At 36.6% G+C, this 144,179-nt stretch overlaps 3 protein-coding genes and 1 pseudogene across 5 annotated transcripts; 2 read left to right on the plus strand and 2 right to left on the minus strand.

Annotated features, from left to right (window-relative positions):
• Positions 1 to 8,116: 8,116 nt before the first annotated feature.
• LOC130848481 (60S ribosomal protein L19-like) lies at positions 8,117 to 23,131 on the minus strand (annotated as a pseudogene).
• On the plus strand, positions 23,128 to 76,296 carry RBM46 (RNA binding motif protein 46). 3 transcript variants are annotated; one of them, XM_057725453.1, is made up of 6 exons: positions 23,128 to 23,318; positions 34,789 to 34,950; positions 35,854 to 36,321; positions 36,848 to 37,630; positions 67,039 to 67,098; positions 74,283 to 76,296. In XM_057725453.1, the coding sequence occupies exons 2-5, from the start codon at positions 34,800 to 34,802 to the stop codon at positions 67,092 to 67,094; spliced, it is 1,458 nt and encodes a 485-aa protein (XP_057581436.1). In that variant the 5' UTR covers positions 23,128 to 23,318; positions 34,789 to 34,799; the 3' UTR covers positions 67,095 to 67,098; positions 74,283 to 76,296. The 3 variants fall into 3 exon arrangements, with proteins under 3 accessions (XP_057581436.1, XP_057581437.1, XP_057581439.1); XM_057725454.1 differs by having other exon boundaries at positions 23,128 to 23,271; XM_057725456.1 differs by lacking the exon at positions 74,283 to 76,296 and adding an exon at positions 71,391 to 71,904.
• A 39,504-nt stretch (positions 76,297 to 115,800) lies between these two features.
• LOC130850500 (ornithine aminotransferase, mitochondrial-like) lies at positions 115,801 to 117,835 on the plus strand. Its single transcript, XM_057730095.1, has one exon. The coding sequence runs from the start codon at positions 115,876 to 115,878 to the stop codon at positions 117,193 to 117,195; it is 1,320 nt and encodes a 439-aa protein (XP_057586078.1). The 5' UTR covers positions 115,801 to 115,875; the 3' UTR covers positions 117,196 to 117,835.
• Positions 117,836 to 122,342: 4,507 nt separating this feature from the next.
• LOC130849461 (cofilin-1-like) lies at positions 122,343 to 123,371 on the minus strand. The gene has a single exon (XM_057728353.1). The coding sequence runs from the start codon at positions 123,369 to 123,371 to the stop codon at positions 122,871 to 122,873; it is 501 nt and encodes a 166-aa protein (XP_057584336.1). The 3' UTR covers positions 122,343 to 122,870.
• Positions 123,372 to 144,179: the final 20,808 nt, after the last annotated feature.

A 144,179-nucleotide genomic window follows, 5' to 3' on the forward strand; every position in this document is an offset into this window, starting at 1 on the left:
TAGCTGTGGGCTTATCATATATAGCCTTTAATATGTTTAGGTATGTCCCCTCTATACCCACTTTGTTGACAGTTTTTTAAATGAATGAATGAATGAATTAATATTTATTTATTGGCTGTGTTGGGTCCTTGTTGCTGCACACAGGCTTTCTGTAGTTGTGGAGAGTGGGGGCTACTCTTTGTTGCAATGCATGGGCTTCTTATTGCAGTGGCTTCTCTTGTTGCAAAGCATGGGCTCTAGGTGCATGGGCTTCAGTAGTTGCAGAGCATGGGCTCATTAGTTGTGCCTCACAGGCTCCAGAGTGCAGGCTCAGTAGATGTGGCACATGGGCATAGTTGCTCCATGGCATATGGGATCTTCCTGGACTAGGGAACCCATGTCCCCTGCATTGGCAGGTGGATTCTTAACCACTGTGCTACTGGGGAAGCCTGACATTTTTTAAATCATAAATGGATAGTGAATTTTGTCAAAAGCTTTTTCTGATTCTATTGAGATGGTTATATGATTTTTATTCTTCAGTTTGTTAATATGATGTATCACATTGATTGATTTGCAGATATTGAACCACCTTGCATCCTTATGCTAAATCCCACTTGATCATGGTATATGATTCTTTTCATGTACTGTTGAATTTGGTTTGCTAATATTGTATTGTAGACTTTTGCATCTATATTAATCAGTGATATTGACATTTAATTTTCTTTATGGTGATATCTGTGTCTGGTTTTGGTATCAGGGTGATGGGGGCCTCATAGAATGAGTTCAGAATATTCTTTCCTCTGCAACTTTTTGGAATAGTTTGAGAAGGAGAGGTGTTAACTTTTCTCTAAATGTTTAGTAGAATTCACCTGTGGGGCAATCTTGTCCTGGACTTCTGTTTATTGGGAGTTTTTTTTTTTATTTACACTAATTCAAATTCATTACTGGTAACTGTCTGTTCATATTTTATATTTCTTCATGGTCCAAACTTGGGAGATTGTACATTTCTAGGAATTTGTCCATTTCTTCTAGGTAGTCTATTTTTTTGGTGTATAATTCCTAGTAGTAATATCTTATGATGTTTTGTATTTCTATGGTGTTTATTGTAATGTCTCCTTTTTCATTTCTAGTTTTATTGTTTTGGGCCCTCTCCCTATTTTTGGGGGGTGGGAGTGGTGGAAAGGGTCTGGCTAAAGGTTTATCAATTTTGTTTATCTTTTCAAAGAACCAGCTTTTAGTTTCATTGATCTTTTCTATTGTTTTTTAGTCTCTATTTCATTTATTTCTATTCTGATCTTTATGATTTCTTTCCTTCTACTAACTTTGGGTTTGTTTGTGTTTCTTTTTCTAGTTCCTTTGGTTGTATGGTGACATCATTTGATATATTTCTTGATCCCTCAGGTAGGCTTGTATTGCTGTAAACTTCCCTCCTAGGACTGCTTTTGATGCATTGCATAGATTTTAGATCATCATGTTTTTGTTTCATTTTTCTCCAGGTATTTTTTTTTAATTTCTCCTTGATTTATTCAGTGATTCATTGTTGAGTAGAGTGTTGTTTAGCCTCCACATATTTGTGTTTTTTGCATTTTTTTTCTTGTAGTTGATTTCTAGTCTCATAGCGTTTTAGTCAGAAAAGATGCTTGATATGATTTCAGTTTTCTTAAGTTTACTGAGACTTGTTTTGTGGCCTAGCATATGATCTCTCCTGGAGCACATACTTGAAAGGAATGTGTGTTCTGCTGCTTTTAGATGGAATGTTCTATATTTATCTATGAAGTCTATTTGGTCTAATGTGTCATTTAAGGCCAGTGTTTCCTTTTTTTGTATCTGGATTTTGTATCTGGATGATCTGTCCATTGATATAAGTGGGTTCTTAAAGTCCCCTCTTATTGTGTTACTGTCTATTTCTCCCTTTAGGTCTCTTAATATTTGATTTATATATTTAGATGCTCCTATGTTGGGTGCATGTATATTTATAATTGTTATATCTTCTTCTTGGATTGATTCCTTGATCATTATATAATGATCAGCCTTTCTTTTAAAGTCTATTTTGCCTGACATAAGTATTGCTACCCAGGCTTTTTTTTTTTTTTTATGATGCCATTTATTTTTTATTTTTATTTTTTAAGTGTACAATTTGATATGTTTTTTCTTATTAGTAATGTATATATGGCAATCCCAATCTCCCAATTCATTCCCTCCCAACTCCCCCTTCCCCACTTTCCCCACTTGGTGTCTATATGTTTGTTCGCTACATCTGTGTCTCTGTTTCTGCCTTGCAAACCAGTTGATTTGTACCATTTTTCTATATTCCACATATATGTGTTAATATACAATATTTGTTTTTCTCTTTCTGACTCAATTCACTCTACCCAGGCTTTCTTTTGATTCCCATTTGCATGGAATACCTTTTTCCATCCGCTCATTTTCAGACTTTGTGTGTCTTTAGATCTGAAGTGAGTCTCTAGGCAGCATGTATACGTGTCTTATTTTTGTATCCATTCAGCTACTCAATGTCATTTGATTGGAGCATTTTGTCCATTTACATTTAAGTAAATACTGATAGGTATGTGCTTCTTACCATTTTGTTAATTGTTTGGGGGTTGTTTTGTAGTTCCTTTTTGTTTGTTTCTTTTAGTGATTTCTATTTCTTTGTCTTCCAACTCACTGATCTGTTTCTCTGTGTCATTTAATATATTTTGACTTCATCTAGTGTATTTTGATTTTAGCTATTGTATTCTTCATCTCAGTTTGGTTCTTTATATTTTTTAAACTCTGTTAAAAACTTCTAACTTTTCATTCAGTTCATCCAACCTTCTCCTGAGTTCTTTGAACATTTTTTCAATCATTACCTTGAACTCCCTATCAGGTAACAGGAGGTTGCCTCTCTCCACTTCATTTAGTTCTTCTTCTGGGGTTTTATATTGTACCTTTGTTTTGAACATATTCCTCTGTTGCCTCATTTTGCCTCAGTTGCTGTTTCTATTTCCATGTATCTGAAAGGTTGGTTAAGTTTCTCAGTCTTGGAGAAGTGGCCTTTTGTAGAAGACATCCTATGCATCCAGCTGTGAACTCCCTTCTGGTCACCAGAGCTATATGCTCTAGCATTTCTTTCTATGATAGGTCCTTCTGTTTTTGTGGGCTCACAGATGTGGGAAGTTTGGAAGGTGTGGCTGACTCCTGGTCCAGTTGGTTTCCAGGCCCTACTTTACGTGGGGGCTGCTGGCCACTGATTAGTGAGGCCAGGTCATAAAGTGGCTGGCTCTGTAGACCTGGGGTTTCTTGGGGCTAGAGCTAGCCCACTGGTGGGTGGAGCCAGCTTCTGGAGTAGATGGTTGAGGGACCGGGGGTCCAAGATCTAGAGTTGGCCTCCTCCTGAGGGGTAGTATATCCTGGGACAGCTGGCTCATAGGTCTAGTGTGTCTTGGAGATGGTGTTGGCCTGCTGGTGAGCAGAGCCAGGGCCCAGGGGATCCAATGGCTAGTGCTTGCTCATTGGTGGGTGAAGCCATGTTTTGGAGTCTCTGACTGCAATGCCTTGGGGATCCTAAAGCTCATGTCAGCCCACTGGTAGATGGGTCCAGATCCCAGGGCTGCTGGCTGATGGGCCCAGAATGTCCCAGAGCTGGTATTGGCCTGTTGGTGGGCAAGGCCAGGGAATGGGGGTCCTGGGACTGATGCATGCCTACTGGTGGATTGGCTGGGTCCTGACAAAGCAGGCTGTGGGGTTGCAGTAGTCCTGGGTCTTGTGCCCACCCACTGGCAGTTGAAGGTGGATTCTTGCACTAGTGCTGGCCCACTGGCAAGCACAGCTGTGTCCTGAGATCTCTGGCTATAGAGCCTAGGGTTCCCAGAGCTGGTGTTGGTTCATTGGTGGGTGGATCCAAGGCTCAAGGGGTCTTGAGGCTAGTGCTGGTTTACTGGTGAGCAAAACCAAGTCCCAAGGTCTCTGGCTGCACTGCCCTGGCTGTTGGCCTGCTGGTGGGCAGGACAGATTCTTGGCACAGCTCACTGCAGGGTCTGGGGTTTCCAAAAGCTTGTTTTTGGCCAGTTGGTGGGTAGGCCAGATCCTGAGGTGGCTGGTTGAGGGGCCTAAGGTGTCTTAGAGCTGGTATTGGCTTGCTGGTGGGTGGGATAGGTAGAGGATTCCAAAAAGGTGCTTGCCAGCACCAGTGTCTCTGTGGTAGAAGAAGCTCCCCAAAATGGCTGTTGTCAGCGTTGATGTCCCCAGGGTGAATTCCAGGTGCCTCCTGCCTCTCCAGGAGGCTCTCCAAGATCAGCAGGCAGGTCTGACCCAGGCTCCTTTCACATTACTACTTCTTCTATGGGTCCTGGAGTATGTGAGATTTTGTGTGTGTCCTTTAAGAGTGGAGTCTCTATTTCCCTCAGTCCTCTGGGTCTCCTAAAAGCAAGCCCTGCTGGACTTCAAGGCCAAATACTCTGAGGGTTTGCCTCCCTGATGCAGGACGCCTGGGCTGGGGAGCTCAAAATGGGGCTCGGATCTCTCACTCCTTTGGAGGAAACTCTGCAACTATTCGCTGTATGATAACAATACTAATAATGATATATAATATAATAATAATTACTCTGTAATTATTCTCTTGTGTGTAGGTCACCCACCCAAAGGCAGGGATCTTGACTATATTGCAACTCTGCCCCCTACCTGTCTCACAGTTCCTTCTTTACATCTTTAGTTGTAGAAGATCTTTCCTGTTAGGTTTCAGTCTTTTCATCAATAGTTGTTCTGTAAACAGTTGTAATTTTGGTGTGCCTGTGTGAGGAAGTAAGCTCAGGAAGTAAGCTCCTGCTCTGCCATCTTGGCCATGCCCCACTCATTATGGTGTTGGTTTGCATTTCTCTGATGATTAATGATGCTGAGCATCTTTTCATGTACCTGTTGGTCATATATATGTCTTCTTTGGAAAAATGTCTATTCAGATCATCTGCTCATTTTATAATTGGATTTATTTATTTATTTGCTATTGAGTTTTGAATGAGTTCTTTGTATATTTGGGGTATTAGACCCTTATCAGATATATGATTTATGTATATTTTCTCCCATTCAATAGGTTGCCTTTTCATTTTGTTGATGGTTTCCTTTGCTGTGCAGAAGCTTTTAGTTTGAGGCTGTTCCGTTTGTGGCTTTTGTTTTGTTTTGTTTTTGCTCTGCCCTCCAACCTGTGTTCACATGACTAATGAAGACTGTGAATGTGACCGTGAACTCACAGGGAATGCTTGATAACTGAGGAGACCCACAGCTACAAAACAACTAAACAAGCTATAGTAGATGATGCTTGATCTTATTTCATTAAGAAATAGATTACAAATTTAATACATTTAATACATCATACATGTTCTCTAAGAAAGAAGGAGGTTAGCAGTAACATGAAATAAGAAGTAGTAGTTATAAAGGAAAATCAAGGAGAAATAGCTGAGTATGAAATACATGATTTAAAATAAATAGCAGAATGGAAACAACCAATAAATTAACAAGCAGTTGAAAGAACAGGTCAAAAACCTCTACCAGCAAAACTAGGAACAAATAAAAGGAAGCCACATGACAAGTGTGAAATCTAGTTCCAGGTGCCTGGGCTCAAATCTTAGCTCTGCCACTTACCAGCTGAATGACTCTAAGCAAGTTACTTAACTCCCTGCAACCATTTTATCATCTGTAAAATGGATATAGTAATAGTACCTACCCTATAAATTTATAGTGAGGATTAAATGAGTTAATATATGGAAATTGTACAGAAGAGTCTTTGGCACATAGCTAATACTATATAAACTAAGCTATTATCAGGACTTCCCTGGTGGCATGGTGGTTAAGAATCTACCTGCCAGTGCAGGGGACATGGATTCGATCCCTGGTCTGGGAAGATCCCACATGTCACAGAGCAACTAAACCTGTGTGCCACAACTGCTGAGCCAATGCACCACAACTACAGAAGCCCGTGCACCTAGAGCCTGTGCTCCGCAACAAGAGCAATAAGAAGCCCACGAGGAAGAGTAGTCCCCACTCTCCACAGCTAGAGAAAGGCCATGTGCAGCAACAAAGACCCAACACAGCCAAAAATAAAGTTTTTTTTTTTAAAGCTATTATCATTATTAAGACATGGGACACATAAAAGAATAATTCATAGACGATGTAGAAGATAAGTACGTGTGTCATCATTCAACTAATAGGAGTGCTGGGAGAGAAAAACAATTGAGTGGAAAGAAGGAAATGTTTGAAGAAAAGATTGTGAATATTCCAGAATGAAAGAGAGATGAAATATCAAAGGAGCTCACAGAGGGCTAAACAAAATGGATGAGAAGAAAATCTACAGCAAGGCACATTATGATACAACTTACGATCAAAGGCTGATAGAAATCATAAATGATTTCAGAAAGAAAAAATAGAAAACCTTCAAAAGAACAATATTTGATTGACATCAGACTTTTCCACAAAAACACTGGATGTAAGAAGATAATAATGTTTCAAGGTGTTGAATACAAGAAGTAAAAGAACTGGAGAAAGAGAATTTTGTATCCAGCAAAACTATTATTTAAATATGATGGAACAAGAATGATGGTGTCAGGCATTCAAGGCTCAGAGGGTTTGTATTCAAAGGCCAACTCTGAAAAGACTATTAGAGGGAATATTCTAAGAAAAATGGAAGTAAATCTAAGCAGTCACAATGAGCTATATGGGAATAAGAGGTGAGTAAATAACTTAAGTAATTTTTTTGAATAATAGTGTGTGCATGTGATGTATGTGTGTGTTTATGAATCCAAAACTAAAACTCCATGTAACTACAACCAAGCATGTGTGTGTAGTTTGGCTGGGGGAACAGGTGAAGGACTGAGAGAGTTCTAAAGTCCTTGTCTTAGAGAGAAAATACAAATGTTAATAAGCAGAGGTCTTAGTAAGTTAGGCATGTAGAATATATAATTCTCACATCAGCAGAAAAATAAGCTATCACAGAGGTGGGAAAGGGAAAAAAATTAAAGAACCCCACCCTTTAGCTTCTCCCATGCTGTTAAATCCCTACTTCCTTTGTTCCTAATTTCCTCAAGCACTGGTTGACTTAACAATTGACCACACACTTAGTTGGCTTATTCCATTGTCACTAATAGAGGCAGATAATATACTGGCTCTAAATTATACACGAATATACCTAAAACCTCATTAATTCATAATTAATTTGCTAAAAAATTAACTTAATAAGTTGTATTCTGTGACATTGCTGCCAGAAATGGGTTAAGACTTAATCCCACAACAATTTAAGAAAATTAGGAGTGCACCAAGATTACAAGAGAGAATATTTAAATTACTCGAGACAACATTGTAAGGATCCCAAATATTTCCAAAGCAGCCATTTATTCACATCATTTGCTTGCAAGTAAGCTCTGCTAAATCACTCGTACGTATTCATTCCATTTGTTCCCAAAAGAATTTTTTCAGTCAGTATTTTATCACTCAATTTTCTGTTTAAAATAAATATTTATTATCGGTGTGGACATATAAAACATTTTGATTTTTCTTAAATTAAGATAATAAGCTCCTTTCCTCCTTTTGATCTGAATGAGTGAGGTAAGTTTCTACTGTAAAAAGAAATCTAGTATTAAATCTTTACTAAGTGCAACACAATGCTGGGGCCAGCGTCTTGTTACTTGGGTGACAGCGTACATCTGGTAGGTAGGCAGCTGACTCATCCAAGGGGATTCTCGTTCTCAGAGAAAGCAGTATCAATATATATATATTTTTTTTAATGTAACACATATATCAGGCAGGTGCATTCAGACAAGATAACTGGTGTATAAGCAAGTAACACATTCCTTGTTGAAACTAACTACAATATATGATGTTTCTTTGGCTTATTACTATTATCTCTCTCTTTTTTTTTTTTTTTTTTGGATGTTTATAGAAGGATTTTGTTTGGATTTATTTAGTTTTTTTTTTGTTTTTTTTCAGATCTTTATTGGAGTATAATTGCTTTACAATATTGTGTTAGTTTCTGCTGTACAACAAAGTGAATCAGCTATATTTATACATATATCCCCATATCCCCTCCCTCTCCAGCCTCCCTCTCACCCTCCCCATCCCACCCCTCTAGGTGGTGACAAAGCACCTAAGACTTGTTTTACTGAGTGGTTCATCTACACAATTGCTAAGGCCAAGGAGAGGAAGTGGGGGAAGCTTTATTTTGTGGTCTCTCCCTCCTAGATGGCCTCCAGGAGCTCGGCCTTGGCTGGGAGCAGCTCTCCAGGGCACTGGCGTGCATCCCGGGCTCGCCAGGGTTCGCCCTCTCGGATGGGTCAGCCAGGAGCTCCCCGCGGGCGTTGTCTGTCTGCAGCTCGTGATGTGCTCCGGGAGACTCAGCCTGCTCTTGCACACGCTCCCCTTCGCTTGCAGGTACAGGCTGTGAGGCAGGTGGCGGTCACTTGTCTTAGACCCGCGGTGTCCCCTGAGCAGCGGGCACAGAGTTCTCATCCCCCTCATTCAGGTTACCTCCTCGGACATTTGAGTACCCTGTGCCTCCCTGTGTCTGCCCTTTTCCGGTATCCAGCCCTGGAATGGACAGTCTCAGGCTTGCGGGTGATCAGCCTATGTTTGTTCGGTTCCGGATCTGCCGTCGGGAGCCGGCAGTGGCTATGTCACTAGTCGCCTCAGAGTGCAACCAGACCTTCTTCTCTACACAGCGGAGGATGCTGGAGGCGAGCCTCTTCCGAAGCCTGGCATTCCCACGGCTGCGGTCCAAGTACGGAAAGAAAAGTAAGTTATCGGATTTTTTTTCCTCTTAAAAGTATACATATTTTTCTTCTTACAAAATAATTTTATTACAAGCTCACTGTCGCTAAATAAAATATCATCTGTAATCCTTTTGTTAAAATTACGTAGGAATATTTTACTTTAAAAAAAAATGGGACTTTCCTTTTGCCATCAAAATCACAGTAAGGACTGTTTCCCATGCCATGAATTTTCTTCTGTAACAGAATTTTTAATGACTATAAAGTACCCCACTGTATGGATGCCTTACAAATTATTTAATCAATCCTGGAATGTTAAACATTTTCCTAGCTGTGCAACCTCTCTTTTCTGCATCTGTAAAATGAGGCCAGTCCTCATGTCAACTTTAAGGGCTGTTATGAGAATTAAATCAATTAACACATGCAAAGTCTTAGAACAGTGCCGATTGATATTCCCCTTCTAGACTGTGACCACCATCAAGGCAAGGATCTTGTCTGCCCTGTTCAATATGGAATCTCTAGAGTCTAACATCAACTTGGAAGGAGGGGAGGTGTTCAATAAATGGGAATAGTAGTGTTGGTTTTCACAGTACTGCTGGTAGAATTATACTCTCAATAAATATTTGTCGTATAAAGTAATTAACATTATTTTACTTATATATTGATAGACAACTACTTTTAAACAATTAGCTGTAGTAGGAAACTGTGTAATAAATTCCAGGGTAAGACATTTTGTTTTTAAACGCTAAGACCTTTTTCATTGCCCCTGGAAATTCAGTGAGGTTAGTGTTAAATTCATTGGGGCAACATTTTCCAGTGAGTATTCAATGGGTGTTCCACAGGTTATTAATAGCTATTCTATGAACCTGTTGCGTGATTAAATAATTTGTTAAACTTTGGGTTAAACAGAATTAAACAGTTATCTTTGCCACATCTCTGAACTTTTATAAAGCTACCATGCACTGAGAATTTCTGAAAGGGATGTAGTACGTGGTGTTTCTCAAATTAATTTTATCACATAACTTATTTTCATGGAGCATTTTCTGGTTTAAATATTGTACTGAACACAGTTTGGGAATTCAAGGATAATGTTTTTGAGATGTAGATCTGTCCCTTTTATTAACCAGAATGCATAAGGGGAGTAGGCTGGAGAGAGGAAAGGGACGAATGTGAGGAGGATGCTATGCTAGACACTTAACATTGAATGTCTATGGCTGTCAGTGATGTTGCTTAGTAAACATTCAGGTGCCCACATTTTGGGTGCCAATAGCATGATACCTCCCAGACCCCTCTGTTGGTGGCATCACGTGACCACTCCCAGCTAATAAACTGTGATTGGAAAGAACATATGTCAGTTTGGAATCTAGCATGTAATTCCCCATGTGAGATCACCCAGAGCTCTCTTGTCCCTCTGCCACGGCCACCTGTAATGTGACATCTGGCAGTGCTCCATCAGTCTAGGCTCCTGAGTAGAGGGAGGAGGAATGGCTACATGGGAGCAGACCTATATCTACTGTAGCTCAAGAGAGAAATAAACCTTTATTATTTTAAGCTGAGATTTCTGGGACTGTTTATTATTGCGGCATAACCTAGTCTACCCTGACTGGTACAATATCTTACTTAATCTAGACCAACAACCAAGACAGGCAATATTGTTATAAGTGTAATTGATGTGACAGTGGAGACTTTGAGAGGCTAAATAATTTGTGTCCAAAGTTATGCCGCCAGCATTTGAACTGTCTTATTCCAAAACCCATTTTATTTCCACCTGACTCAAAAAATGTATTGAAATACAACTCTTAGATTTATTAAAGTGATTAGAAGTAAGTAGGAGCTAGACAATTTTTATTGAACAATGTTGCTTATGCCCTTGAATTATTCTTTCAGTGATGCCTGGGATTAGTGAAAGGATGGAGTCTTGTACTAGGCTAGCTAAGTATAATTCTGGAGGCTAAAGTGAAGGCTGGCTGCAAAATTTCCCCTGGGGTCAGCAGGAATTTGATTCACCATAATTTCAAATCAAGGGATAAGTCAACAGAGCAGCATAAATTGTTCAAAAGCTAATTTTGGAGTCATTTCCATCAGTTTCAAAATATGTTAGTTATAAGTTAACTAAACCCTGACATTATGAAAGCCATTACATTAATATTCTGAAAATAAGTATTCTACTTTTTCTATAGAAGCAGGAGGATGGGGATGATATCTTTCCACATATCAGTAATTTGGAAAGTCATGGAAATTACATTTTTATTTCATTAGGTCACTGCAATCATTAAACTTTGAGAGGAAAATAAGCTGCTCTAAGTTTTAATCTCTTATTCATTCATTGGACAAATAATTTTTGAGGGCACTGTGCTAGGCACTGGAGATAGAGCAATGGATGAAGCAGACAAAAATCTCTGCCTTCTTGGATGCCATATTTTAGTGGTGGAGACGGATAACAACAGGATAATAAAATGTAGAGAGTTAGATGGTGATAAGCACTATGGAGAAAAATAAATCAGAGATACATACAGCTTGTATGTACAATGTGGAAGAAGGATGTAATTCACACAATATGGCCCTGGAAGGTCTTACTGAGAAAGTGAAATTTGAATAAAGCCCTAAAGAAGATAAAATAGCTAGCTACCTGGCTTTGCAGAGGAAGCACATTCCAGGATCTTGGAAAAGCAAGAACTTCCTGAGACAGAAGTTTGCCTGGTGGTCAGGAAGTCAGAAAGTCATTGTAGCTGGAGTAAAGTAAAGGCAAGAATTTTTTTAGTCTGGTTCATCACGAATACTGACCCTGGCAACTAGCATTGTTCCCAGCACACAGTAGGCACTCCATAAATGTTTGTTGAATTGATAAATCAACCAATGGGCAAAGGGTGTAAATGGGATTAGCACTGGTGGCCAGAAGGATTCTAATTTTATCATATGTGTGCATGTATATACACTTTCTCTTAAATAAGAAAGGATTAAAGCAAATATGACCAGATCTTAATTAATCCAGTAGTCAATGCTGGGTTGTGAGAAAGTATGACATTTATTCTTTAAAAGTCTGTTTAAAATTTCTAAAATTATAATAAATAACAAAAAACCCACAGCAAACAATTCAAGAGATGATACCAAAAAATCACACATCCCAAAGGGTCCAGTACAGGGCTTAGTGTTTTCACTTGCCATGTTATCTTATACTACCCACCTGTGAGACAGTTGGTATTATGTTCATTTTACAACTGTGAAAACTAAAGCTCAGAGAGGTTACATGAATTAAATGAGTTGACCAAGGCTATGTACAACTGAGAAAGAGAAGAGCTGAAATTTTCATATAGGTTTTATAATCCCAGTGCTTTTTTTTAAACCATTCTACATATAAAATACATGAAAATATCTTATATGCAGATACAAAAATATATATTTGTATATAAAAATAGGCTTTTCTACAAGTGTAGACTATAAGATATATTTAACTATTTGTCACATATAGTAAAAGTAAGTAGTAAGAAAAAACAAACCTGTGTAAAATTTTAATATGATTTCCTGCTATTAATATTTGTTCTTAAGGCAGTCATTCTGATTTTGCATCTTATAGTCATTCTACTGACCGCTCCCCTTCTTTCCTCCTGCACACCTAACTGATTGACATAGACACTACTCATCCACATCCTAGAACTCAAAACACATACTTGTGACTTACTCTTCCTCATAGCTATTCACAGAACTGAAGCCCCGTCTCTGGGTTACATGGGGCTACTGGACTGAACCAGAGAAGTGGTTAATTCAGGCTAGTTAGCCTGTCCCATACACACAGGACACTCTTGATGAAAATAAGAAGTACAGATTGTGGTTGTTTCAATTACAGATTGTAGTTCTTTCAACAGTTTCCAGTTAAATACATTATTCCTACAGAAAAAGCTTCCAGTGGTGCTAAGACACAGGTTGAGGTGGAAATGTATCTCATTTATTAAGAATGAGAATTGGAATGGAATGACTAAAAGCTGGCAAAACATAAAAGGTCAGTGATTTCAGGGATGCCCTAGAGATTGTACAAACAAGAGGATCAATGAAAATTAGAGCAGATATACTAATTTCTTAGAAATATCTGATGCTTTAATTTAAAACGCAGACTGTTTCCTTAATTTCATTTTCTGATATTTCTTTGTTAGTGTATAGAAATGCAACAGATTTCTGTGTATTAATTTGTATCTGGCAACTTTAGTGGATTCATTAATGACCTCTAGTAGTTTTCAGGTAGTGTCTTTAGGATTTTCTATGTATAGTATCGTGTCATCTGCAAAAAGTGACAGTTTTACTTTTTCCTTCTCAATTTGGATTCCATTTATTTCTTTTTCTTCTCTGATTGCTATGGCTAGGACTTCCAAAACTATGTCAAATAAAAGTGGCAAGAGTGGGCATCCTTGTTTTATTCCTGATCTTGTCTTATTCCTGCTTTCAAATTTTCACCACTGAGTGTGATGTTAGCTGTGGGTTTGCCATATATGGCCTTTATTTTGTTGAGGTATGTTCCCTCCATGCCCACTTTAAAAAGAGGAATTTTTAATCATAAATGGATGTTGAATTTTATCAGAAGCTTTTTCTGCATCTATTGAGATGATCATATGATTTTTATTCTTCAGTTTGTTAATGTGGTGTATCACATTGATTGATTTGCAGATATTGAAAAATGCTTGCATCCCTGGGATAAATCCCACTTGATCATGGTGTATGATCTTTTAATGTATTGCTGAATTAGGTATGCGAGTACTTTGTTGAGGATTTTTGCATCTATGTTCATCAATGATATTGGCCTACAATTTTCCTTTATTATAATATCTTTGGTTTTGGTATCAGGGTGATGGTGGCCTCATAGAATGAGTTTGGAAGTGTTCCTTCCTCTGCAATTTTTTGGAATAGTTTCAGACTGTTAACTTTTCTCTAAAAGTTTGGTAGAACTCACCTGTGAAGCCATCTGGTCCTGGACTTTTGCTTGTTTGGAATTCTTTTTTATTACCAATCCAATTTTGGTACTGGTAATTGGTCTGTTCATATTTTATATTTCTTCCTGGTTCAGTCTTGGGAGACTGTGTCTTTCTAAGAATTCATTCATTTCTTCTAGGTTGTCCATTTTATTGGCATATACTTGCTTGCAGTAACCTCTTATGATCCTTTCCATTTTTGTGGTGTCTATTGTAACTTCACCTTTTTCAGTTAGGATTTGATTGATTTGGGTCCTCTACCTATTTTTTTGATGAGTCTAGCTAGAGGCTTATCAATTTTGTTTATCTTTTCAAAGAACCAGCTTTTAGTTTCATTGATCTTTTCTATGATTTTTTTAGCCTCTATTTCATTTATTTCTGCTCTGATCTTTATGATTTCTTTCCTTCTACTAACTTTGGGTTTTGTTTGTTCTTTCTCTAGTTGCTTTAGGTGTAAAGTTAGGTTATTTATTTGAGATTTTTCTTGTTTCTTGAAAAGCCTGAATTACTATAAACTTCCCTCTTAGAGCCACTTTGGCTGCATCCCATAGGTTTTGGATTGTTGTGTTTTCATTTTCATTTGTCTCTAGGTATTTTTAAAATTTCCTCTTTGATTTCTTCAGTGGTCCATTGATTGTTTAGTAGCATATTGTTTAGCCTCCATGTGTTGGTGTTTTTTGCAGTTTTTTTTTTTTTTTTCCTGTAGTTGATTTCTAGACTCACAGCTTTGTGGTTGGAAAAGATGCTTATATGATTTCAATTTTCTTAAGCTTACTGAGGATTGCTTTGTGGCCCAGCATGTGATCTATCCTAGAGAATGCTCCATGTGCACCTGAAAAGAATGTGTATTCTGCTGCTTTTGGATGGAATGCTCTATAGATATCAATTAAGTGCGTCTGGCCTAATGTGTTATTTAAGGCCTGTGTTTCCTTATTGATTTTCTGTCTGGATGATCTGTTCATTGATGTAAGTGGGGCATTAAAGTCCCTGACTATTACTGTGTAACTGTCAATTTCTCCTTTTATGTCTGTTCAAAGTTGCCTTATATATTGACGTGCTCCTGTGTTGGGTGCATATATATTTACAATTGTTATATATTCTTCTTGTATCAATTCCTTGATCATTATGTAGTGTCCTTGTCTCTTATAACAGTCTTTATTTTAAAGTCTATTTTGTCTGATATAAGTATTGCTAATCCAGCTTTCATTTGATTTCTATTTGTTTGGAATACCTTTTTCCATCCCCTCATTTTCAGTGTTTATGGAAATGATTTCATTTGCCATAGCATCAAAAAGAATAAAATACCTGTGAATAAACTTACCTGAGGAGGCAAAAGACCTATAATCCAAAAACTACCAGACACCGATGAAAGAAATTGAAGATGACACAAACAGATAGAAAGACATACCATGGATTGGAAGAATCAATATTGTTAAAATGACTAGACTATTCAAGGCAATCTAGAGATTCAGTGGAATCCTTATCCAATTACCAATGGCATTTTTCACAGGACTAGAACAAATTTTTTAAAAATTCATATGGAAACACAAAAGATACCAAAAGTCAAAACAGTCTTGGGAAAGAAAGACAATGCTGGAGGGACTTCCTACATGGCACAGTGGTAAAGAATCTGCCTGCCAATGCAGGGGACATGGGTTCGAGCCCTGCCCTGGGAAGATTCCACATGCCACAGAGCAACTAAGCCCCTGCGTCACAACTATTCAGCCTGTGTTCTAGAGCCCGTGAGCCACAACTATTGAGCCCATGTGCCACAACTATTGAAGCCCATGCACCTAGGGCCCATGCTCCACAACAAGAGAAGCCACTACAATGAGGAGCCTGAGCACCACAATGAAGAGTAGCCCCTGCTTGCAGCAAGTAGAGAAAGCCTGTGTGCAGCAAAGAAGACCCAATGCAGCCAATAAATAAAATAAATAAATTAATTAAAAAAAAAAGAAAGAAAAACAATGTTGGAGGAATCACACTCCCTGATTTTAGATTTTAGTATAGGAGTCACACTCCCTATACTACACTGCTATGGTAATCAAAACAGTATGTTACTGGCACAAAAGCAGACACATACATCAATGAAATAGGATAGAAAGACCAGAAATAAACCCACACACCTATGGTCAATTAATCTACGACAAAGGAGTCACGAATATACAATGGAAAAAAGACAGGCTCTTCAATACTGGTGCTAGGAAAATTGGACAGCTACATGTAAAAGAATGAAATTAGAACACTGTCTAATACCATACAAAAAAATAAACTTAAAATGATTAATGACCTAAATGTGAGACTGGATACTATAAAACTCCTAGAGGAAAACTTGGGCAGGACATCCTTTGACATAAATTGCAGCAATATTTTTTTAGATCTCTCTCCTAGAGTAATAGAAATAAAAACAAAAATAAACCAATGGGACCTAATTAAACTTACAAGCTTTTGCACAACAAAGCAAACAATAAACAAAATGAAAAGACAACCTACCGAATGGGAGAAAATATTTGCAAATGATGTTATCAACAAGGGATGAATTTCCAAAATATAAAACAGCTCATACAGCTTAATGTAAAAAAAACAAAAACAAAAACAGAAACAAAAATAAAAAAACAAACAACCCAAGTAAAAAATTGGGCAGAGGACCTAAGCAGACATTTCTCCAAAAAAGACATATAGGTGGCCAACAAGGCAGATGAAAAGATGTTCAATATCGGTAATTATTAAAGAAATGCCAATCAAAACTACAATGAGGCATCACCTCACACCACTGAGAATGGCCATCATTAAAAAAGTCTAAATAAATGCTGGAGAGGGTGTGGAGAAAAAGGAAACCCTCCTACACTGTTGGTGGGAATGTAAATTGGTACAGCCACTATGGAGAACAGGAAGGAGGTTCCTTGCAAAACTAAAAATAGATCTACCATATAATCCAGCAATCCCATTCCTGCGCATATATCCAGAGAAAACTCTGACTTGAAAAGATATATGCACCCTAGTGTTCATAGCAGCACTATTTACAATAGCCAAGACATGGAAGCAAACTAAATGGCCGTCAACATTTGAATAGATAAACATGATGTGATATATTATACATATATACAAACATATATATATGAATATTACTCAGCCATAAGAAAGAATGAAATTGTGCCGTATTCAGGAACATAGATGGACCTTGAGATTATCATATTAAGTGAAGTAAGTCAAAGACAAATATATGATATTGGTTATATGTGGAATCTAAAAAATGATACAAATGAACTTATTTACAAAACAAATAGACCCACAGACATAGAAAACATATTTATGGCTACTAAAGGGGAAGGGGTGGAAGGGCTAAATTAGGAGTTTGGGATTAACATATACACACTACTATATATAAAATAGATAACCAACAAGGACCTATTGTATAGCACATGGAACTATACTCAATATATTAAAATAACCTATAATGGAAAAGTCTTTGAAAAAGAATATACATACATACATATATATGTTTGTGTATAACTGAGTCACTTTGCTGTACACCTGAAACTTATACAACATTTTAAATCAACTGTACTTACAGAAGAAAGAAATAATAAAGAACCCCCCCAAGCCCCCTAACAAACAAACAAACAAAAATGCAGAACGCATTGTGGATTATAATGGTATTCTGTTTTCCTCTTAGGGTTCCACAGGCTCTGTATTCCCTGCATATGAGAAAATGCAAACTGTTCTTAGCACAAAGAAGGGGTCTCCTTCTGCTTCCTCTGCTGTGACAAATGACAGAATTGGACATTCAGAGCTGGAGTCATCTACGGGAGGCCACCACCCATGGGGTGCAATAAAAGTCATACCTGAGGTACTGCTTTGCCTCAGGCATCCTTCATGGCCAGGTGTACTAATGTCTCTGAACCAAAGCTGGCCTCAGCCAAAGTAATTTTCTTCATTGAATATATTTATGAGGGCACTTTTGAAAAACATCTATAGATGTTAAAAGTCCAATTTAAAAGTTTCTGTGAGAGTCAGTACGTAAGATTGGAAGTCAGAGCTAAGGAGCTGGGGGTCCAGTATTGCCGCTGACTGGCTCTGTGACATGGGGCTGGCACACCAGCCCCCCAGCCTGATGACTATTAAGGTGTCTGTCAGCTCTGGTGCCACTGTACCTTGTCATCCAAGGAAGCACACAACTACACTAGTGAGATAACATGGGAAAGAGTTCATCACGCTCTCTCCCCAACCAAGTGTTCCCATTTCTAATCTTCACTAACAGAAAATTAGTTTTTACATATGTCAGTTTTCTCATGTTACAAGTCAGAGGGGGAAAATATTTTTTCTGCATTGCCTAACACTATTTCTAATATTGTAGTTGATTAAAAAATTAACTGGATGACTGGATTTTTTTTTAAACTGAAAATGAGAAACCAAGGGCCAGGTGATCAGCACAGCTCTACCATTATTGACAGATGATGTTACTGAGAGATGAGTTACTAGCATTTCATATTCTAATGTTTATTGCTGTTTTTGTTTATACTAGGAAGGCTACATCAAATTAATTTGGTGATTCTAGCATAATGGTTCTCCATTATTTTTTTAAATTATTGTAATTTTTTAAATTGAGGTATAATTGACATCACACCATGTTAATTTCAAGTGTACAACATAATGATTCAATATTTGTATATAGTGCGACCTGATCACCACAACAAGTCTAGCTAACATCTACCACTATATATAGCTACAACTTTTTCCTTGTGAGGAGCACTTTTAAGATCTGCTCTTAGGGCCTTTCTCACCTTCTAAGATGGCCCACACTCTGTCTGTGGAGTGTGTTTCTCTCTAAATAAAATCACTTCTTAGCTAAAAAAAAAAAAAAGATCTGTTCTTAGCAACTTTCAAATATGCATGACAGTATTATTGACTATAGTCATCATGTTGTACATTGCATATTACAACCATATGACTTATTCATTCTATAACTGGAAGTTTGTACCTTTTGACCCCCTTCACCCTTTGCCTTCCCTCACCTCCTGCCTCTGGGAACCACTAATCTGTTCTCTGTATCTGTGAGCTTCTTTTCTTTTCTTTTTTCTTCCCTTTCCTCTTTCTTCCATTTCCCCTCCCTCCTTCCCTTCATTTCTTCCTTCCTTCCTTCTTTCCACATATAAGGGAGATCATACAATATCTGTCTTTCTCTGTGTGACTTATTTACTTAGCATAATGCCCTCAGATTCTAACCACGTTGTCACAAATGGCAAGATTTCATTCTTTTTTATGGCTGAGCAATATTCCATTATATATATATATATATATATATATAAACACCATTTGGAAAATTCTCTTATTCTACATTTCCTTTAATTTTGGTCAGTTTCCAAAAACAGTATCAATAAAAATTGATCAGGGGAATAAGGACAGACAAACCATTACAGATAAAGGTGATGTCTCAAAATAACTTTCTGGAAATTATTCTGTCTTAAATACAAAACTTTTAACCTAGGAGATCTGCCTTATGTAACATATGAAAAAAAACCCAACTCAATTTTCAAAAGTCAGAAACTCCAACAATGCAATCATAACAAGAGTGGGGGGTTAAAGGCCCATATATATATATGTCACATTTTCTTTATCCATTCACCATTGATGAACCATTAGGTTGTTTCTGTGTCTCCAGGCCTTAGCTATGGGTTTATTCCCTGTATAGATCATTAACCTATGTATGGAGATTAACCTATCCTGAAGATTTGCTGCCTTAGAAAGATAGGTTGTTAATCATGGGAGGTACACTGACTGGCTATAAAAATGGCTTGGTGTTACCTATCACCAAAACTGAACAAAGCACTATTCTACTTTATAATCATCTTGGTACTGACATTCACATCCCAGAATCATGGAAAATTCAAATTAACCTGTCTGGCAGAAAGCGACAAATCAGAGTGAGAAAGTAAGGGTCAGTGAACTGAATTAAAAACACTTACTGCAAGTATTAAAAAAGCTCCTATACTTCTGAAAGGGTTTAGAGATACAATTTAGATGGGTGAGTCAGCAAATTAAAGGATTCTCTAGCTCCTAAGCTGTGTTCATTAGTTCTATAAATATGCAAGTAGTTGCCATGTTTTTGGTGGATCTGTGCTTTCACTGCCAGATATGGATGAAGGAAGCTCCAACACATGGAAAACAAAGCAGACTGCTGCGTGATGCTCTTTTATATAAAACTGTTCACTTTTTAATTCTTTCATTAGGACCAAGCTGGATTTTTAAACATTTATAGGAACTTCTCCTTACTTTTATTTCCCTTTTGGAGTTTTGTACTTTATAGAAGGTATATGGAGATAAGTGAATCCAAAAAACTTGCATTTAATACGGGGAAAAACACATTTACATGGTATCCAGGTCACTTTACCCAACTATATTTTGCGTACTCCTTCCAATTTTTTATCGGTAAGTTTTTCTTTCCATGTTCCACAGTACTATTTATCTTTCTGGCATTTACAGGGCTCCCCTTCTATTTTCTCCCTCACTAATAAGTATCGTTCAACTTTTGGCTTCTTTTCAGTCAAAAACACCTCTACATAGCCTATCTTCTTTCTTCATATTCATTTGGATCATCTTTCCCATAAACTTGCAAATGAACTTCTAACAAACCCTAATTTGGGATCTATTCCTGAAAAATAATTCAAGTTGGCATAAGTGTTTTAGATTCTCTTTTCTAGCAGCCTTGAGAAGTAAAGTTAAATGTCGTGCCTTCAATTTTACATGTAGAGAATATAGTTTTAATAGCAGTTGAGAAATATACATATTTATAGACTACGGATAATAAAAGATTTAGAAGGAATCTGACCGAAAGGACATATAATGTAAACATCAGAGGAGTCTTTAAGTAACACTGTCTTATCTAAAGAAAGGTTCTTTGGCCTGACTCTAATGCCTATTGAAGAACTTGTCTTTATTTGTTTTCCTTTATACTTGGAGGAGAAGAAAAAGAAAAAAAGAAAACTGGAACTGTCAAACAACCTTTTAGTCTACCTCCAGGAACTTCTTGTGCAGCTCACAAGATAACATCGCCACCTAGTGACATTTAAAGGATCCTACAGCAACTCCTGAAAAAAATGATTAAACTTTTCAAACTAATATGTCTAACACAACTTTAGTTAGTTCAACCTTAAACATGTGTTATTAAGAATTAATTACTTGGAATTGAGGAGGCACCAACATGAAAATTAAGAATGTGAGGAATCTTTTTTCAGAGAAATACAAGAGCAGCCAGAAACAGTAATCAATATGATAGAACGATCTTCATCCTTGTAGTTCCTTAAGTGGATAAATGACATGTTTTGTTTTGTTTTTAAAAAAGCTAAGTAGGTATATTCTATCAGCCTAGGTTTTCTGGTTGCTGCACTTTGAATGCATGCAGCCTATGTAAATGAGATTGGTATTCACTGTCTGAAGAGCAAAGAGTTTAGGGAAGAGTATTTATTGAGCACCTAGTATGCACTGGGTATTATGCCACTTGTTTCTGGACACATTTTGAGATAGTATAACATAATGGTTTTGCCTGCAGGTTTCAGAGCCAAACTGGGGCCACTTACTTGCTATATGACCTTGAGTAAAATACTTAAGCTCTGTGTGTCCCAGTTTTCCCATCGGAAACATGGGGCTAAAGGGGGCTAGCATGTTTGCCAAAGTTACTGGGAGAAATAAATTAACTAGTATGTGAAAATCCCTTAAAGTTGTTTCTGGCACATAGTAATTGCTCATTATTTGTTAACATCATCATTTAAACCTCACGATCCCCATTTTAAACTGGGGCTCAGAGAAGTTATTTCTCCAAGGTGTCATAATCACAAAATGGTAACATAGGGATTTGAGCCCAGATCTGTATGACTCCAAAGTTGCTGCTCATTCCTTGCTGTTGGAGTATGTTAAAATACATACATACACACACACACACACGTTAACTAAGCAAATTTAAGACATTCGTTAGTGCCTCGAACATATGAAATCACAAGCCACTGTAGAAGAAAGCATCAGGAGGTTGGGAATTAGGGGCCTGTGTTACTGTGTAACTCAGTGGATTATTCTGGGCATCAAGTTCCTTTGTTAAAGGAGAAGCTCATTGATCTAGGTTCTTTCCAGTTCTAATATTCTACGAGTCTATGAGTCTATGGAGTTAGTTCCTAAAGTCATCTTTTTCCTTCTTTGCCTGCTATATAAACTCAAGCTCTATCTTTAAAGGATGCAAAATTCAGGGTTATGTGTGCAGAATGCCACACAGCCGTATGTGTGAAAACTGGTTTCACAGAAGCCTACAACCTGGTTCTTCAGCTGCACCACCGCCAAATCACTCTCCAAACCGGTTAGCGGTAGCGTCCGACCTATTACTAGGTCTCCGATTCTGTCCGTTCTCTCGCGCACTTAAACCATTCAGTCTTTACAAGTCTAGTCTATTGCAAGTCCTCCTTTGAGGTTAATACCTCCACATCACCCTCCCGCCGCAAGTCCTTATCTAACGAGGTGCATACTTAGTATATGACTGTCTTGAGTGATACTAGCAGTTTAAGACTTGAAAACTCTGAGAAAAAGAACCTTTACAACGCATCCACATTCTCCCCAAGTAAGAGAAGTACGGAAGTTCAGATCACAGCCCTTGTTTTTTAAACTCCTCAGTAAAACACGCAGGACTTTTTTTGGGGTATCATTCTATGCCCACGTGGCCCCGACAACAGGCTCCTTTCGCTCCAATTGGCTAAAGTATCTGTCACTCCAAGCGGTTTTTTTTTTTTCGGCTCCGAAGAGCCAACTTCGGATTTAAACCTTGGTCCCGCCCTTCTTCCCCGGGGATTGGTCGAGGCGCCCCTCCGCGTGGGCTGCCTAGCCCACCGCGCGGCGCCCGCTGGGAGCCCAGTCTAGGCGCGAGGACAGCGCGAGCTCCTCCCCAGTGGGCTCCCCTCCCCCCTGAGGCGACCCCCTGTTCCGACCCACTGGTCCCCGAAACGGTGGCGGCGGTTTGTGGTCGTTGGTCCCAGAGATTTAGGACCAACACCTGAAGACCCGAAGGGGTGAGGAGGGGATGGGGGTCGCGGGGTCACTACCGAACCACGGGTAACGTCTGGAGACCCTGCCTCCTGGCCTCAGACAGCCCTCTCTGAGGCCCTGCCCCGCAGTTGCGCAGCGGGGACCCGCTCCCGGCTGGAGGCGGTGCCCGCGGCTTGCGCCGCTCCTCTCCCCGAGCCCCGTCGAGCAGCGGGAGGACAGGTGCCCTCGGAGTGGCTTCCCGCCCCAGGGACACCTTTTGGGCTGACTGCTGCCGCCGTCGCCGCTCGCGTCGCGTGGCCTGGGCGGCCCTCTGGCCCCGGCCTGGCGCTCCCGTCGGGGCGCCTCGGCGGCTCCTTCCGGCCGCGGCGCCCTGCCCTCTCTCCGCCTTATTTCCGCTCTCCCCCGCCGCCTTCCGGCCGCTTCCCACCTGCCGCCCTCCATGTTCTTCTCCTAACACTCTTCCTCCGTCGGTCGCCGCAGGTCCGGGCCGCCCGCCTGTCCTCCCTGCCTTGCGGCCGTTGTCGCGCCCGCGCGTCCCCTCTGGAAGCTGTGGGACGACGCCTCGGGCGTCCGACTGCTGGGTGAGATTTGGCCTTCACGTCGTGCTTTTCGTCGAGTTGTAACGGCGGTGAGCCTCGAACTTTCCTCTCTGCCTTGGACTCTCTCCTGTTCCTCCTCGAGCGCTCTCTTGTGTGTCGGGTGTTGACAGGGGCGGGCTGCGGGCGGAAGGGCGGACACGAACCCCCTCTCCCCCGCGAAACGCGGCGGGCAGCCCTGGACGGTAGACACGCGCCAGTACCATCTTTGTTTCCTAACACCAGATGGTTTTAATTACTAATTTAAAAAATATTTTCCTTGTTGTGCTGGAAAGACCACTGAACTTGGAGTCAGGAGACCTAGGATTTCATCCTGGCATTGACGTTATTTCTGAGATCCTTGTGAAGCTGCTTGGTTTGTTTGGGTACCATTGCCTCATATGTGAATTTAGTTTAGCTAACGTCGATGCTTCTTTAAGCTCTCTCTTTACATTCTTGATGAATACTATATAGCCTTTATCGTCTGTGGTGATTCCAATATAGGCTTATATCATAGAGGAAACCTGCTTTAAAAGCAGGTGCTTTTAAAGACTTGGCTGTTTCTTTTATAGGTCTGTCCTACTGTGTGTTTGAGGATGGCCGTAGAACCAGAAAGCAGGATATGTTGCATGTATAAGTAGACTAACATATAAATAACATTAGCGTGTTGATAGAATTTTGCTTATTTAAATAATAGGAAGGTATTTTCAAGAATCACTGCAATGTCTAGTCGAGGAGTTGGACAAACTTCCATTTAGAGTCTTTCAGAATTAAAGTTAATCATGGGCTCTAGTGATAGACTCCTTTCCAGAGTACACACTTAAAACATTCTGTTTTAAAATTAGCTTGTTTGCAGTTATGTGCCATTATGGACATAAAGATTAGTATTAGTGCTGCAATTATTAAGTATTAGCAGTGCCGTAATTAGCACTGCTTTAATTGCTGATTGTCACTTAAGAAGATGGAGTATTCAACTTGAACGTTATTGCCTAAGATTATGATACATATCAAAACTTGAAATATAAAGTGAAATGTAAAATATATGTTTTATTGAAGTATAAGATGTAGCATTTCTGGATATATAGTGAGGTAAAAATTATTAATAACAAGAATATGCCCAATTTGTGGACCGAAATTAAGCCTTATATTTTTAATGGTGTCATTTTTGTTGTTGGGGAACGTAGACATGCTGTTTTAAGGAGGATTTGGTGTAAAATCTGTCTAGATATGCATATTAGTGCTGAGTGTTGTTTTGCATTTTGTTTTACTACCTGATGGTAAAGCCAGAAAATGAGAGAAGGAAATATGATCTCTGTGTTCAAATTTTAGCAGATTTCAGGTGACAGATTATAGAAGACCTTACGTAAACAATAGTAATGCATACTTTTATAGTAATGTACAAGAATTTTGGTTCTATTGTGGATAGCTTTATCCTAAGTTCAAAAAGCATATTACACTTTTGTATTCAAAGCAGTGTTTAAACAGTTTATTATTACTTACAATTATTTTTAAAGAAGTTCAGTTTTTAAGTCTTTTCCGAATTTAAACCTGCCCTCCACAGTATTACTACAGGTTGTGAAACATCAAGTACTAAAACTTTATACCTTATATATTTAACTTATGGGGATAAAAATGTGCTCTCATTCTGTAATAAAAGTAATTTAAAATGTAATTGAACTGATCTATTTATACCCTTTTAATGTTAGACTTACATTACATCTGTACACTTTTGATTAATCCTTCTCATTTTTCCAATCGTGTTGCTGTAGTGCAGTCTGTCACTAAAATGAGTTGTAGCTAAAAAACCTCCACTGACCTGCTAACCATGTACCACACTCAATAACAGCTGACCTAACAAGTCAGGAATTTAATGCCATGTAATTTAAGGGATGCCTTAAAGATCTAATATGGTTTCTATAAATATATTTTGATATTTTAAAAATTATTTTTTCTCACTATTACATTCAGTTTTTAAAAATCAAAATAAAATTTATAAAATGTTTATTTTCACAACTTCATACATTTTTACAGTAATTCAGAAGATGAAGTTTCAGTTTAAATAGTTTGAACACAGCTGACAAATTCCTTTAGATGAATGATTAATTTTCGTTTATATTTTGCTAAAATCGTGCTTGTGATTTTTTCATTATTTTTTCATTATATTTACTATTTTGAAAGGTAGTAGGATTTTGAAATTTTATTTTTTAACTTATTAAGATGCTTAATATTAATGAAGATATAGTTAGCATTTCAAGCTAAAGGCTTGATTCAAATTGCTACCTGAATATCCTGTGATTTGGCTATACTCTATTGGCCTTCTGCTTTATAGCTTAATGAGTGGATTTTTTTTTTCTCTTTTTCCTTTTTCTTCCTTTACTTTTGCAACTGAGATGGAGAGGAATCTTTGAAAGTTCAGAGTTTAGGAGAAAAGATTTATCTGTGAAAGCTAGAGTTTATATAGGGTACAACAACTTTTAATCTACCCTTCCCACTTTTCTTTTTTTTTTCATAAGCCATGTATGCCATTCTCATGCTCGGGACCCTCCTTTCTTTACTCAGATTCCCTGGGTCAGCAGGGTAAGGGAAAAAGTTTGTAAAACACTTAGGATTGTAAATCCACAGCTGAAAGTTTGCGCCTTGGAAGCTTCAGTTGGTATGTCAGCTGTGTCATGATATATTGGACTGCTGTGCTTCCTTGGAATTTGGGTAATTCTCAGATTGATTCTGGAACATTCTGGAATTAATAGATGTTGTATGCTTTTTTAGATTTGATTTATAATTCTCTGGTTGAGGTTCTTGAGGTCTGGCTCTTTTAGAAATGTATTTTGGTTAAATTAAGTATGGTCTTCATGTTAGATATTTTTAAACTTTCTTAATTGTGAATTAGATATGTGTATATGTTACTTTAGTTTTGGAGACTTAAGATAAGAACATATTCTAAAGAGAGGGTGGGATTGGTGACTCTCCAGTATATCTTATGTAATTTCAAGTTTTTATATTTTGATTGAGATTTCTTGGAATGTACTAAATATAGCATACGTTTCTTGTATTTCTTTAGTAAAAAGAGTCTTTAATGTGGGTTCTGGCCTTTTGGGGTCTCTAGATAATAGCTTTAAAAATATAACTTAAGTGACATGAATTAACCCGAAATACATGTCTATAAAGTAGTTGGAGGGGTGGGGTGGGTTGCAGAAGTCAGCCATTTAGAGCAGGCTATGCATTATAGTTAAAAAAAAAAGTCCAGGACTTTTTTGTATAAAATGGAAGTAGAAGCTGTATTTATCTATTGCATTTATAGGCAGTAAATTTCACATGTAAGGTAGCATATTAGACTAGAGTCTTTTTTCCCTCATTCTTTTTCCTGCAGCATATTTTAAAAATGGAAACCTCACTTTCCTTTTCTCCATGTTGTGTCAACATGATGCCTTTAGTGTAGTGGGCCAATATGATGTCCTGTGGGATGTTTAGTCCATTAAGATCCCTCTAGACTAAGTGATAAAAGAGAGCCAGAGTTTCCAAGTCTCTGAGGGTTTGAGCCCCAGGTCTTTGTAATTACTAGTTTTGTGACCTTAAGCAAGTTTCTTTGTCTTATTTACTCTTGATTTTCCAGTGTGTAAAATTGGAGGCGGTTTAAGGTCCACTTGCAATTCTAATATTTTCTTACTGTAAAGTCTTCAGTGATAGTGTAGTGGCAAAACCTAGAATAAAAACAATCTTAAATGGAGAAAGATAGTTACATTGTTTACAATGCTTTTAATTTTGAAGGAAAGATAGTAGAAAAAAATTGTGTTTATTTAAAGACAAAAGGCTGGTTAACTAATCGTTCTCTCACTAATGATTTTGATTGTCAAGGAGTAGTATTTCTTTTATAAGAATCTATTCATAATACATTTATTTTTTATTTTATTTATTTAATTTATTTTATTTGGATTTGATGTCACATTAATAAAATATATTCCTGAAGTATAGTGTAAGGTACACAGCTGAATATACAGACTTAAGACTTTTCCCTTTTTAAGATTTCTTTCCTACTTCTTCCATTTAGTAAATATATGAGACCAGTAAATTAGAAGAATTTGAAAATTTTATAGAGAGAAATGAAACATTACCAGCCATGATGAAATGAACATGGAAGGAGGAATTGAGGAAAAGCTGAGCAGCTTTTTGCCTTTTCTGGAGATGGGTCTTTACAATGTAGATTTATTATATAAGATAAAACTTCTTTAGGATATCACATATACCTGTTCTTCAAGTGTAAATACCCTTTTAAAGTGAATTATCAGTACCCAAATAATATTAATAGGTGGATATTCTATTTTATTACAACGATGGCAGAATGCTGACTAAGCCAATGTTGAATTCTGTTACTATTCACTTGTCAGAGTACGGCAGATGTAAGTTGTTTTCTATTATATTTGGAAAGATAGCTCTTAATTAAGCTTGTGAATATGTGAAGGTTGTGTCTTGAAAGAGGGGGATAAGGTAGGTCATTTCATGGATGGGGGCACAAGTTGGTAAAAGATTAGAGAGGAGAGTAGGAAGAACTGGTGGGTTAAACCTAAGCAGATGAAATTCAGTATGACTCTAAAATCTGGTTATTTGATATAAGCTAGGACAGATTTGGGTTTTTTGTTTTTTTGATAGTTTGCTTAATTTGAACTGTCAGTGTCATACAGCTGTATAAAACACTAATGTGATCTTTTTCTGTACTGGTGGACTTTTCAATTTTGACGGTCATGCTTTTAAAGGAAAAGGAGGAGAGTGAGGGAACATGAAACTATATCATAGAAGAAGCAGTTAATACACCCATTTTCCAAATGGCTCTATAGAAAGCTAATAGAGGTACCAAGGAAAAGTTGGGTATCATTGAAATGTTTGGGAAACACTGAGTTAAAGCTGAAAGGTTCATTTTAACTAAAATTTTTCCTGGGCTTAAATATGCTGGTGTTCACTGTGATGCTCTTAAGAGAGAGGTATAGTGATTCTCAGATGTATTTAGGCATAGAACACAATTGAGGCCTATCTGTTAATAGCTCATGGAATAATCATTTTAGGGATATCATTTTAGAAAATGTTGGGTTAAAGAAACTGATCATGTTTAGTCTGGAGAAGCAGAGAATCAGTTTTCAAATGCAGTTATATGAAAGAGGTGAATTCAGTTTGGCCAGAAGGATGAAGTCAGGAACTATAGGTGAAAGTTACAAGGCAAGAGATTATGATCCACTGAAAGGAAGAAATTTCTTAAAAGAATCAGCAAGTTACCATTGCTCTAGAGGATAGTGGGTTTGTTGTAAGAATTCAGGAATAAGATGGATGACTGCTTTTGCAGCAAAATTATAAAGATGGGTGGTTGAATTAGATGACTTTTAAGGCCTCTAATTAAAGTTTGAAATTATTTTATTAAGGATTTTCCAAAAAGCTTTTGTTGATGGATTTTTTCCTTCTGTTTGTACAGTGTTTTTCTTAAATCATGTTATAGTTTTTCAAAGAAAGCATGAGTAATTGATTAGTTATTTTAACCTTTTTTTTTTTTTTAAACTCTTGTTCTAGAAAAAATCTGGATTCAGGTACTGGTGTTGCAGCTTATAAGTTGTATGATCTCAGGCAAATTATATCACTTTTTGGAGATCTCATATTATTAAATAACTAAAATGAGAGGTAATATAAAGTAGAGTTTAGAAGTCCAATATTTAGGCAGACAGGTCTCTAATATGCATATCTACCCTACCAATATACTAGTGTTATGACTTATCTCTCTTAGTTTCTTTTTAAAATCGAAAAGAATACTTATCTCACAGGGCAAGTACTAGAGGAGATAATGTGTATAAAGTGCTTGTCAACATGCAGAGTATATAATGGGCTAAATAAATGAATGCAGAAGTAAGCATAAAATGGAATTTCAGAAATTAGTAAAGGTGAAAGTGTAAAGTGATTTGTCAAAGGTCTGTTGACTGAGAATTAGAACCCAGGTCCGTTACTTTTAGTTAAACCACAGTGTCCCTCCCTGTCTCATTCGTTGAGCTTTAAGCATATGCCCAGGAATGTACATTGTGATAGAGATCTGGAAATAAAAGACTAGACCCTTCTTAAAATCTGTCAGAGGTTGGGGGAGGAGGAGGCGGCAGGGCTTGACAGTCCAGCACTCTGAGATGGTAGCAGTACAAAGGAATACAGTACCTAATTCAGCATTGAGGAAGGTTTTTGGGGAAATGTTAAGAGCGGGAAAAGCAAAGAAAGTGAAGAAGGTCCGTGGGAGCAGCCTATACAAAGGCTGGTATATGAGAACATGGCACTTTTGCGAAATTGCAACTTAGATAAGTATTGTTGACATACAGTAAGATATGAAGTTGGAAAGGGATAGGCTGGGCCAGGTTAGGAAAGGACCTTTATGACTTTTTTAAAAAAGAGTTTAGATTTTATCTTCAAGGAACAGTGGGAAATCCCTGAAAGGGCTTTTTGCTTTTAATAAAAGTAGCCTATATTCTTGATATTCACAGAAAAGTGACAAATTAAGATCCCTTAATTCCTCATTCCTACTTACCAGTGGTAACTACTGTTAAAGGTCCATGTAAATTTTTCCAAAATTGTATGTCTTAATTATTATATTCACAAGCATCTGAGATATAGTAAATGTATTGTTCTCCAGCTTACTCTCATGTGATATTTCTTGACTATTTTTCCATATCAGCACACACAAATCTATGTCATTCTTTAACAACTGCATAACATTCCATCGTGTAGTTATAACATAAATTTTAAATCAGTCCTCCTTTTGTAGACTAGATATTTTTAGGTTTTTTGTTTTGCATACGTTTCAGTGAACATGCTTGTGTATATATCGTTATATACTTGTGCAATTATATCTGTAGGTTAATTTCTGAGTAATTGAATTACTGAGTATATGTACATTTTAGATTTTATTAAATATTACCAAATTTTCCTCAAAAAATCATTCCAATTTAATGCATACCTGCCCAAAATGTATGACGTCATGTTAAGGATTTTTTCGCATATCCTGCTCCAACAAATAATTCCTGAGTACCTACTGTGTACCAAGCACTGTGGTGGATAATAGGGAAAGTGTTCAAGGCAGGTGGGATCTTTGCTCTTATGTAGCCCAGAGTTTAAACAACAGAAAGTCTACAGGTATTTTGTTTGATCTCTACAGTTTTTGTTATGGTTTTTATAATTGAATTAATTTCCAGGTTTTTTTTAACCCTGCAACATGTTGTTTTCAAGGAACCATGAACCTCTTGTAGAGAAAATGCTCTTTAAAATGCAGGCATAAGACATAGAAGGCACCTTACTGGGTGGTGATGATAATATTACCCTTTCCTGGATTGTAAGTCCTTTTAAGGCAGGGTCTATGCTTGAACTCTCTTTGTACTAAATTTTGGAAGGGATGTTAAAAGCCACCTGGTCCAGCAGTGCACCCTTTACTTGAATCTCTCCTGCATGTCCACCCTGTATTTGAATACTTCAGCTTGGCAGGAAGATACCCTCTGTTCAGCCCTTTTCAACTTCGTGCAGTTCTGTCTGCTTAGAAGAAAGTTATACTGAGGCGTATCTATCCCCTGACACTGTCCACACGAAGTTGTAGTTTTACCCCTTGGGGTCATCCACGTGACTGAAAATCCAGTTAAGTGACTTGGACGTAGAGAACATTCAGTAAATGTGTGGAGAATTGAACTGAATTGTGAGACTTTGACTCAATAAGTTTTTGAGTTGGTATTTGGATAAAATATACCCTGAATTAAGTTTGAACATAATATTCCACCAGATTACATTTTAGTCATGCCATTTTTATGCCTGTGACTGTTTGCACATGTACATGGAAATGACATTTATGTAGCCTTATAGTTTTAATATGTAAATACGGCTCCTTGACTCTCAAATTTTAAAAATTGAGAGATCTCTCATAAAAATCTGCAGATTTCTGACTTCTCTTGAAAAATTGGAAAATGTAGCATAATTGGGCAAACTGGATTTCCTTGTGGTAACAGTTTGCTAGGATTGAGTAGCCACTGCCCTGTTCCAGTGGAGCGTGGGCTTTCTAGTTAAACACAGTCCACTGCACTTCTCAGAATCTTGTACTAAACCGTTTCTTTTCACTCATGTAACATTTCTTGCCATGGCCTTATAGGCGTTTAAGTTGGTCATTTAGTGGGTATTCAAACTTAGCAGGCCTGAAACTGAACTCTGCTCTTACCCCTATAAATCTGGCTCTGTTGCTCAGGCCAAAACTTTGGTGTTATCCTTGACATCTCTGTTTATCTCATACCCAATCTGTCAGAAAGCTCTGTTGGATGTACCTTCAAGTTGTATCTCACATCAGAGACTCCCCTCCACCTCAGTCTTTCTGTTCCATGCCATCATCTCTCACCTGAATTTTAGTCGCAGTCTTCTCATTAGTCTCTCTGCTTCCACCTTTGCTCTTCTACAAAGTTAACAGTACAATAGCCAGATGATCCTTTGAAAATGAAAGATCATTTTACTCATGTGCTCAAAATCTCCAGGGGCTCCTCCTTTACTCAGAACAAATGCTGAAGTCCTTCGGCACCTGACTTACGAGGTCTGTGTGATGTGGCAGCTTGTTACCTTGCTGACTTCATCTCCTGTTCTTCTCCTCTTGGCTTTAACCATATTGGTCCCCTTGCTGTACTTGATATGTGCTATGCACATGTCTATTCTTGGGCGTCCGTCCTCATTTTTCCATTTGTGTTGAATGCTCTTCCCAAATAACTGCAATGGCTACGTTCCTCAATTCTTTGCTCAAATGTTACCTTCTCAAGGAGGCCTATACTGGTTATCTGTTTAAAATTACACCGTCTTCTGCAAACCTCTTCCCCACCCATGTGCCCTATCTCTGTTCTTTTCCCTGCTACTTTTATCTTTTAACATATATTATTTACTTATTACTTGTATTATCTTTTGTTTTCCTTACAAAGGAGTATGAGCTATACAAAGGAGGAATTTTGGTCTTTTACTTACTGATGCACCCCAGACATAAGGAATAGTGCCTGGCACACAGTTGGTCCTTAGTAAACATTTGTTGAATAAATGAATGAATTTGAGTTTGCAGTCCCTGGTCAGCAGTTTTTTATTGTTCTATTAGTTTATTATATAATAGTATTACTTTATTAGAAATTAATGTTAATTGTATATTATATTAGATAGTAAATACATTTATAGTGCTTCTATGCAAAAAACTATTTTAAGCCCTTTTTGCTTAATCCTGACAATAACCCTATAAAGTAGAAACTGTTACTGTCTACTTTTTAGAGACAAGCTGAGGCCAAACTTGCCCAAAGTTGTAGCTAGTAAAGGGGAGGAACCAGGCTTCACATTTAAGCAGTCATTTAGGTACCTGAATTTGCTCATAATTATGACACCATGCTGCTCTTTTTATTTTAAGGAAATTAGTCTTTTATTATGATGCATTGTAGATCATTTTTCTCTGTTCGCAGTTTTCTGTCTTAGTTTTGTGGTATTTTTTGCCTTCAAAATAGTAATACTTATGTAGTAAAAATAATCTAGCAATATTTTTTTAAATTAATTTATTTATTGGCAGTGTTGGGTCTTTGTTACTACACGCAGGCTCTCTCTAGTTGCGGTGAGTGGGGGCTACTCTTCTTTGCTGTGCATGGGCTTCTCATTGCAGTGGCTTCTCTAGTTCTGGAGCACGGGCTCTAGGTGCGTGAGCTTCAGTAGTTGTGGCACTCAGGCTCAGTAGTTGTGGTGCACAGGCTTAGTTGCTCCATGGCATATGGGATCTTCCTGGACCAGGGATCAAACCCATTTCCCCTTCATTGGCAGGTGGATTCTTAACCACTGTGCCACCAGGGAAGTCCCAGTAATATTTTCCTTTGAGGCTTTTTTGTTTGTTTTTCAGCAGGGCCTTCTTGATTATAAGATTTCAACGATAAATTTACTCATTTTTCCCCTGAGTTTTGATTCGTAGGAGAAAAAGTAGTCAGATACATGTTTTATATCATCTTTTTTTTATTTTAAAGTGTACAGTTTGATACTTTTTTCTTGTTAGTAATGCATATATGGCAATCCCAGTCATTTTATATCATCTTGACAGCATTGTGGAGATTTTGTTTGAAAGGGAAGAGGCTGAAACCTGGAACAATGGTTAGGACCTAGCATAGTCGGCCCCCCCCCCCCCCCCCCGTATCTATGGTTCCACGATCCAAAACATTTGGAAAAAAAATTCCAGAAAGTTCCCCAAACTTGAATTTGCCACGAATGCTGGCAACTGTTTATATAACATTTGCATTGTATTTACAACTGTTTACATAGCATTTATAACTGTTTACATAGCATTTGCATTGTATTTACAACTGTTTACATAGCATTTACATTGTATTAGGTATTATAAGTAATCTAGAGATGATTTAAAGTATATGGAAAGATGTGCATAGGTTATAGGCAACTACTATTCTATTTTATATGAGACTTGAGCGTATGTGGATTTCAGTATCCATGGGAATCCGCTAGGGATACTAAGTAATGAGGAACGACTATGCTAATTCAAGTAAGAAATAATTGAGAACAGGCTGTGGAAATAGACAGCAAAAGATTGATTTCAAGAAACATTTAGAAGGGAAAATTTGCAGCTCTTTGTGACTGGTTAGCTGTGAGTCAGAGGACTCAGGGTTAAGTCCCAAGTTACTGGTTGTGACACTTTGGAGAAGGAGTAATATATACTCCCTGTGGTGCCATTTATTGGTTGGGTGGATGAACTGATGGAGGTGAGGTAAAACAGGAAGGAACAGATTTGGAAGATAGAATGGCATTCAGTTTTGGATCTGTTGAATTCAAGATGCCAATTGAAAATCTCATTCTCAGTGTTTGTTAGGCAAACTCAGAAGGCAGTTTGATAAATGAATTGTAGCTTAATAAAAAACACTGGGGTGCTGAATTTAAGGAAATGAGGTGGATGGCAGGTAGAAGCTGTACGGGTACATGAGCTACTCTCCTGCCATGTTTTCTAAAGAATTACATCATTGGATGCAATAGGATAGCTTGGAAGGAACTTTAAGGAGTGTAGAGAGACTGTGTGGGTGTGGTGTGTGTGATGTGGATGTGTTTGTAGCTAGATTCCTCCTCACTCAGAGAAACTCAGATATTTTAAAACTAGGAAGGACTTCTGAGGTCACCTAATTTTAGCTATATCACTTTATAATTTCTGAATACTTGGTTACTACTTCTGCTTGCTTTTTTCTCCTCTGACTCCCTTTCACTTACTACTGTTTTCCCACTTTTGTTTTTGTTCTTACTTTCTCTTTTTTAACTTTTGCCTTCCTTTCTTTGTAGCTTAGGCCTTAGAAAGGTACTGCTTAATTGATCAAAGACATTAAGAGAGGTTTCCAGGGGAAGACCTTTGGGGACAGGGCTGCAGTGATCACCAAATGTAGCAGCCGCAACTATCCTCGGTTTTTTGCAACTCAAAGAAGTGCTTCATAGATTCCTCCTGGTGCTCCATGTCATAAACACTGCTTTTAAACTTTGCTTTAGGAACTGCAACCATGAATGAAGAAAATATAGATGGAACAAATGGATGCAGTAAAGTCCGAACTGGTACTCAGAATGAAGCAGCATTACTTGCTTTGATGGAAAAGACTGGATACAACATGGTTCAAGAAAATGGGCAAAGGAAATTTGGTGGTCCACCTCCAGGTGAGAATTTATGTTCAAAAAAGAGAATCTTGATTGTAGTCACTTGCTTTAGGTATATATCTTCACAAGTATCCCAAACAATAGCTCTTTCTTTGTAACTGCCTTAAGACCTCAGCAATCATTTTTACTGTTGTGAGAGAAAAGAGGTAGATTATATGTGTTATGCATGTCTTTCCCTTACATTTTTTAACTCTACTCTCAGTTTAAGAAGCAGTTGCGAAGGAAGTCAGCATTAGGTCAGTGGGGAAGGGGTCCTCTAGCTATGAAAGCGGAGGTCATTTGGGGAAGAATTTGAAAGAGTAGTGAGTAGAGGAGTGGTGTTTATCCTAGACGTGAACAGGTTATTAGATACAACGTTTTGCCTTTCTACCAATAGCCGGTGCAATTTCCTTTGCTCAAAACCCTCTGGTTCACTTTCCATCAGACCTAGAAGAAAATCTTGGCCTCTAACTACATTGATGGCTGCGTTGCCTGTCATTTTACTCCTCCCCCAAGTATGCATTTCCCACACAGACCTGCATGCTCTGCATTGGTCTAATATAACTAGTATAAAAAGCACTTACTTTTTCTTCATTCTGATATATCCTCAGGGCTCATTCCCTCATTTCATTCAGGTCTCTGCTTAAACCTCATGTGCTTAGAGATGGTTTACCTGACTACCAAAAACGTCCCCCCTTCTGTGGCTTTATTTTTCTTCATAGCACTTATTACTCATTGTCTGCTCTCTGTACTGAATATAAGCTTCATGAGGGAAGGGGGCATCTAGTTTGTTCACTGTTGTATCCCCAACACCTGTAATAGTGCATGGCACATAGAAGGCTCACAGTTAATTTGTGGAATGAATTATTGAATAGTGAACATAAATATCTTATTAGAATTTGTCTGTTTATTTTTGTCTTTCAGATTGGGAAGGTCCACCTCCACCTAGAGGTTGTGAAGTTTTTGTAGGAAAAATACCTCGTGATATGTATGAAGATGAGTTAGTTCCTGTATTTGAAAGAGCTGGGAAGATATATGAATTTCGACTTATGATGGAATTTAGTGGTGAAAATCGAGGTTATGCTTTTGTGATGTATACTACAAAAGAAGAAGCCCAGTTAGCCATCAGAATTCTTAATAATTATGAGATTCGACCAGGGAAGTTTATTGGTGTGTGTGTAAGCTTGGATAATTGCAGATTATTTATTGGAGCTATTCCGAAGGAAAAGAAGAAAGAAGAAATATTGGACGAAATGAAGAAAGTTACAGAAGGAGTTGTAGATGTCATTGTGTACCCAAGTGCAACTGATAAGACCAAAAATCGCGGTTTTGCATTTGTTGAATATGAGTCTCACAGAGCTGCTGCTATGGCTAGAAGAAAACTAATTCCAGGTAAACTTATACTTTTTCAAAGGTTATTTTTCTGTGTTAACCTTATTATATGTATGGAGAAACGACAGTACTTCATAAATAAATTTATGAAAATATATAGTGCCCTTAAAGAGGAATAGAGATTGTTTAAGAAAGTAAAATAAATCAAATGATTCTAAAAGACATGAAGCCCATCCTATAAAATGAGTCATTATTTATAATAATTTACAGATTTATTGAATGCATACACTTTTATTTAGCTGCTGTTTGATAAAAATACAAAGGACAATACTTAATTCTTCTAATAAAGGTCTATCTTTGAAGTGTTTTTGTTCTTTTGACTCTTAAAATTAATTTCACTGTAAGTTCTGGCTAGGTTTGCCTTAGTGATGAAAACTTTCATGGGAGTAGGAAACTAATGCTTACCAAGTATATTGATATGTTTTTGAGTTTCTGCTTCTTTTTACTTAATTGGAGAAACAGCTTTACTAAATTTTGACTTTTATTTGTTTTAATTATCTTCAAATTAATTTATTCTTTTTTACAGGGACCTTCCAACTGTGGGGCCATACCATTCAGGTAGATTGGGCTGACCCAGAGAAAGAGGTTGATGAGGAAACCATGCAGAGAGTTAAAGTTCTCTATGTACGAAATCTGATGATCTCAACTACAGAGGAAACAATTAAAGCCGAATTCAATAAATTCAAACCTGGTGCCGTTGAACGAGTAAAGAAACTTAGAGATTATGCTTTTGTTCACTTTTTTAACCGAGAAGATGCAGTGGCTGCTATGACTGTTATGAATGGAAAAGGCATTGATGGAGCAAGTATTGAGGTAACACTGGCAAAACCTGTAAATAAGGAAAACGCTTGGAGACAGCATGTTAATGGTCAGATTAGCCCCAATTCTGAAAACCTGATTGTGTTTGCTAACAAAGAAGAGAGCCATCCAAAAACTCTAGGCAAGCCACCAACTCTTCCAGCTCGTTTGAATGGCCAGCACAGCCCAAGCCCCCCTGAAATTGAAAGATACACTTATCCATTTTTTCCTGGAACAAAGCTTACTCCAATTAGTATGTATTCTTTAAAATCCAATCATTTCAATTCTGCAGTAATGCATTTGGATTATTACTGCAACAAAAATAATTGGGCACCACCAGAATATTATTTATACTCAACAACAAGTCAAGATGGGAAAGTACTCTTGGTATATAAAATTGTTATCCCTGCTATTGCAAATGGATCCCAGGGTTACTTCATGCCAGACAAACTCTGTACTACGTTAGAAGATGCAAAGGAACTGGCAGCCCAGTTTACATTACTTCACTTGGGTAAGTTTAAAGTATTTTAAACAATATTGTCAAATATTTTCATATTCATATTAGGAAGTATTACTATAGATTATAAATTTGTTTCTTTTGAACTCAACATTAGTGGTGAGTATTTAACATAAATTTTACCTCAGTTTTGTGCATTCATGGTGAATTTTGTCGAGACTTCTTTTGTGTAATCTTCCTATATTTAGCTTTTTAAACATTACTTACTTGGGGGAGAACATTTGGTTTTGATTTATTTTAGAATTCATGATCCTGTTTCATCAATTTACTGTTTTTGTAATGACTAATCCTCATTTGAAATAATTTCTATGTAAGGTACAGGATTTGTTACTTAAACCAATTTGTACGAGTGTTCCTGCATCTTTGGTGAAGTCTGCACAATGATATTTTTTTGAGGGCAGGGATAGGGAGCTGGTAAGGTGAGAGGCATTTCAGATGGGTCATGTGTAGACACAGCCTTATGCTCACCAATCTGGAAATCTGTCATTATTACTCATGAAAGACAAAAAGCATCTTTAAGAGATGTTTATGACCATTCTCCTTAATTTCATGCTTTAAAAAAAGTACGTTTCTCTAAAGCATTTGAGGGATAATTAAGACAAGCTTTGGGCCATATGCTAACAAATATTTGGCATTGTGAGGAAGAGATGTAATATCACTCTGGTATTTTCCTACTGCTTGTTCTTAACTGTTCTGTTAGCTTCTCCCCTCCCCGTCTCCCTGCACCAGTTGGTCTCATTTTGTAATGCAGCTATAGATTTCAGTTGGTTATTACTTTGTGCTCAAAATAATATTTGTTAGAAGAAAATTGCAATAAAAAGAAAAGGTCTCCTACTAAGGATTATACTTGTTCTTGATTATAATTGTCAAAGTCATAGCCTAAATTGATTTGTTACGTAGTTGCAGAATCATACTACTGAAGCTTATATCTATTTAACATTGATATTCTCAAATTTGTTAAGAAAAAGAAATCAAAAAGGAAAAACATTGTCAAAAGGGAGAGTAATTTTTATACATTACATAGACTTGCTTATCCATCATGGCCACTCCCTTGATATTATGAATATTTTTAGGAGATTCTGATTTGGGGGTGGAGTCAGAATTTGAGGGATGAAGGGAGGGTTTCCTACAAGAAACTTTTCAGCAGTGTCCTCAATTATTAGTTTGAAATTTGGGAATTTTGCAGTCATCCAAGTTAATAAAGTCTTAGATATGATTTCTGTTAATGTACAAAATAGAATCCTTCAATTTTTACTTTATTAAAAGAGAGTCTGAGTTAAAAATAAAATCAGGTGGATAGCAAATGATTAATGTTAGTGTTCTTAGAGAAAAATGGATCAAATTACTCTTTGGAGTGGAATGGTAGGTGTTAAGTTGCTGAGCAAGATACTTGTGTCTGATCTAACATGGTAGTGCTGAGACATGTTTTATTTCTATATCCATTCATTTTCCTTACAAATTTAAAGTTCCAAGATTCTTAAAACAGTCTTTTCAGTTTGTCAGATTTTCTGTTTAGACATGGTTTACCCATCTGCTTTTAATTCCATTAAGATGTTAAGTTATAGCATTCCCAACTTGACTGTGTTCATTAGGGATACAATTAACTTCAAGAAATGAAATTCCTAGAGGGCACAGACAGTTTGCTTTAGTCATCCATTTCAGATTTTATCAACCTTATATCAAAACTGCTTATAATAAAAAATTGAACAATTTGCATTTTGTATACTTTTTCAGTTTCAGTTCATCATCAGAGACAAAAGCTAAGATCCAAATATAAGCCAGAAACTTCGATTAAATACTAGGGCTTGTAAACACAAGGCACAAGGCTTGTCTACAGACAGTACCACAAAAATCCTTATTGTGTTGGCTAGAAATACGAGTGAAAGTTAAGAGACAACCAAGCAGGAAAAGAGAGAATTCAAGGAAGTGAAACAATCAGAGATCAGGGGTCTAGCAATCTTTGATAAGAAAACAAACATGAGCTCTTGGGAGGTCATCAAAGTAGGCACAGGAGCCAGGAAGTTATATATTGCCACAGGGCAGGTTAAGAACAGATTGAACACTGTTGGCAGTGTTCTGGCTTGCTTTTTCCTTTTGTTAATGTTGAATCCTCTAGACTTTAAACAGCTGATGCCTTTTTGTGTGCAGTTTCCTTTAGATGAAGGTTGCAGGGTTTCGCTGGATGGCTCAGGGTTGAGATCAGTTGGTGGTAGTGGTATGTTTTTTAGAGGGGTGCTGTGTTATTGATATCCTGCATGTTTCAAGCATTGGATTGTTCCGAGATCTTGAGAGGTTGCTACTGGTTCCTGGAGTCCCCTCAAATGTAGTTCATTAAATAGTAAATCATCTTTTGATTCTATTTGCTTGAAGAATTTGAATCTAATTTTCTAGATAGTGAATTTAACTGCTATTGTAAGATGTTTTCTTTGGGTGTAGTTTTTTTTTTTTTTTTAATTTGCTTTGACACTCTTCTATTACCCTTTCACTTTTGATGCTACTTCGAGCATTACTATCAAATCTTACCTTAATGATCTTTGGCTATTGTATGTGATATAAACAGTCATTTACCTTTTTATTTCAGAGCTTTTTAGGAATGTGCTTTTACTATCCACACTGTTTTGGCATTACTGTGCCCATTTTTCAAGTATGAAAAATAAGAGAGAAAAAAATTAGATGTTAGTTAAATGATGATCATTGGTGTTGAGGAAAATAGAAGTTTTTTTCCAAGGGATAGCAGTCATCTGTATAAGTACTAAAGTCAGAGTACTTCTCATGACCATTTAGTGCTCTTATTAGAATCCCAAATGTTCTCATTGCATAGTACCTTAAAATCAATTCTTAGAATATTTGAGCTGTTTTTTTTTGTTTGTTTGTTTTTTGGTTCATTTATAGTGAACTTTACTTTAAGCAAAATATTTTAAGAAAAGCTGAAAGGCGGGGTTTTTTTTAATTTCAAAGATAAAGGCTGTCTTCATCTTCAAAATGTCGGAGAATAACCTCCCTAACCTCACTAGGAACTCAGCACCCAACCAGCAGGATAAGAAATCATCTATCACCTGGTTATACTAGGAACCTGTAATAAATGGGATACTCAGTGGGTTTAATGCATAGAATACAAACTTGGTGGCTAGGAGATTGGTTCTATACTAAATATTTGATGTCTGGAAACATCTTGGTCATTCAGTATCACATCTTTTTAAATAAGCCTTTTTTATCTCATAATTTTGTATCTCTTTAATAATGAATCAGACTATCATTGTGAATAATCCTGCTTTTCCTAAAACTTTGCCTCTGCTTTGAATCTGGGCCTACCAATATTGCCACTGCTTTCCCCTGGAGGATTCTCCACCATCTAGGAGATAAAAAATCAAAGGATAAAGGAAATCAATCAAAATCAAGGAGATAAAGGAAAGTTCTAATTTTTTTTTCAGAACTTTTATTGAGATATGATTGACATACAGTAAACTGCATATATTTAAATTGTGCAATTTGATATTTTTTTCTTATTAGTAATATGGCAGTCCCTGTCTCCCAATCAATTCATCCCCCTCCAACCCCCTGCAGCTCCCTGCTGTCCCTCCTTGGTGTCCATATATTTGTTCTCTACATCTGTGTCTCTATTTCTGCTTTGCAAACAGGTTGATCTGTACTATTTTTCTAGATTCCGTGTATGTTAATGTACGATATTTGTTTTTCTCTTTCTGACTTACTTCACTGTGTATGACAGTCTCTAGGTCCATCCATGTCTCTATAAAGGTCCCAATTTCATTCCTTTTTATGGCTGAGTAATATGCAGGAAAGTCCTAGTTTTGAAGAAGGAAGTTCTGGAGAATACTTACTGGAAGGAGGGAGGTAGCCTCAGTGTGCATTGCTAATTCATTTTATTAAATAATTTATTAGCAAATAACTGTAGGCAAGGCATTTCTTTTCTCATTTCTGTGTTTGTGTAATCCTGATGCAAGTGGTAGTTTTTTGCTTGAACGACCACTGAAAACTTTTAAAACAGGGGTGAAGTACCTCTGTCACAAACCAGCTTGTGCAACTGATTTAATTTCATCTGACTTTTGTACTGTTGTTTTGGCCATGACTGATGAAATTTAATTAAAGAATAAATCTTTTTTGAATGCTTTTCATGTGTTGCTTGTCCTTTCCTAAGCAATCTGGAGCTAAAGATAAATAAAACATTGTTTTTGGCTCTTAAGGAGTCACGGTCTGCTGAAAAAGGCAGAGAGGTGAACTCTATGCATAGATGATTTTGGGGAATACAGAGGAAGGGCATGCCTCCCACTGACCTGAGTTGTAAATCTTGAGGAGAGTTTATGGACAGAAGGGGGCATAAAATGAACAAACACCTATTAGAAAAACAGCGTGATGGTGGCTTAATGGCAAACGGTTCTGTATAACATTTGCTTTGGTGATTTCAGTCAGATTTTAAAAATTAGGAATTGAAAAGATGTGGACTTTAGTTAAATGCAATTTTCATCAGTCTGGCTTTTTGAAACTTTGCAGACTTTTTTTTTTTTTTTTTTTTGTACAGCTGTGTTAACTGTGCTTGCTTTTTCTCTGAACAAGTAATTTTTTTCTTAGATGAATCCATTCTGATTTGTGTGGTCCATTTTTTGTATGAATATTTACCTTTTTTTTATATCTTCTGTACTTTCTTTTTTCAGTATTCATTTTGGGGCTGACTTGCATATCGCTTCTCATATTTGACTTTGTAATGACATACATCATCAGAATCTTAAATTTTTTTCTGGTCATTGAGTGCTAAATATTTATTATAGATATTCTAAGCATGATAGTCATTATGTTTGCTATCCCTTTATTATCATTTAAAGATTAGGGGATTAGGTTTTGATTTCTGTTATCACTTGTAACTTAGTTGAAAGTTAAGAAATAGACGACAGCATGATGAAGGTATACTATTCTGAGAAGTTTTAATCTGAAAAATAATTGGTGCTTTTTTCTTATGAGCTATCATTTCCAGATTGATGGGCAGAAATGCAAAAATAAAATTTTTGATTTTAAAAATTTGCCAATAAATTGCTTTGAAACAAAGAGAAACCTTCTCTAGTTTTTTAAATTTAAGAATAATTTTAGAAAACGCTTAAGCTAAATATAATGGTTATAGTGAAAGTTTTATTATAAATAATTAGAAGAAAAATAATACTTTTAGAAAGTTATTCTTCTCTTTCCAGTTTTAATTATAGATCTTTTATACTATTTCAACTTATATTTTAAAGAACAAAAATAATTTGCTGAATTTGCTTTAAAATTCACCTGGTTAAGTAGAATGAGCACCAACATTTTATACAGTAATTTGTTTTCATGTGACCAAGTGGTGAGATGAAAATTCCATTAACTCAACTATGTTTCTTTGACCCTCTGAGAGGGCCCAGTGTTCATGAAAATGTGCTTCTATTCCTCTTGAAACTTATAATTTTTTTCCTGAGAGATCATTACCTGGTATTACTCATAATTCTTATCTTACTAACACTTGTATTAACGGACCATAATTGTTATGGAGTTGCTGCTGTGAGAGAAGAAGCTTAATAGAGAAATGAGTAATCAAGTAAAAGTAAGAGAAGCTGTAGTCTCAGCTGCCAACAAAATGTGACCTTGAAATGGGCAATGAATCATGTACTCTTTGTGGACTTCAGTGCCTTCATCTCTAAAGTATGAGGGTTTTACTTGGTGACCTCTGAGGACACTTTTATCCCCCAAATTTATGGTTTTGTTTAAGTATGATAAAAACTCTATGAAGGACCAGAAATAATACTTGACTTTTTTTTAATGTGTACTGAGATAGAGATTTGAATTCAAATAGTTTAAAATCAAGAGCTGCTTTTGTAGGAATTAACTCTTTTCTCAGTTTAATAGTCCTTGCTTTGTATATAATAATTTAAAGCTTACATGTGTCTACTTTACAGAACAATTAGATAAGAAAATGAGTCAGTTACCTATTTCATTTTCATGATAATTACTTTTTATTTCTTTCCTTTAATTTGTCGGTTAATTATAATCAAAACCAAGATTTTATAAAACAACCTAATTATTTAACAGTTTGGAAATTAGTTTTTGTTTTTTTGTTTTTGTAAGAGAATCTAGGAAAATGATGTATATTAAAACATATCATGTGACCAGTATTTGTTCCATAGTTATGTTATTAACTGGCAAATGTGATCATGTGATTTCATTTACTTATACTTATTTAGTCATGCTTGATCCTCTGTCCTACAATTTCTTAGTATCTTTGGTTAATACATTCCTAAAATACTTGTTCTAATACTCTAGTTTTAATTGGAGCTACTGCTTTTTAATTTATAAATTTAATGTATATTTTTATTAAGTATTTTAAAAAATCATTGTTTGTAAATTTTCACCTCTTATATCAAAGGCCACAGTAAATTTTGCATATGTGCATTCTTAGATGTCAGCAGCAATTCATGATTTTGCCACATGATGTCTCCTACATATATTTTTCAGTGTGGCTTTAAAAGGAATTTAAATGTTGTATTGGTTTTTCCTCACTTATTTTGGAGGGTTTAGAATAGTGAAAATCTGTGTAGAAGGTGTGCTGTCATGGCTTTATTTTTGCTTCCTATTTAATATTTAGTAGACAGTAACTGTGTATGCTTAGAACGAATGGACTAGTAAATGAAGACGGAAGATGTTTTGGGAGAATGGTTTTACTGTGATGAATTTATTCAAGTGATCATCTCTGCTTTTGGCCACTTTAAAATTATTCAGTGTCAGTTGCTTCCAGGCCTTTTGGTTAAGATTAAATATAGTATCTACTCTTATTAGTTAATTTCAGATATATTATCTATCCTAGAGCAATTCATCCTCTATCCCATAGTGATAGATCCTCTGTCCAAGACCTGATAGTGCATTACCTCTAAGAAGAATGCACTTCCCTCTGGAGAGTCAAAACAAAAGAAAACAAAATAAAAAAACTCTATAGTTTCCCCAACTAATTAGAATCTCTAAATTGCCAAAGTGTTAATAACAACTTGGATTTTCTTGCCCTTAAATTTGTAATATTTGGTTAAAAGGTCTATTAGTTACATGTGGGCCATTATAGCAAGTGACATTTGAGTTGTAAAAATGGCCTGTATGTTGATTTTATGTATATAATAATTCCTATTTTAAGAAATTGATTTATTTGGCTAAGTGTATACCTTCCTGCATAGCTTTTACTAAATATAATCTTATATACTGCACTGATAATGATTTCTGCTATGAATGTATTTATAACTTTAGGTTAAAAAGCATATAGGAATATGTCTGTTGTAATTGGATTGCCTGATAATTTGATGAGTGTACTCTGAACTCCCTCATTTCTTACATGTTTAAACAGTATAGCTTGATCTTTATACACAAATTATGAATAAACTTAAATAAATAAAAATTGCAAACTAGGATGTACAACTCCAGCTTCTTTTATACAATAAATATCTTTGTTGACCTTTACTTCACTTTTTTTTGCATGTTTTGATTTTCTTATATTTTCTACAGATATCATTTCTAGAGATACTTTACTTTGATTTACTTCTTGCTTTTTTCGGTAATCCTGTTTTATAGGTGGGTTATTGTAAGACTGCAAGCCCACGAAATGAGTTTTCTTCTTGTTAGCGTTGTTTCAGCATGCATGTTCCAGTCTGCTTGTTTACTGCCCAGGTTGGGGGGTAAATACATTTGCAGCAGGTGTGCCGTATGTGTGTATGGCTTTTTTTCTTCTGCTGCTATGTTATTTTTTGGTCCAGAGATGACCAAATATGTAGTAATAGATTTATGAAATTATAATTTTCCCCCCAGTGTCCAAAGTAGAGCATTCCCGTGAAACCTTTTGTAAGCCAAAATGGCATAAAGCGAAGAAGTAATTACCTTAGGACACACCTTGCTAACAGATGCACGAAGTAAAGAAAAGCAAGCACAAATGCTCACAGACATAGTTCAAAGCCATGACAGCTTGATGCTGTGAGACACTGGTGTAGTTCTGGGGGAAGGAGCTTGGCCCTGCCAGCCTGGATGTTCAGGCTGCATGCTGCCTCTCTAATGGAATTGCTGCAAGATAAATGCTGATTGCTATTTTTGCCTTTTTTCACAGAAGAGAAAATCCTCTTTGAATTTCTTTTGGTTAAGCAAAACCAGATACTAATGTATGGTGTAAAGTAAACTTTCCGAAAAGTGGGGGATACCTGTATTGGATAATTTGGGGCACAGAATTTAAAAGGTTCCAAGTGAGCATTATGATTCTTTGGAAAACAGGTTTAAAATTGTATTCTGCACTATAAAGTTGTAATTTTTACCAAAAGCAAAATAATTCAAACAGAGAAATATTTATTAATTTAAATGTCTTGTATGTATTAGGTGTCTACATATATTTTCTTGAGAGATGACAAATCAGGTTTCCTTGAGTGATTGCTAGGTGTGAAATCCAGATGTATCAAATATAGAAATAATGAAGATATCAGAGCATTGGAAAATTATTTCTTTTATCTTAAGAGCTAGAGGGAAAGAGGAGATGTCGAGCAAAAATGGGATTACTTACCCTGTGAAGGCACTCTCTTAGCTTCCGAGGGGGATTTACAAGTATGATGAGAGAGCTGTGATTTTCTTTCTTTATTTCTTAAAATTTTTCTGTGATTTACTGACTTAAGATTTTTAAGTATTTGTATTGAAATGCATCTAGAATATCTGTGACTCTATAGGATATCTGCTTTTTTTACAATCATGTATTTCTCACTTACGCACCAGTGTTTTTTTTAAACCTCAGTTTTCTTGATTTTTAAAAATCTTTGCACTTTTATTTACTTATTTATTTTTATTTATTGTGGTTTATGCCATAAGCAGGGAGTGGCACATTAGTAAACATGACTTGGGGACGAGGATTAACAGCCTTTTTCATCAATCCTCTAAGGCTTTGGCAAGTAGATTGATGTCAGCCAGCCTTTGATTTAAATTGGTAAATAAGGCAAATTTCATTACCTTGAGATCTTATCTGAATTTGTAGGCAATAATGATTTTTATTTTCATTTCTTTTAGTTTGATGTTCTATTTTAAAAGTTTTTATGACAAGAAAAATTTCTATAGTCAACTAGCAAATATTTATATTTAGATGTGAGATGTGAATAAATCGAAACAAAGTACTCCAAATGTCATTGCCTCATTTATTTAATTTATATTTATTTATCCTGGGATACTCTTTAAATATGTAGTTCATTAATTCAGGAGATTTACGTACATTGTAAAGCCCTATTGTAAAATCCAATTTAGGAAAAAGATGGAAAGATGTTCACCTTCCCCTCAGCTCAGTTTCTTATTGGGGACAGATAGCATTGTCTCATATTGATGGAGCAGGCTGACCTAAGTATTGTTAGAATATTAATCTTACCTTTATCTTTTTTGTTTCTTTTTTACTGGTGATTATCCATTGTAGTCCCTGCTTCACTCCTTGAAAGATATGAGGTGACTTGTTAAAAATAAGTAAAATATGAAAGGATTCAAATCTTAAATTGAAGGGATTGAGGCAATGGGAAATTATGAGTAGGAAGATAAAGCCAAGCAAAACCAAACAATATATTGTTTAGGGATGAAGGAATATATGGCAGAACTGTAAAGGGAAATAAGAGAATGCTTAATGCTTAAAAATTAGGATCCTGATTATTTTAAAGACTAAAAGGAGAAGTTGGAAAGGATGCAAGAGAGACTTTTAAGGTACTGATAATTTTCTGTTTCTAAACCTAGGTGGTGAGTGCATGTTTCTATTTTTTAAATTATATTGGCTGCACATCTATATTTTATCCTATGTTTGTTTAACATACTTTTATAATTAAATAAATAAGGTGCCAAAGAATGAAAGTCAGCCAACCAGCCAGTAGTCAAAACCTGAATTATTTTGTCAGAACCAGAATAAGAATCATTCTACTCTAGAGATTGTCAGATTATCATACAGTTGACCCTGGAAACATGGGTTTGAATTGGACGGGTCTACTTCTATGTGTAGTTTTTTCAGTAGTAAATGCTACAGTGCCATGAGATCCGAGGTTGGTTGAATCTGCAGATCCGGAGGGCTGACTATAAGTTATATGTGGATTTTCGACTACGCAGAGGCTCAGCACCCAACCCCTGCAGTATTCAAGGGTCAGCTGTAATTCAAGGCAAAACTGGAAAGTTGTGTAGCATTCAGACCAAATAATTTTATTCTGTTCAGCCTATATCTGGAATGTTTTGTTTGCTTTTGGGCACCAGCATTTAATTAAATGTTGCCAACTAAAGAATACTTGGAAACTGTAATAGGAAGTTACGACAGTGAACAACTGAAGTATTTAGGTCTGTTTAGTCTGTAAATATTAATACAGTAATTAATACAGGGGGAATGATTGCTGTCTTCAGATGCTTGAAGAGTTGGCACGTGGAAGAGAGACTTCAATGTGAAGCTCCAGGTGTTGGAGTTGCATCTAATAGAGGAAAGTTTCAGAGAGGTAGATTATGACTGATTATAACACAGAACCATGTAAGCTTTTAAACTACTAAAAGCTCTGCACAAAAGGAAAAAAACCTTTAATTTTTACTTTAAAACTGTTTTTTTATTGAAATATAGTTGACTGACAATATTATATTAGTTTCAAGTGTACAACATAGTAATTGGATATTTTTGTAGATTATACTCCATACTAAACTGTTATAAAATATTGCTGTATTCCCTGCGCTATACATTACATTTTTTAAAACTTATTTATTTTATACCTAGTAGTTTGTGCCTCTTAAATCTGTTTACATTGTTAAGTAAATGTATGGAGGCAAGGCAAGATTCTTTACTAGACTATTTTAACTCAGAATTATCTTCTTTAATACCACTAGGAGTGTAGCCTTGCTATTTTGATGCCTTCTGAAAAATTTGCCCTTTTGCAAACTGATTTAAGAAAGTTTATTTTTAGAATCCTTATTCTTAACAGGTGAATAACCTTTGTGTTATTATTACCGAGTCCTGTAGGCTTATTATTTTCATTTTCAGTTTATTAGCTGGCAGCTGGCTGATTGTTAATCCTTGTTAATATATATATTCATGCAACAGATATTTTTGGGACACTGCTTTGTATGAAGTCCTGAGGATCACTGTAATGAATCAGACACAGTTGCTGCCTTCACAGAGTTTACATCCTATTGAGGGAGATAATTATTCAGTTACAGTTCTGATAAACATTCTAAAGAAGTATGGGGTGTGATGAGAAAATAAAATTGGATGACCTGACCTGAGATGAGAGTACATTGTATTTTAGAGAGAATTACAGCAGAAGGAAGTTCAGCACTTTAAATTTAGTATAGCACACAGGCAACGTTGAATAAAAGAACATGGCATTCAGAGCTAGATTTCCTGGATTCACATCCCAGATGAGGAAACTGAAGTGCAGATAGGTTAAAGTAACTTTTTATTTCATAGGGTAATTATGTATATTAAATGAGTTAAAATTGTAAAGCGCTCACAGCAGTGCCTTTTATATTAAAATATGCTGTGTAAATATTGAAGAATAATATTTATTCAGAAAACAAATCAAAGACAACAGATGTTCCAATCATTTATAATAATGAATTTTATTAGTAATAATAATGGAGATTCTTTGAGTACTTACTGTATGTTAGGTACTGTGCTGAATGCCTTTTAGCAGATGATATTGAATTATTCTGTCAATTCCTTGATGTACTGTAGATGTAATTTTAATGTCTTCACTTTTTTTTTTTTTAATAAATGAAGAAACCTAGGCTTCAATACATTGAATAATTTGCCCAGGATGCCCCAGTTGGCTAAGAGGCTGTGTTCTTAACTGCTATTCTTTGTTAATTTCACAATCCCAGTGAAAAACTGACCTTTGTCTAATGTTAATCATTTGATAACAGACTGTGAACTTGTGGGATATTATTGGCAAGTTATTTAAAACTTAAAATATAGTGTAATGGGCTTTTGTTTCATACGTTATCATCTTTTCAGAGACAGTTTTATCTTCACTAGTCCAACAAACCCATGTACCCAACCATTCCGTGTAGTATGGACCTAGGACATCTATCTGAATCCTAAGTGAATCATTCTGAGTTACAAAGATCTTGTGAACATATCTTGTTTATAAGTAGCTTTGAGAATTTTAAGTGTACTCTAGGATAAGCATTGCCAACTGGTGGCATATGTGTCAAGGTGGCAAAAGATAATGTGTTTTTTTCCTCCATCAGATGCTAGGTAGAGTTTCAAAATAGGCAAAGTTTGTTTAGGTCTATTTCATGGTCTCTAATTGCTTGGTATTCTCATTTTGCTCTTTGATTCTACTCCACATATCTCAGTATGTAATTCAACTGCATAATTTTTCACTCCAGTTATGTCTGACTATTCTTCATTGTTACTTCCTTGTTCAGGAACCTACAATGGCTTACTACTGTTATGTAATCAAGTGCTCTGAACTCCACATTCTCCTGTTTAGGATGCTGTATTTGGCGCCATCTTACCTAACCATAGACAATACCCCTTACTCTGATTATCTGAACTTCCCATGCTCATTGACATTTCCAAGCTTTTCCTAGTACTGCCTACTCTGCTTGGAATATTCTTCTACTTACTCTTATCTACTTAATCTCTGATCTTAAGCTTTCCTTGAACATTGTAACTGAGAATGACTTGTTCTTTATAATATTACTCAACAGTTTAGTAATTTTTCTTTTACTGTTCGTGTACTGTTATAAAGTTTAGATCCTTCAGTATTATGAAGTCGGGAGACTTGGTACATATATATTTTTTAATTGTTGTTATTATGCCCTTCATTAATTATAGGTCGGTACTATCTCCTCCTTTAATACTCAGCATGTAGTGCTTTTCAAATAATTGGAAGTGATCTACATTCTGTAAGATTAAAGTATAAAATTCTGAAGAACAATAAAGTTTGGCTGTGCTTTGAGCAGAAGAAAGGATTGAAAAAGAAATATCTGAGATATAGAGTTGTTAGGTACAGACACACGACAGTCAAATTATGAATGGTGCTTTAATGGGATGATACTTTTTTTTTAAGCTTTTTATTGGAATATAATTGCTTTACACTTTTGTACTAGCTTTTCAGGTACACCAAAGTGAATCAGCCGTATTTATACCTATATCCGCATATCCCTCCCTCCTGCGACTCCCTCCCACCCTCGCTGTCCTGGCCCTCTAAAGCGTCACCCATCTTCAAGTTGATATCCTTTTGTTATACAGCAACTTCCCACTAGGTGTCTATTTTACAGTTGATAGTGTATATATGTCTATGCTACTCTCTCACTTCATCTCAGCTTCCCCTTCGTCCCCCGCGCCACCAACCCTTTGTCCTCCAGTCCATTCTCTGCATCTGCATCCTTATTCTTGCCCTGTCACTGGGTGCATCAGTACCATTTTTTTTTTTTTTTTTTTAGATTCCGTATATATATGAGTTAGCATACAATATTTGTTTTTCTCTTTCTGGCTAACTTCACTCTGTATGACAGACTCTGGGTCTGTCCACATCATTAACATATAGCTCCATTTCATTCCTTTTTATGACTAATATCCCATTGTATATATGTGCCACATCTTCTTTATCCATTCATCTGTTGATGGGCATGTAGGTTGCTTCCATGTCCTTGCTGTTGTAAGTAGTGCTGCAATGAACATTATGGTACATGTGTCTTTTTGGATTATGGTTTTCTCTGGGTATATGCCCAGTAGTGGGATTACTGGATCATATGGTAGTTCCATTTTTAGTTTTTTAAGGAACCTCCAAATTGCTTTCCTTAGTGACTGTACCAACTTACATTCCCACCAACAGTGCAGGAGAGTTCCCTTTTCTCCACACCCTCTCCAGCATTTATTGTTTATAGATTTTTTGTTGATGGCCATTCTGACCAGTGTGAGTTGATACCTCATTGTGGCTTTGACTTGCATTTCTCTAATGATTAGTGATGTTAAGCATCTTTTCATGTGTTTCTTAGCCATCTCTGTTTTGGAGAAATGTCTATTTAGGTCTTCCGCCCATTTGTGGATTGGGTTATTTGCTTTTTTTTGGTATTAAGCTGCATGAGCTGCTTATATATTTTGGAGATTAATCCTTCATCCATTGCTTCATTGGCGAGTATTTTCTCCCATTCTGAGGGTTGTCTTCTTGTCTTGTTTATGGTTTCTTTCACTGTGCAGAAGCTTTTAAGTTTCATTAGGTCCCATTTGTTTATTTTTGATTTTATTTCCATGATTCTAGGAGGTGGGTCAAAAAGGATCTTGCTTTGATGTATGTCATAGAGTGTTCTGCCTATGTTTTCCTCTAGGAGTTTTATAGTGTCTGGTCTTACATGTAGGTCTTTAATCCATTTGGAGTTTATTTTTGTGTATGGTGTTAGAAGTGTTCTCATTTCATTCTTTTACATGTAGCTGTCCAATTTTCCCAGCACCACTTATTGAAGAGGCTGTCTTTTTTCCATTGTCTGTTCTTGCCTCCTTTGTCAAAGATAAGGTGCCCATATGTGCTTGACTTTACCTCTGAGTTCTCTGTTCTGTTCCATTGATCTTCCTTTCTGTTTTTGTGCCGGTACCATACTGTCTTGATCACTGTGGCCTTGTAGTCTAGTTTGAAGTCAGGAAGCCTAATTCCACCAACTCCATCTTTCCTTCTCAAGATTGCTTTGGCTATTCAGGGTCTTTTGCGTTTGCATACAAATTGTAGGATTTCTTGTTCTAGCTCTGTGAAAAATGCCATTGGTAATTTGATAGGGATTGTGTTGAATCTGCAAATTGCATTGGTAGTATAGTCATTTTCACAGTGTTGGTTCTTCCAATCCAAGAACATGGTATGTCTCTCCAACTGTTTGTGTTGTCTTGGTTTCTTTCATCAGTGTCTTAAAGTTTTCTGCATACAGATCTTTTGCCTCCTTAGGCAGGTTTATTTCTAGGTATTTTATTCTTTTTGTTGCAGTGGTGAATGGGAGAGTTTCCTTAATTTCTCTTTCTGCTTTTTCGTTAATAGTGTATAGGAATGCAAGAGATTTCTGCATGTTAATTTTGTATCCTGCCGTTAAATTCATCGATTAGTGCTAGCAGTTTTCTGGTAGCATCTTTAGGGTATTGTATGTACAATATCATGTCATCTGCAGAGAGTGGCACTTTTACTTCTTCTTTTCCAATTTGGATTCCTTTTATTTCGTTTTTCTTCTCTGATTGCTGTGGCTAGAACTTCCAAAACTGTGTTGAATAATAATGCTGAGAGTGGGCACCCTTGTCCTGTTGCTGTTCTTAGAGGGAATTCTTTGTTTTTCACCATTTAGAACGAGGTTGGCTTTTCGTTTCTCATAAATGGCTTTTATTATGTTGAGGTAATTTTCTTCTTTTCCCATTTTCTGGAGAGTTTTTATCATAAATGGATGTTGAATTTTGTCAAAAGCTTTTTCTGCATCTGTTGAGATTATCATATGGTTTTTATCCTTCAATTTGTTGATATGATGTATCACATTGATTGATTTGCGTATATCAAAGAATCCTTGCATCCCAGGGATAAACCCTACTTGATCATGGTGTGTGATCTTTTTAATGTGCTGTTGGGTTCTGTTAGCTAGTATTTTGTTGAGGATTTTTACATCTATATCATCCATGATATTGGCCTGTAATTTTCTTTTTTTGTGACATCTTTGCCTGGTTTTGGAATCAGGGTGATGGTGGCCTCATAGAGTGAGTTTGGGAGTGTTCCTTCTTCTGCTATATTTTGGAAGAGTTTGAGAAAGATAGGTGTTAGCTCTTCTCTAAATGCTTGATAGAATTTGCCTGTGAATCCATCTGGTCTTGGGCTTTTGTTTGTTGAGAGATTTTTAATCACAGTCTCAATTTCCATACTTGTGATTGGTCTGTTCATATGTTCTATTTTTTCCTGGTTCAGTCTTAGAAGATTGTGCTTTTCTAAGAATTTATCCATTTCTTCCAGGTTATCCAATTTATTGGCATATAGTTGCTTGTAGTAGTCTCTCGTGATCTTTTGTATTCCTCTGGTGTCCGTTTTTACTTCTCCCTTTTCATTTCTAATTCTGTTGATTTGCATCTTCTCCCTTTTTTTCCTGATGAATCTGGCTAATGATTTGTCAATTTTGTATATCTTCTCAAAGAACCAGCTTTTAGTTTCATGGATCTTTGCTATTGTTTCCTTCATTTCTTTTTCATTTATTTCTGCTCTGATCTTTATGATTTCTTTCCTTCTGCTCACTTTGGGGTTTTTTTGTTCTTCTTTCTCTAATTGTTGTAGGTGCAATGTTAGGTTATTTATTCAATATTTTCCTTGTTTCTTGAGGTAGGACTGTATTGCTGTAAACTTCCCTTTTAGAACTGATTTCTTGCATCCCATAGGTTTTGGGTTGTTTTGTTTTCATTCTCAATTGTCTCTAGGTATTTTTTGATTTCCTCTTTGATTTCGTCAGTGAGTTCTTGGTTGTTTAATAGCATACTTTTTAGCCTCCGTGTGTTTGTATATTTTACAGTTTTTTTCAGGTAATTGATATCTAGTCTCATGGCATTGTGGTCAGAGAAGATGCATGATATGATTTCAGTTTCCTTGAATTTACTGAGGCTTGATTAGTGACGCAAGATGTGATCTCTTCTGGAGAATGTTCCGTGTGCACTTGAGAAGAAAGTGTATTCTGTTGTTTTTGAATGGAATGTCCTATAAGTATCAATTAAGTCGAGATGATCTAATGTGTCATTTAAAGCTTGTGTGTCCTTATTTATTTTCTGTTTGGATGATGTGCCCATTGATGTAAGTGGGTTGTTAAAGTCTCCTACTATTATTGTGTTACTGTTGATTTCCCCTTTTATGGCTATTAGCATTTGCCTTATGTATTGAGATGCTCCTATGTTGGGTGCATAGATATTTACAGTTGTTATATGTTCTTCTTGGATTGATCCCTTGATCATTATGTAATGTCCTTCCTTGTCTCTTGTAATAGACTTTACTTTAAAGTCTAATTTGTCTGATATGAGGATTGCTGCTCCAGCTTTCTTTTGACTTCCATTTGCATGGAATATCTTTTCCCATCCCTTTACTTTCAGTCTATATGTATCCCTTGGTCTGAAGTGGGTTTCTTGTAGGCAGCATATAGAAGGGTCTTGTTTTTGTATCCATTCAGCCAGTCTGTGTCTTTTGGTTGGAGCATTTAATCCATTTACATTTAAGGTGATTATTGACATGTATGTTGCTGTTACCATTTTCTGAATTGTTTTGGGTTTGTTTTTGTAGGTGTTTTCCTTCTCTTTTGTTACCTGCTTTGAAAAGTTCCTTAAGCAATTGTTGTAAGGCTGGTTTGGTGGTGCTGAATTCTCTTAACTTTTGCTTGTCTGGAAAGCTTTTGATTTCTCCATCGAATCTGAATGAGATTCTTGCTGGGTAGAGTATTCTTGGCTGTAGGTTATTCTCTTTCAGGACTTTCAGTATATCCTGCTATTCCCTTCTGGCCTGCAGAGTTTCTGCAGAAAGATCAGCTGTTATCCTTATAGGTTTTCCCTTGTATGTTATTTGTTGCTTTTCTCTTGCTGCTTTTAATATTTTTTCTTTGTGTTTAATTGTCATTAGTTTGATTAATATGTGCCTTGGTGTATTTCTCCTTGGGTTTATTCTGTATGGGACTCTCTGTGCTTTTTGGACTTGGTTAATTATTTCCTTTTCCATGTTGGGGAAGTTTTCCACATTAACCTCTTCAAATATTTTCTCATACCCTTTCTTTTTTTCTTCTTCTTCTGGGATGCCTAGGATTCGAATGTTGTGCTTAATGTTGTCACCAAGGTCTCTGAGACTGTCTTCCATTCTTTTTATTCTATTTTCTCTTTTCTGCTCTGTGACAGTTATTTCCCTCATTCTGTCTTCCAACTCACTTATTCATTTTCTGCCTCCATTATTCTGCTGTTTATACCATCTAGAGTATTTTTAATTTCGTTTATTTTGTTGTCCATTACTGTTTGTTTTTGCTCTTTAGTTCTTCTGAGTCCTTCTTAACTGTTTCTTGTGTTTTCTCTATTTTGTTGTTGAGATTTTGGATCATCTTTACTATCATTACTCTGAATTCTTTTTCAGGGAATTTTCTTATTTCCTCTTCGTTTATTTGGTCTTGTGGGTTTTTTTCCTGCTCTGTTGCCTGCCTGGTGTTTCTTTGTTTTCTCATTTTGTCTACTTTATAGGATTTGCTGTCTCCTTTCCCTGTGCTGCCTAGTAGTAATTCCTCTTGTTTCTGCCCTCTGCGCCCTGTGGTGGGGTTTTTCCAGTGTTTTGAGTAGGCTTCCTGGTGGGGGGGTCTGGTGTCTGCTTTCTGGTGTGTGGCTCTGTGTCTTTTCTCTCTGATGAGCAGGGCCGTGTCAGGTGGTGTGTTTTAGGGTATCTGTGAGGTTAATATGGCTTTAGGTAGTCTGTGTGCTGATGGGCGGGTTTGTGTTCCTGTCTTGTTTGTAGTTTGGTGTGAGGTGTCCAGCACTGGCAGTTGCAGAGAGTTGGATGAAAATGGGTCTTAGACGCTGACACAGGGCTCCATGAGAGTTCTCTGCAGTTAATCTTCCCTGTGTCTGAGGACTCCCTAGTAGTCTAGCATCCTGGATTCAGTGCTCCTTCCCCAGAGCCTCCTAATTTACTTCTGATGGAGTAGTCCAGACTTCAGAGGTTGCTTGTTCTGGCCATAAAGGGGTTTAAAGAAGACTGTCCAAGCCCCAGACTGATGGCAGAGTGTTGAGTCAAACAAATACTAAATGAAAGAAACAAATACATGTATAAGAGACAGAAATACTGAATCCAGTAGAACATAAGGCACTAGAAAGACCTAACAGAAGAACCCCAGTATGCTAGCAGACAAAGAGAAAACCAACAGAAATTCAAAACCAAAAAATAAAACAAAACAAAACAACACCACACAAACACAAGTACAGGGAAATTTTGAAAGCCAGGATCAAATATAATAAAGAGCAGGAGTACCACCAGACAGATTGCAGATTCTCAGAATGAAATCAGAGAGTTATACTTAGAAGTAAGATAAAGACAAAACCTAATAATCAAAACCAAAGCAGTGTGTCATCTGGAGAATAAAGCAAGGAAACAGAGCAGACTGGTAATATTACTTATAAGTATATTAAGATAAAATAAACTAAAAAAGGTTAGAAGACAGGGCAGCATAAGAGTGTAGCGTGACTGGAAATATGAAAAGAAAAAGAAAGAAAAAAGTAGAAAAGAGAAGGAAAGAAGGTAGGAGAGATAAAATTAGCAGTACAAAAAACTTAGCTAGAAATATAAATATGTAAAAAGTCTAAATATAAAAATAGAGGAAAAAATAGAATAAAAGAATAAAAAAATATAATACGTATAGATCCCTTAGTGAGATCGTAGTTAATTAAAAAGAATAAAAACCACACACACACACAAACACATACCCAGGGAAATTTTGAAAGCTAGGATCAAATATAATAAAGAACGAGAGTACAATCAGACAGACTGAAGATTCCCAAAACAAAATCAGACAGTTATAATGAGAACTAATGTAAAGAGCAAACCTAATAATAAAAACCAAAGTATTGTGTCATCTGGAGAATAAAGCAAGGAAACAGAGCCAAGCGATAATATTGATTATAAGTATATTAAGTTAAAAGAAACTAAAAAAGGATAGAAGACAGGGCAACAGAAGAGCGTGGTATGACTGGAAATATGAAAAGAAAAAAAATAGAAATGTATAAAAGAGATGAAAAGAAGGTAGGAGAGATATAGTCAGCACTACAGAAAATTTAGCTAGAAATAGAAATATATACAAAGGCTGAAAATAAAAATAGAATAAAAAATATGTTATAAAACGTGTAGATCCCTTAGGACAAAGATCATAATTAATTAAAAAAAAAAAAAAAAGCTAGAACTGATCCCAGAATGGACCATATCAATAGAATTAATATTAATATTTCTGTTTCCTTGGGGTCTCAGCTGTAAGTGTCCTTCTACCCCCCTTGGGCTTTTTGTGTTATTCTGCAACCAGCAGAGCTTCCTTTATAGTTCATCTGTAAGCACTGGTGTGCAGGGAGAGAGAGGGTACAATAGTGGCTCCTTCCTCTGGGAGTGAGTGAGCAGTGGTGCCCTGCCTGAGTCCCAGCAGCTCGGGCGGTGCCTGTTGCAGAGGGACACTGGCGGCTCAGGCCAAGAGAGCGATTCCAACTGTGGCACCTCCCCCCTCCTACGACTCTGCTGGGGCACCCTGCCTGGGTCATGGCAGCTCATTCAGCTGTGGCGGTGCGTGTTGCAGAGGGACACTGGCAGCTCAGGTGTAAACAGAATGTCTCCAGAGCTGTGCCACTCTGCGGACTTTTGGCTCTCAGCTGCAGGCACTCTAGGCCAGCCCTGCCCCAGGGGCCTTTTTATTATCCCTGAGTGCATTAGTCAGGCCCAGAGGGGTCCTTCCTTTGTCTGTCGCAGGCACTGAGAGAGAGGCTGCACCTCTGGCTCTCCCCACCCCGCCCCTTGTGAGTTAGCAGTATTGAGCTGCTGCCATGGCCACCCAGCTTTCCGTGGTAGGCATTCTCCACTGCGGATTTCTTCCCTCCTGTCCTCTCAGTCCGTCTCCTCACTGCCAGCAATGTTTCTCATCTTGAATCAGTTCTCTGGTTCCCACAGTCCAGCTCCCAGACCCTCTGTTCAGCTGTGAGCTGATGTCTCAGTCTGGACACGCTGAGCCATGGTGCAGAACCTCCATGTGTTTCTCACTCTTTCCCATCTGCCACAGATAAGCCGCTTCACCCTCTTTGAACAGTCCCAGATGCCTCCCCTCTGACCCAGGGAAATTCCCTGTTGGAGAAGGGGTTTCCCCGTCAGGTAAGGAAGGTTTCCCCGAATTCGGAAATCTCTCCTCTGTTTCAGATCCCCCTGCCCCAGGGTGTGGCACCCATCCCTTTCCTTTCTTCTCCTGCTCTTTCTCCTTTTTTTTTCTTTTTTTTCCCCTCTGTCCTACCCAGTTATGTTGGGATCTTTGCAGTCTTTTGTGGTGTCCAAGGTCGTCTGCTGGTGTTCAGCTGGTTCTCTGTGGGAATTGTATCCCTGATGCATCTGTGGAGAGGGATGCATTCCATGTACTTCTCAGATGATACGTTTATATTTCACTGAGGTAGAAATGAACAGTAAATAATTTTTAAAATGTTGACAAGTGTTATAAAATGGTGGAACGTTTGAAATACAGAGTTGTATGGCTTATTTTATATTGAATATGTAGATGTGTATGTGTGTATGAATGAAATTTGAATAGTGGAAGAATAGGAGAGTATTGTTGTAGTAGTTGCTTTCATTTTTTTTTGACATACAATAAACTGCATATATTTAAAGTGTACAATTTGATATTTTTTTATTAGGAATGTATATATGGCAATCCCAGTCTCCCAATTCATCCCACCCTGTAGTAGTTGCTTTTAAACTATTTGAGAAAACCTTCATGTTTTTATCTCTATTAACAAAATGTACTGAAGAGTATAATGGATTATATTATATACAATAGTATTACTTTATTGAACATTATGAATAGCTTCCTAAGTTCATTATATAATCCAGTTCTATTTAGTGCCATCTGTGACATTTAAGACTTCACAAATGGAAAATAATTGGCAATAGCTTATTGTGTGTTATTTCTAAACTTAGTTTATACTAGCATTGCATTTCTTCATTCTTCTACACAGTTTTAGACCGAGGAGGTGGCGTTCTTTCCGTTTAATATCCTAAAGGCAGGAAAAGCCCTGAAAATTCAGGATACTAATAAAGCAGTCTTATTTGGAATGTACTGAAATCCTGTGCATTTAGGTGTTTTCTGTTTTCTAAAAAAGAAATAGCAGTATGACACATCTGAGAGTCTGAAAAGCAGTTTTTCATTTTTCATACCATTTATTATAAAATGTATATGGAAATCTTCTTAAAACTGAAACCAGTAAAATCTTCAAAGATACAGAATATACTTGTAACATTTAGTTTTAAGTGACTTTTAAAACTTTTCATCGTATCTTTATAGAACAAATCATAATTCTAGTGTCATGTTTTCTTGAGTATAATGAAGATTAGAATCCTAATTCATGGGAATTTTACCTAGTTTATCTTTATTTTGGCTCTTATTCCTACATAGCAGAAGATGAAAATAACATATCTGATGATTTCAGTTTTCAGTAAACAAGATCCTGTCTCTGATCTTTGAAGTTTAATGTATCCTATTCTTATTCTTGACTTTCAGTATGCCTTTTCTTGGCCTCCTTTTGTGCCTTGATTACTGAATAATCCCATTTGAAATGATTTACCAGAATATATCAGTCTTTTTTTTTAAAGGAATGACACTAAAAAATGGCAAATTCAGCTGGACTAAAGCACCGGTAGTAACCTTGTGTTTGGTATTAAACTGAGCTTCTGCTGTTACATTTTCACCATGCCTTTGTGTATTTATAAATGGAAATGTAATTGTACTAAATCAGTAATTGAAATCCCAGCATTTTTTTCCTGTTGAACTTGATTTCGTTCAAATTAAAGATTAACAAAAAACTAATTCCTAAAACTCTAGGTCCAGGTGGTAGCACATGAAGGCATTATGAACGGAAGACTTGTTGTTCCATATTTAATAGTAATTCCATTTAGCATCTCTACTGAAAATCAACATTTTTTTAAACATTTTATTTATTTACTTATTTGCTTACTTACTTACTTATGGCTGCGTTGGGTCTTCATTGCTGCTGCATTGCAGCCTTTCTCTAGCTGTGGCAAGCAGGGGCTACTCTTGCTTGGAGTGTTAGGGCTTCTCATTGTGGTGGCTTCTCTTGTTGCATAGCACGGGCTCTAGGTTTGCGGGCTTCAGTAGTTGTGGTACACAGGTTCAGTACTTGTGGCGCATGGGCTTAGTTGCTCTGAGGCTTGTGGGATCTTCCTGGACCAGGGATCAAACCTGTGTCCCCTGCATTGGCAGGTGGATTCTTAACCACTGTGCCACCAGGGAAGTTCCTACAGTTCTTTAAAATTACTTTGAATCATTTTTCTTTTATGTGTTATTCTGTCTTGATTTTAACTTTATCATATTAAGTGGTTTTATTTTTTATAATGCTCAAGTTTTCATTTATGTGTATGGTCTAATTCCTCTTTTTTTTTTTTTTTAAACTTACTACATTACATACAAACAGAAAAGTGCACAATTCATGACTGAAAGCTTTGTGAATTACCACAAAGAGACCACATCGGTGTAACCACCAGGTGAAGACATAAAATATGAATGCCCTAGAAGGCTCATTTGTACTCCCACTCAGATAGTACCCTCTCTGTTCCCAAAGGAAACCAGTCTTCTGACTACTTCTGTTTTTGAAATTTGTACAATATTTTGTAAACTTTTGTCTGGCTTATTTTCACACTATGTTTATGAGATTGGCCCATGTTGTTGCATGTAGCAGTACTGTTCACTCACTGTAATTGATGTAAAGATTCCTTCGAAATCATAGGATTTATTTGCTATTGTTAGAAATTTGAGTGCTTTCAGTTTGGGTTGTTTGAATAATGATGCTATGAAGATTCTTGTACATGGTGGTTTTTCTTTTTTTTGAGTGTTCATTTGCATGTATTTCTGTTGAATACATAGGAGTAAAAGTGGTATGTCATATTTTTAAAACTTGAGTAGATAATGCCAAAAGTTTTCCAAAGTGATCAAACCACTTTACATTTTACTAGCAGTACATGGGTTTCAGTTGTTCCATATCCCTGCCTTCACCATGGATATTATCAGTGTTTTAATATTGAATATTCTGGTTAGTATATATTTCTGTCTCATTGAGATTATAACTTCTATATCACTGTTTAATAATGATAGTGAGCATCTTTTGATAGGAATATAGGGCATTAAGAAAGATATCCTTTTGTTGCGTGTCTCTTGTTTTAAGTCTCTTGTCCTTTTATTGTATTGAGTCTCTGTTTTTTCTTTATTACTTAAGATACAAGCCCTTTGTTGGACATATATTTTACAAATACTTTCTTCCACTTGTGGCTTGTCTTTCTACTTCCTTCATGATATACTTTGAAGAAAACAGAAGTTCTTAATTTTAAGTGTGATTCAGTTTATCAGTTTTTAAAGTTAGTACCATTTGTGCCCTGCTTAAGAAATCTTTACTAACCTTGAGGTGATAAAATAGTCTCCTGTATTATCTTTTAGAAACTTTTTTTTAATTTTTCAAATTTAGTGAGGTTGTGAAGTGTGTATACATACCTATATACACATACATATGTATAAATCTTATTCTAGATTCTGTATTCTCTTCCATTGGTCAGTTTTATTACAGTGTCTTAATTATGAAAATCTTAATATTTGGTAGAGAATATTTTCCCACAGTTTTTTCTCTTCTTAACAGTTATCTTGACTCATCTCAGCCCTTATATTTCCAAATGAATTTTAGAATCAGATTGTAAATTTTTACCAAAAAAAAAAAATCCTACTAGGAATTTGATTGAAATTGAATTGAATCTGTGGCTCAATTTGTGAAGAAATGACATTTTTATACTATTGAGCCTTTTGATACATGAAAATTATAGACCTCTCCATTTATTTAGACTTTCTTTAATTTCTCTAATGTAGTAGTTTGTAAATATTTGTGTCAGTATCTCCTACATCTTTTATTAGATGTATTTCTAGGTGTTTAATGTTTTTCAGTGCCATTGTAAAAGGTGCCTTTTCTATTTCTAATTGTTCCTCTTTATATAAACATTTTTTATGTATTGAATAAAACTGAGTATAATGGTTTGACTCTACAGTATTTAATTTTTTTCTACATAAACAGTCATGTCAACTGCAAATAATGAGATTATTTTCTTCCTTTCTATTCTTTTTTTTTTTTTTTTTTTTTTTTTTTTGGCACACGGGCTTAGTTGCTCCGCGGCATGTGGGATCTTCCTGGAGCTGGGATCGAACCCGTGACCTCTGCATTGGCAGGCAGATTCTTAACCACTGCGCCACCTAGGAAGCCCCTTCCTTTCTATTCTTATAGTTTTCTTTTTTCTCTTGCATTATTGCACAGGCTAGAACCATTTGTTCAGCTTTAAATACAAATAATGATAGAAGGCATCCTTCTTTCAATATTTCTCCATTAAAGTATGATGTTTGCTGTGGTTTTTATTATAGAAGCCCTTTATCACATTAAGGATAGTCCCTTCTAGTCCCTTCCTAGTTTGCTAAGAGGTTTTGTCAGAAATGTGTGATGAATATTTTCTGCATCTATTTAGATAATTATATCATTTTGTCTGTTATTCTTTTAATGTGGTAAATAGCATTGATTGATGTTTGAATGTGACATCTGTCTTGCATTTCTGGAGTAAACCCAGTTTGGTCATGATAGATTATCCTTTTTATGTATTGCTAAGTTTGATTTTTGATATTTTCTTTAGGATTTTTATATCTGTGTTCATTCATGAGATCGGCCCATACTTTTCCTCATAAAAACATTTAGGGAGTTCTTTCTGTTTTACCATTCTACAGAAGGTTTTAAGATTGGTGTTATATATTTTTTGGATATGTGGAATATCATTTAAGAAGCCATCTTAGTTTAGAGTTTCAACCTTTTTTTTATTACACTGTATGCATTTCCAGGTTACTCTTTAATAAGTATGGTTATAGCTGCATCACATGTTTTGATTTGTTTTCTCATGAGTATAAATTTCTAAACATATGAAGATTTTTATAGTTATTTTTTTTATTTTACTGTGATTAGAAAGTATATTATATGTCATTTCAGCCCTTTGTCTTATGTTTTTTAACGACCAGTTAAAGGAAATATTTCATACCTGTTTAAAAAGAATGTGTTCCCAGTTGTTAATTGTGTTGTATTAGTTTGCTAAAGTTGCTGTGGCAAAGTACCACGATCTGGGTGGCTTCAGCAACAGAAATTTATTCTCCCACAGTTCTGGAGGCTAGAAATCAGAAATCAAGGTGTTAATAGTGCCATGTTCCCTCTGAAGCTGGTAGGGGAGAATTTCCTTGCCTCTTAGCTTCTAGTGTTTGCCAGTAGTCTAGTTTGTTGGCTTATAGATGCATTGCTCCAATCTCTGCCTGTGTTGAATAGGATTATCTTCTCCCTGTGTCTCTGTGTGTCTCCACGTGGCATTCTCCTCTCTGTTTCTCTATTTCTATAAGGATATCAATCATATTAAATTAAGGGTCTACCCTACTCCAGTATGACCTCATCTTAACTAATTACACTTGCAATTGCCCTATTTCCAAATAAGGTCACATTCTGAGGTGCTACGGGTTAGGACTTCAACATATCTTTTTTGAGCACACAATTCAACTCATGATATAAATTAGGCCAAGTTTACTAATCGTATGTAAATTTCTTTATCTTTCGTTATTTTTGGTCTGCTTATTCTGTTACTCTGAGAGGGTTATGAAAATCACCTTCTGTGACTACAAATTTATCCTTTCCTCCTTTTGGTTCTGTCAGTTTTTGCTTTTTATACTTTGAGGTTGTGTATTAGGTGCGTAGAAACCTAGAATTGTTATATTTTTCTTGTGATGTGTACCTTTTATTATTATACTGTCTTTCTATCTTTATCATGCATTCCTGCCTTAAAGAATACTTTTTCTAATATTAACATAGACTTACAAGCTTTCTTTTGATTAGGGTTGCATGCATTTGTTTTTCCATTTTTTAACTTTTACTTTCCCTGTATCTTAGTCTTAAGATGAGCCCAATATATAGTTAGGTTTTGCTGTTGTTGAAAGTTTGTTTTTGTTGCAAGTCTGTGTTTTGAGTGTTGGTCTACTTGTATTGAATATACTTATTGAAATGCTTAGAATTAAGTCTCTAGTCACTGCCATTTGCTTTCCATTCCTTGTTCTGTGTCCCTGTTCTGTTTCCCTTTTCTCCTTTCTTCCCTTCTTTTGATGGATTATTTATTTGCCCTTTTCTCTCTTCTTTTAGCAGTGTTAGTCATAGAGTCTTTATTATTCTTTATTATCCTGTAGACGCCAACATGTATTCTTAACTTATTGAAATCTAATATTAATTAGCACTTTTATTCCATTCCAGTCAATGCAAGGACTTAGTACACTCTAACTTTTTAAATTTTCTCTTCCAGTTTTGTGTAGTGTCTTGATATTTCCATATGTCTTCTTGATATTTCCATGTCTTAAACTTACATGTTTTAACTCCCCACATACCTAATTATAATATTTTAGTTAATATAGATTTGTATTCATGTGCCATTTATATATCATTTTCTTTGCTCTTTATTTCCCCCTACATTACCCAGTGTCAGCTATGATTATTTCTTTATTCTGCTCAAAGAACATTCATTTGTGTTTTCTTTGGTGTGAATATGCCTATGACAGGTTACCTCAGTTTTGTTTGCCGGAATATGTCTTTAATTCACCTGCCTTTTGAAAGGGTATTTTTCCTAGATCAGCAGTTACTTTCCTTTAATTCTTTGAGGTTATTAATTTCACTCACTGTCTTCTGGCTTCTGTTGTTTCTGTTGAGCAGTCAGCTGTAATTTGCATTATTGTAAACCTCCCCTCCCCCCAGCTACTTTTAATATTTTCTTTTTACTTGCGATTTTCAGAAGTGTTACTATGATAGATTTATGTCTGTTTTTTTTTAGTTTTTATCTTAATTGGGACTTTCACTACTCTTAAAATCTGTGGGTCAATGTTTTTCACTTGTCTTAGAAAGTTCTGAGTTATTCTGTTTTCATATGTTGCTTCTGTCCCATTTTCTCTATCTTTTCCATATGGTACTCCAGTTATGCATTTGTTAGACTGTTTTTACTGTATCCCATTTATCTACTAAGTTCCTTCTGTACTTTTCCATTCTTTTGTATGTTTAGTTTGCATATTTTCTTCAGACCTGTCTTTTGGTTCATGAATTCTTTTTTCATCTGTGTCTAACATGATAAAACCATTATTTGAATTTATTTCTCAGTTCTAAAATTTCATTTGACTTTTTTTTTAATAATTTACACTTTTTTTCCAAAATTTTCAGTCTTTTTTTTTTATTTCCTTGAATATCTTGAATATATTATTCATAGTTATTTAACTATCTAGTTCTGAAAACTTTATCTACATTTACTGTAGATCTGTTACTGTTGACTTTTGTTTCTTGTGCCTTTAGGTCTCATTGTTTTATCTCTTCATATGACTGGTTCTTTTCGATTGAGTGCAAGATATTGTATATGAAAAAAATGTAGAGATAATTTGAAAGCTAACACACTGTTAACTTTACTCAGAGAGGATTTATTTTTGCTTCAGAAAGGTGACCAAAGGACTGGCAATCCCAGATTGTCTTAATCCAGGCAAGGATTGAGAAGATTCGAACTTGAATTTAGTCATCATTAAAGTTGGTCTACTTCTAATTCAGTTTTATTCAGAGTTCCAGATATGCCTCATCAGTAGCTCCTGAGTTCCAGTTTTTGTCCTCCTGTCTTCAGAAATTTGTGTCTCTTGCCATCTTCCCTTGCCTCTCAGATCCCTCTTTAGAGTTGGCCAATCCTTCTAGGCAAAACACACCTCCAGAAGATGTGCACACTTCTTTGGGTTTTCTTCTTGTCTAAGATCATAGTCCCACAGTTCTTCAGTTTTGGCCATTCTCAGTGCTTTCAGATAGGTAGCTTTGCTTTTAATTATTGTCTTGATGTTCTAGTTCTCACTGGGAGGGTTGATTAAATTACCTATTTCATTATGCAAAAATCAAAATATTGTGACTTTTTTCTCCCTGGTTATCTTTAAGATGGCTATTTAAAAATCTATAGCTTTATGTGGATCATCAAACATTTTTCATTTGTTAATACTTTAATGCAGTTTTTTAGCATAGCTTTGGATATACATCCTTATGAGGAGAGATCCACCAAAATGGATGGATTTCGAAAGTTGTACTGTATATGGTTAAATTAGGCTTCAAGTAGATAAAGTTTAGCTGTTAATAAGCCAGATATTTTTTAAGGTTAGTATTACTTTGGCCATTTATTTCTAAGACAGAAAGAAAGGATATTGATATTTTTTCAAATTCACTTAGATTCTTTGGCTATCCACTTACCAAATATTGGGCAGTCTCCTTTGTTTTTAAAATCTTTTTCTTATTTTATTGGTAGAGTAGTACTTCTTGGAAGAACTAATAAGGACTTAATTTGTATAGAAAAATATATTTTTTATGTTAATATATTAACTCATAATTTTCTTTCCAAAATCAAAATACTGTTTTCTTTGTTCCTCTTTACAGAACTTAAGAAATAACTATCACTTGTTTCTTTTCTTCTAAATTTATTTTCGTATTTACTGATCAAATAGTTTGTAACTAAACTTATCAAGGATTCCATGCACTTCCAAAATAGGGGTAACATCAATCTAAAGACTCAATTCTTTTCTGTCTTCCCTGCTTACAGACAGGGAACACAATCTCTTCAGCCTGGACCTATATAGAAGAATTTGGAGAAAATAAACAGGTAAGAAAAAGTGTCTTAGGAATATTGTTATATATTTAGTTTTCAGAAAGCCAGTTATAAGTTATTCTTCTTGTGGTTTTAAGAAGAAATATTTAAAATTGTCCAATGAAACCATGAGAATTTTTGATTATTATAGCTTTGTTAATTATAGACACAGTAAGCAAAGTTTTTTGTTTTGTTTTGTTTTCTTTTTTGACATACAATAAACTGCATATATTTAAAGCATACAATTTGATATTTTTTTCTCATTAGTTATGTATGGCAATCCCAATCTCCCAGTTCATCCCACCCCAACCCCCTAAGCAAAGTTTTAAAAAGTTAAAGTGGTTTCCATTTTTCAGGTCTTCTCAAAACTTTAACATGGTAATGTGTACATTGTGAACCACCAAGATGGCAAACAGTATTTTAAGGCAGATGTAGTTACAATGAGTGTATTATAAGTAGATTACCTAGAATTTCTCAAACTTATTTGAAAATGGAACTCTTAATTTTTTCAAACTTATTATACCAAAATTATTATTGATACAATTTATAATAAAAGTTATGTTTATTAGGATTCACTGTTCAGTTTTTCCAATGTGGTACTGAGAAGAATAAGTTTTAATAGGAAGTTAAAGGTAGTTTATGGTTTGAGTAAAGATTATTACTATCCAAACTCCTTTTTACATGTAGAGGTGAAAAGAATTTTGTAGTTCTCTCGGTAGCAATCCATGTTGTTCTTGAGTAAGTTACTTTACCTTTCTGTGCCTCAATTTCCTCCCTGTTAAAGAGAAAAATAATAGTACTTACCTTGTAAGGCTATTACAAGGATTAAATGGTGCTGATCTCGTATGGTCATTTTTGACACTTAGTAAGCGCTCAATAAATATTAGCTGTTATTAATATAACATATTTCAGATACAAAGAAATATTTATTATGCTTTGAGACTTAACATTTTATTTGTATAGCTCTTAATCTTAGCCTAAAAATTCACATATGTAATGCTCTCCTCAGAACTGCTTTCCCTACAAGTTTTTGTAGTTCAAATTTTGAATTATGAGGACTAATTTTACTGATGGAAATGAAATTTGAAAAAAATTGCCTTCTTTCCTAAAGCTTTATTTTCTCTTCACTTTTGCTCAGATAGTTTTTCTAGTGAGCTACAGTTTTCAAGCTGTACTGAAGCCTAGTTTGCTATAGCTCGGATCATAGTTTTCCCTCTCATATGCTGCTTTTTTATTCCTCTCTTTCCAAATGGTATAGAAACTAACATTAGAAGGAATTTGACATAATTTAATCCCTTAATACAAAGGTAGCAAATTGAGAGCTCTAGATATGATTTGTTTGGTCTCCTCAGGTTTTGAAAGGAAAGCAGCTAGGTTTCATTTCAGTACAAATTGCTGGACACATGTTGTTTTACATTTGGTCCTTTTTGAGTTCTTCTTTTGTTTGTTACATCTTCGCCTCTGAAGGCATTTGAGTTTGTAATCCCTGTGTTTTAACATATTTTAAGAATTTTTCTCATTTGTTTTTAATGTTTTCTCATTATATAGTATCCCTATTAAAAGTTCTTTCCAAACTGATTTGCAAAGTTGTTGAGTGAAATAACTGTTTCTGTGGTCAAGTTTGGGAAGAACCGTGTACTATATATATACACTCCCCTTGGAAATTATAATGCATGTAAGCATCCTGAATAATGGTAGTAGCAATTTGGTTAGCTGTTAAACTCATCCTTACTAAAATTTTCCCAAGATGTTTTTTGGCCCAAGGGATTCTTGTTTTGACAAAGTACTTGAATTGTATGGGATGTAGTTTGGGAAACATTTAAACTAACCCAGAGAAACACTTGGGGTTTCTTTATAACTTTTTTGAGGTATGATTGAAATACAGTAAAATGCACATATTTAAAGTGTACAATTTGGTCAGTTTTGCTTTATGTGTAAATCTGTGAAATGACACCACAATCAAGAAAATAAACATTGGAGGAAAGCTGGAGAGGAGGTGGGATGAATTGGGAGTTTGGGGTTGACATATATATGCAAATATGTATAAAATAGGTAACCAATAAAAAAAATTATTTTCAGAAAAAAAAAAACATTTTCATTACCTCTATTATAATCCATTCTTCCTACCCGCTTTCCCAGACAACCACTGGACTGATTGCTGGCACTATAGTGGCATTAGTTTGCATTTTCTAGGATTTCAAACCCTTGTTTTTGAAGGTTTAAATTATAATCTTTAGATAATTTAGAATGAAACAGCTGTAATTTCTTAAAAATTAAATACAGATATCTGACACAATATATGTTTATAGTTGTTATATAACATCAAAGTTCCAGAGTAAGAATTTAAAATCCAAATCATTCTTTCAAAATTATATGGGAAAATTCATTGTAAATTAAAAAAAAAATTAGTTAAAACAGAAGAGGATTTTCCCCCAAATATTGAATCTGAAAAATATATTCATCTAGTAAAATCAGAGAAATAATTAAGTAGAACCTTATAAGGAAACAGTTATAGACAATAACTTCCTTATCCAGCCACCTATAAGTAAGGTTATCATACTCAAACCCTCCTATAAATCATCTTAAAACATAAATACTGACCTGAGTTACTCTGTGGACCTAGTCTTAGAAAAAACATTGGTCATTGCGTGTCTGCTTTTTGCCCTTTGCTGTCAGTCACCTAATAGGAAAAATTAAAGTAGAAAATAAAAATACCTTTTAAAAATTTATTTGAAGTAGGGAAAGTGAGGTAAAAATGCCAGTAAATTTGATACTACTAGTGTGTTCCAGCCAAACGTATCACTTAAAAATTTATGGGTAATGATTTTTAAATATTTCATAGGTTATCAGTTGCTCAATAATTATCAATTGTGTAGATTCTTTCCTCTGCTTTACGGTTAGTTCTTAATCTTCTGTGCTAGGATACAAAGTACAAAATAATAAATGATAAATTTAATTATATTCTAATATAGATGATTTTTTAAAATCTCTGTATTTGAACCCAGCCATATTTTATATTCTGGGTATGTACAATAAGTACTGTTGCAGAAAACTTGTTTTGCAGATGAAATTCAGTGGGTCAGTAAAAGAAATTATTGAGTTATAGTTATGGCTATTGAAATGTTAGAAATTTAAATAACAAAATGGTAAAATGAAATTTTTTTAAAATTCCAATAAAAATCTCATAGAAATCTAAAGAAATGCTTAAAATATGTATTAAAAGTTGGAAATGTATTTCATAGGTCAAAATATTAGGTGCTTCACCCTCATACATTGCTGTTGGAAGTGTTAAAATGCTATAGCTGCATTGGAAAATAGTTGGCATAACCTCAAAAAGTTAAATGTAGAGTTTATGATATGATCCAGCAATTTCATTCCTAGTTATTTACTCAAGAGAATTGTAGACATATGTCCACACAAAATCTTGTGCAGCATTATTCCTAACAGCCAAAAGGTGGAAACAACCTGAATGTCTATTGACTAATGAATGGATAAATGAAATGCAGCATCTCCATACAGTGGATATAAAAAGGAATGATGTTCTGAGACATACTACATGGATGAAACTTGAAAGCATTATGCTTAGAAGCCAGGTAAAAAAGACCACTTAGGGACTTCCCTGGCAATCGAGTGGTTAAGATGCCGCACTTCCAATGCAGGAGGCACTGGTTTGATCCCTAGTCAGGGAGCTAAGATCCCACGTGCCACAGGGCACAACCAAAAAGTTTTTTTAAAAAAAATGGGCCACAGAAATTATGATTCCATTTATATGAAAAGTCTAGAATAGGCAAATCTATAGAAACAAAAATTAGTGGTTACCGGGGGCTGGAGAAGAGGGAATGGGGAGTGATTGCTAGTAGGTACAGAATTTCTGTTGAGGGTGATGAAAATGTTCTGGATAGTGGCATTTGGTTACACAACTTTGTGAATATACTAAAACCCACTAAATTGTACACTTTTAAAAGGTGTATCAAAAAGAGGGGGTGAATGTGAAGGTAGAACTCACAGAGCTAACAAGAAGAAAAAACCCAATTATGAGGAATTTCGTTTCTAATGGAAAATTAGTTTAAAGAGTATCTGCTCAGAAATGAACTAAAAGGAAAAGATAAATATGGGAAGACACTTTCACTGAACTCACTTTAAAGTCTTTATTAAGGGTTCCCCCTCTTGATATGAAACAAAAGCAGCTAGAGAATCTATATGTTCAGTATAAATTCATTGCTTAGTTTTCACTGCGGAATATATTGGTGGTATTGTCTCTTATGCTGGATAGAAAAAGGTAAGAGACCAAATTCTAATCTCTGCAGAGGCGGGACTGGCGAGCAGGTGGTGAATGTGCTGCCAGGCTCTGCACTTGCTCCAGTGTTAGGTGTGGTGCCACAGTTATTACTACTCACTTTCCTGCTCCTTCCAGACATAACTTCAGAATCCTTTGGAATCCAGGTTCCTTTTAACGATTACTGCTTGATTAGAATTGGCACTTAAGGTTAAGCCTGTTTACTAGTCTTAATATACATCAAAGTTATTCTGTAAAAATGTATTCATTCAATATATAAATATGGAATTTTAGAGGATTTGATCAAAATGCTATTGCTAATAATTATATTCAAGCATTATATTAGAGCAAGTTACTCATACATTTTGTGTTTGTTTTTGTACAAAAGGGTGTTTTCTTCAAATGAAATATTACATAAAAGTTTAGCATGTAAAGCAAGGAAATGCAGAGCTGTGTGGGTTGAAGGGAATGCAGAGCTGCTTGGGCATGGGTAGGTGCAAGCAGAAACCAGCTAGCTTAGAGCACCCTCTACTTTGTCCCCCCCCCCCCCCCCCCCCGCCTACAACGACCTTTTGAAACTTTCTCTCAACCCAGAGTAAAAAAGCTTGATCAAGTGGAGATAATACTTTCCTAGAAACTAGGAGGCCTAATTTTTAACTTGTTTCTTCTCCATTTAATTGTGAAACTATGGAACAGTCACTTAATCAACCATCTTTTGTCTGTAATATTCTTCAGTGAAAGACGTGGTTTGAATTAGAGGCTTCTGAGGACTCAACCTATTCCTATTTAATATTGTGATTTAGAGAATCTATTTAGTCAAAAACTTTACTGATCTCAATGGTAAAAAGACAAAACCAATAAGAATAATCAAAAGACTTGAACAGATACTTTACTAAAGAAGATATTCAAATGGAAATTAAACACATTATTAGTCATAAGGAACTCCAAATTAAAACCAAAATGATATAACATTTCGTATTACTGGAATAGCAATGATTAAAACCACTGGCAATTACCAGTGTTAGTGAGGGTGTGGAGCAACTGAAGCTCTCATATTTTATTGATGTGAGTGTAAAAATGGTCACAATGCACTGTTCAGCAGTGTCTGTCTCTACCCAGCAGTTCTACTCTTAGTTATTTACCCCAAAGAAAAGAAAATATGTATCCACAAAAGGACTTGCATAAGAATGTGAATAACGGCTTTATCCATAGGAGTCAAAATTTAGAAACAGCCCAGATCTTTATCAACAGGTGAATGGATAAAGAAATTGTGGTATATTCATACAATGGAATACTACTCAACAATAAAAAGGAACAAACTACTGATATATACAACATGAATGAATCTTAGAAATTATGTTGAGAGAAGGAAGCTAGACATAAAACAATTCTTTAAGAATACATTTTATATGAAGTCCAGGAATAGGCGAAACTAAGCTATAGTGATGGAAATCAGAAAGTGGTTGCCTACAACAGAAGGGCTCTTGACTGGAATGGATTATGGGAACTTCTAGATTGATGGACATGTTTTATATCTTTCTTTAGGTGTTGGTTACATAGGTTTATGCAGTTATCAAAATCATTGAAATGAACACATAGGGTGTATGCATTTTATTGTATTTAAAAAGTGTTAATTAAAACAGTTGAATAATTCTCAGTGTAAAACTTAAATTCTGAAATTGGCTCTGTATCATTCCCTTAAGAAGAAGGGGGAGGGGGAGTACATAACCCAGTCTGAGGCAGAAACAGTGGGATTGAAGAGCTAAGGATGTTCATTAGGAAAAAGAAGCAGGGGTGGGTAAGTAAGTGTATGTTAGGAATTTTAATTCATTTGTTGGTTTGTTAGTGATATTTTCTGAGTTTTATTGTCTGTGATATATAAATTGTATGTTAGGCGAAAACATGGTTCATCTAGGTTATCTCAGTTATTTTCTCAAGTTTGATATGTATTGTATTTCTAATCACCCAGATGTTTTTCCGAATATAGATTCTTAGATTGTAAAGAAAATTATTTTTGAAATGCTTATAAACATCTTAAGCTTTTCATTTCCTAATCTTTGTAGTATTGGGGGAAATTTTTTTCTTGATATATCCTCTATGAATGAAGTCATTAAAGTGAACTTTTTAAACTTCATCTCCTTAAAAATGTGAGAATACAACAGTCTGTTACTGTATTTTTAAAGTGAAGGTTTACATTAGGGGAATATCAGAAATGCAAATTTTCAGACCTAATAAGCACTCTGCTCATAGCCAATTGTCTGTCCTCTTTGCGAAATCTTCTCCTGAAGATCTTTTACCCATATTTCATGAGTAGGCTGCATTAGATTTTGAATAGATATAAACCCAAGGTGGAAGTGATTTCTCTGAAAACTACATTTCCCCACATACAGAAGTGTAACTATTTAAAGATCTGTTCATCTAAGTCATGTTGTCTGTGACCACATTATTAAAATTTGAAAGAGCTAGTTATGTCATATATACATGGCTAATAAGGAATCGATTCTATTTGTGTGATAATCTTTAGATGGAGAGAATCAGAATTTTTTTTTAAAAGCAGTTACTTGAATTATCAGGAACACTAAAGTTTCTGTTTATACTCAATACTATAATACTTCAGGCAAAGTGGATCCTTTAAGAGAAGAAAAAAAGTTCTATAATACCTGGAATTATCCTACTTTGGATATTAGAAAAGCAAATGGTATCAAACTAATCCCTTACCCAGTTTCAAAATACTGAAAATGTTTTGAACTGGACGCCTTGAATGTATTTATGTCTTCTTGGAACAGACTGTTTTTATTGATCTTATGGTACCAGTAATAACAATAAAAAGGTTATAAAGTTATTCTAATTAGAATTTTACAGTGCTAGAAATTAAACCTATATTTAACTGATTTTTATTTTTTCCATTTTTTTTCTTAACTAGGTCCTTTCTGATGTTGCTTGAGCTTATTCTCCTGCAGTTGATCTCATTCCTGTTGGCTTAATACTAAGTCCCATGACAACACTAAGTTAACGTTCATTTTTAGGCCTCATTTGTAGTACCAGGAAAATATAGGAAAAACTTTACCTGTACATTAGATGACCTAATTTCTTCCATTCCTAGAAACACCATACCTTTTATAATCATTTTGCAGTCATTCTCACACTCTTGGCTTACTCTACACTAAAGAACATAGTTGAGCTTTTGGAAAGTACAGGATTTCCAAATTTGGTCTTTAATACTCATGCACATCTATAAACATAATTAATGAAGCAGGAAATTATTGAAACATAAGATGAATGTTTATTGTGGAACAGTAATATTTCAATATTGGTTTTTAAAAAAATAATTTGGTTTAATTTTTGGTTTTTTCTATACTGTAAGTTGATAATGGTTTCTTGAAGTTTATTTTATAAAGATGATTCGTTTTACTATTTTATGGTACCAGTAGGATTCTAATGTTAAATTGGTTTGTTGCATTGTATAAATGTTTATATTAGTATTTAAATAATGAAATATTAGACAGTTTTTGCAATCCAGGGGTAAATATTTCTGCTGGTTTGATACCTAATACAGTTTCAAAAAAGAAGCAAATATGAATTCACTGTTTTATATCTTTTCTTCATAGACGACCCTTTAGTGTCAGTACCAAATTTAAAAGGAGCTTCATCGTGGATAGAGCAAGAGAAATCAGAGGTTCTCTTTTTCGGTGATCATAAAGACACAAAACAATTAGTAGATATCCAAGAGTGTGTTTTAGTAAGACTCTGAAGCATTGTGTCAGTGAAAGTTTACGTAATACTGACTGATGAAACTATCAGGCTTTGCAATTCAGTTAATGCTGAAACAGTCTTTACCAGCAATATAAGATTATCAGGATTTCGCATGTTAGGACATTATGTTAAACTGTGATTATAGTTTTAATGCTTTTGTCTCTTTGAATTAAATTTGTAACCATAAAGATGTGCAGTGTAATTGTTATGTATTTATTTACAGACTACAATTTCCGTCGCAGCTCAATAAATAGTCTTTCCCCTGTTAGTGCTACCCTCTCTTCTGGGACTCCCAGCGTGCTTCCTTACACTTCAAGGCCTTATTCTTATCCAAGCTATCCCTTGTCACCAACAGTATCACTTGCTAATGGCAGCCATGTTGGACAGCGACTATATATCTCCAGTCAGGCCTCATTCTTCTGAAGAAAATATTGTAAACAGGAGTATGAAAGTTTCCTTGTAAAAGCATGCAGATTAAAACACTGTTTTATTTTAGAATCGGGCTTGTACATTTGGTTTTAAAATGATAATTATATATTTATTTCAACATGGTAAATACCAGTCACAATTCAGAATAACCTACAGTTGTAAAACTTGTAAAAATGCCAAATTTAAAAAGTTACTCAGTGATTTCTCTTGATAAAGGCATAACAAAGTACTGTTCTTTTTAAACTTTTGGGGTTTTAAATAACTTCTGATTCCTGAGTGGTCAATAGAACCCAGCAGTTTACATTAAATTTTTTCATTATAACTTTACTAAGTAGTTTCATAAATATTAAAGCACTTGCAGACAATGGTTACAGTAGATTTGATTACCAGGGATCACTATCTGTATTAGAGATTAGAACGGTTATATAACCAGAAGCATCTAGCTATTATGTAGGAAGAAATGAAGGGCAAAACGATTAAGATGCAAATTTTATGCAGTGCTAAAGAAAAAGCAATCTACCATTGTGGTCCTTGAAAATAACTATAAATATTTTAGTTAATTATTTGCTGTAGAAATAAATTATAATTTTGCTGTTAATGTATTTAAGGTTTTTATAGTTACGTTTCATTTGTGTTTTTGATATTCACTGTATAGTTGTTTGAGGAATAAGTGTTATGGTTTTTTAATGTTGAAATCATGTGTTGTTTAATTTTTGTACTTGACTTTAAATTCTTTGACATTAAATATATGCTGCTTCTAATATGCATGTGTTTCACTTTGGTTTATTAGCATGCACAAAAAAATTAGCTATCACAATCGCCTTGACCTTCTGAGAACAATTCCCCTGTTTGGTATACATAGGCTCAGTGTCTTCACTGGGACCAAAGCAAAGGATACTAGTTTTGTGAAACATAGTAACAAAAGTCCTGTTTAGGAACCAATAGAAATATTTTGTTGATGAACCCAGTGACGGTTCCTCATTTTTCTTATGTATAATTAATGAATCTAGGTCATTTGGACTGTTTTAATTGTTTAGTAATGCACGTCTTTAATCAGTTTGTAATGACAGTTTACATAGTTTATAGAGACAAAAATCTTTCTACTCTTAGATACCAGACATTAACTTTGATTGATCAGCTTGTTGTATGGGACATAGGGTCTTCATAAATAGAATATGAAATAGTTGCATATATTTCTTCTACTAAAGTTTTTTTCTAGCAGAAGTTATTGGAGAGTAACTTAGTCTCTTTTTTCATCCTGTAAAGAAGGTTCATTCCATCTAACCATATGTAACACTTTCCAAGTTATTTATTGCCTTAGATTTTCTAACTTAAAAGAGCATAGACATTATGCTTAACTAGCATTAATTCTTTTCTGACATCTTATTTTACAGTTTAACTATCAGGACTCACAGGTTCATATCACTCTTTCAGCAAACATTTAATAAGTATTTGTCAGCTACTGTGGAAATACCCCTGGGATGTAGAGGTGACTCAGATTCCAAACTAGAAGATAAACAAAGAAATTGGTTTTTCATAGAAGCATTTGAAATAGCCCAAATCATAATAATTACAAGTTCCCACATAACTTTATCACTTAAAGTATTACACAGTTGACCCTTGAATAATACAGGCTTGAACTGCACGGGGCCACTTATATGTGGATTTTTTTTTTTCCAGTAAATACATACTGCAGTAGTATACCATCTCTGGTTGGTTGAATCAGCCAGTATGGAACCATGGACACTGGAGCATGGACACCCCCAACCCCTGTGTTCTTCAAGGGTCACCTGTATATCACGAACAATTCAGAGAGCTACTGACCACATAGTGTACTTTGAGATCTATAGTTATACAGTGGGAAATGTATAAGCTTTGACATCAGGGTTGATTGCCACTTCTGCCAAGTAACAGCTCTTTGAACTTGTACACAGGTTTTAATCTCTCTGAGCCATACTTTAAATTGTGATCATGATATAAATTAACCTTATAATGTTAAAGGTAAAACACTTGCCAAGTAGAAGGCACTCAAATGGTAGCTTATATTGTTTAGGTATAATTATGCAAAGAATATAGGAGTCATTTATTTGTACTGGTTTTTCATTTCTTCTGCCCCCTTCAACCAGAAATCTGTAAATCAGTGCATTCATATCAAGCACTGTCTCCTTCTGTGATGTTATGGTTGAACAGTGAGTTTTGTTCATACTGCATATGAAATTTCATTTGACTTGTGAATATAGCTACTAATTATTTGCAGCTTTGATTCTTATAGCACAAGCTGTGTAATAAGCTATTGACCACAAGCTATTATTGGTAAGTTTCTTAGCTATATCATGCAGCTCATTGGGCAAGGAAACACTTCTAGAGACAGCTCTTTATCAGATTACCTGTGCAACTTTGTGCAAGGCGCTCTGGCTGAGATGTGGAGTATGTTCTACTAAGTAGCCATGATCCCTTGGCTTGCATAAAATCCCTTGTAAACAGGAAGGTCAGAAAGGTTATGTAGAAAGTTTAACCTTACCTCTCTTCTCTAGTTTTACAGTATTGGAGTGGGAAAGTTTTTCCTAACTATGACTTAAAATCTGGAGGCCATAATAGAAAAAGTTGATAAGTCCAATTTAAAAAGAAAGCCTGTGTGGCAAGAAAGTGCCGTGGGTTATGTCAAAAGACGAATGATAAACTTGAACAATAATTGTAAATTGTTTCACAAAGGGCTAATCTCCGATATTTCTAAATAGCAATAAAAAGATCATCCACTCAAGAGGAAAATGGACAAAATGTATGAAGGCAGATGACGGATGGCCCTTAAACATATGAAAAGGTGCTCTATGTCACTCATAAGAAAAATGCAAACTAAAGTCTCAAATTTGCAGAAATTCAAAGGATTGATAAGCCTTCAGAAGGAAGGAAATGAGCATTCTCATACATGGCTAATGGGATTATGAACTGGTGTAATTCATATAGAGAGCAGTATGGCTGCTATCATCCAAAATTACAAATACTTAAATCTTTTGATCCAGCAACCCTACTTCTGGGATGTACTTGCATATGTGTGCAAAATGGTATATGTAAAACACTGTTCATTGAAATAGTTTGTAACCCAAATACCCATCATCAGGGGACTGATTAAATAAAATAATACATTTATTGGTGCATAATAAAAGATTGTACAAAAGAGAATAAGAATATTCTTTATTCCTAATATAAAAAGAGATGTGAAAAAGAGCAAGGTTCTGAAATATGTAAGATACTATGATGTATTTTGGGTAAAGAGGGAGAAAACATTTGTATGTGCTTGTATTTGCACACTAAACTGGAAGGATTACAAAAAACTAAATGATTATGAGGAAAGCATATGAGATCACACTTTCAAAGTTTCCTTTACTCCAGATACAGTGGAAAGGTAAATCAGTCTGTCTGTGTATCAATGTATACCTATCTGTCTGTCTGTCTGTCTATCTATCTGTCTATCTACCATCTCACCTATATTTTATCTAAATTTCTTTTGAGTAAAAAGACATAACTGTTCTCAGAAACAAAATGAAGATCTTTAGTGAACCATAATCTGAACAGAAACATATTAAGAAAACTACACTGATCTGTTTACTGAGTGACCAGAAGTTAATGGGTTTTGAGTAGGGATCTAGGGCAAAAGAAACCCATGTGGTAAGTGCAGCTATGCATTTCACCAATTTTGACTCAATGGGTCCAATGTACTTGAAGTGTGTCACTAATTATGACGTGTGCGAAGCATATATAATCTCTGATAGGAAAAACACAGTGAAGACCTCTAAGATTTGAAACAAGGTTGTGTTATCTTAGACAAATTATTCCCCTCCTTCTGGAAAACAGCTCTTATCTAGTGATTAGGCTTAATAGAAACTGACTTGCATGAATTGGGTGTTACTTTATCACCATGTACAAGTCCAGTAGCACCACTATTAAGTGGAAATGGCATATCACAGTCTAAAGGACTTTTTGTGCTATACTGCAGTCCTTTGCTCAATCTCTTGTATTTTGGGGGATTCCTAAAGTTGGTTAGCTAAGGGGAGAAAATTGGAACCTAGTTCCAATCCTAAAGATAATGGAGCTCACCAAAACCCAAATCTCTTTACACATCCTCTGGAAATGATACGGAACAGTAGAAAGCAAATAAAGTCACACATGATCAACACCTTTAGCACAGCTAGAGAGTACTTCAATTTGCAAACTATCTGTAAGTAAAAATAAGTATGGATAACAGATTCCAGAAGATTTTGTTTTATTGAGATATGTTTCACATATAACACTATATTAGTTTCAGGCATATAACAGAATGATTTAATATTTGTATATATAAATCTTATTCGTTACCACGTATAGTTACAATTTTTTCTTGTATTGAGAACTTTTAAGATCTGTTTTATCAGTTTTCAAATGCATAATACAGTGTTTATAGTCACCATGCTGTACATTACATCTCGACTTATTTCGTAGCTGCACATTTGCATTTTTTTTACCCCCTTTACCCATTTTGCCAATTCCCAGCCCCTCAGATCTGAACTCTGTACCTATGAGTTCAGTTTTTTTGTTTGTTTGTTTTTTGCTCTTAGATTCCACACGTGAGATCATACAGTATTTGTCTTTCTCTGTCTAACTTACTTCACTTAGCATAATACCCTCAAGGTCCATCCATGTTCTCACAATGGCAAAATTTCCTTTTTTATGGCTGAATAATTTTCCTATTTTGTGTGTGTGTGTGTATGTGTGTGTGTGTGTGTATCACATTTTCTTATCCACCCATCCATTGTTGGACACTTAGATTATTTTCCTGTCTTGGCTTTTTAAATGCTGCAGTGAACATAGAGGTGAAGATATCTTTCAGATAGTGATTTTATTTCCTTCAGAAAAATACCCAGAAGTGGAATTGCTGGATCATATGCTAGTTCTATTTTTAATTTTTTGAGGAACCTCCATACTGTTTTGCATAGTGGATGCATCAGTCTACACTCCCACCAATGATGGGATCTCCACATCCTTACCAACACTTGTTATTTCTTGTCTTTTTGATAATAGCCATTTTAACAGGAATGAGGTGATACTTGGTTGTAGTTTTGATTTGCAATTCCCTGATGATTGGTTGTATTGAGCAACTTTTCATGTGCTTGTTTACCATGTGTATGTGTTCTTTGGGGAAAAAAAATGACTATTTTGCCCATTTTAAATTGGATTGTTTGGTTTTTTTCAGTTGATTTATGTGAGTTCTTTATATATTTTGGATATTAACCCTTTATCAGATAAATTATTTGCAATGTTTTCTCCCATTTGGTAGGTTGCTTTTTCATTTTGTTGATGATTTCCTTTGCTGTGCAGAAGCTTTTTAGTTTGATGTAATCCCACTGTTTATTAGTGCTTTTGTTGCCTTTGCTTTTGGTGTCAAATCTAAAAAATCATCACCAAGACTGATATCAGGGAACTTGTTGTGTATAATTCTGCCTAGGGGTTTTAGAGTTTCAGGTCTTACATTTAAATCTTTAATTCATTTTGATTTAATTTTTGTGTATGGTGTAAGGTAGGGGTCCAGTTTGATTCTTTTGCATGTAACTGTCCAGTTTTCCCAACAAAACTTATTGAAGAGACTGCCTTTCCCCCATCATATACTCTTGGCTCTTCTGTTGTAAATTGATTGTCTGTATATGTGTGGGTTTATTTCCAGGCTCTCTATTCTATTCCATTGGTCTATGTGTCTGTTTTATGCCAGTGCCTTACTGTTTGGACCATTATAGTTTTGTAATATAATTTGAAATCAGGAAGCCTGATGTCTCCAGCTTTGTTCTTCAAGTAGAGTTATCTTTTAAGTTCTTGATGCAAAACTTTGTGGAGAACAAGGGATGTGTTAAGGGTTCTAGAAAACTGAAGAAAAGGAAATGAGAGTAGAAAGCATAAGAGTGAGCTAACAGTCCACCCAAACTGTGAAGATACTGAAAAAAATCCTAGTATATACTAGCAGTCTATTCTGGGAGGAGGAAGTCAAAAGGAACTGGGACGTGCCCTTTAGATTCTGGATAGTGAAGGGGAAAATTGCTAAAGGAGAAATTAAGGATCCTGCAAGACAAATGAGAACCACAAGAGAAAAGGTGGCATACAACCCCTGTCACCCCCAAAAAAATCCATTAAAGGAATTGTACTTCACTACACTGAGAGCAGAGCACATTCTTGAACTTGGAGTCTTACAAATCATTCCAAATTGCCAAGCCTGTCTGTGAAATGAATAGTCAAAAGTGGTCTACTTCTTTACAAAACCAACATAAAAAGAAGACAGAAATGAGAATACATCTCAGCTGATGAAAATTTCCTGAAAAAACCCACTAAGTACCAGAAAACAATAACACAATACACAAAACTGAAATATCCTCAAATAAGCATTTGGCAATGTGAGAAAAAACAAAAACAAAAGCACCTTAGGCACTCATAGAATATCCTCCTGAGGCTTCTTGAGGAATCTGCTAGAGGATGAGCTTTAAACCAAAATATGACTAGGGAAACTTTAGGAAAAGAAATGATGGTGAGCATTTCATCAACTGTAGATCTAAGACTAAAAGGTGGGGCTAAGTGTGGGAATATAAGACATAAGTGTTAGAACAAAGTAGAAATAATGCAACTAAAAATAGGAGAAGGGAAAGAGGAAGGTGCAATAAGCTCTTTGTTTTGTAAATGGTTGGTAGCACTCAGAGGATTCCCTTAATGACTGACAAACCAGATTGTAAAATGTCAAATAAGAAAACAGGGACTAAAAGCTTTATAAAAGATATAAGTAAAAAGGTTACCACCATGGGACTGGCCAAGATAGAGCAGTGGAAAGACCCTGAGTTCAACTTCCCTCACAAGCACACCAAAATCACAACTATTTGGAGGACAACCATAGATGGAAGAGACTGGAACTTAACAGAAAATATGTACAACTAAAGACATGAAGGGACAACAATGAGACTGGTAGGCAGGGCAGAATCTACCTTGTGTGGGTGGCCCGCAAACTGGGAAACAATTATATTGCAAAGATTCTCCCACAGGAGTGAGAGTTTTGGACCCCATGTCGGGCTTCCCAGCCTAGGGATCCAGCACTGAGAAGATGAGCCCCCAGACATTTGGCTTTGAAGGCCAGTGGGGCTTAATTTCAGGAGTCCCACAGGACTGGAGGAAATAGAGACTTCACTCTTAAAGGGTGCACACAAAATCTCATATGCTCTGGGATCAAGCCCAAAAGCAGTAATTTGGTAGGAGTCTGGGGCAGACCTACCTGCTGGCCTTGGAGAGTCTCCAAGAGAGTTGGGGGGTGACTGTGCTCACCCTGAGGACATAGACACTGACTGCAGCCATTCATGGCAGTTCCTTCTACTGCATGGATGATGGTGCTGGTGGGTGCCATTTTGGAATCCTCCCTGTGGCTCATTAACTCCAAGACTTGGCTTCACCCAATAGCCTGTAGGCACCAGTGCTGGGATACCTCAAGCAACTAACTGGATGAGGACATAGCCCCACCTATCAGTACATAGCTGTCTTAAGACCACCTGAGCCCACGGCCACCTCTGGAAATGGCCATACCAACCAGAGAGCTCAGAACCTAGCCTCACCCATCAGGGGGCACACACCAGATGCAAGGAAACCAAAATCTCACAGCCTGAGGGCCCAATGTGCCCACAGCAGGCAGGACCCTGACCTGGGGCAAACTGGACCCCAGCCCTGCCCATTAGCAGACCAACATAAGCTTCAGGACACCCTGGACCCTGTACTCAACTGTGTCAGGAATGTCCCCCCAACCAACCAGTGATCAGACACCAGTTCTGGGATTCCTTGGCCCTGGAGCCAGACTCAGTGACCCAGTTCTGCCTGCCAGTAGTCCACCACTAACCCTGGGGTCCCCTGGGTTTCTGCTGTCTGCCACCTTGTAATCTGGCCTCACCAACAAGCACCTGGCAGCCTCTGCACAAGTCAGGGCCTGGCAGTCAACCAGACCAGGGGCCAGTCAAGCCTACAAGACTGCCCACATATACATAAAAATACAAACAGCAACTTAGGCGAATGAGGCAACGGGGGAACATGTTCCAAACGAAAGAACAAGATAAGACTTCAGAAGAAAAACTAAGTGAAGTGGAGATAGGTAATCTACCTGAGTAGAGATCAGGGTAGTGATCATAAAGATGGTCAAGGATGTGTGAAAAGAATGAATGCACAGAGCAAGAAGTTAGTAGTTTTTAACACAAAATTAGAAAATATAAAGAACAATCAGAAATGAAGAATATAATTAGTGAAATGAAAAATACACATGAAGGAGTCAACAATAGAATAAATGATTATAGAGAAATGGATCAGTAAACTGGAAGACTGAGTAGTGGAAATCAATGATGCTAGACAGAAAAAAAGGAAAAAGAATAAAAAGAAATGAGAACAGTTTAAGAGACCAACATCAAAGTCACTAATATTTGCATTATACTGGTCCCAGGAGAAGAGAGAGAGAAAGGGCCTGAGAAAATATTTGAAGACATAATAGGTGAACACTTACCTAACCAGGGAAAGGAAACAGTCATGCAAGTCCAGCAAGTGCAGAGAGTCCCATACTAAGTTAAACCAAAGAACACACCAAAATACATTGTAATTAAAATGGCAAAAGTTAAGGAGGGAATATTAAAAGCAGCAAGGGAAAAGCAAGAAATAACATACAAGGGAAATCCCATAAAGCTATCAGCTGACTTTGCAGTGGAAACTCTGCAGGCCAGAAGGGAGTGGCACAATATATTTAAAGTGATGAAAGGGAAAAACCCACAACCAAGAATACTCTACCTAGCAAGGTTCTTGTTCAGATTCGATGGAGAAATCAAAATCTTTACAGACAAGCAAAAGCTAAAAGAATTCAGCACCACCAAATCAGCTTTACAAGAAATGTTAAAGGAACTTCTCTAAGCAAAAAAGAAAAGGCCACAACTAGAAACATGAAAATTATACAGGTGGGGTAGGAAATCATCCGTGCATAAAGCTGGTAGGAAAGTTAAAAGACAAAAGTATTAAACCATCTATTCCTACAATAAGAAGTTAAAGGATACACAAAACAATTAGATGTAAAATATAACATCAAAAACAGTAATTGTGAGTGGAAGAGAATAAAAATTCAGGGTTGTTAAAATACATTTGAAATTAGGAGATCAGCAACTTAAAACAATCACATGTATATATTAGATTGCTGTATAAAGACCTCATGGTAACCACACACACACAAAAATCTATTGATGTAATGGATAGACACCAAAAAGGAAAAAGAATCCAAACATAATGTTAAAGATAGTCATCAAATCACAAGAGAAGAGAACATAAGAAGAAGAAAGGGAAAAAAAGACCTATGAAAACAATCCCCAAACAGTAAAAAAAAAAAAAATGGCAAAAAGTATATACATATAAATAATTACCTTAAATGTAAATGGACTAAATGCTCCAACCAAAAGAAATAGAGTGGCTGAATGGATTAAAAAAAAAACAAGGCTTGTATATTTGCTGCATAAAGGAGACTCACTTTAGATCTAAATACACACACAGACTGAAATTGAAGGGATGGAAAAAGGTATTCTATGCAAATAAAAATCAAAATAAGGCTGGAGTAGCAATACTTATATCAGACAAAACAGACTTTAAAATAAAGACTGTTATACGAGACAAAGAAGGACACTACATAATGATCAAGGGGTCAATCCAAGAAGATATAACAATTATATATGCACACAACACAGTGGCACCAAAATACATAGAGGGAGAAATCAACAATAACACCCCACTTAAATCAATGGACAGATCATCCAGAGGGAAAATTAATAAGGAAACACTGACCTTCAATGACACATTAGACTACATGGACTTAATTGATATTCATAGAGCATTCCATCTGAAAGCAGCAAAATACACATTCTTTTCAAATGCACATGGAACATTCTACATGTGAGATCACATGCTGGGCCACAAAGCAAGCCTCAGTCATTAAGAAAACTGAAATCATATCAAGCATCTTTTGACCATAACAACATGAGGCTAGAAATCAACTACCAAAAAAACCTGCAGAAGACACAAACATGTGGAGGCTAAACAATATGCTACTAAACAACCAATGGATCACTGAAGATATCAAAGTTGAAATTAAAAAAAAATACCTAGAGACAAATGAAAAAAAAAAAAATGATCATCTAAAACCTATGAGATGCAGCAAAAGGAGTTCTAAGAGGGAAGTTTATAGCAATACAATCTTACCTGAAGGAACAAGAAATATCTCAAATAAACAACCTGACCTTACACCTAAAGCAACTAGAGAAAGAAGAACAAACAAAACACAAAGTTATTAAAAGGAAAGAAATCATAAAGATCAGAGCAGAAATAGAGACTACAAAAAAAAAAAAAAAAAAAAAAAAAAGAAGAAAAAAGATAAATGAAACTAAAGCCCTGGTTCTTTGAAAAGATAAACAGAATTAATAAACCTGTAGCCAGACTCATCAAAAAAAAATAAAGAAGTGTCCAAATCAGAAATGAAAAAGGAGACGTTACAACCAATACCACAGAAGTGGAAAAGATCATGAGACAAATACAAACAACTGTATGCCAATAAAATGGACTACCTAGAAAAAATGGACAGATTATTAGAAATGTACAATCTCCCAAGGCTGAATTGGGAAGAAATAGAGAATAGGAACAGACCAGTTACCAGTACTGAAATTGAATCTGTGATTTAAAAACTTCTGACAAACAAAAGTCCAGGACCAGGTGGCTTCACAGATGAATTCCACCAAACATTTAGAGAACAATTAACACATATACTTCTCAAACTATTCCAAAAATATTGCAGATAAAGGAATCCTTCTGAACTTATTCTATGAGGGCACCATCACCCTGATACCAAAACCAAAGATATCACAAAAAAAGAAAATTACAGGCCAGTATCACTGATGAACATAGACACAAAGATCCTCAACAAATTACTAGCAAACCACATTCAACAATACATTAAAAGGATCATACACCATGATCAAGTGGGATTAAGCCCAGGGATGCAAGCATTTTTCAATATCAGCAAATCAATCAATGTGATACACCACATTAACAAGTCAAAGAATAAAAACTATATGATCATCTCAATAGATGCAGAAAAAGCTTTTGACAAAATTCAATATCCATTTACGATTAAAAAAAAACTCTCCAGAAAATGGGCATAGAGGAAATATACCTCAGCTTAATAAAGGCCATATCTAACAAACCCACAGCTCACATCACACTCAAAGGTGTAAATCTGAAAGCTTTTTCTCTAAGATCAGGAATAAGACAAGGATGCCCTCTCTTTCCGCTTTTATTCTGCATAGTATTGGAAGTCCTAGCCACTGCAATAAGACAAAAATAAATAAATTAAATTAAATAAATAAAAGAAATCCAAATTGGGAAGGAAGAAGTAAAACTGTTGCTGTTTTCAGGTGACATGATACTATACATAGAAAATCCTAAAGATCCCACCAGAAAACTACTAAAACTTAATCAATTTAGTAAATTTGCAGTGTACAAAATCAATATGCAGAAATTGGTTGCATTTCTCTACACCAACAACAAATTTTCAGAGAAAGAAATTAAGGCAACAATCCCATTTACATCACATCAAAAAGAATAAAATACCTATAAATAGGCCTACCTAAGGAGGTAAAAGATCTGTACTCAGACAAATGATGTAAGAAAATGAAGACAACACAAACAGATGGAAAAATATATCATATTCTTGGATTGGAAGAATTAACATTGCTAAAATGACCATAGTACCCAAAGAAATCTACAGATTCAGTGCAATCTCTGTCAAAATACCAGTTGCATTTTTCACAGAACTAGAACAAATAATTTTAAAATTTGTGTAGAAACACAAAAGACACTGAACAGTCAAAACAGTCTTGAGAAAGAAGAACAGAGCTGGAGGAATCATACTTCCTGACTTCAGACTATATTACAAAGCTACAGTAATCAAAATAGTATGGCACTGGCACAAAAGCAGACACCTACATCAATGGAACATAATAGGCCAAAAATAAACCCACACATTAAAGGTCAATTAATCTATGACAAAGGAGGGAAGAATATACAATGGAGAAAAGACAGTGTCTTCAGTAAGTGGTGCTGTGAAAACTTGTACAACTACATATCAAACAATGCAATTAGAACATTCTCTAACATCATATACAAAAATAAACTCAAAATGGATTACAGACCAAAATGTAAGGCAGAATTTCGTAAAACTCCTAGAAGAAAACACAAGCAGAACACTCTTTGACATAAATCATATTTTTTTGGATCTGTTCCCTAAAGCAAAGGGAATAAAAGTAAAAATAAACATATGGGACCCAACTAAACAAAAGCTTTTGCACAGCAAAGGAAACCACTGACAAATCAAAAAGACAACCTACTGAATGTCAGAAAATATTTGCAAATGATATAACTGATAAGGGGTTAACATCCAAAATATAGAAACAGCTCATACAACTCAAGGTCAAGTAAACAAACAACCCAATTAAAAAATGATCAGAGGACTCAAATAGATGTTTCTCCAAAGAGGACACGCAGATGGCCAGCAGGCCCATGAAAAGATGCTCAGCATTGCTAATCATTAGGGAAATGCAAATAAGATCACAATGAGGTATCACCTCACATCTGCCAGAATGGCTATCATCAAAAAGAACACAAATGACAAATGTTGGTGAGGATGTGGCCAAAAGGGAACCCTTGTACACTGTTGGTTGAATATAAATTGGTGCCACCATTGTTGAAAACAGTATGCAAGTTTCTCAAAAACTAAAAATAGAACTACCATATGACCCCGCAATTCCACTCCTGGGTATATATCAAAAAACAAAAACAAAAACCCACTAATTAGAGAAGATATATGCACCCCAAAGTTCATAGCAGCATTATTTACAATAGCCAAGATATGGAAGCAACCTAAATGTCCATCAACAGATGAATATGTAAGAAAAATGTGATATGTATATATAATAAAATACTATTCAGCTATAAAAAAGAATGAAATTTTGCCATTTGCAGCAACATGGATGGAATTGGAGGGTATTATACTAAGTGAAATAAGTCAGACAGGGAAAGACAAATACTATATAATATCACTTATATGTGGAATCTAAAAAATACAACAAACTAGTGAATATAACAAAGAAGAAGCAGACTCACAGATACAGAGATCAAACTAATGGTTATCATTGGGGAGAGGGATGGAGGAGGGGCCAAACAGGAGTAAGGGATTAAGAGGTACAAACTAATACATATAAAATAAGCTACGAGGATATGTTGGACAACACAGGGAATATAGCCAATATTTTATAATATCTATAAATGGAATATAACCTTTAAAAATTGTGAATCACTATATTATAAACCTGTAACATCAAGTATACCTGAGTAAAAAGAAAAATGTGACTGTCAGAGCACAAATGCAAGCCTTCTACAACATTGAAAGAATAGAAAAAGAAGGAAAATGATCCTGTAGAGAAGAAAACAGTAAATATAAGTTAATACACATAGTAAATATATCCTAAAAGAATAAGGTAGTTGTGAATGGGTTTACTTCATATTGGTACACAAAACAGTTTTCAACTCTATGGTCTATATAAGAGACAGATGTAAAATAAAGCAATTTATGATGCCAAAATATAAAGGGATGGCAAATGTATGCCAGGCAAATGGAAATAAAAATACATATGTACAACTCTTCATTGCAGCACAATTTGTAATTGCCAAATGTGGCTAACAACTTAAATATTCATAATGAGAAATTTGTTGTATACATTGGCACTTCCACACCATGGATTACTATGCAACTGTAAAGAAAGAAAAAACCCTGAACTGATATGGAGTGATATCCAGGATATACTGTAGGTGAAAAAACACATTATGAGAGTAACATGGGCTACCTTTTGAGAATGATGAAACAAATGGCCTCTATGTGAACCAGTGATTCAATTTCTGTAAGCATCTCAGCCCCAGCTCCCACTTAGCCAAGTCATGGTGTTTCCAACCTTCCAACATACAGTTGAAAAGAATTATACCAAGATCAAACCCAAGCCAAGTAATCACCTGCTGTGCCAAGTCCTTCAGCAAAAAAGGCTCTTACAGATAAAACACAAATTTCAGTTGCTTCATTATTTCAGTAATGTAGGGGTCTCATGACTAGCTGGAAAGAGGATCATCATCAATAATAACTTAGAGAAAATTATATCTAATTAAACATTTATTGAACACATCCTGTGTGCTAGATTCTAGAAAGATGCACGTGACTATTGTCCCTTACCTGAAGGAAATCACGATATTGTAGGGGAGATAAACATATAAAGAAATAAAATATGATGTAGCCAGAAAATTTTAAGAAGCATCTGGATAGATGTTACTGGAACTGAACTCTAGGGTCATGTAGTAAAAACACAAGGTTAGTCTGGTGTCCAGAATCTTAGGAAACTATATAGTTCTTCTGTTGTCCAATATGTCATAGGTGTAGGTGATAAGCTATTTCAGATCAACATAAAGCTTAAAAAATGTTTATATAAGCTTAGTCTCTCCACATTTAAACATTCTTCACAATCACCTTTTATACCATGATACTGACATTCACCAAAATGACCAATAGAAGCCATTCTCAGGAAAGATCAGAGCAGTTGGCTCCAAGTCACCTTTCACTCCTAATTTGAGGATCTCATATATTCAATATGTAGACTCTTATATTCATTCATGCAGCAGATATTTATCTTATGCCTACTTTTTCCTGTTGTAATTAGTATTGGGTTTAAAGTAATGACTTGTGGACTTCCCTGGTTGCAGAGTGGTTAAGAATCCGCCTGCCAGAGCAGGGTACATGGGTTCGATCCCTGGTCCAGGAAGATCCCACATGCCCAGAAGCAACTAAGCCTGTGCACCACAACTACTGAGCCTGCATGCTGCAACTATTGAAGCCTGCACAGGTAGAACCTGTGCTCCGCAACAAGAGAGCCACTGCAACGAGAAGCCCGTGCACTGCAACGAAGAATAGCCCCCACTCGCTACAACTAGAGAAAGCCCAACAGCAAGCAATGAAGACCCAGCACAGCCTAAATAAATAAATAAACAAATAAAATAATGACTTATACATTGGACTTGGAGCTGACATAATTAGGCAGTACTGATTGACCAATATATAAAAGCCTCCTCTAGGTCAAAGCTTCTAGGTTACTTGATAACAGAGATATTACTAAGAACCACAAGTGTACACACCAATATTCAGTCCTCAATAAATAAACAGCAGTATGGCATGAAATCCTGTATAGTGCAAATGTTAAGGTGAGGCACCTCGACTCTGATTATGTAACCATGTACTTAATACAAAAGGGCTCTTTAGGGACTTCCCTGGTGGCGCAGTGTTTAAGAATCTGCCTGCCAATGCAGGAGACACAGGTTCGAGCCCTGCCCCAGAAAGATCCCACATGCCACGGAGCAACTAAGCCCGTGCGCCACTACTACTGAGCCTGCGCTCTAGAGCCTGTGAACCACAACTATTGAGCCCATGTGCCGCAACTACTGAAGCCCGTGCTCCTAGAGCCCCTGCTCCACAGCAAGGGAAGCCACCACGAGAAGCCCATGCACCACACTGAAGAGTAGCCCCCACTCACTGCAACTAGAGAAAGCCCTCGTGCAGCAATGAAGACCCAACACAGCCAATAAAAAAAATAATAAATCCAATAAATAAATTAAAAAAAAATAAAAGTGCTCTTTAGAATGTTCTTCAACAATAGGTAATGCTTAAAAGGTAGCATTCATAGACTCCTCAAGGAAAGGGTGGCTTGCCTCTTGCCACTTCTCCAGGATTCAGAAAGGGCTTGGCTCACAACAGGCAATTGATTGACCAAAAAAAAAAAAAAAAAAAAAAAAAAGGACTTAAAGAAAACCAATAGTGAAAAATATTGAAAGAACTATACTTGATATAAGCAGACAGGGAGGCAGAGACTGCTGGGTTTTTTGTTTGCTTTTGTTTGGTTTTTGTTTAAGAAATCAAACATACTGAAAGACTTATAACAATGTCCATTTACTATTTTGAAAAAAGAAATTTAAAAATCTTATATAAAGCTCTAACTATGAACATACTGTTTAGACATGATCAGTCGTGAGATACGTTGCAAGTCATTTGTTATTAATAAAGTAATGAAGTAAATATTTCATTCATTCAAAAAAAAAAAAAAAAGGCAACATACAGAGAACTTTATAGAGAGGAATGCAAACCAAATTGTCATCCACTGAGGCTCTTTGACTTTTGAAATGGTGCCTAGTTATCTTATGCCAATTCCACTGAGTCGCTGCTCCCTGGCCTTGTAAATTCCCCAATACAATCACTGAAATGGTACATAATGATTAATGATCTTTGCTGCCGCACACATAATTCTGGATAATATGCTGTGTGAACTAGGGGAAATTGTTCTCTAAGCAGAGAAGAGGGCAGGGTTTCCTAGGGAGAAAAACAGTATACGCAAAGATATATTGTGAGACAGCATTATGTGTGTAGAGAATTTCCTGTATTAAATTCCTTTTCACTTGAAATACCTAGAATGGTTTCTGTGTCCTGTGCTGGCAGGATGGGGAGTATATCCCTTTCTGTCTTTGGTATGGAGCACCCACCTCTACTAAGTTGCTGGTTACCTTAATCACTTACTTCGTATCTGAAATTTTAGTTTTTGTGAAGTAAGCTGTAAGATTGAAACCTGCATAGGCCAATGTAGCTGAAATGTCACATTTATCTAGGAAAAATGCTTAAAAATTTGGGAAAGAAATAGCATTAGATCCTTACCTTACATGATCCATTAAAACAAAAACCCAGTGGATGAACAAATAAAATGTTAAAAGCTGAATACATAAATAGTTGCACTCTGATAGGGGAGAATAACTGCAGGCATAAAATGTATCTCAAATCCTCCTGGCATCATAGTAATCAGTCACGAGCTACCTCACCTTTTCAGCTAACTCCTTAGATAGTCCTGCTCTGTAACAGAGAATCCATGGCTCTTTGAAGGGCAGAACAGAAGGGGGAAATGTTATCCTCTGTGCTTCTTTTTGTTTGAGGTGTATAGGAAGGAGAAAGCAAATGAGTGTGTCTTCTTCACCTACATTTGTCCAAATTTATGCAGAAGAATGCACTTCGGTGGCTCTTTCCTCCAACTGCCTTTTCCCAGAAGCCCTTTTCAGCTGTGACCTACGTTTTCTCCCCAACCAAAATAATGACTGTTCCAGATGTATCTTTCTGTAACAGTTTGTGAACTTACCTAAGTTTTCCTGCAGGGGGAAGCCTCCTCCAGTTTATGAGGGAAAAAAATTAAAACCTGCAATAACAGCAAACTGGCTTTAGTAAAGATTGTAAGTGCTTTTTAAAAATAAAAGTTGCAAATGTGTCTGCTTGATTCCTGTTCTATTTGCCTTGAGTGAAGGATAATTCTAGTCTCATATTTTTTAAAAGAGGACTTTAAAAGAATACGTGCTGTCTTCAGACATATATATACTACCAACTGTAAAATAGATAGTCAGTGGGAAGTTGTTGTATAACAAAGGGAGTCCAACTCGAGGATGGAAGATGCCTGAGAGGACTGGGATGGGGAGGGTGGGGGGGGACTCGAGGGAAGGTGGGGGGGAGTCGAGGGAGGGAGGGAATACGGGAATATGTGTATAAAAACAGATGATTGAACTTGGTGTACCCTCCAAAAAAATAATAAATAAATAAATAAAATATAAAAAAAAAAGAATACGTGCTGTCTTAAGTAAATCTTAGCTGACCATTGTATAATATTTATTGTACACACAGGTAAAGGCTAAAGGAACAAGGAATGAATAGAATGGGGACTGCCATTCCCTCAAGTTTACTGACGGGCTCTCATGTGTGAGACACTCTGCTATGTGCTAGGGATACAAAAGTGAAAACAGTCATCTTTTTGCGTGTGAGTTCAAAGAGAAAAAAGCATAACTTTTGGCAATAAAGCATTTGAAGACTTTTTTCAATCTGATTTTTAAAATGTTTGTTTTTCAGGGAGATAAATGAGGCATGTTGTTGTCATCTTGCTTTATCTTTTGGCTTAGAGAGATTTTCTTTTTCCATTTTTCACCTGGTCCTCAACCACGTAATGGCAGCACCCAGAGGCCTTTGTCAGATGCTCACTTTCTCTGACTTTCCTGCATCATTGGATGCCATTTCTTGGAAAGCTTTACTTGTATGTGATTTGGCAAGTATTTTCACACGTGTTATTTTCTTTAATCCTCCTTAAACCCTGTAATGTTAGCAGTGCAATGAAGCTCAGCTGCAGTGAAATTAAGTGAATTGATAAGGATCTTTTCTTCCTCCCCAAACCTGTGTTACTAAACATTTATGTTTTTTATTATTATTATTATTTAGATATTCTTTTTCTTTATAATCTCCCTCTAGGTATCCTGTGCATATCTAAAATTCAACATATCTATAATCCAACTAACCAGGTCTCTTATTTCCTAAGCTAATTACAGTATTATTTTTCTAGACCTCTTTATTACCATGCAATCACTTTGATTCTTTAGGTCATTGAGGTTTAAAATACTGATCCCTTTACTCCCATCAGTTAGTAAGTCTTCCCTTCGTATTTCCAGACATATCTTGCTTTATTTCTATCCTGTTCACCTGCCACCAGTGCTCCCTAGGCCTGACTGAAGATTTTTTTCTTGTTTGGACTGCTGCCGTAGCCTTTAAGTTGAGCTCTATATTAGACTTTCTCCTGTTGACAAAATCGGTCATTATATATTATCAGCACTTGTGTTTGTTTATTTTCTATCTCCTTGAGAGCAAGGACCCAATTATGCCCAGACTTAGAAAATATATTGAAGTTTCCAAATAACTGTTAATTGAATGAGTGTTGGATTCATGATGCTCTATAATGATCTTTGTAGAGCTCAATGATTATATCATCCTTGTACCACTGCTTCGATGGCACACCCAGGTCTAAACTCCACTGTCACTGTAGGGCTTATACCTATTTTTCCAGTTGTCTTTTATAGGGCTCCTTTGCTTGTAAGACACTTAAATTCGTGAAAACAAGCTTAAGTAAAAAGAGGATATTTGTTTTGGAAGAATACAGGTGTATGCGTCTCACAGAATGCAAAGGCATATAATACCTGGCCTCATGAGGGATGATAACTAGCGGTAAAGAAACCATCCAAAATCAAGCACCATCTCTCGTTCTCATGGCCCCTCATCTGTGTTTTTCTTTGGTGTCTAACTCATTCTTTACCTTCTTGTGGACTGGCTTTCATTAATTAATAAATTCAATAAATTCTTATGGAGAGATACTACATGTGTGCTGGGTACTTCTCTACACTGTTCTAGATATAGGTAAATGGCAAATGTCTCTGAGCTCCTGGAGCTTATGTTCTAGCTGGGGAGAGAGATCGTTAACAACGATACAAATGTTCTGCCTGGTAAGTGCCACGAAGATAAAAGGGATAAGGGAAAGTGACTGATGGGCCCTTTTTTTTTTTTGGCCTCAGAGCTTGGGATCTTAGTTCCCTGACCCTGCCCTGAACAGTGAAAGCACAGAGTCCTGACCACTGGACTACCAGGGAATTCCCCAGATGGGCCATGTTTATATAGGGAGGAGAGTGACAGCTAAGACAATTGACACTGCAGATGCTCGCTGCCCTAACCAGCCCCTCTGCTCCCCATGCTTGGCCCCAGCCCCCAGGCTCTATCCTTGTGTTCTTCCCACCTCTCCAGGAATCCCTCAACTCCTTCAGCTCATCTTTCGGTCTGTGCAACCTCTGGTCATTATGCTTGTTACCACTTTTGTTTTGTCAGCGAAAAACAGAGGCCCAGTGCTCAGCTTTAACAGTGGCCTCCCTGGGGCAGGGACCTGGTCTTCCATTTCCATACCCCAGCCACAATTCCTCAACACATGCTACTAAAAAGTCATCTAATTAATAAATGTTATCTAGAAAAATATAAAACACATGATATAAATATATAAAAGTCTATCTGTTAAGGCTCAACTCATATCACTTTCTTCAAAAGCCCTTCCTGATTCCAAGTTGGAATTGATTTCTCTCCTGTATTCATTGTGTGCATGTCTGTTTCACTGCTAAACTCTTCTTGTTGCTGTGAGGCCAGCTGTGAACACGCCAGTCTTCTCCACTAGGTTGTAAACAGGAATCACCTTAGATAATTTTGTGTCTTCACTGAGCACAGCCCCTAAAGCATAGAAAGTGCTCAAAAAGGATTTGTTAATTTAGCTGGAAAGTGACTCAGATCCCAGGCTGAAGAAGTGCGGTAATTAGCAGGTAGACTGGAGAGCAGGCTCGAGGTCCCTCTTAGTACTTTGTGGAGTGCTCACTAACGCGACCACGCATTTTTCAGGTTAGTTACTACTGTATGCTGATTGTCTTTTCCTCCTGATGTTTTATTTTTCTTTTTATCTTATCTGCTTGTAATAAATCTATTTTTGGTAAATTTTCTCAACCTTCATGGGACAAGGCAGAACACAAATAAATTTTGAAAAAATATCTACTTATAATAAATATGCACAACTTTTCTATTAAATATGTAGCACTGTGAAAAGGGGCCATTATGAAGGAAAATAATTGGTACCAGATTCTCCAAGTTGTAGGAGTAGGCCCTCAGTGTTCAGGATGGGCCTTGAGAAATCTTTAAAAGAAAAGGCAGCCTGCTATATATGTTTTGAAGTTTGGGAACCTGTGAGGATGGTGCCAGCAGCATTTTGCAGAACTCTTCTTTCATGTTCATGCTGCTTTAAGTTTCTGAACATGTCATCCTGAGACTTTTTCTTCTTAGAGCTGTGTGTGGGACAGAAGCCCATGAATCCAATACATACAAGCAATAAAGGAATTAAACTCAACTGATTTCCATAACAAGTAAAACTAAAGTTAATCTAAGCAAAAGAACAGATATTTAAGGAGGTTCAAGTTTGCATATACATTTAGTGGTATTATTGGGCTCCAGTAGGCTTAAAAATTTTCATTGAATTGACATTTGATTAACCTGTGTTTCTTTTAAAGCTGGAAATGAAAACCCATTTATGGAAGTCTTTCTACCACATGTGGAAAATTTAGGTGGAAACAAGTCATAGTCAAGGCAATAAAACACCAAGACTTTTCAGTACTATGGTAATTTTTACTGTTCCAAGTTCTTCAAAATTGCATTATTTTATTTTGCGTAATTCCTATTGCATTATCCTCATCACAGTCAAGTAAATCAAACAAAACGTTCAGACGTAGAAGGATCCAGGTTTTATCATGAAGATTGAAGTTAATGTAATTTGTGGGGTGCTTAAGAAGAAAAAGAACATAAAATTACATAAGAAAGAATTTTTTTTTGGAATAAGGAAAAAAATCACAATAAATTACAAATTTAAAAAGATGATAAATACCCTAATCATCTACAAAATCCAGAAAAGTAGTTATATTTTGATTAATGAACTACCTGACACATATCTGTAGGACATTTTCCCTATATTTCTGGAAGTAGAATCTTTGATTGCCTATTCATATGGCAATAATGTAATATAATCTTATAGAGATGTTGGAAAGAATTCAATCTTTCTTTTAGCCTGTTTGATTATCGTCTTTTATGATGGTACCTGGGATGCATAAAATATGTCACTTCTCACATGGCTGCATTCATGACTTGCAGACCGCTACAGGATCATGCCCTAAAGACCCAAGAATTCTGAAAAATTCTATTTTGCATGTTTCTTCACATGAAAAATATTTATGGTTCATTGATAATTGTATACATTGGACTATAGAATATATTCCTAAAATATTACTTTATTTTATAGTAACTAAAGCCACTTAAATACAGTTATTCTGGAAATTACACATAAATTAAACATTAAAGACTTAACAACACATAAAGATATAGACTTTGAGTGACTAATTTTTCTACATCTTTCTTAGTTCTAAAGAAGTTAATATAGGCCTTATGTATACAGAGAGTGCACTTTTATGAAATACATTTTAAATAGAAGAGAAAATGAGGCAAAAGGAAGATGAGGTTATGGGGAAGCCAAGTGAGATCAAGCAGTGACTGCAAACAAGGGTGATGCAGTAATAGTCTAGGCCTAGGACATTTGAATGCTGTATTAGCTGAGCAAGGTATTATTTCTTATCTGTAAAATGAAGACATTAGTAATATCTACCCATAGAGTTTTTGTGGAAGGATTAAATCACTTATATGTAAGGTCCTTGGAATATAATTAGTGCTTCATAGCTTTAGGCAATATTGTTACTTAGATTGTGAACTTCAAATATTATTAAGGTCTATTATCAGTTACTCCTTAAAATAATGATTAACAGACAACCAATTTTTTAGTGTGGTTTGTTCCTCTCTAATATTTGATTTTGTCAGAATAGTAGAACCAGAACAACCTACCACAGTGATAATTTTTTTTTGTGCTGCAGCAGTAACTATGTGATATCTGTTTGAAATCAGCTGAAGGATTTGATTTAGCTCGAAGCTGAGTTCTGTCCTATATCCACCAAGTACTTTAAAATATACTCTTTTTCTTTTTGGCTATGTATCCGTAGCCAAATTTCAGAGACCAGGGAGAAAGTAGAGAGAGACATCCAGGGAAAAATGTTTGTTGGTGTCTGTCATTCATTATTATTATGGAGTCACTGTCTATCTTATTGGTTATTGTTTCCTAGGACCTCTTATAATGTCTAGTACAAGATATAGGCCTGCAATAAATGTTTGTTAGGCTTGAATTTAGTGGTTGAGAATGTAAAATGAGAAAATGTTTCAACAGTTGGTTTGGTTTTAAACAATTTATTTCCAGCCGTCTTTTCCTAGACAGATGAACACTTTATTACTTTCTAATGGAGATACTGAAATAAAAAATTTCACGATTAATTTTTACTCTTATTTTATTGACTGATAATAAAATGTCTTTTCCAAAAGATGTTTATGCTAAAAGAGTGGATATCACATATTTGAAATCTAAAATGTGGCACAAATTAACTTATCTATGAAGCAGAAACAGACTCACAGACATAGAGAACAGATTTGTGGTTGCCAAGGAGAAGGTGGGTGGGGGAGGGACAGAGTGAGAGTTTGGGGTGAGCAGATGCAAATTATTATATATAGGATGGTTAAACAATAAGGTTGTACTGTATAGCACAGGGAACTATCTACAATATCTTGTGATAAACCATGATGGAAAAGAATGTAAAAAAGAATGTCTATGTATGTATAACTGAATCACTTTGCTGTACAGCAGAAATTAACACAACATTGTAAATCAACTATACTTCAATAAAAAAAAAAAAAGACTAGGTCATGTTTCTGCCCGTTGAGTTGCCACTCTCAGTCATCATCTTCATCTGCTGGTTCAAAACTGGATTGCTGGCATATCTGCCTCCTGGTTTGCAGGAAAGAGTAAAGAGCCAAGGTCCTGGAAAGGTAGCTTGTCCATAAAAAGGAGGTACCTACAGGATGTCCGCTTTCCTTTCCCTCTCTTCCCATTGGCCCACTGAGTCACATGGCCACATCTAGCTGCAGAGGAGGTGCAGAACTGTCATCCTTAGCTGGGCAGCCCTGTGAGAGCAACAAGGGAGAACAGACTTTGAAGGAATATTTAGTACAGTCTATCACATTCCGTATGACCACTTTAAGCGGTGATTTTTGTATTGGAATTCCTCAAAACACTACTACACTTTTTCTCTTCCTTAGGTAGTAAAGCTTTAGTGTGTTCAGGAGAATCTGAAGTGGATGACGACATAGAACAGAGCATCCCTTTGATAGTAGACAGACAGACTTTTATGTAAGAAAGAAAGAAACTATCTCATTTCCACTGTGTGTCCAGGGGTATCTTTGTTAGAATAGTTTAACAAATTCAGAAATAGGTACCTGGAGATGGTGTCCTGTCATAACAAAAAATGATGATGTCTTGCATACTATGTGTTGTGTAAGTGGCTGGTGATGAGAAAGATATTGTAGGCTGGAATGCCCTTGAACATTTGTCATCATATAATAAAACATTTGGTAAAATGGTCTATTTTTTCACAAAATCTCTTAGCAAACTAGGAATAGAAGAGAAGGTAAGCATTCTTATTTTCCAAAATAACTGCAGCTAACATCACACTTAATGGTGAGATGTTGAATTCTTTCCCTTTGTGATCAAGAAAAGGACAAGCATGTCCACTATCACCACTTTCATCCAACACTTTACTCAAGGTTCCAGTGAGCTCAATAAGGCAAGAAAAAGAAATAAAAGGTACAAGGATTAGAAGGAAGAAACACAACTGTCATTATTCACAGAAATTCTTGCAAGAGTTTGCAAAGGCAACATACATAAATCTAACTGTACAAAGATACCATTCACAAAAATGTCAAAAATATGAAGCATTTTGGAATAAATCCAACAAAATATGTGGCAGGTTTCTAAGATTATTTCAATAATCTTAAAATATTTTTATTAAAAGGACACTGTAAAAAAGGAGAGAGATGCACTATGTTCTCAGATAGGAAGACTAATCACTGTGCCAATTCATTTAGAGAGCCAATGCCACTGAAATCAAAATCCCCAGAGTGCTTTGTGTGTGACTTGGCAGGCTGGTCTAAAATGTATACAGTACACGAAAGGTCAAACTCAAGCTGAAGAAGAGCAAGTTGGAAAGATTTGCTCACTAGTTATCAAAACTTTTTTTGACAACATAGGAACTAAGGCAGCTTAGTATTGGTATGGAGAGAAACAAGCCAGTGGAACCGACTAGAGAGCCCAGAATCATATACAAACATGTACGGTACTTGATATTTGAAAGAGGCAGCACTACAGGTCAGGGGAGAAGAAATTTATTATTATTTGTAATCAATGGTGCTGAGACAATTGTATCCACGTGGAAAAATATGAAACTTGATCCTACTTCATCTCATACACAAAAAAAAACCCAGTTCCAAATGGATTAACTCTTTCCATATGATTCTAAGAGGCACATTTTAAACATTCAAATATCTGTGAAATCAGAATGTTTTAACAATCAATGACATATCACAGTTTACCTACCAATAGTCTTCCTTTTTTGTGGGTTGAAAAAATTGATGGTGGGTCTTATATTTGATGATGACTTAGGTTTGATGAAATATGGCATAACAGTTTGGGTTTGGTTAGGAAAATAAAAGTCAAAGTTCCAAGAATAAAACATTTTAATACAGGAAATTAGAAGCTTCCACAACTAGTGGAACAACTAAGGGAGTGAAGAACAGAGAAGGTGCCATTACTCATCTTACCAATCAGTACTTGAGAGCTCACCTGTAGGCAGCTGTAAATCTCAGGAACCTCCAAGAAGCTACTGACCACTCCTGCAGCTCAGGAAGCCATTCCCAGTGATGTCAGAGAGCTGCTTAATTTGAAGATGCGCTTTCCTATGACCCTCTGATGCTGTTAGCAAAGTGTTATAAGGAAGTGATATGCTCAGGCTAGAATTTGGTCCTAATTGTGTGTTGTGTATCTACTGGGAACGATGTAGATACATATCTAACCTGATTTCTAGGTTATACATTTTTGGGGCCTGAGGAGCCACTCTGGACCAGATGGAGAAGCTGCTCATCACTCGGGCATCCTAAATTTTGAGCTGGTCACGGTAACTGGATAGGACTTTGAGTATTTTCCTTTTGGGAGAAGGGTGGTGTGTTGTATGTGCAGGCAGAATGGTATGTAGGATATTTGGGTGGACAGAGGGGCAGACTATAGCCAACTAACTGCAAGTTGCCTCTTTCTTCTTGGGTATGTGGTAATCCAGGTAGAGAGAATATTTCCCAGTCTTCCTTGCAATTAGGTGTGGCCACATGATTAACATTGGTCCGGGGAGACATGAGGGGAAGTGATGTATTCACCTCACATTTCTTCTCCAACTTAACGACTAGTCACTTTTCTCAGGCACCAGTTCTTTTCTGCTCGCAGGAAATGGAATACAGACGCACCAGAGACTTGGCCGTGACCATGAAGACAAGGATGATGTCTTTGGGCATGATCAAACACAAGGTGGAGGCAAGTGGGTCTCAGAATGTCCATGTGGGGTAGAAAGGCCCTGCCAATGTTTACTCTGTTTCACTAAAGGACTTCTTGCTGTTTCCTGCCTGCTGTGTCAGTGGTGATTTACTTTTTAAATCCTCCATCAGAGGCGGTGTGGTATGGAGGGGTGTGTTAATTAGCTTTAATCCATGTTGGCAGCGGTGAGTTGCCTGAGGAGGGAATACACACCCCAGGGGTGGTGCTGTGGCATTTAATCTAAAGGGCCTAGGAGAGAGTTCCTATGAGCTCTTCCCCTACCGTTAGCTCTAATCAACAGTTGATGCTTTGTTGATTAGCAAAATGAAGGTTAAAAATTACTTTTTGCTGGTGAAATTATTGTGTTGAACACATGTGGATTGGCCAGAAAAATAGAGAGGGTGTAAGAGTCCAGTAGGCCAGTAGTCTGTTCTCAGTGGTACAATGCCTATGCCTCAATTCCAAAATGTTGCCTCTGGGTAGCCTCCTATTCAGAAAAGTCCCAAGTCCCGGTGCCTAGTACTGAACACAAGGTCAGCTGACCCCACCTTTGGAATGTTACAGGTTTTGTGTCCAATGAACCTTTCATGTCAGTTAAGTTCAGAGCATCTAAAAAGACAGAGTTGGGTGGGACTCGACTTCATGAAACAGATTTCTATTTATTTATTTGTCTGCTTGTTAATAGATGTTTGTAGGTGTAGACACATTCAGTCTGAGAGTTATTTTCATTGGAAACTGATAGATTGTGGAGAGGCTCCCTAGGGCCTTACTTACATCTAATAGATGTTAACTATTGGTGGCTACTGGTATCTACATTAAATTCTGGTAATTATTAATGGCTACACTGGCTGAATCAGTTTGGTACCAAACCTGTTCCAGGGTTACTTCTGCTCTCTAAACCCTTTTCATAAGTATCATTTCCCACTGAGATACTGTTCGTCTCATGTATACATTTCACAGAACATTTCATCTTTTCATCTCGTGGCCCAGCTCAAAATTCCACATTCTCTTGAAGCCTTGGCTGATTCCTTCAACCCTTCCTGATCATTTCGATGGGCAATTAAGGCACTTATGTATGGCACACATAAAAAAGCTTTAGATTATACACTCATTTCCCTGACAGTGTGCATTATGTGATTTAGATACAACTTAACTAAGGATCAAGATCTGCATAAGTGGATCCCAGTTGGTGATGCTGGTGATCACAGCTGGACATCATTCCTTTGCGAGTGAGAAAGCAGTGTTGCTGCTTGCTCTCCAGACCTCTGACCTTTGTTTATCATTGTTCTTTTGTTCCCTTGTTTAGCTTGGGAGATTTTGAGCTTTAATAGAAGCAAAATTACAAAGTAAAGGCCAAAGGTGATAGAGAAAAAAGCTACTGAATGTGGATTAGAGGTCAAAGGAGGGCAATTTTACATCTGTTTTTTGACAGTTTTAATCTACTAATTTATTATTTTTAACTTGCAATAACAAAATGTACTTATAGTGTATTCTGCTGTAAAAACCGTGTTTGTTACTGAATACTTATAGGGCAAACAATTTTGTATAGTGAGAATAAAGTTGTATAGCTCCATTCTCTTCTTTTTAAATTAATAGTTTTTACACATTAAAAAAATTGAGGTTTCTTAGTAACCTTGAGATAAATATCTATGTGATATATATAATTTTATATATTATTTGTTCGTATATAATACTTATAATTATTTGTATACATTTATATAAATTATATACATATAATTGCATTAGAAAAGACCACATACAATTGTGATGTTGTTTAATGGTTGAAATAGTGTCTTGTCAATGGGATTAAAAAATCCTCAAAGGTTAGAAACATGATGAACACTTCTTTGGATTTTCCTAATTTGCCTAACATAATCCTAGGTACATGACAGAAAAAGGCAAGAGGGAATAGGAGAGGAAGGGATTCTGAATCAACTGTTGATTGACTTAAAATCCATCTAACATCCTAAATAAATTCACTAACAGAGGAAATCAGCTTCCTTATGTAATTATTCTTTTAAATATTTTATAAACCCAAGAATTTGTAACAAGGTACCTCACAGAAACTCATATGGACTTGAAAATATACAGAAAGAAACTTGAAAACTTGAAAATATACAGAAAGAAAAATTTCTGTAAGATAGAACCAGATCAAACAATAGATTCAGGTAATAGAATTTCTAGATACAAATGGAGGGCAGATTTTCTAAGATGTCACTGTGACTCTGGGCTCAATTGTTTTATCAAAAAGGGCTCATTTAATTTGTTTTATCAGATTTCATAAACAATTGTGTTGTTCTGACTTGTAGCTTGACTTAATGAAAGCAACCAAACAAATAAACATAGCCCTAATACTTACCCGCTGCGCAATGTGGGCTAAATTACTTAATATCTCTAGGTTATACTTTTCGCATTTATAAAATGGGGACATCAGTATTCCATGAGCTAATTAGTGTGAAAGCAGCTGGCCCTGTACTTGGTACATAACTAGTAATCAGCAATACTAGTTTTCTGGGAAACAAGCTGAAACCATTTATTTAGAGAGCTTTCCTTAAGTTATATCAGACTGTCAATCATTGAATGCTATTAGAGGCAGCATTACAAGATGGTGAAGAGTATGAACCCAATCACATAAAATATAGTACCTGTGACCTTGGACAAGGTACTTAAACTTCCTGTGCCTCAGTTCCATCACTTGTAAGATACAGATAATAAGACCTCCCTTGTTAAGGATTAAGTTACTTGATGTAAGGGAAGCATTTAGAACAGTGCTTGGCAATGGCAAACATGCAATAAATTTCAGTGAATATTAAAATTCATGCAAAGGACTGTATTAGGAGTCATAGAGGATACCAACTTTCAGAGATGAATGTGATTCAGTTCTTTTTCCAAGGAGTTTATAGTATACTGTATGTGGTAGGAGGGAGGGAAGCTAGTCTGCTTAATCAAATATTAAACAATGTGTAAAACGAGATACAAAGTAAAAAGATGAACTACTGTGAGAATATAGAATAAGGACTTAGTGATTCAGACTATAAGTGAGCTCTTCAAATGAGGCAGTGGCATTTGAATAGACAATAAAGGATTAAAATATTTTAATTGAGAATGGGAAAAGGTATTTCTGTTTGACAGAAGCACAAGAGAAAATGCATGGGGTCTTAAGAATGCTTGGAATATTTGGGAAATAGACAAGGCTGGAATATAGGAGGTGTTGGAAAACTTAGCAATAGAAGAGGATGGGAAGGTATTTTGGAATCAGATACGGAGAATCTCACATGCAATGCTAAAAATTCATTCATGTAGAATGAAGGCTAGCTCCTTTCCCACTCACCATATGTAATATATTATAAATTGGTTAAAAGTAAGTCCTGAGTCACATTCATCTTTGAGATTTATTATTCACTACAACTCCTAGTATAATAGTTTGCAATGATAAGCTTTTTTTTTGCCCTATAACATTTTTTATTTTATTTTATTTTATTTTATTTTATTTTATTTTATTTTATTTTATTTTATTTCTATTTTATTTTATTGGCTGCATTGGGTCTTCATTGCTGTGCGCCTGCTTTCTCTAGTTGTGGCAAGTGATAGCTACTCTTTGTTGTGGCGCCCTGGCTTCTCATTGTGGTGGCTTCCTTGGTTGCAGAGCACGGGCTGAAGGCACACAGGCTCAGTAGCTGTGGGGCACCAGCCCAGTTGCTCCATGGCATATGGGATCCTCCTGGACCAGGGACCAAACCCAAGTACCCCGCATTGGCTGGTGGACTCCCAACTACTGTGGCACCAGGGAAGTCCCCAATAACCTTTTTAAAATTGAGGTATTATAGATTAACATGCAATTGTAAGAAATAATTCAGAGAAATCCCTTGTACGCTTTGTTCAATTTCCCCAATTGTTAACATTTTTCAATATCATAATAAAATATCACAACCAGGATATTGGTGGATACAGTTGATACAATTGACATTGATACAATTTGTTTATCTTACTCTGATTCCCCAGTTTTATTTATTTGCGTGTGTGTTTTAAGTTTTTCACCTGTGTGTGTTCATGTATTTGCAGCCACAGTAAAGCTACTGAACAGTACAATGCCGTGAGGATCCCTCATGTTGCTCATTTATAAGTCCACCCATTCTCTTCTGATCTCTTCCCCCAGCGACAAATACACATTTGTCTTCTATTTCCACAGTTTTGTCATTTCAAATGGAAACATAGAGTATGTAACCTATTGGGTTTTTTTTTTTTTCATGCAAAATAATTCCCCAGAGATTCACCCAAGATGGTATGTGAATCAGTAGTTCTTTTTCTATTGCTGAGTAGTATTCCATAGTATGGAGGTACTACAGTATGTTTAATCCTTCACCCATTGAAGGACATCTGGGCTGAGTAAGGATTTTGGCTATTACAACTAAAGCTGCTGTAAACATCCATGTGCAGGTTTTTCTGTGAATATGTTTTCATTTCTTTGGAATAAATACCTTGGAGTGCAATTGCTGGGTAGTATGATAGTTGCATGTTTAATTTTCTAAGAAATTGCACAACTCTTTCCCAGAGTAGCTGCACCATTTCACATTTCCATCAACAATGCATGCATGATCTAGTTCTTTATATCCTCAGCAGCATTTGGAGTTGTCACTTGTTAAAATTTTAGCCATTCTGACAGGTATGTAGTGATATCTCATTTGGGTTTTGATTTGCATTTCCTTAATGGCTAATGATGTTGGGCTTTCTTCATGCCCTTATTTGCTATCTCTATATCCTCTTTGGTAAAATCTCTGTTCATGTCTTTTGCCCATTTTCTAATTATAGTGTTTGATTTTTTTATTGTTGAGAATTAAGAACACTTTATATTTTAGATATGTGGTTTGCAAACATTTTCTCCCAAACTATGGCTTGTGTTGTCATCATTTACACATGAGCTTTCATAGAGTAAAATTTTTAAATTTGATGAGGCCCAGGGGATGCAGACAACAATGGACAAGAGAATTTCCCCCAGAGAGCAGAGTTGGGGAAATCCCCCCACTTCCAGGAGAGAGTTTCCTCAAAATTCCTGTCTGGAAGAATGTCATTATTGCTATAGATCCATGACTATTTCTTCAATTCTTTCCTTTTCTAAATGAAAATGTTTGCTGTGGCTATCTTGCCCCTGCTATACCTTTTATATTACATGAGAGTGAGTGAGTTTGTGTGTATATGTGTGTGTTGGGGGGGGAGGTGGACAGACAACCTGTATTTTTAGTCACTGGATGTGAGAAGACATTTTTATACTTGGAGAGAAACATCATCACCCCAAAACTCTGGACTTTAACCTGGATGCAGTAACTGGATGGGACTTTGGCTTCCATCCCTTGGGGAGAGGTAAGCATGTTGTGTGGAAAGAAAGGTGGAAAGAATATTTGGTGAGCAGAGGGTGGATTGTGGTAGAGTCTGACTAGCCATTTATCAAATATTTTCTCTTCTTCCTGGGAATACTTTCCTAGATTACATTTCCTGGCTTGCTGCTATGAGTGAATTTTTGCCTCCTCAAATTCATATACTGAAGTCCCAACCCCCATTATGACTGTACCTGGAGGTAGGGTCTTTAGGACATAATTAAGGTTAAATGAGTAATAATGAGCTCTAATCTGATAGGACTGTGGCTTTATAAGAAGAGGAAGATCACTCTCTTCCTCTCCCCCCTCCTCTCCCTCTCCCCTCTCCTCTCCCTCTCCCCTCTTTCTGCCATGTGAGGACACAGTAAGAAGGTGGCCATCTGCAAGCGAGGAAGAGAGTTCTTACCAGATACCTCTGTCTTGGACTTCCAGCCTTCAGAACTGTGAGAAGTAAATTTCTGTTGTTTAAGCCCCTTGGTCTATGGCGTTTTGTTATGGCAGCCTGAACAGACTAATACACTCCCTTTGATATAGTCATATGAGTGAGTTCAGTTTAATGGAATATGAACAGAAGTGATGTGTATCATTTTCAGAAATGGCCACAAAATCCCTTCTGCCTTGTTTTCCATGCTCTTTTTCCTTCTAAAGTTCCAATGAAGTCATACTCAATGACCTTGAAAACCAAGTGTTGAAGATGGCAAAGTCAAAAAGATGGAAGGTGCCTGAGTCTCTGAATCATTGGTGTCAGAGAGTGGCCTACTGATCAGAAACCCTTATTTTGGACTATATATGTACAAGAGATAATTTTTTGTGCTAGCCAACATTTCAAGAGGTTATTCTAGCAGCTGCATAATGCTATCTAATGTAATAGGAATGTCATAAGATAATATGGTGAGGGGAAGAGGCTAATTTAGGGGGAGAAATATTCTGGTTTAATGTTTTTGATGCCCAATAGACAGTTAGAAATTCAGACCAGTAAGTGAGAACAAAATGAGAAGGTGTCTGTGTTAGTCCATTTGGGCTGTTACAACAAAAAAAAAACATTGCAGACTGGGTAGCTTAACAATAACAGAACTTTATTGCTTACAGTTCTGGAGGCTGAAAGTTCAAGATCAGGTTGCCAACTTAATTGGTTAAGTCCCTCCTCTGGGTGACAGACTTCTTGTATCATTACATGTCAGATAAGGGAAAGGGAGCTCTGTGGGATCTCTTTTGAAAGAGAACCAATCCCATTCATGAGGGTTCCACCCTCATGACCTAAGCACCTCCCAAAGGCCTCACCTCCTAACACTGTCACATTGGACATTAGGATTTTAATACGTGAATTTTGGGGGGACACAAATACTGAGACCATAGCAGTGTCCAAGAACACAAACTTAAGGAAAGTCTACATTTAAAGATTTAGAAAATTAGGAAGAACGTCCAAGGAGAGTGAGAAGGAACAGACAGAGAGATAAGATATAAACCAACAAGGTAAAGGATTTCAGGAAACAAGGAGGGAACAACATTCAGGAAGAAGCTGGAAAATATGTCAGTTCCCAGTGAGATGAGAATTTCTTCTTGTAGAAAAGAAATGAATCTGTGGAGGAGACCACTGTTGTGAGATGTTTGGCAGTGGAGAAAATGGTGCACAGGGAGAAGCACCCTCATGGGAAAAGGTTGCTGAGGAAGTGTTTGGTTTTGTTTGTTAGGGGAGAGGAGACTTGGACATTTTGTTTGGACAAAGGGATAATGGTGGGAAAATAGGATCAATATCATGAGAGAGAAAAGGAGTAACAGAGAAATCCAGATTCTTGAAGAGATAAAATTACCTGTAGAATCACTAATGAATACTTTCTTAATGAAGTTGCAGCTTCTAAGCTTTCACATTAGCAGAAAGGTACTTTTCATCATACTTTCCACTCTTTAATTTCTTTCTAACTCATGCAAATATGAACAGATGAATCTTTTCTTGTTTCTTTTACTGACCAAACAATGAGTTGCTATGAGCCAGAAATACATTTGTAGCCATGTTTCTTACTAACTACTATTACTTCTTTACATTCTTATTTATAGCTTATGTGTTTTCTGCTAACTTTTTGCTAACTGGATTTAGGAGAATGTATGTTTAGGTGTAGAACTTTGCATCTTTCGAAATGACGGGTTCAAGTCATTCTTCTACTCAGACCTTTGGAACTTAGTCTGTTATTTATGTTTTTACAAATGTAAGGAAAAGAATGACTATACCATGCCACTGTCTATTGGGAAGAGAAGAAGGGAGGATAGGAGGGAGGAGGAGAAGGAGAGAAATTTCCAGAGATTTCTAGAGATTTCCACTCATGTCTACCCTATTATTCCAAAACTTGTACAACATTGTTGAGGAGAAAATTAATTAGCATGCAGTGGCTTTGTATACCTACTTTAACTCATCTGTCTCTAAAAATGGGGGAAAATGAAATGTAGGTCTTTATGGGGATTAGGTGTGAAAATTATGTGAAAAAACATAATATCACATGTGAAACCTTTTAATACAGAGACTGGCAACTGAAGGAGAGCAACAGACATTAATTCCTCTTCCATTTCTTTTATAATTATTCTTTGTTTTCTTCTAAGTCCATTATTTTAAAATATTTCCAGTGTTCTGTAGGTTAACTATTGCTCTTAACCAATAATGTCAGATGAAAAATTATTATTCATTTAAGTATATATGCTAATAACTCTGACTTCTATCCTAAAGATACACTTAAAATTAATTTCACTGTAAGAAGAGCCTTAATAAGTCACTGAATCGGCAGCTTTAGGAGTCATGACAGGAGAAAAAAGAACTACCAGTAATTTAGCTAATAGTTAATTACTATTTTTTCACTGACAATAGCTTAACTCTGATAGTTGTATGTTATGATAATCAAATTCAACAGATTCAGTCTCACAGATGATAGAATGCCTGCTGTCCAGGAACAGTAGATTTTTTCTTGATGGTTTTAGTCTTCATGTAGGGATTAGATACAGACTTTCAAAATGCCTTTAGATCTTGGCAGTTGAAAACATATCTGTCTCCATCTTCATTTCTATCTTTATCTCTAGCTCCACCTCCATCTCCATGGCCATCTCTATGTCTAGATCTTCCTATTATACATGTCTCTCATGTATATGTGGCATTAATAGTACACTGCCATCTAACATATGAAATATGACAGCACACTTCAGTAAGTGGAAATGTTAGCAGAGAATTATATTAAGAACCACTCTGAGCTAACATTGACCTTTTCAGAATGATATGTACTTCTTTGGTGAGAAATGAAACAAAACAAGAAAAATGACCATATTACTAAAATTTAATTTAATCAAGAACATGTGGACAAAAACTGAGGTCATGGTCAGTTTAATGATTCTTTTGCATGAGGAATATGTCCACTTAAAAAAGGAAGTTTAGGGCTTCCTAGGTGGTGCAGTGGTTGAGAATCCACCTGCCAATGCAGGGGACATGGGTTCAATCCCTGCTCCAGGAAGATCCCACATGCCACGGAGCAACTAAGCCCGTGCACCACAACTATTGAGCCTGTGCTTTAGAGCCTGTGAGCCACAACTGTTGAACCCATGTGCTGCAACTACTGAAGCCCATGTGCCTATAGTCCGTGCTCCACAACAAGAGAAGCCACGGCAATGAGGAGCTTGTGCACCACAATGAAGAGTAGCCCCCACTCACCGCAACTAAAGAAAGCCAGCAAAAAAGACCCAACACAGCCAATAAAATACATACATACATACATAAATAAATAAATAAATAAATAAATAAATAAATAAATAAATAAATTTTAAAAACAGGGAAGTTTAAATGGACAGCTTTAGTTTAATATGAAAGAAATACATGGCACCAAATCTGTGTTTCACCATTTCCATGTAAAATTCTTCCATTAAATTGTACTGTAATCAGTATTCGAAGGAATTAGGATTTATTTAGCATTAGGAAATTCACAGACACTATTTTTGAAATATCTTGCAGCATTTCTACTTCAGTCTTGAAAGCAACACCTACATGCTTTTCTCTGAATACTCAATGACTCCCTAAACACTCACCCTAATGAATGTACCAGTTCTCTCTAGCATTCTTGTTTCTTCACTTTGACCTCATTCCGATGGTTAATGACATAACACATGGCCTGGTTATATGCCCAAATAGGCATATTATCAAGGGGTGATGTTTGCACGGCTTTTTAAAGGGTCACTTACATTTATAGTAAAGGCGCCTCCGGGAATACTGCATGTTTTTGTCTCTGTGAACATTGTTAAGGCTCCCTTTTCCATCTCAGGTTCTAGTTATAGGTTTAGGGGAAGCCGTTCAACTCAATATCTTAATGGAATTAGCCTTCCTGGGGAACAGTTTAAGACAGATGCTAAAAATTCCTTTCAAGTCCTGTAGTTGAGAGCTATGCAAGTTTCCTCTGCATTTGTTCTGAATCCTGACACTATGGGAAGAGCAACAGAGAAGGGAGCAGTTGGGTGAAGTTATTTGCAAAATCTAAAACCAATGATGAAACAATATTTAGAATAAATAAGAAACTTCTTCAAATCACTGAGAATAAGAGAACAAAAAGAATATGAAAAGGAAATTAACAGAAAGTAAAACCCAAAAGAGAAATTCTCACATAAGGTCCACAAAAGACCATGTTCAACATAACAGCATTTATGATAACAGGGAGCTGGGGTCAATCCAGTATCCATTGGGAGAAAAGTGGGTGTGTAATGAAAACAGTGGGGGTACCCTCTAGGAACCACTATGTAGCAGTTTGAAACTAGATTTTTACATAGCAGTATGAATTATAAAAATTACACAAGAATCACAATGTAATGTATATTTAACCCTCTTTATGAAAACTTAAAATATATCCTCACAGAACAATAATACATGTTTTTCAAGAGGTGCGATAGGAAGGGAAATGGGAACACTTATTCATCATATAGAGTAAACCTGAAGCCTTCCTAAAACAAAGTCCATAGTGCTGAGTTCATTCTATTCCACTTTTGGATGGACAAGTAAAATCTGGTGGCATATGGGAACACAACTCTCTTACCAACTAAACTCAAAATTAAAATAATTGTACTTTCAATAATCTGAAATTGAATTGTTGTGACATTATAGATAAATAGAAGAATAGAATGGAAGAATAGAAACCTGAAGGCATAGCTGGTAAAAATATGGGTAGTGGCAGTGGTAATCACAGGGGCACTGCAATTTCCATAATCACTCCTGTCAGTTATGTAGAGTGCTCCATAACTTTATCTGTAAACCCTGGACAAATTCAAGAAGTACAGCAATTGTTTTTTGTTTTTTTGTTTTTTTTAATCCCTCCATATATAACTCTAAACCTCTCTAAGAATTCCCCTGGAGATTCAGACTTTGGGTGGCATTATAGAACAAATCCTAATTCAGTGGGCCCAGTTCCTCACTGAAACAAATCTGCAAGTAGACTAGTTACACATGAGACCATCCTCTCATTCACCATTAGGCAAACTTATCAGAAGTCTGGTGCTGTGTCTTATTACTGCTTTGGCCAATAATTAGAAATCTCATAGCCTCTATCTTCTAGCATAATTCTGTCATCAATAGTACCAACACTACCCTCTCCATCCTGTCCTCCTGGACAAGTTCATCATCTTCAAGGAGGAAGGGAAGTGGGAAGGCTTTCCCACTCACATATATGGTCCTGTGATTGGCTGGTTCCCCAGTTTGCTGCAAGTATTCATTAAGTTATCCTTTTCCATGCAGATTCTTTATAATGTATAAAAATGGCAAGTTTTCTAATACTGCCAGTGTTATCAGAATTTTAAAGCATACATCATATGAGCCTGCTCTTAGATGCCACTGATAGACATCCCATCTTACCAGTTTCTTGGAAGCATAGCTATTAAAGTAGACCTCTGAAGAATCCATCATCTGGTGTTTTAGATATTCCTCAGTTTTAATGTGCTCTGGTGTTATTGGGCATGGAAAAATTAGCCAATATGAAGATACAGCAATAGGAACTATTCAAAAGGAGACACAGAGAAGAAAGAATCTGAAAAAATTACCCAAGCGTAAATGAGATGTTGGAAAAATTCTGTTGGCCTAACATATATGTAAATGAAGTCACAAAAGGAAAGGAGAGGAATGCATAAAAAATGTATTTTAAAAAAATGACTGAAAACCTCAACTATAACAGATGAACAGCTGGAGCTCAGTGGGGACAATTCTAAGAGTTAAAATCTCCAAATAGACACAGTCTTGGGAAGTGGGGGACACAATATTTTGAGATTACCTCCAGCTGCTTGATCAGTTTCCCCACAGTAAATATTGGAGAAAATTTCCTTTCTGCTTCTGACAGGAGGGAAAAAGGAACCATTAAAAATACCCCAGAGCACTCTACTCTTCCTAATAAGGCCTGCCCTCAGGAGAAACTATTTAACCAGAACCAAACCTGCAGGGTTTTATCAGAGCCTAAGTGACCTGGGGCAAAGGAAATAACCCAACTCTTATCAGGTCTAGTTTTCCTTCCATGTGGGAAAAGGACTCTAGCCTACTCTACTCTTCCTGTGCCACCTAATGGGGGAGAAAACAACTGAGAAACTCTTGTGAAATTCACAGTCCAGAGGCACAGCCTGCTAAAAAACGGAGACTTACTCATAGGACCAGAGAATATTCCCCGCCCCCAACACCTCACCTCCACATTACTAAGCCCTAATTACAGCAGTTCTTTTTCACTCAGAACATCATGTCCAGCTATCAAGAAAAAGTAGCAAGGCATTCTGAAAAGCAAAAACACAACTTGAAGAGACAGAGTAAGCATCAGGACCAGATATAGCAGGGATGTTGGAATTATCAGGCTGGGGATTTAACACGGTATAATTGATATGCTAAGGGCTCTAATGGATAAAGTAGAGAGCATACGAAAATAGATGAGCATTGTAAGCAGGGAGTAGAAATCCTAAGAAAGAACTAAAAAGAAATGCAAGAGATAAAAACACTGTAATAGAAATGAATAGTGCTTTGATAGACTTACTGGTAGACTTAGACATGAGTGAGGAAAGGATCTCTGAGCTCGGGGATATATCAATAGAAACTGCAAAAACTGAATAGCAAAGAGAGCAAAGATTGTAAAAAGCAGAATGGAATATCCAGAAACTGTGGGACAACTACAAAAGGTGTAACATGTGTGTAGTGGGAATACCAAAAGGAGGAGAAAGAAAGGAACATAAGAAATATTTGAAGCACTAATAACTGAATTTAATATCAGACACAAAACCACAAACTAGGAAGTTCCGAAAACACCAAGCAGGACAGATACCAAAAAACAAACAAACAAACAAACAAACAAAGAAGTACAGCTAGGCTAATCATTTTCAAGCTACAGGTAATCAAACATAAAGAGAAAATTCTGAAAGAAGCCAGAGGTGGGGAGGGGAAACCCACTTTACTGTACAGTAACAAAAATTAGAATTATACCCAGCTTCTCCTCAGAAACAAGGCAAACAAAAAGAGTGGAGTGAAATATTTAGTGTTGAGGACACCAGTTTAACACACAAATTTCAATTGCTTTCCTATATACCAGTGAACAAGCGGAACTTTAAATTAAAAAACATAATACTATTTATATTAGCATCCACAAAAAATGAAATACTTAGGTAAAAATCTAATAAAATATGTACAAGATTTACATAAGAAAAACTAAAAAACTCAGATGAGCAAAATCAAAGAACTAAATAAATTGAGAGCTATTTCATGTTCATAGATAGAATAAATATTTTAGAGACATCAGTCCTTCCCAACTTAGTCAGAGACTCAATGCAGTCCCAATAAAAATCCCAGCAGTTATTTTGTTATTTTGTGGCTTTTGACAAACTAATTCTTGTTTATATGGAGAGGCAAAAGACTCAGAGTAGTCAATACAATATTAAAGAACAAAGTTGAAGGACTGAAGCTACCCGACTTCGAGATTTATCATAAAGCTACAGTAATGAAGATGGCATGGTATTGGCTAAAGAATAGACAAATAGATCAATGGAACAGAATATAGAACCCAGAAATACTTAAATATAGTCAACTGGTATTTGATGAAGGAGCAGAGGCAAAGTGATAGAGCAAAGTAGTTTTTTCAACAAATGGTACTGGGAGAACTGAACCTTCACATGTAAAAAAAATCAGTCTAGACACAGACCTTACATCCTTCACAAAAATTAACTCAAAATGAATTATATGTTAAACATAAAATTACAGCTGCCCCCTCCACAAGATAACATATGAGAAAACCTAGATGATCTTGGGTATGGTGATGACCTTTCAAATATGACATCAAAGGCACAATCCATGAAAGAAAGAGTTGATAAGCTAGACTTCATGAAAATGAACAATTTCTGCTCTGCTAAAGGCAATGTCAAGAGAATGAGAAAAACCACAGATTGGGAGAAAATATTTTCAAAAGAAACATCTGATAAAGGAGTGACAGCAAAATATACAAAGACCTTTAAAAATTCAACAATAAGAAAACAACTTGGAAAAAAAATGGGTCAAAGATCTTAATGGACACCTCAACCAGAGAAGATATACAGATGGCAAATGAGCATATGAAAAGATGATAAACACCATATGTCATTAGGGAAATGCAAATAAAATGAGATACTACAGCACACATATTAGAAAGGCCAAAATCTGGAATACTGACAACACCAAATGCTAGCAAGGACATGGAGCAAGAGGAACTCTCATTCATTGCTGGTGGGAATGCAAAATGGTACAGCCACTTTGGAAGACAGTTTGGCAGTTTCTCACAAAATAAAACATACTTTTGGTAGCCGCTCCGTTGACGTTGCGTGTCCCTGGCCGGTCTTGGAGACGCCGCTAGGTTGGTGATATTCCCACTTGAAGGACATCATGTTTTCCAAACTAGCTTGTTTGCAGACTGTTGCTGTCCTTCGCCGTGGAGTTCATTCTTCAGTGGCTTCTGCTACATCTGTTGCAACTAAAAAAACAGTTCAGGGCCCTCCATCCTCTGATTACATCTTTGAACGGGAGTCTAAATATGGTGCCCACAACTACCATCCTTTACCTGTAGCCCTGGAGAGAGGAAAAGGTATTTACGTATGGGATGTGGAAGGCAGAAAATATTTTGACTTTCTGAGTGCTTACAGTGCTGTCAACCAAGGCCATTGTCATCCGAAGATTGTGAATGCTTTGAAAAGTCAGGTGGACAAACTGACATTGACATCTAGGGCTTTCTACAACAACGTGCTCGGTGAATACGAAGAGTATGTTACTAAACTTTTCAACTACCACAAAGTTCTTCCTATGAATACAGGAGTGGAGGCTGGAGAGACTGCTTGCAAACTTGCTCGAAGATGGGGCTATACTGTGAAGGGGATCCCGAAATACAAAGCGAAGATTGTTTTTGCAGCTGGAAACTTCTGGGGTAGAACATTGTCTGCTATCTCCAGTTCCACAGACCCAACCAGTTATGATGGTTTTGGACCATTTATGCCAGGTTTTGAAATCATTCCATATAATGATCTGCCTGCTCTTGAGCGTGCACTTCAGGACCCGAACGTTGCTGCGTTCATGGTGGAACCAATTCAGGGTGAAGCAGGCGTTGTGGTTCCAGATCCAGGCTACCTCGTGGGCGTGCGAGAGCTCTGCACCCAGCACCAGGTTCTGTTTATTGCTGATGAAATACAGACAGGATTGGCCAGAACTGGTAGATGGCTGGCTATAGATCATGAAAATGTCAGACCTGATATAGTCCTTCTAGGAAAGGCACTTTCTGGTGGTTTATACCCTGTGTCTGCAGTGCTGTGTGACGATGAGATCATGCTGACCATCAAACCAGGGGAACATGGTTCAACGTACGGAGGCAACCCGCTCGGCTGCCGAGTGGCCATCGCGGCTCTGGAGGTTTTAGAAGAAGAAAACCTTGCTGAAAATGCAGAAAAAATGGGTATCGTCTTGAGAAATGAACTCATGAAGCTACCTTCTGATATTGTAACAGCTGTAAGAGGAAAAGGATTATTAAATGCTGTTGTCATTAGAGAAACCAAAGATTATGATGCTTGGAAGGTGTGTCTGCGACTTCGAGATAATGGACTTCTGGCCAAGCCGACCCACGGTGATATCATCAGGCTTGCACCTCTGCTGGTGATCAAGGAGGATGAGATTCTGGAGGCCGTGGAAATCATTAACAAGACCATCTTGTCTTTCTGAGGGTGGTGATTGTTTTCAGTGGCGCCTGGGAACCAGCTGGAGACAGGCAGTTCATAAAGCTCTGCATTTCTGTGCTTAATGCAGTCGTGTTCCACTCCCCCGTGTCAAGGGCTTTTTAAAAAATATATATGTTTTTCAGTTCGTACATAATAGCATGACATTTATAAACGTGCGGTTTGCTGTGTGACATAACTAAGAGAACGTCCTGGTGTCTTATGTTCGATTAAGTGTTTTTGTGTGCGTGTGCACTTTCTAAGGTGAGATGCATCTCTATATAGACAGCCTTTTAATCAAGCCCCTCAGCATAATTTATGTTTTAATAATTTCCTTGCTGGTATAAATGTTTCTATTTGAAAAAGTTATATGAGAGTATTGTAAAGAAGATTTGCTTAACTTTATAAAGTTGAATCATAATCATTGAATTTCAGGAAGGATTAATGGTTGAGATTATATAAAGTACTAGAATTAAGTAAACTCCATATTGGCTAGCACCAAGATGTATTCTATGAATGTCATTACTTTGAATTAAAAATTAATGTTTAACATTCCTAGATTATGTTTTAAGTGTTTGATATCATTTGTAAAAAGTGTTTATTTTCATAGTTTCTTTAAATTTAAAATAAAGCTCATATTTAAAATGTCTGAAAAAAAAAAATAAAACATACTTTTACTATAAGATTCAGGAATCACACTCAAAATTCATCCAAAGAGGTTGAAAATTTATGCCTACACAATAACCTGTACATGGATTTTATAGCAGTGTTATTCATAATTGCCAAACCTTGGAAGCAACCAAGATGCCCTTCAGTAGATGAATAAAAAAATAAATTGTGGTACATCAGACAATGGAATATTATTCAACGTTAAAATGAACTGTCAAGCCATGAAAAAACATAGAGGAACCTTCAATGCATATTACTAAGTAAAAGAAGTCAATCTGAAAAGACCTCATACTATATGATTCCACCTAAATGACATTCTGGAAAAGACAAAACTATGGAGACATTAAAAAGGTCAGTGGCTTCAGGGGTTGGTAGGATGATGAACAAATGGAGCACTGAGGATTTTTAGGGCAGTGAAAATACTCTTTATGATACCATAATGGTGGACACATACCATCATACCTTTATCTAAACCCATAGAATGTTCAACACCAAGAGTGAACCCTGATGAAAACTATGGACTTTGGGTGATTATGATGCATAAATGTAGCTTCATCAACTGTAACAAGTGTCCAGCTCTGGTAGGCAATGCTGATAATGGGGGAGGCTACACATGTGTGGTTGGGGGTATATGGGAAATGTCTGCACCTTCTTCCTAATTTTGCTGCCAAACTTAAACTGCTCTAAAAATTGTCTTAAAAATAACTTAAACTGTATATCAATAAAATAAAATGTAAGGGAAAAAACAAAAAACAAACAAAAAAACTGTACTGACATGTCCTTGTCAAACTGCCCAAAAACAGTGATAAAGAGAAAATCTTATGGGCAGCGAGAAAAAAAGACACATCATGTATAGAGGAGAAAAGAAAAACAGATTTCTCATCAGAAACAATGCAATCAAGGAAACAGTGCAGCAATGTCTTAATAACACTGAAAGAAAACAACTGTCAACCTAGAATTCTATACCCAGAAAAAATATCTTTCACAAATACAACCAAATGAAGTTTGAAAATCCCTTCTCTGTCCTCTTTGATTCTTTACTTTCCTGTACTTCCCTGTTTCTCAGACTCTGTCAACTTGCATATGAAATAACTATCTGGGTATTTCACTTTCTACATTCACCCACCAGCAACATAAAACCTGGTAGTACCTTCAGATCAATCATCCCTCAGAACAATGGGTGGCTACTTAGTTTTTATTTGCATAACTGAAATAGCCTACTACTTGTTCTTCTCCAAACTAAGGGAGAGTATGCTTAAAGGCAAATGCAGTCTCTATTTAAGAAGCTGGCAAATATTTCTTAATTTTTAACTGGAAGTCTTCTTAGATTCAAAAGCAAGTTTTTGCTCAAGCAGGCTCCTTGGTTTGCTTGCCCACTGGGCTGTACTTTATCTGTCTTTCCATGGTATCTATCATTGCACTGTGTCTCTCTATCCATTTTTCTGTCTAATTTCTATGACCAGGCATCCTGTTCTAGCATTTGGCTTCCTCCAGGACTAGAAGATTCAGTTCCAGTAACAATATACATCTGTTTGGCAGTACTATTTACAGACTTTTTCTTTTCCGAAGTGATTTAGGTGAATAATCAGAAAACAGCAATTCGTACAAACCCTTTTCTGTGGAATCTGTTAACTGTATCTTTATAGTTGAGGACATTTCCATTTTTAGCAAGCTTCAGTTACTCAATATATCTCACAGTCTGAATAGCAAAAAGAAACAAAAAACTCTGTTTTCTGTTGCTTCTATATTTTTTTAGAGGAATTCTTACATCCTAATACATATATAGCTAGAATGTCAATGTAAATCATTCATTCACTTATTTATCTATTCATTCAGGCCTGGGAATATAAAAGATGAGTAAAACAGGGTCCTTGCCCTTAAAGCATTTTGAAATTAATCTTCGCATTTCAAAACCAATTTTATTGTAACTATTTTGTTTTTAAAAGGAGTCTTTTACAATGGAAGTAAAAGAATCAAGCCATTGGGCAAATACTACTCACAGAATAAGTGGGGTGGTTGGTTTGGGTAAATCCAGAACAGAATTATCCCAATGAGGTACACATTTGAATTCCACTACAAAGCAGTAAAAACCTACAGAATATTTCCTTAAATTCCTGGTTCATCATACAAGACACACTGATTATCTGTCTCACTGTAAACAACTGAAAATACTGGGTGATATATTTTAAAATCATCTTTTCAGGTGCATCAGTGAGCTGGTTAGCAAAAGGAATTTGTAAAAGTAAAGACCAACTAAAAAGCAGGAGTATGGAGAGATACACATTGAAGCTACATGACAAAGTTTTGTTTTGATGGTTTCTTTTCTTTTTATTAAGGTGTAATTGACATGTAAAATTATGTTAGTTTCTGGTGTACAGCGTAATGATTCAATATTTGTATACACTGCAAAGTAATTACCACTATAAGTCTAGTTACCATTCATCATCATACAAAGATACATATTTTTTTCCTTGTGATGAGAAGGTTTAAGACTTACTCTCTTGGCAACTTTTAAACATTAAAAATACGATATTATTGACTATAGTCACCATGCTGTACATTCCATCCACATAGCTTATTTATTTTATAACTGGAAACTTGTACCTCTTCACCCCATCACCTATTTTGCGCACCTCCAACACCCACCCCTCTGGCAGCTGTCATTCTGTTCTATGAGTTTTGTTTTGTTTTATTTGGTTTATTCCTTTGTTTTGTTTTTTAGAGTCCACATATAAATGAAATCATATAGTATTTGTGTTTCTCTGTCTGACTTATTTTACTTAGCATGAACCCTCAAGACCCATCCATGTCATCACAAAAAGGCAAGATTTTATTCTTTTTTTATGGCTGAGTAGTATTCCACTGTGTATATATATCACATCTTCTTTATCCATTTGCCTATTTATGTACCCTTAGGTTGTTTTCATATCTTTGCTATTATAAGAATTGCTTCTATGAACATAGGAGTGTATATATCATTTCAAGTTTTAGTGTTTTCATTTTCTGGATAAATTCCCAGAAGTGGAATTGCTGGATCATTTAGTAGTTCTTTTTTTTTTTTTTTTTTTTTTTGAGAATCTTCTATATTGTTTTCCATAGTGGCTGCACTAATTTACATTCCCACCAACAAGGCAGGAGTGTTCCCCTTTCTCCACACTTTTGCCAACACTTGTTATTTCTTATCTTTCTGATTAACCATTCTGACAGGTGTGAGGTGATATCTTACTGTGGTTTTGATTTGCATTTCCCTGATGATTAGTGATGTTATCATCTTTTCATGTGCCTACTGGTCATATTGGAAAAATGTCCTTTCAGATTCCCTGTACATTTTTTAATAGGACTGTCCATTTGTTTGTTTGTTTACTACTGACTGTGTATTAATCCCTTATTAAACATATGATATTCAAATATTTTCCCCCATTTGGTAAATTGCCTTTTCATTTTGTCAATGGTTTTCTCTGCTGCATAGAGCTTTTTAGTTTGATGTTGTCCCACATGTTTACTTTTGCTTTAAGAATAAGATCCAAATAATCATTGCCAACACCAATGTCAAGGACCTTATTCCTTATGTTTTCTTCTAGTTTTATGGTTTCAAGTCTTATGCTCAAGTCTTTAATCCATTTTGAGTTAATTTTTGTGTATAGTATAAGATAATAGTCTAATTTCATTCTTTCACATGTCATTAATTTTCCCAACACCATCTTTTGAAGACACTGTTCTTTCCCTATTGTATATTCTTGGCTCCTTTGTTGTAAGTTAATTGACTATGTATTTGTGGGTTTATTTCTGGGCTCTCTACTCTGTTCTATCAATCTATGTTTGTGTTTTTATGACAATATCAAACAGTTTTGTTTATTATAGCTTTGTAGTATAGTTTGAAATCAGGAAGTATGATGCCTCCAGCTTTGTTCTTCTTTCTCAAGATTGCTTTAGGTATGCAGGGTCTTCTTTGGTTCCATATAAATTTTAGGATTGTTTGTTCTATTTTTGTGAAAAATGCCATTGGAATTTTGGCAGGGATTGCATTGAATCTGTAGATTGCTTTGGATAATATAGACATTGTAATGAAAATAATTATTCCAATCCAAGAGCATAGTATATCTTTCCATTTATTTGTGTCTGCTTCAATTTCTTTCATCAACGTCTTATAGTTTTCAGTTGTACAAGTCTTTTACCTTCTTGGCTGAACATATTCCTAGGTATTTTATTCTTTCTAATGCAACTGTAAATGGGATTGTTTTCTTAATTTCTTTTTCTGATAGTTCATGGCTAGCGCATTACAAAAAATCCCCACAAAATTTTGAATATTGTTTTTACACCCTGCAACTTAATTGAATTCCTTAACAGTTTTTTTTTTTTTTGGTAGAGTCTTTAGGGTTTTCTGTATATAAAATCATGCCATCCACAAATAGTGACAGTTTTACTTCTTTCCTCCCAATTTTGATGCTTTTTTGTTTGTTTGTTTTGTTTTTTTTTGTTTTTTTTTCTTTTTCTTTTTCTTTTTTTTAATTGAAGGTCCCTTACTGGTCCTGCTTCCATGAATGGCCGTGACCAAGGGAAAAAGGAGAGGGGAACCAGGCGGAGCAGGGAGGGGTCATCTCCACAACATTCCATTTATACACAGAACTAAACAGACAAGCACAGAGTCACTATTGTGGTTAGAAGTTGGCAGCATGGGAAAAGGGGGAAAGAGGTGGGAAATTGGGGTGTTGTTAAAAAAAGTACAGGTCCCCCCCAAACAGGGGTTCCTGGGGGGGACTTGGTCTGTTTCAACCCAAGAGGAATCAGAAGATCAAAAGCAGTTTGGGAAGGCCAGAACCGTCAGGGATGGAGGGAGGAAGAGGAGGAAGGTCCAGGGGGTGGGGGGGCTGTTTGGCAACTGGCATGAAGGGACTGGTCTCCCCCTGCTGGGATCCCCCCAACCCCTCCGGTCTGGCAGGAAGGGGGCAGCCTGCAACCCCCGTGGGCAGGTCTGGGGCTGCCAGATGCTCCAGGCAGGGGCCTGGAAGGGGCTCACAAAGGCTTGCCCTCCAGGGAGATGATGGTGCTGCCTCCCAGCTTCTCTGCCAGGGTGCAGCAGTCCTTGACCTCCTCATAGCAATTTGCTTGCAACTCATGCTTGATCCCCATCAGCTTCTTCTTGAGGCCGTCCTTGGAGCTGGCATAGATCATTTTGCTCTTAAGTGTTGCACACTCAGGGGCCCAGAATATGAACACCAGGTCCTCCTTCTTGCTCTCCTTGGTCTCATAGGTCGCATCATACAGGGTGTAGCAGCAGTCCTTGTCTGGAAGCATCTTGACAAAGGTGGCGTAGGGGTCGTCTACAGTCTGGCCCACGTCACCTACCAGGATCTCCTTGCCTTCCTCCAGGATGATGTTCTTCTTGTCCTCACTCAAGCAGAAGAGCACTGCCTTCTTGTGCTTCTTCACCTCCTCTGGTGTCGACGACTTACGCACCTTCATGTCATTGAACACCTTGATGACCCCATCAGAGACAGCTACACTGTAGGCCATGTTTCTGGAAGCAAAAAGGAGATAGCAAGGAGAGCCAGAAAGACAAGAGGCACCGCAGCTGCTGCTGGGATTCCTCCCAATTTTGATGCTTTTTATTCCTTTTTCTTGTTTGATTGCTGTGGCTAGGATTTCCAATACTATGCTGAATAAAAATGGAAAGAGGGGGCATCCTTTTTTGTTTCTGATCTTAGAAGAAAAGCTTTCAGATTTTCACCATTGAGTGTGTTGCTAGTTATGGGCTTGACATACATGGCCTTTATTATGTTGAGCCACATTACCTCTATAGCCACATTGTTAAGAGTTTTTATCATAAATGGATGTTGAATTTGGTTAAATGCTTTTTCTGCACCTATTGAAATGACCATATGATTTTCATCCTTCATTTTGTTAATGTAGTGTATCACATTGATTGATTTGTAGATAACTAGCCTTGCATCTGTGGAATAAATCCCACTTGAACATGGCATATGAACATTTTAGTATATTGTTCAATTCTATTTGCTAATATTTTGTTTAGGATTTTGCACCTATGTTCATCATGGATTTCAGCTTGTAATTTTCTTTTTGTGATGTCCTTGACTGGTTTTGATATCAGGGCAATGCTGCCCTGGTATAATGAGTTGGAAAGCAATCCCTCCTATTTAATTTTTTGGAAGAGTGTGAGAAAGGTATTAAATCTTCTTTTAATGTTTGGTAGAATTCACCAGTGAAGCCATCTGGTCCTGGACTTTTGTTTGCTGAAGGGTTTTATTACTGATTTAATCTCTTTACTAGTAATCCATCTATTCAGATTTTCTATTTCTTCATCATTCAATCTTGGAAGATTGTATTTTTCTGGAAATTTATCCATTTCTTCCAGGTCATCCAATTTGTTGACAAACTGTTCATAGTAGAATCATATGATCCTTTGTGGTATTAGTTGTAACTTCTCTTTCATTTCTGATTTTATTTATTTGAATAGTCTTTCTATTTTTCTTGATAAATCTAGCTAAATGTTTGTCAGTTTTGTTTATCTTTTCAAAGGACCAGCTCTTAGTTTTTACATTCTTTTCTAGTGTCTTGTTAGTCTCTTTTACTTATTTCTGCTCTGACATTTTTTATTTCCTTTCTTCTGTTAGCTTTGGGCTTTATTTGTTCTTTTTTTCTAGTTCCTCTAGGTGTAAAGTTAAGTTTTTTTATTTGAGATTTTTCTTGATTCTTGAGGTTGGTCTATATTACTATGAACTTTCCTCTTAGAACTGCTTTTGCTGCATCCCATAGATTTTGGTATGTTGTAATCACATTTTCATTTGTCTCTAGGTATTTTTTGTTTTCTCCTTTGATTTTTTTTTTTGTTGTTGTTGACCTCTTAGTTTTTCAATAGCATGTTGTTTAAATGTTTACATGTTTGTGATATTTCCAGTTTTCTTCTTGTAATTGATTTCTAGTTTTCTACCATTTTGGTTGGAAAAGATGCTTGATATGATTTCATTCTTCTTAAATTGACTGAGACTTGTTTTGTGGCTTAACATATGATCTATTTTGGAGACTATTCCACGGGCACTTGAGAAAAACGTGTATTGTGCTGCTTGGGTGGACTGTTCTCTATGTGTTTAGTTTATCTGGTGTAACATCATTTAAGGTTAATGTTTCCTTATTGATTTTCTGTGTGGATGATCTATCCATTGATATAAGTGGGGTATTTAAGTCCCATACTATTATTGTATTGATGTCAATTTCTCCCTTTAAGTCTATTAATTTTGCTTTATATATTTACATGCTGTTATGTTTGGTACATAATGTTTACAAATGTTGTATCTTTTTGTTGGACTTACCCCTTTATTTTATTATGTAATGCTCTTCTTTTTCTTTTGTTACAGTCTTTGTTTTAAAGTCTATTTTGTCTGACATAAGTGGAGCTACCCAGCTTTCTTTTGGTTTCATTTGCATGGAACATATTTTTCTATCCCTTTACTTTCAGTCTGTGTATTTCTTTATATCTGAATTGAGTCTCTTGTAGGCAACATGTAGATGGGTCTCTCTTTTTTTTTAATTTACTCAGCCACTCTCTTTCTTTTAATTGGAGAATTTAGTCCATTTATATTTAAAGTCATTATTGATAGATATGTGCTTATTGACATTTTGTTAATTGTTTTCCAGTGTTTTATAGTTCCTTTTGGTTCTTTTGTTCTTCTCTTGTTCTCTTCCCTTGCAGTTTGATGACTTTCTTTAGTGTTATGCTTAGATTCTTTTCTCTTTTTCTTTTGTGTAATTACTACAAGTTTCTGCCTTGTGGTTACAATGAGGCTCACATGTAATAGGTTGTATATACATAACAGTCCATTTTAAATTGAGAGCAACTTAAGTTTGAACAATTCTGATACTCTATATTTTAACTCCTCCCCTCATGTTTTATGTTTTTGATGTCATATTTTATATATTTCTATTTTGTTATACCTTAACAAATTATTGTAGTTATACTATTTTTCACAGCTTTTGCCTTTTAACCTTCAAACTAGCTTGATAAGTGATTAACCAACTACCTTTATGATATATACCTTTACTTAGTGAGATCTATACTTTCATGTTTTGTTGTTACTAATTAGTGCCTTTTTGCTTTTCAGCATAAAGAAGTTCCTTTAACATTTCTTGCAAAGCTGGTTTTAGTGGTGCTGAACTCTTTTCCTCTGGCTTTGCAGGACATGCAAGAAAAGAAATGCCCTGAGAAAAATCTTTAACCAATGACCAAATAGGAGTTGGTTGATAAGCACTGCAGCTTCCCCAACCCTCTGGTGGGACAACTCTTAGGTAGGTTTTACCTATTTTCCAGAGGTCTCCCACAGCAATAACCTGCTCCTGAATGCATCTTGTACCAGCTTCCTCCTTTATCAGTCTCACCCCCTAGTGCTTCCTGCATAAGCCCCATATAAACTACTTCTTCCAGGTGTGTGCCTGTGGGGGAGTCCAAACTAAGACAGTATTTACATAGCTACCTGCAGTTATTTTTCTTAAAAGCCACTTTTTTTGCCATTCCTTTGGGTGCCTTGACATCTGGATTTTAAATCTGAAAATACATATTCAACCAGCCTTACTGATTTTTATTTGAATGTCAGTAGGGAAATCATAAAATCAATGGACAAAACAAAACTCCATATGCTCAAAATAACTCTTAAAAGTTCAGTTAGGATCCTAGTTCAGTGTTTTTCAGTTAAAAAATTCTCTCTCTCAGATCTTGATGGTCTAGATTGAATGTGGCCATGTTCTGTGCCATGGTGTGGGGTGGTTGCATGAGCAGATGGGGATGGTATGCAACCCTGCCAGAAGGCCACCTCTCTAGGCTCTGTCTATGTAACTGGAGATTGGCTCACCATTTCTGAGTGAGTCTTCCACCTGCTTCCTGTTAGACCAGACTGCTGCTTCTTTGGGCAAACAACAGAGGTAGTAATTGGCTTTATGTGTAGTGAAAATGAGGTATAATAATACCTGTCTTTAAACAAACATTAGCTTCCCATTCAGTGAGGAGTATTGCTCATTCCATGAGATGCCTAGGGGGCCTGGGACTGAGTGAGGGCAGGGGACATGTCCCATTTTCTGCATAGTCTGGTGCACATCCTCATTGAGTGTATTGGCAAGCCAATGGCCCACACTATTTCAGGAGATTTTTTTCTTTCTCATTTGGCTAAAATGTACCCATTGAATTTTAGAATGTTAAATATGTCCAAGCTGTAATTCCATCATACTTGAGTTCTCTGAGCTTCATTTTCCTTGTCTCTATAATGGAAATAACAGTCTCAATTCGTCTCATGGAGTTTTGGGGAGACTCAGATAATATGTGAAAGTCCTTTGTGAAGTACACAGTTCTATGCAAAGCTAAGGATTTATTTTTATTAAGGCTGAGTACATTATTATTGACAATATTCATTTGGTTGCTCATTTAAGGTTGCTGCCTATCTGTGGATGGTGATGGAATTCTCAGACTACATTCTCATACTATTCTGCAGCCTATGGAGGCTATATTGACCAAATTCAGGTTCCTATTTTATTTTTGCACCATCGTGTTCTAGGTCCTGTGTAGGAAGGAGCTTCACATGGGAACTCTGGACTTGGAGTCAGGAGACCTTTGTTAGTAATAACGATTGACCTTGGCAAGCACTAAAACGTGTTGTGCTTCAGTTTAATCATTTGTAAAACAAGCCAAATAACTTTACAGGATGATCTTAATGTCCCTAAAACTTCAAGTTCACAAGTCAAAACATATTTCTGAAAGTGTGGTTTAAAGGAAAATCAGCTTCATTAGAAGTTTCCAGAGATTTTGTTAAAAATGCAGACAAGATTTCTGGGCATCATCCTGGATTTAATGAATCAGAGTCTCCCAGGTTGGGGGTCCCAAGAGTTGCATTTTTATTAAGTATGGAAAAAGAATATTTGAAGCCCTATATTTTTTACTTCAACTGTGACAAAATGTAATTGGAGATAGCCATAATGAGCCATTTAACCACAAAACTTGTAAGGTATGTGAATATTCTTGACACTGGATCTTTGGAAAGCAAACCATGGCTAGCCATTATCTTGTTAGATGGGTATGGAAAAGATCAATGAATTTTTACATACCAATTATCATAGAAGTATATTTCTTTTATATCATATCATCATAAAATGGATATTTTCTCTATAAACTTATATGAAAAAGGGCTAATAGTCTTTCTTTAATAATGAAAGGTTTAATAGGTTCATAGGCTGTTGGCATGTCACCTTAGAAGTAAAAGTCCAAAAAAAATACAATGCATACAACCTAAAAATTTACCCCAAAGAAAAAATCCCTTCATTTGCCAAAAAATCCACTGGCCATGTTCTTAACTGTTCTCTGCCTCCATCTAAGTGAACTGTCATCCTTTCTTCTCATCAGTTGTTTTCCAGAGGCAGTTTCTGTTTTCTGTTCATAAATTAACCTACACTTGTGTTCATCTTTCACATTTGCCTCTACTCGTAGTAATGATCAGGGAGATAGGGAGATGCATTTTCACTTGCTCTGTCAATTGGAACAACTGTAAATGAGTCCTGTTGGTCCCCAGTGCTCCACTCTCTAGCACTGTTTTTTTCTGAGAAGTATTGAGTGGGTGAATTCTGTTCACACTTGTCTAGAACAAAAAGCAAGGGCATCACAAAAGGTACCACAGGCCCAGATGTGATGTTCTAATCAATCCCTAATCACCTCCAAGTCTCTCTTTTAATCCCTGATCTTTCAGTTAGGTTTGAATTCTCTCTTTTCAACTACCAATTGAAAAACATTTTTGTGGAGGAAAACAGTATTTGTTCCCTTAAGCTATAGGCTATGTATGTATAGGAAATACGATTTTACCCAATGACCTTGGCTTAACTAACTCACCATCTCTGGCCTTATTGACCTAATTAGGTAGCCTCTTTTGTTTATATGTGGCCTGACTTCACATGCTAGTTGGAATGCCTCAAGATCCTTGTGAAATTATTAAACTTGATAATGAAAATTAATTTTGAAATACGTGTGAGCATAAATATATGATTGATTCATTGATTCAGCCAGCATTTATTTAATTTTCAACATATTCTAAGTCCTATAATAAGTGCTGGTGATACAAAACTAACTTTATTTTGACCTTTAGCATGTAAATTATATTAAGATATTCTTTTATACTTTTCTGGAGAAAGAGAGAAGTGCTATAAAAAGCAAGAAGGAGTAAATTAAATTAATAGACTCGGTATTCACTGACACTAATGATCAGTGAAATTTCCATTTCAGGAATCTAACTAAATTAACATTCTTCTTCTCAGGGTTAGCCTGGGGCATCTATGTGAGGAAGTGAGTATGAGGAAGAAATGGGTTGTGTGCTTATCTCTAAAGAAGTTCTACCAGTGGCTTTGGGGAGGATATTAACAGAAAACAATGGGAGTATTGGCCAAATATCTGTAAGAAGATAGTACAAATTTTTGGAAATGAACTACAAATCATATAGTCTCCAGGGTGCCAGGATCATTTATCCACCTTACTCTCTATCTCCACTTGTCTATTTAATAGCTCACTAAAACTTAGAATATTAGGAGTAGAATTCTTGATTTTTCCTCACCTTCAAGTTTGCTCCTTGTCAGTAAGTGACACCACCATTCACTCAGTTGCTAGGCCCAACTCCCCTACGTGCATCCCACACACAGAATCATCAGTATTCCAAATCTCATCACTCCTCATCATGCCCATGACTTCTACCCAAGGCCAAGCCAGCATCTGAGTATAGCTTCCTAATTGCTACTATTCCTACTTTTCCCTCAGTCTATTCTCTCTCCATATACCATTCAAAGTGCTCTTTTAAAACAGTATGTGGATTACCTATACTCTGCTTAAAATTTTTAGTGGTCCCTGGTAATATTACAGTTAGAATAAAACAGAAATTTATTACCTTGACCGACATGGGGCCATGCATAACCTTGTCTCTCTACGCTCCTCAAACTCTACCTCCTTAATTCTCCCTCTCACTCTTTCTGTGCCAGCTACACTGACATTCTTTCCAGTCCTTGAACCCTCCAGGTTTATACCTGATGGGAGACTTGCATTTGCTGTTCCCCCAGTCTGGAATTTCTCTCCTCCCAGATTGTTGCTTTGTTGATCTTCTTGTCTGACTTTAGATCGACTCTCTTTGACTTTCCTATTTATAATAACTATCAGCCAATCACTCTCCCTTCCATCACCCTTCTTAATTTTCTCCATAGTGTTGTTTACTATGAAACTGTTCTCTTTATTCATTTGCTTGCTTATTTTGCTTCCCTCCAGTAGAATATGAGCTTCATAAGAGTTGTGTACTATTCTCTACCATACCCTTGCATCTAGATCAGAAGAGGGCATATAATGGTGTTCTCAGTAAATATTTTTTACATAATCTTAGCATATTAAAAATAGGAAAAAAATGTATTGGCTCTGGGGTAATATATACAATGATGGAAATAGAGTATTTCACCATTATTGCTTTGGTATTCATTAAGCAAATTATGTGCTTTAATTTTATTTTTATGTAGACTTATCATACATGAGAAATATTTTTTAAAATGTGACAGGAGAAAATATGGGAAGAAGAAAGGATATTTTGAATGGCTTACTTTCTCTTTCTATATTTTTTATAATTAAATATCTAAGCAATCACTCTCTGGATCACTCATCTATAAAATAGGTGATTAGTGTGGAAAATGTCTTATAGATTTTTTTCTGGCAAAGCAGTATTTTACTGATCCACTGTTAGTCAATCCTCTGTATCTACTGGTTCTGCAGATAGAAAATATTCAAGAAAAAATTCCAGAAATTTCCAAAAAGCAAAACTTGAATTTGCTGCATGCCAGAAACTATTTACATAGCATTTATATTGTATTTGTAATTATTTACATAGTGTTTACATTATGTTAGGTATTATGAGTAATCTGAGATGATTTAAAGTATACCGGAGGGTGTGCTCAGGTATGAAAATTAATGCCATTTTATACAAGGGACTTGAGCATCTGTGGATTTTGATATGTGCAGGGGTCCTGGAGCCAATCTGCATGGATACCAAGGGAAGCCTATACTCCTTTCTTTTCAGAGGACTATAAATCACCAAATCAAATCTACACAAATCTAATGGTATTGGAAGCATTGGTTTAAAACATACTTTTAAGAATATTCTAGTTAATTTAAGGGAACAGAAGAAGATAACATAACATCTAATAAACCTTTGACATTCAGTGGTGCTTCAGGTTTTGTAGACCAGTGTTACATTTACCTAATAGGTCACCTTATCATAAATCAAAGAAAATAAAATTCAGGGGTAAGACATCTGGTAACAATTTTGAAAACTGACAAGTCCTCAGTTGTAGCAAGCAATGTTTTGGCTCACATTTCATTTTATAAATATGCAATATTATTAAATGTCCTCATATTTAGAATTCAGGTGACGTACTAAAGAAACTTAATCAAGGCTTGGATCAATCATATGTTTGTGATGGTGAGTTCCTTTTTGGCAGTGTTTCTCCCATAGGGAAGATGTAGGGCAGAGGAGGGGGGAAACAACAGCAAAACACAGCCTGCATTTCGACCTGAGGATAAAATACGGCAGCAATAACAAGAATCCAAGGGAACAAATGGTGCCCATCACAAAATGAGTATGGAAAGATTCCGTGAGATTTCAGAGAAGGGGATTTCATTTTTATCTGTGGGAAGGAGAAAGAATCTAAGAGACTAATAGGAAAGGCAATTTGTAATTTGTTTCTACAGAGACAGAGGAGGGGGAAATTCCAGGTGAGAAGAGCTATAGCCTCAGCTGTTTGCAGTGAAGGGGGGCTGTTTCAGCAGTGGACTGAGGCCGGGTGGTGGAGGGGCTTGGCAATTGCACAGGACTGTGAATGTTGGTAGTTTATGAGGGATGGTGGAAGGGGAGTGGCGTGATCGAAATTTTGCTTTGGGAAGATGATTATAGCAGCAGGATGAAAGAAGAAAAGACCCTTGAGGGTAGAATTGTTGGAGAACTGTGTGATTGTCCAGGTGATGGGCAGTACAGGTAGAAATAATAGAGCACTGAGGGGCTGGGGAGGGGAGGAAAGGCTTGAGATATGTGCAAAGCTTGAAGTTGAGCGTGGGAAAAACTAATTTGATGTGGAAAAGGAAAATAAGTTCAGTTTTAGAGAGGTTGAATTCGAGGCCTCTGAAGGATCCCTAAGTGAAGCTGTCGAATGGACAGCTGGAACTATAGAGTTCAGACTTGCCTAAAAAGTCAGAGAGAGAAAGGGAGTCTTAGGGGGTGATTCAAGAGATCTGGGTTCTTGTGGCTTCAGATTCACCCACAGCAGTTCTTCACATTGCTCCATTAAAATTTCAACTACCTCCGTAGAGGGAAGCCTGTCCCAAGCCAAATGGCAGGATCCACCCTTGCTCCCTTTTTGCAAAGGCCAACTCTGAGGCCTTCCTTTTGGAGAATACATAAGGCTCTAAGCTGCTAAGTAATCAAAGAAAGAGAAAGCTCTTCAAATGAAAAGATGTGCAAAGCTTGCATTTGGATTGGCTACTTCTTGTGACGGCCTCAGAGCTGCTACATACTCTGAAAGGAACACAGCAAAACAAAGACACCAGTGCCTAGAAACGGCACAAAAGCACATCTCTCCTGCAAGCCGCAGGCCACGTGGCTTGAACCAGTGCATGCATCCACTGAGACAAAATGCAGAATTAAAGTCATAAGATTATGAATGTCAAAAGGACCTAGAGAGCATCTGGTTAATGTCCACTATTTTATGGTGAAAGAAACTAAGACCTACAGAGAGTAAGTGACTTGCTCAAGGTCACAGAGTTAGTTATTGGCACACATGGGACTACAACACTCATTGGGTTTCTCTAAGAACAGTGGGCTTTTATTGTTTTGCAATGAAAAAAAAAATGGATATATGCCCACAAAGCAAGAAATCACATGTAACATGCTTGCTTTTATTTTTGCAGCATTAATTACATTATTAAAGACCTGGGTACAAATATGCAAGAGGTGTGTAGTAGCAGAAGCCTTTCACACGCTCCTTTCTATTAGAGAGAGAAATAAAGGCCATTTGGTTTTAGTGAAAACCTAGAGATTTGGTTATTTCAAAGTAAAGTGGGAGTTTTCAAAGCACCAACAGTTAAAAGCAACTTAAAAGCATTTATCTTACTCCTACAGATGGCCTGGTACCACTTGTACTTGATCAGGTAAGAATGCTGTTTCTGCAGTCTCCATCACTGTTCAGGCCAGCACTGAGGATAAGGGGCAATTCTCCACAGATCAGGTATTTTAGTTCCAGTGGAAGGTTGTACTGCAGTTCAATAGCTCTATCTGAGAAACTGGACTGAAATTTTGGAGAGGACAAACTTTCTGATAAAGTGCCCAGTGCCATTTACTTTATTTATTTGTTTGTTTTTATTTATTTATTTATTTATTGGCTGTGTTGGGTCTTCGTTGCTGTGCACAGGCTTTCTGTAGTTGGGGTGAGTGGGGGCTACTCTTCGTTGTGGTGCCCGGGCTTCTCACTGCAGTGGCTTCTCTTGTTGCAGAGCACGGGCTCTAGGTATGTGGGCTTCAGTAGTTACGGCTCGCAGGCCCTAGAGGGTAGGTTCAGTAGTTGTGGCGCAGGGGCTTTGTTGCTCCACGGCATGTGGGGTCTTCCCAGACCAGGGCTCAAATCCCTGTCCCCTGCATTGGCAGGCGTGTTCTTAACCACTGCGCTACCAGGGAAGTCCCCGTTTACTTCTTCCACGGAGCACAGTCACTGCCCCTGGGATGGTAGATAAGTTTTCCACTTATTCCGGCTTCCTGGGAGGAGTGCTTCAAGAGGTGTGGAATTCTCAGCACTATCTGCAACGTTTTCTATGGCAAACCAGCTCTTTTTTTCTAGTGAGTTTTTAAAATGAATTCATGTCAGTGTGACTCCCAAATCTTTGAGTATTCTTAGACGTTGAGTCTCCTTCAAGAATGAAAGTATTAAACAAAACAAATTTTACCCCCCCCCATAATATTATCCCCTTGATGTATTTATTAACAACCTGGGAAGTGTTTTATTGGAATTTAGGTGGGAGATTCAAGTTCTAAATCTTTTTCTCTCCCAAAATCATTTCTATATTTAAAAGTTTTCAAATACATTCCACTTCTAAGTAAGGCAAGCACAGTAGATAATTTTTTAAAAATAGGTTGATTGAGATAAAAGCCACTCTTTTGTGTGTGCAATTTAGGGATTTTAGTATATTCACAAATTGTGCATACATTATCACTACTTCTAAAACATTTCATCACACCAAAAAGAAATTCTGTACCTGTCACTACTCAGTCCGCATTCCTCTCTCCAGCCCTAGGCAACCCCTAATCTACTTTCTGTCTTTATATTTTTGCCAGTTCTGGACATTTCATATAAACAATATAGCATATGTGACCTTCTGTGTCTGGCTTCTTTCACCTAGCATATTTTCAAAGTTTATTGATGTAGCATTTGTAAAAATGTCATTTCTTTTTATAACAGAATAATATTCCATTCTGTAAATGTATTACATTTGGTTTATCCATTAATCACTTGATGAAAATTTGAATTTTCTTACCTTTTGGATGTTATAAATAATGCTGTTGTGAACATTCATGTACAAGTCTTTGTTTGGATGTATGCTTTCAGTTCTTCACCTGGGAGTGGATTGCTTTTTAATGGTACTAGTCATTCTTTGGTATAGTTGATTTTCAGAGTAACCAAAAGTTGGTTGCAGACACTTTATTTCTAAAAGGGACATATGTTCCTTTATTTTCTTATAAATGAAATCCATTTCAATGGTATTTAGTTCTTCTATATTGAAACAGGTAAGTGTTTTATGGTGAACATGAATGTAAATCTTAATATGTGAAAGTGACTCAAGTGTGTTAGGTGTGTTAGTTTTTATAGCTAAGGGGACTGAGAAAAAATTATTTACGTCAATAAACCAAAGATGACTAAAATACTAATTACCAGCTATAATTTCTCTATCACAAATTCTCCTGGTTGAATACTGTGGTGATTAATTTTACGGGTCAACCTGACTGGGCCACATGTTGTCCAGATATCTGATCAAACATTATTCTGGGCAAGGGTGTCTCAGGTTGGGATGAACATGTACATTTGTAGACTAAGTAAAGCAAGTTGTCCTCCCTAATGTGGGTGGGCCTCATCCAACCAGTTGAAGGCCTGAACAGAATAAAAATGATGACCTGCACCCAAGTAAGGGAGAGTTGCTTGTGCCTGACTGCCTTTGAACTGGGACGTCAGCTTTTTCCTGCATTTGGACTCAAACCAAAGCAATGGCTTTTCCCGTGTCTTGAGCCTGCCAGCCTTCGGAATGGAACTACGGAGTCGGCTCTCTTGAGTCCCCAGCTGCCCACTCGCCCTGCAGACCCTGGGACTCCTGAGCCACCGTAATCAGGTGAGCCAAGTCCTTAAAATAAATTTCTCTCTATATACATATATATCTATAGCAATATCAATATCTCTAGTGATACCTATCATATATATAATACATATATATATACACAAACAGAATTATTGGTTCTGTTTTCTGGAGAACTCAGACAAACACAAATGCCTGGATATCTTCCCCACCTACTTCCTTCTCATTGCCAGGCCCCGCAGAGAGTGGACATGAGGAGCAGAGAGTGGGATGTTATTATACCTCTCTTTGGTCTCCTGTTGTTTCTCCCTCCATTGTGGCTCTTCGATGTTAACATGAGGTGGAGGCTGGTGTGCGGTGGAGGTATATGTTGGCCAAAAGATATTGGAAAGAGAAATTTAGCAGAGGGAGATGTTTCAAGTTTATTGGTGCCTGTATAGAAAGTTGGTTAGCAGATTATTAACCTATTAATGTGTAGGTGTTGTACAGTTGCTGTAAGATTGTTTCATTATTACTTACCATACTTTTTTTTTTACTATTTTATTTTATTTTATTATTTTTTAAGAACTTTTATTGAGATACAGTTAACATACAATAAACTGCATATATTTAGAGTGTACAATTTGATTTACCATACTTTTTTATACCAAAAGTTTAGATGATAGATGAAAATAAAACCAACACTTTCGTCTGTCTGCCTTTAGGGCTTATTTCTTGGTAACACTTATTACCCCTTTTGCCTGGGAGTGAAGTATTCCTGAGAGAATCCCAGGCAGAGGACAGCCAGCTCTAGCTCTGCTGACCCCGATACTCGTCTTCTTTCTCCCTCCAAAAGATGACTCAGTCGCTAGGACTGGTCCTTGGTGTTCATCCTCTCAGTTTTGTTCAGCTTAATAAATATTTGTGGGGCATCTGCTATTCGTGAGGCACAGAGCTAGCCTTTAGAAGCTCACCTCGTGTGGGGTGAGACAAACTTGTGAGCAAGTATAGTTCAGTAAATGTTAGCACTCTGATAGATGCGCTCGCTGATAGATGCGCACACGGACAGGTCCACCCATGACACTCGTGGAGCCTGGGGCAAGAATGAAGCCCCCATTCCACACGTCTAAAGATTGGAAATTCGTCAATTCAACGAACAAACCATTGCCAAATAAGATATGTGCTACCCTCCTCTTTTTTTTTTTTAATTGGGGATATATTTGTTTTACAATGTTGTGCTAGTTTCTACTATACGGTGAAATGGAGTTCCCTGTGCTACACAGCAGGTTCTTAGCAGTTATCTATTTTATACATGTTAGTGTATATATGTCAATCCCAATCTCCCAGTTCATTCCTCCCCACCCCCCGCTTCCCCCCCTTGATGTCCTCCTCCCTTGATAAATATACCTGTATGACCAGATTTGAATCTAGAAATATGGCTCCTTGGTATTCTACACAGAAACATGGCATTGAAGGAAAGCCAGTCCCTGACCTGCAGCCCGACCCCTTCTCTTCCCATTGCTGGTTACCCCACACTGTGCGGGGGATGGGGGGCTTGCAAACATGCATATGGACACCCCAGCCCAAATATGCAGAATACAGCCATGTGGACACAAAGAGCTGGCCTTTGGTCACCTCTCAGCCTAAGGGTGCACACCCCAAGGCCTTGGAAGTGGGCTCTGGACTATTTGTACAGAGAATTCTGTGCCCAGGGAACCAGAAGCAAAATCTGGAAGGGATGGGGGGGCTCTGGGTGAGCATCTCCACTTGGCCCTGAGGAGTTCTTGGAGGGGAGGAGGATCAGAGCCCTGGGAAGCTTGGGGTGGGTTTTCCTGGCATGGAACACAGGCGAACTCAGATACTGTAACAAGGTACAATGGGAGCATCGAGGAGGACGTGTAGCAGAAAAAAAGAGTCAGGGAAGACTTCTGAGAGGAAATAATATCTGAGTTAAAATATTGAAGGGGAAGGTAGCCAGATAAACAAAGGTGGACAGGCCATCCTAAGCTAAGTGATCAGCAGGAACTCATTTGCAGAGCGGTGACAGGGCACAGTGTCACCATGTGAGGAACTAGGAGGGCAGCACATTTGTCTTTGCCAGTAGGCGTCCAAAGAGCAAACCCCTAGCGATGGTGTGGTGTTTGAATTTGTAAATTTCAAGTCCTTAGGCGTGAGGCACATGGGCTTCATCTTGCCCCAAATTCCCCTAGAGCTTGAGTTTAATCTGCAGGTTGCAGGAACCCTGACAAGCCTTCCCTTCTGGACCTGCCTGTGGTTTATACTGTGATCTCTTCAGCAACTTTGGGCCCCAGAGCATCTTCCACTCAGGGTTTCTGCTCCGGGCCACTGTTCTGGCTCCAGGGCACTCAGGAGCTCTCTTGCTGTCAGAGCCCTGGCAGCGACCTTTTGTTGCCAGTCTTGGCAGTAGCCATGGTTTCACTCTTTGGGTGTACCTGAACCTTTTTGCAACATGTTGTGCTATTGTTATAACTCCTCCTCTTTTCTTTCTTTCCAAGATATTTCCGGCACAATCTATCCATCCATCCACCTATCCTATCAGGTGTTTAACGGCGCTCATGTGCTCACACTGCCTGTCCTGAAATGCCACCAGGATGTAAATTCCAGAAATGTATGGATTTGGATTTGTATCAGTTTTGGTCACTGATGTATCCCAAGCCGTTAGAGCAAAGTCTGGCACTTGGATGAAGAACAAATGATGAAATGCCCTTTCTTCTTTGCCTGACTTGGCAGTTTTTAATTAGACTTTAAAACCTGTGTGTAGACTTCACGTCTAGAAGACTCTGCTCTCTTCTGGAATGGAGTAGATGCTCACTCTGGTTTGGTCCAGCACTTCACACACACCTCAGTCCTTAGCATTTGTCTGCAGGTTGACTTTTTGAATCTCCTGCTCTGTTTTAGACCCCTAAGCTTGGAGTTTTTATGCTTATCTCTATATCTTCAGGTTTTTTCTTTTTCATAAATTGATTGATTGATTGATTGATTGATTGGCTGTATTGGGTCTTTGTTGCTACTCGTGGGCTTTCTCTAGTTGTGGGGAGCGGGGGCTACTCTTCACTGTGGTGCACAAGCTTCTCATCGAGGTGGCATCTCTTGTTGCAGAGCATGGGCTCTAGACACACGGGCTTCAGCAGTTGTGGCATGCGGGCTCAGTAGTTGTGGCTTGTGGGCTCTAGAGCGCAGGCTCAGTAGTTGTGGCACACAGGCTTAGTTGCTCCGTGGCATGTGGGATCTTCCTGGAGCAGGGATCGAACCTGTGTCCCCTGCATTGGCAGGTGAATTCTCAACCACTGTGCCACCAGAGAAGTCCCTCTTCAGTCCTTATTATTACAGCTCTCAGAACATACTGAGTAAATAAGAAATGTTTGTGAATGGATGTCTTACCATGATATCTCCTCTGAACTTCAGGACAAATGCCCACATAAAATCAACTTTGGGTGTTTCAAAGACACCCCAATGTCACACTCTTTCCCTAGATTTTCACATAGCTCACTCTACCCCATGTCATCTCCTATCACCCAGTCGAAAAATAGCCCCTCTTCCAATTACTTTCTCTGTTTTATTGCTGTTATCCTGACATAAAATTTTATTGACTTATGAGAGTCTAAAAATGACCCTGGCATATAATTAACACTCAGTAAGTGTTGGTAAATAAATGAATACCAAATCACAGTTCTCTACAGACCTCGTTATTGCTTCTATTGTTTCCCATCAGAATAAATGTCACCAGCCTTCACCAAGTTAGTCAAATCAGAAAGCCATCAGTCATTCTGTCTTATGGTTTATTTTTAAAATTTAAGTTAAGGTATAACTAACATTTTATAGAACACACAGCCATTATGTGTTCAGTTTGATGAGTTTTGACAATTATTTACCCGTATAACAATTACCGCAAACAAGATAGAGAACATTTCCACTACTTAGAAATGTCTGTTATGCTCTTTTCCAGTCAACGCAGTCCCCAGAACCAATGACTTTCTGACTTTTGAACCATAGATTCTTTCTGCCTAAGTTTCATTTAAATGAAATCATACAACATGCACTCTTTTGTGTCTGGCTTCTTTTGCTTAACATATTTTTTTTTGCTTAACACATTGTAGTGCATGTTGCTGTATATGTCAGCAATTTGTTCATTTTTATTCCATTGCATGAATATATCATAATTTGTTTATCCATTCTCTATGACTGGTACTGAGATTGTTTCCAGTTTTGGGTTATTATGAATAAGACTTCTGTGAATATTCTTGTGCAGTCTTTTGGGAGGGACATGTTTATTTCTCTTGGGTAAATACCTAGGAATGTGCAGGTTTGGGGGTCCCCGAGACCACCCTCAGGTTCAGTGATTCACTAGAAAGAGGCACACACAAGGTTATGTTTTACTGTGGTTTAGAGATTAAAATTAGCAATGGGAAAAGACTCATAGAGCAGAGTCCAGGTGAGATCAGGTGTGAGCTTCCCGTTGTTTTTTTCTCAGTGGAATCAAATGACAGTGCTTAGGCATTGATATGTGAGCATATGCACAGGGAAGGGAAGCTCTCCTGATCCTTGGCATCAGATTCTTTATTAGTGTTTGGCCATGTAGACACAGCTGACTGCTCACACGGTGATTTTGGTTTCCGGCCCCTCCAGAGGGTAAGCTGTGTGACCCCCACAAATCACATGGCCCCACACATAAATTACTATCTGGCATGACTCAAGGCAAACAAAGACACTCTTACCAGACAGGATATTCCAAAGGCTGAAAGATTACCACCCAGAGCTGCGAGCAAAGAGTCAAACCTGTCTTTGGGCAGGATTAATCCCTTACTGCACACAGTGTAACTGCTGGGTCACAGTAGGTTTATGTTCAGCTTCATAAGAAACTAGAAAATAGTTCTCCAAGTGGCTCTACCTTTTTACATTTCCACCAACAGTGTGTGAGAATTCCAGTTTCACATCTGTCCCAACATTTGGTATTGCTAGTCTTTTTTATTTTAGCCATTCTTAGTGGTTGTGAATAGAATTTCATTGTGGTTTTAATTTTCATTTTCCCTGATGATTAATAATGCGAGTACCTTTTAATGTTCATATCTTTTAGTACAAATCGTTGGACATTTCTGTACATCTTCTCCGAAGTCATTATTGGCATTCTATATACAATACTTTATCAAGCCTTCTTGATTTTATCTCCTAAATAGCTCTCAAAACTCTGCTTTTCTCCATCTCTACCACCACCACCCTCAACTGAGCCCCTTGGATCTCTAACCTGGGCTTCTCTGGTGGCTTTTTAGTGCTTTACCTATATCCTCAGTGACCACCCTTTGATACATCCTCTATTAAAGCTGGAATGATCTATTGAAAAGGTAGTTTCCTATTATTTTATAATCCTTCCTGAACACACCCAAAGTAAAAGCAAAAGCAAAAACAAACAAACAAACAAACAAACAAACAGTACCAACTTCATTGCATTCCCATTTCTCTTAGGATAAAGCATTTCCTAGCATGATGGATAAAACCTTGCAATCTGAGGCTCTCATGTACTTTCCAGTCTTCTTTTCCATCCTTCTCACCCCTGTTTTCTATACTCCAGTCATTCTGACTTTCTTTCTATCCCTTGTTTTCACCTCTGGCTCTCCTCTACCATAGAGTTTATATTTATACTGTTACTTCTGCCTGGAAATTCTCCTTCCTTCTCTTTTTTCAGTACGTTAACTTCTTCCCATCTTTCGTGGTTCAACTCAAGTCTCACTGGCTCAAAGAAGCCTTCTACAACATCCATGACTAGGTCAAATTCCCCAATGATATGTACTCCTGGCTCTCTGTGTAGCTCTTCTGTGGAAGATTTATCACAGCTTCAATTTTAAATTTATTTGTTGATTTTTGATTAGCCTCTCTCTCTCCATCTCAGTGCCCATAGAGAAGCACTCAGTGGTTTCCTGGAACCAACTTAAGAACCGGTTGTGGGCATCTTTTCCCAATTCCACTATCAGAGACAGCACATTGATAGCTTGAAGTTAGCCAGTGTGCAAGTATTCACACCATAGGGATTGGCAAATGCTATAGACTAAGATGTTTTTTTCCCTTTTCTGGAGAGCAAGTGGTTTAAATGTTTACTAGCACACTACTGGAAGAATCAGGTACATTTTTCTCCATCATTGTATCCTTACCAAATAGGAAAGTCTTTGGCCACAATGATTTAACAATCAATATTTGTTAAATAAGTGAATAATTCAGTACCCTGGGATCTCCAACCCCCTGGGGATGGCTTTTTGCTCTCTCATCTAACTCTCCTAAATATTTTGAAAGGGGGGTGGGCATTGGATACTGGTCTGTTTACTACTGAATATTTTTGACTGGGTTGCAGCAATTAAAAATATTAATTTTGTATTTATAATTGTTACTTTTTTCTGGATGGCCTATGGAATAGGTTTTCTTTCTTCTCCCATGCCCCGAATTTGCTGGCTCTTCAAAGGCCACCACGTTTATTAGGGCAGACTAAATGACCCAGCATGAGACAAATGGGACCTACCAGGAAACAGTGCATATACACCAACAGAGAGAATATATAAAAATTTATGTGCCGTATACTTATGAATAGAAACTACTTAAAGTTCCATTTCTGCTCTTCTGATTCAAGCTCTCCTGGAATTATTTTCTCTAGCATGTGTAGAATGTATTGTGGAGAACTGTTCAGGGCTCAGTTTAAGTTGTTAACCAAGTTAATTGCTGCCTGTGGGGATGCAACACAATATTGCTCTAGTTTTTTCAAGTTTTAGTCATTCCATGCTACTATTATAATTTTTGCCCTGCCATCATATAGTAACACATCTGCAAGCCAATTGTATTATTATTTGCAAATATTTCATATTTTTCTTTAAATTGAGCAATTTTTAAAAACCTAAATTTATTTTTAAGGGCATTGTGTATCATGTTTTTAAATGTTTTATTTCCCCAAGTTCACATTGAACTAACACATAGAAGATATACACCAAGAGTGTGCTTATGTACTTCCAGGAGTATCCCTAGCACACTTCGGGAAAAAAAATAGTAACATAGAACATGGGTTTTGGAGTTATCTACATTTGGTTTGGTATCTTAGATCTCCCAGAAGGTCAGATTACCTCTCTGGGACTAAGATTATTTATCTGTAAATACAGCTCCTTGACTTCCAGGAGAGGATAGTAGCAAGATGAGGTACAGAACTGGATGACCAAGGGGTGGAGCTCACAGGAGATGCTCCACAGATTATTTTCTCTTTCCATTTACTACTCGCCTTTATTATTGGTTCAATCATCCCTTTCTGGCTCTTACTAAAGCATACTTTTATTAGGATGCCATTTTTACATTGTAAAATGCGTAAATCTTAAGTGTATACGTATCGGCATTTGTTTGTTATCGGTTCTAGACTTACTGTTTGAATTGAATGTCTGAACATCTGACCTCTGGTATCAGATCTGGTATTTACCAAATGTTTGATTTTAGAAGCATCACGACTTCTGTGGGTTTCTTTATTCATACAAAGAATGCTGTATGAATCTGAGTTAAAATTACTGACTGTTTACAATTGTGAAGTATTGCTCAAGCATTCTTGTTAGTAATATTCTTCCCATTATTATTATCACTATGAAGACTGGGGTTTTCTAACTTGGACGAATTTAGCTTGTTATCCATACTTTGCTCAGGAATGCATAAGCAGCCTTGCCCCATGTGAACCACTTAGCAATCAGCAACTTGCAATTCAAAATCAGCAGCTCTCTGGGGGCAGACTAAGAAGTGTGAAACAACCAGGCAAGGGTTGCTGATTTGTGTTTCTGCCTCAAACTGCAAGAAATTAGCAATTAACCACCTTTGGGATATTTCCACAGCTGGGTCTTCAGTCATGATCAATCAAAAGCAGAAATCAGGAATTACAATAAAAGGAACCATGCTTAGATACCAGATTGCCTAATACCATCTCTGTCCATCCATCAACAGAATGTATTGGTTACCTACTGTGAACTTGGCCATCCTGATACCACCTCTGCCAAAACCCTCCCTGATCACACCACTCCTCACTGACCTCTCTCCTCTGAGTCCTGCATCACAATGAATACTTCTCGTGTGACCACATCCTTCATGAGGGCAGTGTGCAACCTTGGGAAACGCCATATCTTTGTTACTATTTTGTGAGGGGGCCTGTCTTGTTTTCATAAGTTCTACCCCCTAATGGCCACATAGAACCATGATCAATTCAGTGGAGGTCTGGGGAAAAAAATCCTGCTTAACATACAGAAGAACTTTCTTACAGGCAGAAATGTCTACCAGTTAGATGGCTGCCCCAAAAGAGTGAGTATCTTCCAAGTGGGTATTGTTCAAGCAAAAGCTACACAATTATCTGACAGTGATGGTGCAGACAGAAAATTGAAAAGTTCTGAAGGGCAGTTAAACTAAGTTGAGCTCCAAATCCCTTTATATATAGATTCTATAAGTCTATGAATTCCAAAGAACCCTGAATGATTATCAGCACAAGGGATAAACAGTAGAGTTGGAGAAACAATATCTACAAACCTAAATAATTAGTAAATTGGTTCTTGTAAAAACCAGCATTCTTCACTGACATACTAATAAAGCATAGAGTTAACTAGTGTTGTGTTAACTATTCACTTTAAAATACTTTGATATAGAGAGTGGGAACTTATTGCTATCAATATTAGTCAGTTTAAGCCACAACCCAAGTCGTCCTAGTATATTTACTGGATCAGTTAGCATTTCTAACGCATATTCAGGAAACACATATTCCAGAGGTAACATCTACAAATGCTTCTGTTATCCAGAGGGGCAGAGGACTTGTGGAGACTGTGAACCCTGGAATCAGACCGCCTCCATCAGAATCCTGGCTCTGTTATTTACCAGTTATAATATCTCAGGAATGTAGCTTACCTGCACTTTAGTTTCTGAATCTGTAAAAT

The sequence above is a fragment of the Hippopotamus amphibius genome, chromosome 3 (assembly GCF_030028045.1).
Source record: "Hippopotamus amphibius kiboko isolate mHipAmp2 chromosome 3, mHipAmp2.hap2, whole genome shotgun sequence".
Classification (NCBI taxonomy): domain Eukaryota; kingdom Metazoa; phylum Chordata; class Mammalia; order Artiodactyla; family Hippopotamidae; genus Hippopotamus; species Hippopotamus amphibius.

Bases quoted from the DNA above. Each gene is read 5' to 3' on its own strand.
- LOC130850500 (XM_057730095.1), top strand. From the start codon at position 115,876: ATGTTTTCCAAACTAGCTTGTTTGCAGACTGTTGCTGTCCTTCGCCGT.
- RBM46 (XM_057725453.1), top strand. From the start codon at position 34,800: ATGAATGAAGAAAATATAGATGGAACAAATGGATGCAGTAAAGTCCGA. The intron at 34,951-35,853 runs GTGAGAATTTAT...TTTGTCTTTCAG, and splicing joins ATTTGGTGGTCCACCTCCAG to ATTGGGAAGGTCCACCTCCA. The intron at 36,322-36,847 runs GTAAACTTATAC...TCTTTTTTACAG, and splicing joins TAGAAGAAAACTAATTCCAG to GGACCTTCCAACTGTGGGGC.
- LOC130849461 (XM_057728353.1), bottom strand. From the start codon at position 123,371: ATGGCCTACAGTGTAGCTGTCTCTGATGGGGTCATCAAGGTGTTCAAT.